This window comes from Ptychodera flava, chromosome 10 (assembly GCF_041260155.1).
Source record: "Ptychodera flava strain L36383 chromosome 10, AS_Pfla_20210202, whole genome shotgun sequence".
NCBI lineage: Eukaryota > Metazoa > Hemichordata > Enteropneusta > Ptychoderidae > Ptychodera > Ptychodera flava.
The window spans coordinates 36,796,474-36,940,652 of NC_091937.1; the positions used below are offsets into that span (position 1 = coordinate 36,796,474).

A 144,179-nucleotide genomic window follows, 5' to 3' on the forward strand; every position below is an offset into this window, starting at 1 on the left:
TAAAGATCGGTAATCAACGGAAAGGCGAAAACAGTCCATTAAATTGGTCAAACTTCGCCAATTGCGCGTTATGATTTGCCTATTATCCAGCAAGCGCGTGTAATAAATGACGTCAGCATGGAAATGATTATATGGTTTCAAGGGTGGCCACTGAGAGCGATGTAACCGCCATTTCAAATTGACCAGACTCATATATTTCTGAATTCCTTGAGGCAAGATATCTCTGTATCATTTAATGAGACTAATATTCTACAATGGGTTATACACAGTTGGCAACGAATCGGTGACGATAGGATCAGACTTGGCGACTCAGCGTGAGGAATTCAGGACTAAATTTAAATTAAATTCACTGTATATCATGGGTATTGTATTCAACGACGTTTACACGAAAATGGCTTCAACTTTTGAAAACTTTCCTAGAATTTTTTTCGTGAAACAGACATAGTTTCTCATTATTCTCCAGGCCTAAAACAAATTGAAACACTTGCCATCACAATGCATTTTGTAGAATATGCAAATGCATTCTACTCTAGACCAAACTTCGGTTTTCAATAACAAAATACCGTTTCAGTCGTTTTCGATAACAACGTACATCATTCAAACCATACACTCATGACATGTCTAATTAAGCTATTTAATTCTATATAATATTTCGAATTTAGGGAGAACACGATTGGAACTAATTTGGGATAATTGGATGGTGAAGTAATGTCCATTTAATGTACAAATGTAATCTCATCTGCTTTTCTTTTTACATTATACACTTGCTTTTGTGAGTAATTTGCGATACTGCAACATTTAGCTATACGGCATCTAACACTTTTGAGACATTTGAAAAATATGAAAATCCAATTATCCCAAATTAGTTCCAATCGTGCTGGAGAAACTGTTTTAACAGAAAGAACGAAAATAATGGCGTATACATTAAAAGTTACAGTTCAGCTTATGAAGGTTGAGAGTCATATATTTTGCTCACACATTTTACACTCACATTACTTCGTTACTTTAATGTGTAAAATACGATAGTAATTTCACAGCGCTGGTTGACGACTGCATCGTACTTGTTTCACATGACGTGGTCTGGGTATATCAGGTGGCCGTTAAATGTGGTATAGTTGTTCATAATGTTACCGTAGAGGGCGAAGTGTTCGGAGGGTCCGAGCAAGAGCCACACCCTGTCTCCTCTTTTGAGATGAAGCATGGCACTCTGGGTCTGCATCACTTTGCGGTCACTAGCGTCGGTCATCATGGAGATAACTGGCTCTTCGTTCAACATCAAAGAGAGGCCGATGTACTTGTGGTCGTAGGTTCGCATAGTGAAGGAGAAGTAGTAGATGCCAGGGATGGGAGTGACAAACACACCCGTTTCTGCGTTGAAGCCTTCGCCCTTCATAACGTGTTGCTTGTGGAATGTTACTCTTTGTGGTTTGTCTTTTTCCCCTAGCAACGTCTGTGTTCGGGATGCTGAAAATGAGCACTTCTCGCTGTGAAGAAGAAATGTGCGACATTCAGGAATGTAGAGTGAGCTTTGACATTTGAAAAGTAATATCTATTTCGGTATAAAATTGATGTTTGATTAATAACGATGGTTTGCTACCTTTCTGATTTGAACAGATTAGCGTTCGACAATTGCTTTCACAATCTGGCACTCGCAGTAGCAAAAGTGAAAATCGTAACTCGGACAAAGAAAGTTACGGACAAATTTTCACTTGCTTTGGCCAACTCAATTAAAGAGAAGTAGCGTACTGACCATTATTACGTTTTCAACTATTATTTAATTTTTATCATTTAAACTCGACCGACTCCACAAGATAAGTTTGCTCATACGATTTTCAAAACCGCCCATCGTCATTTAGAAGGCATATGTCAAAGTTTCATCTTGCGTATTCATGGAGTTCCGAGTACAAGCTTTACAAGTGAATCAGTGTTGATAATAATCCACTGCATAGATTCAATATCGCTTTGAACACCAATAACAATGCCTACATATTGTATTGAAATTCTACTGTTTGCCTGGAATGTGCTTTCTGCAATGAGATGCTGTATAACAGATTTAACAGAAAAACAGTGATCTTGTACATTTAGCATATCTTCCACCATCCATCCATCTATCGTTCCGCCATCCATCATCCATCCATCCATTAAACCATCCATCCATCAACCCATCCAACCATGCATGCATACATGCATACATACATACATACATACATACATACATACATACATACATACATACATACATACATACATACATACATACATACATACATACATACATACATACATACATACATACATACATACATACATACATACATACAAGGGGACAAAAACAGTAGAAACGCATGCATGACATCCATTTTCGCATTTAACTTCATTACATGCCACTCAAATTTGAAATTCAAAGAAGATCATAGCTTTTAGATCAGTGTGTATTTTAAATACAAACCACTCATATTTGTTACTATTCAAATAGATGTCTTACTTACACATCATTGTCAAATCCATAGCTGTTTCTTTCAAGATGGATTCTTCCATTGCCATTGGCTCCCTTCTGAAACGCCGTAGAACGGATCTTCTGACGAGCCTCTCTGAAGGCATTGCCTCTGCTGTGACGTTCAGCATGTTTTCGATTATTCTGAGTTTCATCATGTCACGGTCCCTGCTAGAAGGCTCGGGGACAGGCTCTGTGATGTTTGGCATAATTTCACGTATTTCGTTTTCACTTAGCTTCATAGTCCAGTCTTCCATGCCATCGTCTGTTTTGTTCAACCAAGGAGCACCCTCACACGAGCAAGACTTCTCAATCTTCTCCTTCATCTCCGAAATGGCTCGGTTGTGCTCGTCTTCACCTCGTGACATTCTGTCCATTGTATCAAGGGCTCTGTTCAGAAGATCCTCCATTTTCAAAACTTTTGCTTCCAAATCGTTCAAACGATTAACCATATTCTCGGTTAATCGGTCATGAGTTGTTGGCTTTTCGTAGCCATGCGTTGTTGATACACCAGTCGATGTTATCTGAATCGGGATTTGGTTAGGCGACTCCGCGTTTGAAACGCATTCCATCGAGAGTACGACCAGCTGAACAGCTACTAAAAGGCGTACAAACGTCATTTTGATACTAGCCCCTTGTATTCTTGAGTTCAAGAGCAGCGTTTGCTGAGAAAGTGCCTCTGTAGCACAAAGCACCTGAATTTATAGAAGGGGCAGAAACATCCGGCCGGGAGTGGGGCGGGTAAATATTTTGCTTATCTGCCACAAGCTGAGTCAGTGCTCGCAAATCGTAACCCCACATGATAAATATCCGTGTCCCCGTTTATGTACATTTATACATTCTGGGTACACGATACTTTTTCAAAGAAAGCGATGTGATGCGTTGATGGCAAAACCAATCAACATGTCTACACGCTATACTCACATGGGCAAATGCATTAAATGCCAGGGGTCACTCGTATACTTCTGTGAACTGGGATCTGAAAGTTAGAATGTTCAGACCTCTAGCTGTGCCTCTTTTAGAGGGTACACAAAAACATATTTTTATTTTTTCACAGGAACAAGTGCATATTCCTTTTTGTCGTCGAGTAATTTGACGTGGTATTCTTCAATTTTAATGTGGAAAGACTCACTTTTACGAAGAAGAATTATGCGAGATGAACTAGGAAGACCAAAGCTTATCATATTGTCACTGGCTGAGCGGATCTTGAGCAAACTAGGGAGTCTGATTTTCCCTTGTCATTGTAATATGTCCTTAAATACAGCGCGATCGTATTACAAACTAATCGGTGTATGATCCTGGTTCAAAGTAGATGTGTGTCAAATTGGTGTGTCTTTTCTGCAAGCAAGGGAGCAAGAAAAGACAACAACTCCTCTACGAAATGTGTCAGTCAGGAAATGCCCCTTTTCCACTACAATCCCTCGCGCAACTATTATTCAAAGCTCTGTCTGCTGTAAGTTTTTATGTAATTTCCAATTTTTGGTCCATTTTTTGAATTGAAGGAATGGGGAGTGTATATGTTATTGTGGGAGAAATCGGGGGAGGGGTGGAAGCAGTATATTCCATACATCGAATCGTTTACAAAGCACTGTTCAAGCCCCAGCTACCCTGTAAAGTCCCTGAATTCTGACCATATTGAATATGGAAGATATTGATTTCGGATTCAGATTCCTCCACAAACTTCCTTTCGCGGTTAAGTTAGATTTTTGACGAATTTCGATTGATATTCTCTGGCAAAATATTGCAGACTTTGGAAATAAATAAAATTAATAAGTACAAGTACAGTTTTGCCTGCAATCATACATGAAATGTGTTTTCTAATGCGGTGTGCGCGATTGAATAAAGCACTGATGTTATAATCAGAATCAGACTCACGGTGTATCGGGTTTACCAGATGCAGCGTTACATTGGAAATTACAGTCTCCACAATATATCTCATAGATGTAACATTTTGAAGTTGTCATTTAATTAGGCGTATTTATCCCGAGTAGAATTTTCTTACCGTAACAGCGTAATCTTTAAAGGGTCATTGGATGTAACTTGATTTTATTTTTCCCCGCAATTTATATTACGGACACAGGCGCTCCTTAGCTGGGTAGTCTGCTAAAAAGATCGATTTTCGGCTCGATCTATCGATTCCGTAGTCGATATGCCCGCCATTGCAACCTAAATACTCACAAGGTGTGCAACAGAATGACTCAAAAAACACACCACCCGATTTGTCAACTGGCCATGCGCTTACACAAAACATTCAGAACTACACTCTCATATACCTAAGTTGGATCTCAAATTTAACCATCTCCTCAAAAATCACGCCGATGAACGTGTTACTCGCATCGTCCTGAAGAAATCGGGCGTGTTTAGATGCCCAGCGCTGCTAACACGGCCTGCAGAACGATTCTACCATATGACGTTATTTATTCTATTACTGATTGGCTAATCAACGACCAAAATGAAGGTCACAGCAAGACGTCACTGGTGATGTATAGTTGAACCAATCAGCCGTCGCTGACAAGAAAAGGTTCTATCGGGAGAGAAAGTCGATGCCAACTGGTGCAAGACCAGTGCATGCTGTGCAAAATGCACAGTGTCTGATCCTTTCTCTCACTTTCCGGAAAAGAAGAAGAAAGGGGGCTCGTGTTTTGAAATCAAAAACGACGAAAATATTATCAGAAATCGCAGCAGTCGTCCCTCTGCAGGACCATTTCAGGGAATGGCATGATTGCAATCCGAGCCCTATTCTCTAGATCTTACCAAACACTGACACCATCTAAATCCTGAACTACATCCTGTCAGTTTCTAGAAGTGTTTCCTTTTTGGTCTGCTGGAATTAGAGATTCAATGCAATGGAGATAAATATCCGTGTATTGTACAACAGCTTTGTTTTGTTTGTAGAATACAGTTTCCAGTTCAATTAACACGACTTGAACAAATTTACGATAATGGGAGAGTGTAATAATGTTGGTTTAATCTTCAAACGTTAGTTCACCTGTTTTTCCTTTTTCGCAATACACGTGTTCTTATGGGCTATTGATAATATTACAATAATCGCAATCATACTAATCCATAAACCAATAACACTAGGTCAGAATTTGTAAGACAACAGTTGTAAACATAGACACAAAACAGTACACAACAGACAGTAAATAGACGGTACACAAACAAAGTCAAATTCATGAAAGAAAGATGTATGGACCTCGGCCAAAAGACCAAGAAGTGATGTCAGGTGTTTCGAAAATAGTTAGCGCATCCTGCTCCACATGTGGCACCCGCCATATATCAATCTGTAAGTCAGATAGGTAGTGGTCACTAACTAAGGCCCCAGCGTTGGAAACGCATTAAGTTATAAAATTTAACTCATTGTTCAAATTAAGGTAGAACGCGCCTCGGGGACAAACTTTTACAATTCTCTTCTAATATACTACTTGTGGTGGTTCATTTTAAAGCTATTGGTGTTAGAAAACTTTTTACCGGGTTAGTTTTTCGAAATTCAAAAATTTTTATTTTTCTCCATAGATTTAATACAGCCTGTGGCCATTTGAATTTCAAATATCGGTAAATCTTGGGTTATTTGTTTCTCTAGTACCAAAATTTGCACTGTGACCCCTGATTTTTATTTATGATTATGAAAGAGAATAGTTTAAAAGATTCCTTTCGAAAAGTTTGAACAAATGTTTAAGTCTCTCACTTTCGAGGCACATACTACCTTTAAGTTTCTCGCACAAATTATCGTCAAGATTCAGATTTCAATTTAATATCCTCAAACCTTTCATTGCACTGATATAATTTGCTAAACATTTTATCGTTTTCTTCCTATTGAATTCGAACTCACCTCGATAGCGAAATTCCACCGTAACTGGGAAACTCGTCTAAGGCAATGCAAAGATTGCTATCGCAGGATAAACCCTTTCTCTTGACCATATGTGAAATAAACTAACTGGCAAGATCCATTTCAGACAATTGCTATCAATGTCATTGGTAGAATTGAGGTCAGGAGATCGGGTTTGGGGTGAAATGACTTGGTTGTGCTCGTCTTCGCCTTGTGACATTCTGTCGATTGTATCAAGGGCTCTGTTCAGAAGATCCTCCATTTTCAAAACTTTTGCTTCCAAATCGTTCAAACGATTAAGCATCTTCTCGGTTAATCGGTCATGAGTTGGTGGCTTTTGGGAGCCATGCGATGATACACCAGTCGTTGTTATCTGAATCGGGATTTGGTTAGGCGACTCCGCGTTTGAAACGCATTCCATCGAGAGTACGACCAGCTGAACGGCAACTAAAAGGCGTACAAACGTCATTTTAATACAAGCCCCTTGTATTGTTGACTACATGAGCAGCGTTTGCTGTGAAAGTGCCTCTGTAGCACAAAGCACCTGAATTTATAGAAGGGGCAGAAACATCCGGCCGGAATGGGGCGGGTAAATATTTTGCTCATCTGCCACAAGCTGAGTCAGTGCTCGCAAATCGTAACCGCAACTGATGAATATTCGTAACCCCGTTTATGTACATTTATACATTCTGGGTACACGAGACTTTTTCAAAGAAAGCAATGTGATGAGATGATGGCTAAACCAATCAGCATGTCTACACGCTATATCACATGGGCAAATTTATCGCATTAAATGCTAGGGGTCACTCGTACTTCCGTGAACTAAAGGAAGAATGTTCAGACGTCTAGCTGGGCCTCTTTTAGAGGGTACATCAAAACCATATCTTTATTATTTTTCACAGGAACAAGTGTATATTCGTTTTTTGTCGTCCAGTAATTTGACGTGGTATTCATCAATTTCAATGTGGGAAGACTCACTTTTACGGAGAAGACTCATCCGAGATGAACTAGCAAGGCCATGTCTCATCATATTGTCACAGGCTGAGCGGATCTTGAGCAAACTAGGGAATCTGATTTTTCCCGGTCATTGTCATATGTCCTCAAATAAACTTGGTCTGAACATGGCATGGGGCGGTGTGACGTCATCACGCAGCAAACAGCGCGATCGTATAACAAACTAATCGGTGTATAATCCCAGTTCAAAGTAGATGTATGGCAAATTGGTGTCTCTTTTCTGCAAGCAAGGAAGAAAGGAAGGAAGGACAATTACTCTTTCTAGGAAATTTGTCAATCGGGAAATCCCCCCTTTTTCCACAAAAACTCCTTGCTCGACTATAATTCAAATCTCTGTCTGCTGTAACTTTTGATGTAATTTTCAATTTTCCAAATTTCCAAATTTGTTTCGTTTTTTGACTAGACGGAATGGGGAGTGTACACGTTATAGTGCCAGTAATCGGGGGGGGAGGGGGGGGACGCAGAATATTCCATACATCGAATCGTTTAAAAAGCACCGTCCACCCCGTCCCCGCTACTCTTGCAAAACCCCCTGAATTCTCACCATTTTAAATTTGGAAGACATCGGATTCGGATTCCGCCACAAACTTCCCCTTCCGTCGTTCAGTTAGATTTTTGACTAATTCCTGTTGATATTCTCTGGCAAAATATTGCAGACTTTGGAAATAAATAAAATTAATAAGTACAAGTACAGTTTTACCTGCAATCATACATGAAATGTGTTTTCTATAGCAGTGTGCACGATTGAATAAAGCGCTGAAATTATAATCAATTCAGGCTCACGGTGTATCGGGTTTACCAGATGCAGCGTGACATTGGAAACTACAATGTCCACATAATATCTCATAGATGTAAAATTTTGAAGTTTTCATTTAATTAGGCGTATATATCATAGATGTAAAATTTTGAAGCTTCATTTAATTAGGCGTATTTATCCCGAGTACAATTTTCTTACCGTAGCAGCGTAATCGTTAAAGGGTCATTGGATGTAACTTGATTTTATTTTTCTGCAATTTTTTACGGATGTCAACTACAGTTTCTTGTTCTACTCCCAAAAACATGTCGAGATGCAATATTCAGCTTGTCAACTGATGTTTAGACTACATTGTTATTGTTGCAGTGAATTCTGCTCCGGGCTACATTCAAATGTAAACAACATTAATGAATTATGCTATAGGCGCTGTTTTTGTGAGTTAAATAGTTGGACGCCGGGTGTTTCTAAGTACCTTTGGGAGTAGTACAAGAACTTCCCATTTGCCATTCAAACAAAAATAGTGAAAGAAAATCATCAAAAGTTACTGGCCCTTTAAGGTTGAGACATGGTGTCGGGAACCTCGAAGCTTTTATATTCTGAAAAGTCAACTCCACCGTCAAGCGTCATTTTAAGGGAAAATGAATTGCTCTTGTGCGAGTTTCTTGTATTTCGTGCACGATATCATGCACCTCATCATCATAGCTGCAACATCTAAATTATACGATGTGGATTATGACAGTCATGTTTTTACTTTCATCAATCACCATCTTACCTTGGATACAGTGTTTACATTGGTCGTATTGGTCCCATACGACCTTTGAGCGCAGTTCCAGTGACTGTATCCCTTTAATGGAAATTTTAAAGCTCCATCGTATTCATAACTAAAACGGAAATAAAACGTTAAGATATTAAGATTAAATGTGTAATATCTATGAAACAGCAGAAGATATTGGGACAATTTTACGCTACATTGTGACTGGACGTCTTACCATAAATTCAGTATTGTTTCCATAAAAGTTATCTCATCGTCCAAATTAAGTTTCTCGCACAAATTGTAGGATTCAGATTTCAATTTAATATCGTCAAACCTTTCATTACACTGATATAATTTGTTAAACATGTTATCGTTTTCTTCCCGTTAATTCGAACTCAACGTGATAGCGAAATTCCACCGTAACGGAATAACTCATCTAAGGCAATGAAAGATTGCCATTGCAGGATAAACCTTATCTCCTGACCAAGTACATGTGAAATAAATTAACTGGCAAGATCGATTTCAGGATATAGCCACCAATGTCATAGGATTGCGGTCAGGAGATCGGATTTGGAGTGCAATTGAAATATTTGCCCTCGATCTTGCCGGTAACGCGTTAGCTATATCCTGTTATACCACTCCAGGTCATGTGACTTACTGTTTTTGCCATCCATGTATCCCTAAAATCACGACTGCCAGCTATTGTTCTTATGCAAATTAGTAATCAGTGCACACTTTTATTCATATGTAAATAAGTAATCACCACACTTAATAAAAAAAATCATCATATCAATAAAAGTGTAAAGATTACTTATTTAAATATGAAAAAAAGTATGAACGATTACTAATTTGCATGAGAGCAATAGGTCCAGTCGAGATGCGTAAAGCATTCACACACATTCAATAACACAATGATGACAATATTTCAACTGATATGTTATAACATCACATTTTATAATTCAATATTAACTTTCTTTAAACCATGCTCAATATAAACAACATGATTATTGATGAAGATCTGTCTATTTTTAGATTCAGCGTCTTCTTGGGTTGGACCAATCCTGCCTTTCTTTTATGTTGTTTCGTAGCAACTTAAGGAAACTGGTATACTTACAGCTTCCTCTGATTTAACACTAGATGGAAATGGTACATGTATTCGACACATGCTTTGTAGTGAGATCGACAAATATTTGAGGCGCGTAAACCGTAATCTGATCTGTGACCTGTTTGTTCTTTGATAAGCTGCTCGTCGAATCCCTGATGGTACAAAGATGTTGCCACATTCACCTGAAATTATCAAACACAAAACATATGTCACAAATAGCATGGAAATAAGTACAGCCTTTTTATTAATACGTTTGTGGAATAGAGGAAAGAAATTCTGTGATATTGCTGCACACACAACAAATATTTTGATCAATGAATTTTATTTTATAACTTTACAGAATTCGTTTTATGATTGTATAAATATATTAAGAAAGGAATAAATTACCTTGCCAGAATGTCCCGCGTGATGGCCTTCTATCCAAGCCATCTCGCACATTTGCTTCACGTAAAGACGCCTACTTACTGGGAGGAAAACTTGATTACCCCTTGCAAGGGTTGTCGATAGTACGGTCCTGTCGGCGGTATCATAGCCAAGCACTTTTTATAAGTTGAACTACACATCGTGGATTGATGCACTCCGTAGTAGCAGCGGCTGCTCTTATAGGGCAGTTTGCCCGTGTAAAATCCACTTTGGTTGTCTTTAGGGACTGGTCAGTTTCTTCAGCCGGGGGGGGGCGGTGGATTCATGGGGGGGGGGGGTCACCCTGTTTTTACTTTGGTGATAGGGGGGGTCACAATGTTTTTGAAATACCCAATGGGGGGGTCAGTGTGTTTTTGAATTTTGACACAGGCTCATCATTGCCTAAAATGCTAGTGTCAGCCACAAATTTCATCATTCAGTTGTATTTTTCGGCGCGCCCTTCGGGCGCGTAACTTTTAATAATCACTCATATTTTTCAGCACGCCCAACTTTAACATATCAAGCATACATACATCAGAGATATCTGTATGTTCAATATTTTTCAGCGTGCTCTTCAAGCTCATTACTTTAATATATCAGACATTTTTCAGCATGCCCTTCAGGTGCATGACTTAAATATACAAGGCATATATATATAGAAAGCAACATGCACAAATATTTCACAATATATATTTGATACAGTGACTTATTTTAGAGATAGAAAAATGAGAAGATATCTTTCCTTCAATTATTTTCCTTTGTGTCACAGGTTTTCTGTAGCAAGATGCTTTTTTATGAACAAAATAATAGTTAAAAAAGGCAGTTTTTGTCATTATTAGCTGTGCTTTTATGGTTTCAATGTTACAAGAAAAGGTCCTCTCAGACACTGTACACATCAGATTTGGCTAAAAAAGCTCTCTATGGCTCCTCAGGAGATTTAATTGGATGGTTGGCAAGTCTTAACACCCATCAAAGTTTTTGATTCACTGCTTTTTCCTCTTTGATATTAATGATTGACATCCATTTCTGTACAACAGTTCAGGACATCTGGTTAAGCATAGAAAGTGTGAAATACATTCACAGCTCATTCAAAATACAGCTCATTCAAATGTACTGTATTCAAACTTTAAAATTGACACTTTGAAATTCCTATCTTACAACTGACATGTTAACAATTTCATTAAAACATAGAATGACTATTTAAAATATAAATATATATGTAAAATGTATATAATTTATGTCCACCTTTTGTTTTACCTACGTCGCGCGCCGGGGGGGGGGGGGTCACCCTGTTTTCGAAATTTGGAATAGGGGGGGTCACCTTGTTTTCAAAATTTGGAATAGGAGGAGGGTCAGCCACTTTTTGACGTCGGTAAAATAATCCACCGCCCCCCCCCCCGGTCGAAGAAACTGACCAGTCCCTTACATGGCCGTCCATGGACCTCTAGGAAGTCTCTAGGGTCATCAGATCAGACAAGTTGACAAGATCCATCTTGACCAGTCAAAAACACGAAAATGGCATTGAAAGCCTGATGCATTCACGAGGCAATCACATGCATCTACAGATTGAATGCCTTCTCCGTAGCCAATAGCCAAAACGACAGAGTAAGGCCAGCCATTTTATTTAACCAATCAGACTAAAACAGTTTCCTTCTACACAGGTGCATTATACCACTCTGTAGCCCTTATTCAAATGCAGATTTGCAGTTGACCAGAGCCCTTGTCCTACTTGTCTGGGATAGGTCGTTCTCCCCAACTCGTATGCCGGGTGCATAATGACCTCTATGAACCTTTCGACGTAAAATGGGTCGCTCCATTCCATTGTGGGTGTGATTACACACCTACTCGTGCGATTAACTATACAAATTGATCTATGCACTTCGCTCCATTGTAATTGCTACGAGCCCGTAAGAGACGGGCAGGCAATTCGAATCATGCCCTGTTTTGATATAAATCAAGGCATGTGTTATTTTATTACGTAGGTGACATCAAATGGCCCATCGAGTTACAACCATTGCATGTACTGCGGGTTAAGGCTTTGTAAACCACTCCTGTACCGTTTTACAAATTCTCAACTTTGTTCTCTGAACATCAACTTTACAAATTGAAGCTCAAAGGTATACAGTCACCTGTAATCTAAATATGCCCATATATGGTCAAAGGGGCGTTCCTTGGTATTCAAAATGCCCATGTGAGGGCGCTGTTTTTTAAAAAGTGGCCAACCGCTTAAAATCTGTGATTGGTTAGATTTTCTCTTTCCATGGTAACTGTGGCAAAATTGGAACAGGTGACAGTATACCTTTAAACAAGAGACTGTGTACCCGAGGGTAGGTAACCATTTGCTTGACGTCAGGGTTCCAAATTGTCTCCCGCCTCAAGGGTTCATAGTCCTTGTTTGGGCTATAATATTTTCATTTCATGCCTATGTTACACAGAATTCTTTCAAAATGTTTGAGTTAATTTGCAAATGACAGGCATGTGCTTTACCCCACTTTAGACGAAAATACATTAAAAAATAGAACTATTTTCATTATCGAATGGCGCAAATCCCGAAGTTGTCAAGATGAAAATAGGTCCGGTTCTGTCCGGTTCAGTCAAATGATGATTTTGCGGCCCACTACGTCATTGACGAGTTATCATTGAATCCGATGGGGCGCTCAAAGTTCGATGTATAATTAATGTAATGACACGTTCCATTAGCTGCAACTCACTTGATGTACTCCATGTCCGACCAGGATTTATTTTGTCAACAATAGCATTTCACATTGTATATGATGCGTTATTGTTTACCTCGAGCCGCGTTCCTGAGTAACGCTACGGTAATAAAGCCATCACATTTGTGCAATAATTTCTCGTATGCATTTCTAAACTACAATCATTCTCCTTATGCATTTCTAAACTACAATCATTCTCCTTATTATCCGAGTTGCTATCGACAAACGTTCGATTCGTAAACAAAACCATTGCGAGATTCAAACGTCTGGTTCTGATTGCATTCACGAAAGTGTAGCCGGCTAAATGGGTTGATATTTTATGGAAATCCTGTGCATTTAAGCAGGTATAATATTTTATGTCTGTTTGGGTTTTTCCGGGGAGGGGGGGTTCCTGTTTTAATTCTTGAAAGATGAGAAAGTGAACTGAGAGAATATAATCAAATCGAGTGTGATCACGTGATGCTTCATTAGCGAAGTAGCCACCCGACCCGTCGCTCAGTTTCAGTACGTGTTGATTTCATTGCAAAATGGTTTCAAACTTTACGAAAGGCATAATATTTCTTCCCATCGAACTCTCTTTTCTGATGATCGGATTTCGCTGCCTGTACAATGAAATTTACAATAATTTACACATCACGCCTTTCGTATTCTGACAACTTGATATTCTTTGTTTGTTTACCAATGTATTGTGATAAGATTTAATTTAGCAAGCAATGTTATGTTCAAAACTTTGCAGAATGTCATTTCAACCACTTATATATCATTCAATAAGGTATACTGTACAGCCTTTAAGACTCTGATTCGGGTATTCGGAAATCGGTCGCACTGCGAAGAGACACTCGCACGCTGAAGCCCTTTATACAAAACCCGCACAAAACCCGCATCAGGGCTGTAAAGATTATTGTTTTTAAGGCCAAAATGAATAAATTATTTATTTTCTGTCCACGCATGAGTAGGTTTTCAGAGCTTTTTGGTTAAACACTGACTTCTCTTTCAGAATTCCATCGTTAACGATTGATTTATGTTTCACAATCAAGCCATGACTTTTGCATCGACAGAAACTGCTTTACGGCAGCCACATTACAAATATTTAAACATGTTGTAACGTAAAACGGTATCCTCTAGCAACCTATAAATTGTAGTTACAGGAAAGGGAATATTGTATAAGAAAACTGTCAATAGGGCAACTTGATTTTGACTTTATTTTTGGGGGGAGTTTATAGCCTCTTACCCGACTACTTTTCGGAGTTTTGGTGGACGTAAAGCACGGAATTTACTTTCTTTGGCTGCATTTCTGAGTAATTTAGGGAGAACGGGAAGAAGAAAATGAGTTTAATTTGCAATGCCTCACGCTGTGCTTTTGATTGGTTCTCACGATTCAAAGAAATTCACTCTGTCACGTAGTATCAACAATTTTGAATTGACAATTAAGCATCGAACCATTACCAAATTAAAACAATGTCGTGGACAGAAATTGTAAAGTCGTTTAAAATGCAAAGCTTAATAAGTAGCCAAAAGGTGCCGGCTTACAGGATTTTACTGTATGTTACTCTATGTTAACAGTTTATGAAACGGGCCTGTTCACGGAATTCCTAGGTTAAGTTGAAAATAATCTCCACTGTTGGAGAGTTCAGTCTCCGTGTGCGACCAATGTGTTCATCTATTTTTCTTGTAGGACTGAAGAGCTCATTTTCGGCAATTCGAACCCAACCGTTGCTAGGAAACAAAGTAGTCCCCCAGGTTGTCACCTTCCAGCAATGGCAGGCCACCAAAGGTGATGACTTTAATGCAGACGCTGGAGTTTTCAGCGTAAGTATCCCGGGCATTTACTACTTCTCGTTCACCATGCGAACCTACGACAACAAGTACATCGGCGTCACACTGGTGGTGAACGATGCCCCGGTGGTCGCCATGACGACGGACTCGAGCGACCGAAAAGTGATGCAGACCCAGAGTGCAATGGTTCATCTGGCAAGTGGGGACCAGGTATGGCTGATGATGGGACCCTCGGAACACTTCGCCCTCTACGGTAACAACAACAAATACACCACGTTCAACGGCCACCTGCTGTATCCCGACTATGAGGAATGATGCGATCATACAAAGTTCTCATCTGTCAGCATTTAACAAAATATGATCATGACAAGAACACTTGAGAACGTTACACGACCTATTCCTGGACAAACTGCCTGGTGCAGAGTCCATAAGATTCGACGAATCGTATTTTAACGATAATATGCATGTCCATCCTTCCATTATCAGATTATAGTTCTACATCCTCATATGCATGCATGGAATACGATACTAATGTAAGAAATACTTTGCAATTTACAGTTTAAAATTGTAGTAAAAGAACTCAGTACTATTAACGAGGTATGCAGAAGTATACCGAAAAATTAATGTCAATGGTTTCCATAACGATCATGAAGTATCATGTGAGATTGCTTAAAATAAATATCGATAATCAATTGTCAACAATGCGCGGTCGCAGGCTCTTTATTTTTTGTTTTTTTTTGCATGAATGAGTCAATTTCCGCTAGTGTGATACACAAATGAGGATGTCTTGGAGCCCCCTCCCGTAAATATTGTAGTCACACTTCTTCATTATGTAATGATTCTGATAATATGACATAATTTCCGTATTGTTTAGGGTGACCCTATTTTTTTTGTTTCTCATCTCCAGAAGAATACTCGGGCAGGGCGGGCGGTCGAAATAAAAAACAAGTACCAAAAAAAACTGTATTTATTTCAGTTCTATTCAGCCACTGCAATTTCTTGTCTTTCAGTTCACTGTTCTGTGCTCTCTGTCCTTTTAGTCTGAGTCGCTGCAATCTCACAATTCGATGATGGTGGTGCTGTTGCGAGGATTATCGCCTCAGAGGCGGCGCAAATCAAAACGTTTTTTTATTTTCATGTCGGAGCTGAAATTCACGGTCGGCCGGGAGATGAGAAACACAAAAATAAAAAATGTCGCCCTTAGAAGCAGTCAACCCTTTAGAAGCATGGAGAAAGGTTTCCTTAAGGCCAGAGGAAAAAAATCTTGTTCATCGGATTTCTGGACCAAGGTTCAAGAGCGGCGAGCGATGTTTTTTTTACTTTTATTTTTATTTTTAGGCCAAAGGTAACCACGGTCCCTCGGACTTTTTAGCCGGGATGCAGACAAAGCAAAATAATCTTTTCCCCTTTTAGCATAAAATATAAATTGGTGTCATTGGTTTGAACAAAGTCCACCAGCAGAAAGAGCAATGTAAGAAATATAGCAATACGCTCTAATTGAAGGATTAAAGTGGGATTCAAACATTCAATAAAACACAAATATTTTTTCCTCTTAAAGGTCACAGTAAGTATGCTGTTCAACTCTTCAACCGAGGTATCGAGAATGACCCTCATTTGTACACGCTGTGCACGTTTGCTACGAATTTAACCTTCGCAGGCCACCTGCCGTACCAATACCTTCGGCAAAAGGGACTAGATTGATGTCAGCATACAACTTTTTTCTGTAATTTCTGTTTGTAGCTTCTTTTGTACTATTCCGATCGGTGCAAACGCATTTCGGGAATGTGCTTATATTTCTGAATGTTAGATGAAAGGAAACCGATTCACATGAGCAAGTCTTCATGATTATATAGCTTTGGGATTTAATTCTAAATTCACATTTTTTGGTTTCAATAACGAAGAAAACGTCACGACAAAGCGTGATAACAGGCGTTCACTAGTTTCTCTGTACAGAAACATTATTCAGAGGGAAGGTGAAAACAAACGAAATTCGAGAATAACATATATAATACTTTTTATTTCAATTTTCATTTCTTCCCAGCATCATCTCTGTAGTTGGTGCACTGGCTTTAGTGGCCTTAATTACAGGAGTGGTTCTTCTGTGGTTTTGGAGGTAAGAATAGTTGAATGCCATTCACAGCTAAGCTTATGGAATCTTCATCGATCATAGACCGATCACGATTAACGGTCAAAGGATTAGCCACAAACACTAAATATATCTGAATCCGTAGTACAATCGCAATCTGTATATGTGTCAGCAACATATACGCAACACAATCACTCAACGCTGTAAAGTATAGGCTATTTGCGGAGCATCTCTTTGCTTAACAATTCACGAAAGCATTTCAGTGATTGTATTGGCTACTACATATGCAGGTTACACAAATCCTCTTTTAACATTTTTTAACCTTACTTATTTGACGAGTGAGCTCAGTTTATTGTTGGAGAAATACCTCTGTCCCGATATAATCCCAGAGAAGCATGTGAAGGGCAATCTATGGTTGCAATCTTCCAATCTTTTCATAAAATATGTTGCAAAGCAATACTTCGTCTCTTGTCCTGAACAAGTGCCCGTGTCTTTAACAGATTAGGAACCAATGATAAAATTTAACAAAAGTTTTGCTTTTTCCTCGAAAACAACAACCAGGGACATTCTGAAACAGTGATATTGAAATGTCAGTGGTTGTCCTTTACAAAGAAAAAATAAATATGAATCTTCACTGACATATGAAAGTGGAAAACAAACCAGTAAACATGATTTTTATATAGAACACAGATTATAACTTAAAAATGTTCTCATTGCATTGAATATGGCAACCAGGAATAAATTCTTGATTTCGTATCTACAAGCCTTGCGTATATTTCCTGACAAGCAGAGTGTTATTTTCTTACTATGCGCACTTCTGCATTTTAACAGTCAGAGTTTATACAGATAGATGATGATTGTTTGAAAGAAAGCAATGACCTTGATCCCTTAATGTCAGAGACATGCCGCACACTGGTAGGACAAGACAAATATCAATAAATGTCACCGTCACTTAACGCCGTCGTCAGAATATTTCATAATAGATATCCGTCAATATTGACTTTCTTTATTGTGTTCCTTTGTAGAAAAAAAAGAAAGGCAGAACAGGATTCCAGGAATGATTACGTCATCCCCGAGCCGAAGTGCCAAACTGAGACGGTGAATGTTTCTTCAGTATCCATTTCCGCAGGCCATTCTGGGTATACAGATCTGCTGCCAGGTAATTACCTTCCAGAGCATGACTACACGAGTCTCAATCGAAGCGGCACTGGGCCGCATGACGACAATAACCCATTGAACGATTCATACACAGAATTAATAGACATTCCTGTTGCTTCGATCCAAAGCCGTAGCTTTACAGGGCAGGGGTCTGATCATGACTACAATGAGCTAACTAACGATACTGAACTCGGGACGCCAGAATATAAAAATCTAAAGAGAAACTGAACCAGATATGAGCATCGAATTATCTTTCTGGTCGCTTATATTTAGTCTTTCATATCCAGTAGTCTTCCACACCCGAAGTTTATTATTACATGCCTCGTACACTGAACGTCGCGAGTACCATAAGATTCAATGGTAACTCGTTGATGGCGTCGCGGACTCGGACCGCATAGTCATCATTGGACTGAAGGTGAACCGGAACTGTTTTCAACTTGACAACTTCAGGATTAAAAATGATCAAAATTACATTTTTTACTCAGGAAATACCGTTTTTACAAAATCATGCGAAAAAATTCTATAAACCGAATAACAGCGATTTAAATATATTAATGCGCCCTTCGAAGATAAAATCGTTTTATTTTTTTCAACAGATTTTCGTCTAAAGTTAGATAAAGCATGTAATTGTCATTTGTACGTAAACCAAAACATTCGGAGAGAAAATTTATGTCAGAGAGGCATGTAATAAAAACATTATAACCCAATCATGGGACTATGTACCCTCGGGACAGGAGACCATTTGCCCTCCTTGCGTCGGGCAAATGGTCACTTACCCTCGGGCACATAGTCCCATGTTTGGGTTATAATATATACTTCTTCAGTTTTGTACACTAACAACAACATCTTCACCGACTGCGACTTTGTATAACTATTGTTGCATTGGAAGGAAATTAATATTGACTGTACAAATTATTCATTAATTGAGTTTGGAAATCTGTGATTGAGCTATCAAAACGTCACTTCTTGTAACGTTAGGCCAGTGTTCAAGGTACTTTGTATAAAACACTGCATTGACGCAGTCTTCTGTTAGCGGAACTATATATTCGGCTTTATTTTTCCATACTTTATTGCACAACAGTCTACGGGTAACTATATGAAGACCTGAAAGACAGTTTTGTCAGCGACCATTGATTTATGCATTCGAGAGTGTGCTGAGTTAAGTCTTCCCATGGCAGCAAATATCATTTTCAGTATGGTAACTTGTGTTGGGTAAGACCATTCCATGTAATTTTGAATGAATATACATTGTGCAGTCAAATGGTTGTGCATTTACCAGTGCCGATTAAAAACAACTAAGTGGTCGATCAATGTAAATTTTACATTTCACGATAATTGATTATTGTTTTTATGTTTTATTCTTGATATTTACCAAAGACATTTGTTTGATATATTCTCCTGTATAAACTTTTGATGTTTAATATCTTGTCTTTGAAGTAGAACAAATGAACAGCTATTGCTTTTCGAATTCTCATGATAATACTCTGAAGGTAATCGGCCTCCGGCTAGACCATATACCATAAGAATTCACTTTACCCGCTGTCGGTATTGCAACAATCAGGGTAATGAACAACTTCACGAAAAAAGCGGTGATAATATTAGAGTTGTGGGCAAATTCCTTAGCTACTATAACATGGGTTACACAAGATGGAAAACCTTAGAAGAAGGCCATGTGAGTGGGATCAACTCTGTCTATGTGAATCACAACAGCTTGTTTAGCATGTCGGGGTTTTATTACAAGTGTATTGTGTTCCTATAAATCGACATTTACACTGAGACCTAACGACGAATGTAAAAACTTCACATCGGAAATGAAACTATTCATAAGATGCCTAGCAACAGTATCATACCAAGTTTATGTACTTTATTAGTTAATAAACATGCCAAATTGGACTAGACTAGTTGCCATAGAACTATTATCGACCCCTTTTCCGATGTATAATCTTATAAATGTGCAAATTTACTTTTCATTGAGCTGCTTACAATATAACTCAATACAAATGTGATCTAGTGTATACGGCAATGATAAGAATGTACTAGCCTGTGACGAATGCCATTATCGGCGAATAGCAGAAAGAAAATGTTACTTTATGTCTGAATTAACACGGAGAGAAAATATATGCAAATAATACTTGCGCCATCAAACCCCGATCCACTTTTGCAAACTGAATTGCAAAGACATTGTTCAACTGCAGACCATGGGGTGTACACACTTGTTGGCAGAGTATCGCTCCGGTGCGGAAGTGTACCAGCCTCTATTAACTATTTTACGGATCATACCACGATCACAAATCACAAGATTTTGACATTTACACTGTATGCATACAGGACGCCATTGTGTTACCGGCAAGAGAGATAAAAATGAAAGTAATCCTCCTCTTTTATAGTGAGGGCGCTAAACGATACATTCTCTCATAGTTGTGGAGTGGCTGTGATTTTCTCTATACATTCGTGGAAATGTGAATGCGGCGCAGCGTCTCCCAATCCCGTGTCCTAACCTATGAACCAGAGTAGAATTTGTGTAGCTTATTAGCTTTCCCCGACTAAACACTGAGGTACTGTAGTCATTGTGGATTAAGTGTTCATACTGATATTTTCAGAAAGGAAGAGCACCTCTATGTACTTTATCCATTCATTGAGCCCAATAAACCAGCTGCTGTGGTCACGGACAATAATTGTATTGTTATATTTTATTGAAATAAATGTTTTTGATTGTAAAAATTTCGTCATTTCGGTATTTCCTTATGTATCCGTTTCGGTTTTTTTTATCAAAAGTCATGATTGCCATTACGGCTTATTTTCACGCTTCAAACAAGCCACGATGACGACAAAGGTTTATTCTGCCGAAACACGATACAGGTCTTTCAGGCTGACCGTCTACAATTGTGTGTTCATGACACACACTTTCTTTTAAAGTACAGAGTATTGTTGATACGCCAGACATTAATTTTGCCAACTCATTTAATCATTTAATTACAGCCTGGGGTTATAAACAACATTTCTGCCATGTTTGAAGATTGCCAACCGACTCTAAAATATTTAGCGATTTTTTCGAAAAATACCTAATTCTCGAGCTCGGCGTACGCAATTCTGTGTACAGTAATGGACGAGGTCACCTTTAACATTATAATAACAAAACAGAGGTCATGGCCTGCCTGCAAACTGTCACAAGCCTCGTCAGACCAAGAATGGGAGGGGGTGGCTTTTTACATTTCATTTGTCGCTTAAGTTCCACCGACCCCCGCCCCGTAAAAAAAACCGAATGCTCCCCTATAGACATTAATGTACTCGATTGGACTAGGATGGTTACAAGTGCATGATTTTGGAAGAAGTTTCGGAATTTTAATTCCCTGTACATTGTAGTCTATGAGGAAACTAAGAATATTTATATTTTTTAACAATACAAAACCAGACGGAAAATTATCCGTGCACGTCGCGGCGAGAGTATTTCTTCTCTCGCAAAGTATAATAATTTTGGACTAGTACAAGAGATTTTAAGCTGTGAGAATCATCGGTCCAATAATTTTGCCCGATTTTCACTCAGAGGTCGTCTTTTTTCAAACGAACCACAGGCGACCCAATAGGTTCTGAGTTTTTCACACTGTTTTCTCTATCATTTTCTCTTCTTTCTTCATGCTCTGAATGATCGGAATAAATAAAATAAATGGTTTATATAACCTAACCTAGCCTCTGTGACTCTTTATTTATTTTACACTCCATTACAAGGACGTATATCTCTCATACACACATGCTGTAATTAATTAGTCAACACAACTAATTATGCTAATCCGTGGACTTATCAGAGGTTGGTCAACATCGGAAAGATAGTGATGTTAATGAAAAGGGGTAACCATTCTATCTTTCCGATGTTGACCAACCCGTAAAATCCCTGATAAGTCCACGGATTAACATAATTAGTTGTGTTGACTAATTAATTACAGCATGTGTGTATGAGAGATATACGTCCTTGTAATGGAGTGTAAAATAAATAAAGAGTCACAGAGGCTAGGTTAGGTTATATAAACCATTTATTTTATTTATTCCGATCATTCAGAGCATGAAGAAAGAAGAGAAAATGATAGAGAAAACAGTGTGAAAAACTCAGAACCTATTGGGTGGCCTGTGAACGAACCCAAAGTTTTGGCAAGGATTGAATGCCATCAGGGGGTGACTCACCCCACTGACATGGTGTGGGCCCTGTTGACTGTATTTACCCCGATTCATGCGTATTTCGGATTTTTCATGTCACATTTAGCATACTGATTAGTAATACTGATTAGTATTGTGAATATATGAAAATGGATAGACGCACTCGACCCTCAAAAGTTACGAACGTTTGTTATATTCGTTTCGCCAAATTTCCTTCGATTGCTAAATAAGGAAGAGTGCCTGGGGACACGCAGATCGGGCATTTGATGGAATAGCATCAGCGCCGGACACGATCGTCCCACGAGGACAGTGAAATCGGAATCAATGTTAACTGATAGAAAATGTTATAAGCCAATTAAGATTAGCGATGTCACTTCTACAACTCTTCAAAGAAAGCATGTAAAGTCCTGTCCCTGAAAATACCATTATATAACTTATCCTGTCAATAGAATTTTGACGGGGGAAAGGAGTGGGGGGAGGGGAGGGCAAAGACGATTAAAAGCACTGCGTGAAATTGCGAGGTCTCGCGAGAGTACTGAAAAAATCACATTTTTCGTAAAAATATGAATTTTTAGCATGTAATTTGTAAACCATCATGTTATTGCCCATTCAGAGAACCTGGAGGCAAAAAACCGCTTCCTCCTGCTATCTGGTATTCGAAAACGGCAGGCAGAAAAATCTGGGGCGACAAATTGGACAATGCGACCCCCCCCCCCAAAAAAAAAATTATAAGATTTGATTCATTAACCCTTTGCACCCTCTGGCCCGGGGGTGAAAAATTGGGCCCTTCAAAAGTGTTTGCAAGAAAACGAGTGACCCTCCCCAATTTTCGTACGTGCACAAAAACAGCGACCATCCCCAGATGTCACAGTTCGTATCAATAATATCTTAATTGACTTATAATTTCTCATTTGACCTTTGAACTTTCAAAAAATCCTCTTTGAACCTTACAAATAATCACTTTGGTGAAATTCCAATATAATATTTTTGTTTTTCAGATATGCTCTTTCAAACATAATATTCTCATCATATACATTTATATCAATTTTCAAACTTTTATAAAAGCTCAGATTTAGCTAGGTTTGTATCGTAAAAAAATTATTCAAAGTTTCCTCGCAGACAACAATGTATAGAGAATCAACATTTTTTTGTGTAATTCCAAAATCAAATTTCTTGCACACACATTAACTTGTAATCACCCTAGTCTAATCAAGCACACTAATATCAATAATCAAGAGTACATAAATACACAGATTTAGCTAGTTTTGTATTCAAAAAAAGTATTCATAGTTTCCTCATGCGCTGCAATGTATAGTGAATCAAGCAACATTTTGGTTAAATTCCAAGGGAAACTGTTGTTACAAATGAGCAGGTTTTAATTACATTAGATGATGTGCGCAAGTCCCTGAAAAATACAGAAACTAGAAAAAGCCCTGGCCCAGACAACATTAGCGGTTATATCCTTAAATCATGTGCCAATCAGTTATGTGACATTTTTCATTTTACTTACCAACGGTCCCTTGATCTCCAGAAAATACCTAACTTGTGGAAACAAGCTACTGTAGTACCTATTGCAAAGAAAGCATCGCCTAAGGTTCTAAATGATTTAGACCCGTGGCCCTTACGTCACTGGTAATGAAATCCTTTGAAAAAAATCATCAAACGGTATATTTTAGATAAAACCCAGAATATGTTAGATCCTTTGCAGTTTGCTTACAGAGCAGGTAGAGGAGTGGAGGATGCCTCATTGACCGTCCTTAATTTAATTTATAATCACATTGAATGAAATAAAACACATGCCCGGGTTCTATTGTTGATTTTTCATCTGCATTTAATACTATTCAGCCGCACATCTTATGGTGAATTATTGTCTCATTTTAACATTCATCCTAAGATTGTCGGTTGGGTTTTGGATTTCTTAACTGGGAGATCACAACATGTTCGAGTGAACGGCACTTTTTCTGATGTATGTATCTCATCTACTGGCTCACCGCAAGGTTGTGTACTGTCACCACTTCTGTATATTCTATATACCGATGATTGCAGAAGTCACCATGATGATAGATTTATAATTAAGTTCGCAGATGACTCTGCCATAATCAGTCTACTCCATAATCATGAAAGAAATCATGGGCCAGTGGTTGATGACTTTGTAAAGTGGTGTAAAAGTTCTTTCCTCGAACTTAACATTGATAAGACATTTCGGAAATTAATTTTTTTTCGGAAATTAATTTCCGAAAACAATGTCTTAGTAATCAATTTTCCTAACGATTGTAAATACTTTGTTTCATACTATATTATTTCATACCAAATTGTAACTTTTCTTGTGTAATGTAACTCTTTGCAATGGGGCCGGAGGCCTTGAAATGCAAATAAAACATCACATCACTCCAGTATGCATGCATGCAACATTGATAAGACCAAAGATTTGTGTATAGATTTCAGGAAAGACGCACCATTAGCTGATGTAACAATTATTAATGGTAAAGAAGTGGAAATTGTTGAGAAATACAATTATCTGGGTTCTATTTTGGATAATAAGCTGCGATGGGAGGATAACATTAATATGATATTATGTAAATGCCAGCAGCGTCTGTTCTTCTTGAGGAAATTGAGTTTCTTCAAAGTTGACAGAAGCTTTTTTACAGATCATGTATTGAAAGTGTCTTAAGTTTTTCACTCATTTGCTGGTTCGGAAACCTCACTGTACAGTGCAAGAACAAACTTGGTAGAATAGTAAACATCTGTAGTAAAATAATTGGAGTACAACAAACTAGTCTCAGTACATTGTATAAAAAACAAGTTTTACACAAAGCCAATTCTATAGTCAGGAATCATCACCACCCACTTTACAAGGAATTCAATATTTTACCATCTCGCCGGCGTTATAGGGTTCCAATAACTAGAACAAATAGATCAAAACATTCGTTCATTCCCTGTGCAATTTCTGTACTGAATCAAAACAGAAACGACTAGTCATCTCTGCTTTTATATAATGTGTTTTAACGTCACTGACCTTTTTTAAATATTTTATACATGTCTTATCTGTGTAACTTTTTGACTTGTCCGCTGTCGTACAAAGAATTGCCCATGTTTTGGGATAATAAAGAGCTATTGTATGTTGTATGTTGTAAAGTCAAATCTTTTTTCCATGGCTCAATACAAACCTTCGTAAAATTTGACCCCCTTCTAATCATTGATTGTAAAATTTGACTCCCTTAAAAACGATTTCGTAAAAGTCAACCCCCTGATTTCCACCGAGCTCCTCCCTGGTTAAAAACAAATGCTCCCTAATCAAGCGTCTATAAATACACAGATTTAGCTTGGTTTGTATCGAAGAAAAAATCATACATGAACGATCTAGGCCTATAGTGAATGAACATTATCACAGAACAAATACATGAACAGTGAAGGAGAAAAAGTAAATCTTTACGAAACCAGTGCTAACATAAGACACCCTTGGTTGGTAGTATAATGCTTTATAAGCAATATACTAGTCCAGCGTATTAAAATTATATAAACAATAGCATTACAACAACAACAAACTGTGCTGAGCCCTACACACGTTAAACCCTGTCCTAACCCCTGGGGACGGATATTTTCGCTAGCCCCTAAGCTAGAAGTCATAGAGGTGGTGAACCCTATTCATATAAAGTAGGGATAGCGGAACAAATACAAATATACGCACGCGTGTTTAGCACCCACACGGTCAAGGTTATGTTATGGATCTTTCGGACGAAAGGAGCCTAGCGACCTCTAAAATTTCATGCGATTTTCAAATAATGATTTCATACACATCTTCAGATAAGAATTTCATACGTGATCATGACCTGAAGCGACCCTCTTCAAATAAAACAAACTCACGATATTATACAAACGAGAGCCTTGTTTCCTTGTTACTACTGATCAGGGAAAGTGTGAAATATTTAAAGATCGGGCAATCATCGGAAAGGCGAAAACAATCCATTGGTCAAACTTCGCCAATTGCGCATTATGATTTGTCTATTATCCAGCAAGTGCGCGTAATAAATGACGTCATCATAGAAATGATTATATGTGTCAAAGGTGGCCACTGAGAGCGATGTAACTATCATTTCAAATTTACCCAACTCATATATTTCTGAATTCCTTGTGGCAAAATATCTTTTTATCATTTAATAAGACTAACATATTTTACGATGGGTTATGCACAGTGGGCAAACGGTCGGTGACGATAGGATCAGACTTGGCGACTCAGCGTGAGGAATTCAGGACTAATTTTAAATAAAGTCACTGTATATCATGGGTATTGTATTCAACGACGTTAACACGAAAATGGCTTCAACTTTTGAAAAATTTTCTAGAATTGTTTTCGTGAAACAGACATATTTTCTCATTATTCTCCAGACCTGAAACAAATTGAAACACTTACCATCACAGTGCATTTTGTAGAATATGCAAATGCATTCTACTCTAGACCAAACTTCTATTTTCAATAACAATATACCGTTTCAGTCGTTTTCGATAACAACGTACATCATTCCAATCAATCACTGATGACATATCCAATTAAGCCATTCTATTCTATATAATATTTCGAATTGAGGGAGAAACTGTTTTAACAGAAAGAACGAAAATACTGGTGTATAAAGTTACAGTTCAGCTTATGAAGGTTGAGAGTCATATATTTTACTCACATATTTTACACTCATATTACTTCGCTACTTTAATGTGTAAAAATATGATAGTAATTTCACAGGGGTGGTTGACGACTGCATCGTACTTGTTTCACATGACGTTGTCTGGGTATATCAGGTGGCCGTTAAATGTGGTATAGTTGTTCATAATGTTACCGTAGAGGGCGAAGTGTTCGGAGGGTCCTAGCAAGAGCCACACCCTGTCTCCTCTTTTGAGATGAAGCATGGCACTCTGGGTCTGCATCACTTTGCGGTCACTAGCGTCGGTCATCATGGAGATAACTGGCTCTTCGTTCAACATCAAAGAGAGGCCGATGTACTTGTGGTCGTAGGTTCGCATAGTGAAGGAGAAGTAATAGATGCCTGGAATGGGAGTGACAAATACACCCTTTTCTGCGTTGAAGCCTTCGCCCTTCATAACGTTTGCTTGTGGAATGTTACTACTTGTGATTTGCCTTTTTTCCCTAGCAACGTCTGTGTTCGGGATGCTGAAAATGAGCACTTTTTTGCTGTGAAGAAGAAATGAGCGACATTTAGGAATGTAGAGTGAGAGTAATATCTATTTCGGTATAAAATTGACGCTTGATAAACAACGATGATTTACTACCTTTCTGATTTGATCAGATTAGCGCGCGAAAATATTGACCTTGTGTCGTTCGCTAGCTTATAGCCCTGGTGCACTGCGATAGACAACTGCGTCTTTATCGTAGAAATGTTGTGACTTATTGCTTTCACAATCTGGCACTCACAGTAGCAAAAGTGAAAATCATAACTCGTGCCAAGAAATTTCCGAACAAATTTTCACTTGCTTTGGCCATTTCCAATTCAAGAGAAGTAGTGTACTGACCATTATTACGTTTTCGACTATTATTCAATTTTTATCATTTCAACTCGACCGACTCCACAAGATAAGTTTGCTCATACGATTTTCAAAACCGCCCACCATCATTTAGAAGGCATATGTCAATGTTGCATCTTGCATATTCATGGAGTTTCCGAGTACAAGCTATACAAGTGAATCAGTGTTGACAAAAATCCTCTCTCCTATCTGCATAGATTCAATATCGCTTTGAACACCACTAGCAATGCCTACATATTGTATTGAAATTCTACTGTTTGCCTGGAATGTGCTTTCTGCACTGAGATGCTTTATAACAGATTTAACAGAAAAACAGTGATCTTGTACATTTTAGCATATCTTCCACCGTCCATCCATCTATCGTTCCATCCATTCAACAATCCATCCATTCAACCATACATACATACATACATACATACATACATACCATACATACATACATACATACATACATACATACATACATACATACATACATACATACATACATACATACATACATACATACATACATACATACAAGGGGAAAAAACAGTTGAAACGCACGCATGAAATCCATTTTCGCATTTAACTTCATTACATGTTTTCAAATTCAAACAAGATTATAACTTTTAGATCAGTGTGTATTTTAAATACAAACCACTCAAATTTGTTACTATTGAAATAGATATCTTTACTTACACATCATTGTCAAATCCATAGCTGTTTCTTTCAAGATCGATTCTTCCATTGCCATTGGCTCCCTTCTGAAACGCCGTAGAACGGATCTTCTGACGAGCCTCTCTGAAGGCATTGCCTCTGCTGTGACGTTCAGCATGTTTTCGATCATTCTAAGTTTCATCATGTCACGGTCTATGCTAGAAGGATCGGGGGTAGACTCTGCGATGTTTGGCATAATTTCCCGTATTTCGTGTTCACTGAGCTTCATTGTCCAGTCTTCCATGCCATCGTCTGTTTTGTTCAACAAAGGAGCACCCTCACACGAGCAAGACTTCTCAATCTCCTCCTTCATCTCCGAAATGGCTCGGTTGTGCTCGTCTTCACCTCGTGACATTCTGTCAATTGTATCAAGGGCTCTGTTCAGAAGATCCTCCATTTTCAAAACTTTTGCTTCCAGATGGTTCAAACGATTAACCATATTCTCGGTTAATCGGTCATGAGTTGTTGGCTTTTCGTAGCCATGCGTTGTTGGTACACTTGTCGATGTTATCTGAATCGAGATTTGGTTAGGCGACTCTGCGTTGGAAACGCATTCCATCGAGAGTACGACCACAGGGCCTCATAAGTGCCTATTTAAGTCAATATTACAGCGTTTTTCTTTCTTTTTCAATGTTACAAATAATCCAGCTGAAGAGCACAACACTTGTGTAGCTGTCTTTTCTGTAGCGTGTATTGGCATGTATAGTGCGTCCTCGTAAATGTGACCTTTAGTTCCGTGACCTCTAGGCCCGGCTCTAGCCATGCCATGCCTACTTCCTGCCCTGCCCTCGCTATGCTTACTGTATAGTACAGTAAACACAGCGACGTCTGTACAGGTGGCCAGAAGGCATGGCCAGAGGAATTGGCTAGAGGTCACGGAACTAAAGGTCGTATTTACATATGATCATATTCCCCGTTGAGGGCGCACTATACATGCCAATACAAGCTACACAAAAGACAGCTACACAAATGTTGTGCTCTTCAGCTTTATTTGTAACATTGAAAAAGAAAGAAAAACGCTGTAATATTGACTTAAATAGGCACTTATGAGCCCCTGTGGTACGACCAGCTGAACAGCTACTAAAAGGCATACAAACGTCATTTTGATACTAGCCCCTTGTATTCTTGAGTTCACGAGCAGCGTTTGCTGAGAAAGTGCCTCTGTAGCTCAAAGCACCTGAATTTATACAAGGAAAAAACATCCGGCCGGGAGGGGGCGGGTAAGTATTTTGCTCATCTGCCACAAGCTGAGTCAGTCATGGTAACCGCAACTGATAAATATTCGTTTTTCCGTTTATATACATTTATACATTCTGGGTACACGAGACTTTTTCAAAGAAAGCGATGAGATGCGTTGATGGCAAAACCAATCAACATGTCTACACGCTATACTCACATGGGCAAATGCATTAAATGCCAGGGGTCACTCGCATATTTCTGTGAACTGGGATCTGAAGGTAGAAAGTTCAGACGTCTAGCTGTGCCTCTTTTAGAGGGTACATCAAAAACATATCTTTATTATTTTTCACAGGAACAAGTGTATATTCTTTTTGTCGTCCAGTAATTTGATGTGGTATTCTTCAATTTTTAATGTGGAAAGACTCACTTTTACGAAGAAGACTTATGCGAGATGAACTAGGAAGGCCAAAGCTTATCATATTGTCACTGGCTGAGCGGATCTTGAGCAAACTAGGGAGTCTGATTTTCCCTGGTCATTGTCATATGCCCTTAAATAAAGTCTGAACATGGCATGGATCGGTAAGACGTCATCACGTTGCAAACAGCGCGATCGTATTACAAACTAATCGGTGTATGATCCTGGTTCAAAGTAGATGTATGTCAAATTGGTGTCTCTTTTCTGCAGCAAGGGATCGAAGCAAGGAAAGACAGCTACTCTTCTACGAAATGTGTCAGTCAGGAAATGCCCCTTTTTCCGATAAACTCCCTTGCGCGACTATTATTCAAAGCTCTGTCTGCTGTAAGTTTTGATGTAATTTCCAATTTTGGTCCGTTTTGTTTTACTTGACCCAAAGCATGGCGAGATATGCAATATTCAGCTTGTCAACTCAGCCCGTAGATGTTGAGACTATATTTTTATTGTTGCAGTGAATTCTGTTCCGGGCTAGATTCAAATGTAAACGATAGTGATGAATTCTGCACGCATAGACGCTGTTTTTGTGAGTTAAATAGTTTGACAGGTGTTTCAACGTACTTTCAGGAGTAGTACAAGAACTTCCCATTGCTATTCAAACAAAAAAATAAGTGAAGAAAATCATCAAAAGTTACTGGCCTTTTAAAAGTTGAGACACGGTGTCGGGAGGCTCGTAGCTTTTATATTCTGAAAAGTCAACTCCACCGTCAAGCGTCATATAAGGGAAAGGAACTGCTCTTGTGCGAGTTTCTTGTTTACAAACAATGTATTTCATGCATGATACTAGATGAACGTATCATCATAGCTGCAACATTTAAATTAGATTATGGCAGACGTGTTTTAACATTCATCAATCACCATCGTACCTTAGATACAGTGTTTACATTGATCATATGGGTCCCATACGACCTTTGAGCGCAGTTCCAACGACTCTATCCCTTTAATTGAAAATTTTAAAGCTTCATCGTATTCATAACCGAAACGGCAATAAAACATTAAGATAGTCACAATCATTGCACTGGGAGTTAAAGCTAGAAAATGATAACAGATATGGCTGGTTGTCATGACTATGGCGGCTCTTGTCGCCATATTGCAAGGCCTGTTGTTCGTTCTCATTAGGAACCTGTCCGGCCTCGTTATCGCTGATTGGTTCGGATGTAAGATATCGCACCAACTCTGATCAACTTTATTGCTATTCAAGTTGCTTACAATGTTTCCATGTGGACTGCATTGTCTGTTTACCATCCAATACAAGGAGTTGGTGCAGATATGCCACATTGTTGATACTGTCTGCTTTGCCCCTCGATGATTTGTGTTGACTTTTGACCTGGCCTGGCTTTGGAGACCCTCCAACTGATTATCGACGAGAAATTGAATACCCACATAGTAACTGCAAATTGTCGTCAATAAACTCTTCATGATTCAGAGTACGTGACTTGGCGTACACACCAACAGGCCTACAAGTGTTTTGAAGAAACCAGCCTGTTACGATTTCGTACCGAAAATTTGTTTACGCGTTTTACGAAATGAAATTATTGTGGGGTACTCTGGATTTAAGTCGGGTACTCTGGATTTAAACCCCTTCCCCAAGGAGATCAACTCTGTGGTTTCAATTATTTCTGTGAACGAGAGAAATCGAAGTGGGTTGTCCATGCTTGTGTCGAGGATGGGTGTACCATCTGAGGGTATTATATAGTTCATCAAACCCTGGGCACATGTGCTGTGTAATTTCACTCATTTATCAGAAATCAGTTGAAGGTATTCAAATAGACATCTGCCTTATCAAATATTTCAACCTTGGTCACGTCGCTGATCGTGACAAAGATGTAGAAATGCAGATACGATCTTGAATAATCTGATAGTTGGCCTCTATAGCTGACTATGGCCCTGGGGTGAAAAACTAGACCCTTCAAAAGTGTGTTCAAGAAAAAGAGTGACCCTCCCAAATTCTCGTGCACAAAAACAGCGGCCCTCCTCCAGATGTCACAGTCCGTATCAATAATATCTTAATTGAATTATAATTTCTCACTTGAACTTTAAACTTTCAAAAAATCCTTTTTGAACCTTACAAATAATCACGTAGATGAAATTTCAATATCATATTTGTTTTTCAGATCTGCTCTTTCAAACATAATATTCTCATCACGTACATTTATATCAATTTTCAAACTTTTATAAAAGCTAAGATTAGCTAGTTTTGTATGGTAAAAAAAATATTCAAAGTTTCCTCACAGACCACAATGTGTAGAGAATCAACATGTTTTGTGAAATTCCAAAATCAAATTTCTAGCACACACAGCTTGTAATCACCCTAGTCTGATCAAGTACATTAATATCAATAATCAAGCATCTATAAATACACAGATTTAGCTAGTTTTGTATTTAAAAAAAATGATTCATAGTCTCCTCATGCACTGCAATGTACAGTGATTCAACATTTCGGTGAAATTCCAAAATCAAATTTCTTGCACACACACGCCCCTGTAACCACCTGGGGGCATCTGAGGTGACATTTAGCTGAGACTGAAACAGTACTTTTGTTGTGTGTCGTAGACGTGGCTCACATACAACAAAACAAACAAACATGATTTTGTTTTGTTTGTATTATTTATGACACACATATGGTTTTATTTGCATTGAAGATTTAACATTTAATCTTAAATCACCTGCAGTCTGCTCATTTCATTGCTCATTCCCAAAATCTCAAAATCAGGATGGAAAATTAAAAATACAGACAGTAATCTAATAAAAAACACATCGCTTTTGTTAAAAAAACATCGGTAAGATAATTCACTGTAACAGTGTTCGCATTTACGCAAAAAAATGCGTATATAGAAAACTCATAACAATTAAAAAAATGCGTAGAGAGTCGATCCAATTCGTAATAACATTACGCATTGGATTGTTATGAGTTATAATACGCAAACGATAATAGTAAAATGTTTGCGAAAGCACTCTCCGCGACTGAGCTTAGGCGACAACCAGACGAGATGAGTGCCCGCTTGACATTAAATTTGTTGCAACATTTCTGTCAATCACTCATTTTGTGTGGAAAGTTTCGGATTCTCTGGGTGTAGTCTGAAAAATTGGCATCGTTGCTCAGAGGCACGTTATCATGTCAGCTGTGCCTATGAACTTACTACGTTGCTAATTTTCAGGCGAGCGATAGTTTCTGAAACTTATGACACAAAGTGAGTGATTGACAGAAATGTTGCAATAAATTAGGTAGCATGCGCCTCGAAAGTGAAAGACTTAAACTTTTGCTTAAACTTTCCTCAAAAAATATTTCAACCATTCTCTTTCAAAATCAAGAATAAAAATAGGGGGTCACCGTGCAAATTGTGGAACTAGAGAAACAAATAACCCACGATTTAACGATTTTTGAAATTCAAAATGGCCGCCATTCCTGTGTTAACTCTATGGGAAAAAATAAAATTTTAGATTTTCGAAAACTAAGGCGGTGAAAGTTTTTCTTTCTCCAAGAGCTTTAAAATGAGCCCCCACATGTGGTAGATCAGAAAAAAATTGTAGAAGTTTGAGACCCCAAATATTTGTCCCCGAGGCGCGTTCTACCTTAAATGCAAATCATGCGCGATCATCGCGTCTCGCTGTCCCCAAATTTGATCAAGGCAGATGCAGCATGGCGTCGGAAGGAAACAACTCTATTTTCTTTCAAATTTGCTCCACGAGTCCGTAAAAAAAATACGATTCAGAGGGTCCATCGAAAGACATTATCAGGCAACCCAACATGGAGAACATGGAAAGGTACAGTGAAATTGAACCCATGCCGGAATCCACGACGTATAACAACAGGGGATCAGCGCCACAGTGAAGCCGTGAGGCGTGACGATGATGCGCCGGTCGGCAACGGTCGGCAACACACATGCCTGTGACCGTGGATTCTAGTACGTAAAAATAATCAATGAAAAAAAAATACCCATTCAAATAAACAGTTGGTTCTAAAAACATCAGTTCTAGCTCATTGTTTTTAAATCTAGAAAATGCGTCGGTATTGCTCTGAGAATAACTTGATTTGTTGAGAAGATCATACTCGTAGTGACGTTGGCAGCCAGCGCGGCGGCGGAAAACTATCTGCAGTCTCATGAACTTCGAATCGTCGATTAAAATCACATCTTTTCGGCGCTTTTCTCTCACAAATTCAGCGAAATTGAAGTTTTTCATACATAAACTAAATGTATTGTTGGAATCAAGTATACCTTTCGAACGGGCTTTCTTCGGGAAAAAATATTCCATCGGCAAGGTGCCAGTGGCCGACGCCACATTTCTTTTTGACGCCATCGTTAAAAATGAGCTAAGATGGCCTTCTTGGTCTTTTGGCCAGAGGTCTATTTATCTTTGTTTGTGTACCGTCTATTTACTGTCTGTTCTGTGCTGTTTTGTGTCTATGTTTACAACTATTGTCTTACGAATTCCGACCTAGTGTTATTGGACTATGGATTGGTATGATTGCGATTATTTTCATACTAATCAAACCAATTGCACTGCTCGTAACAAATTAAAGACAACACCATAGGCGCGTCCATCAGCCAATCACACTATTTAACAAATAAAAGATCGGGCTCAAAAAGCCACAAACGGGTATTTAGAAACTGTTTTATGTTTGTGCAGTGCCATGCGGGGAAAGGGGTCGCGAAACTGCTGATCGTACGCGTGCCTTCTAACAGCTGGTAGTGCAATCCCGAAATTACATGTCTATAAAATAATCCAATTACGTTAAAAGTAGCCGGGAAAAAATGCAAAACAGCTGGCTTATTTACCCGGCACCCGGTTTCTAAGGACAACACTGATAATCAAAAGTCGATAAATACACAGATTTAGCTAGTTTTGTATTTCAAAATATTCATGGCTTCCTCATAGACTACAATGTATGGTGAATCAAGCAACATTTTGGTTAAATTCCAAAGTTAAATCTTTTTTCCATAACTCCATACAGACCTTCATAAAATCTGACCCCCTCTAATCATTGATTGTAAAATTTGACCCCCTTAAAAATGGTTTCGTAAAAGTCAAGCCCCAGATTTCCACCGACTCCTCCTCCAACTGTAAAAACGAATGCTCCCCAATCAAGAATCTATAAATACACAGATTTAGCTTGGTTTGTTTACTTGGTTTGTATCGAAAGAAAAAAATCATACGTGAATGATGTATAGTGAATGAACATTATCACAGAACAAATACATGAACAGTGAAGGAGAAAAAGTAAATCTTTACAGAACCAGTGCTAACATAAGACACCCTCGGTTGGTAGTATAATGCTTTATTAGCAATATCATAGTCCAGCGTATTAAAATGAAATAAACAATAGCATTACAAAAAAAACTGTGCTGAGCCAAACACACCTTTAACCCCCATAGGGACGGATATTTTCGCTTGCCCCTTAGCTAGAAGTCATAGACATGGTGAACCCTATTCATATAAAGTAGGGATAGCGGATCATATACAAATATACGTACGCGTGTTTAGCACCCACTCGGTCAAGGTCACTCCCTTATGGATCTTTCGGACAAAAGGAGCCTAGCGAACTCTAAAAAATGCGTGCGATTTTCAAATGATGATTTCATACACATCTCCAGATAAGAATTTCATACGTGACCATGACCTGAAGCGATCCTCTTCAAATAAAACAAACTCACGATATTATACAAACGAAAGCCTTGATTCGTTGTGACTACTGATCAGGGAAGGTGTGAAATATTTAAAGATCGGTCAATCATCGGAAAGGCGAAAACAGTCCATTGGTCAAACTTCGCCAATTGCGCATTATGATTTGTCTATTATCTGGCAAGCGCGTGTAATAAGTGACGTCACCATGGAAATGATTATATGGTGTCAAGGGTGGCCACTGAGAGCGATGTAACTATCATTTCAAATTGGCGCAACTCATATATTTCTTAATTCCTTGTGGCAAGATAACTCTGCATCATTTAATGAGACTAGCATATTTTACGATGGGTTTATTATCCACAGTGGGCAACGAATCGGTGACGATAGGATCAGACTTGGCGACTCAGCGTGAGGAATTCAGGACTAAATTTAAATTAAATTCACTGTATATCATGGGTATTGTATTCAACGACGTTTACACGAAAATGGCTTCAACTTTTGAAAACGTTCCTAGAATTGTTTTCGTGAAACAGACATAGTTTCTCATTATTCTCCAGACCTAAAACAAATTGAAACACTTGCCATCACAGTGCATTTTGTAGAATATGCAAATGCATTCTACTCTAGACCAAACTTCGGTTTTCAATAACAATATACCGTTTCAGTCGTTTTCAATAACAACGCACATCATTCCAATCATGCTCCGTTGACATATCTAATTAAGCTATTCAACTCTCTATATATACCCAGGTAATCCTCCCACAGAATCTAATCTTTTTAACATATCATAGCAAGCTCTCGGATAGCGAGTGGCGTTCATTTCTAAACTTTTAACCAATAAGAAACACAACGCTTCATATGTATACATGACAAAGGAAACCTCCCACATTCACCTAAAAGGACTTCAGAATTTACACTTGAATTTATACCTAGTAGAAAACGACAAAAACTAAACTGAACTCTCTCAATATCCAAACAATAATCAAATCCCCAGACTTCAGCACCGTAACAGATTACGGGTACAACTGACGAGTCAAAAAGCTTAAACGCTTCTTTTATGGGTAAACCTCCCAACTTCTTAATAACTATTTCAATCTGATGTAATGCCTTTTTCCCTTTTGTCGCTAATTGATGTTTTGCAGGTGTCCAGGATAACCTGGATGAAAATAACATTCCAAGATAATTATAATGCTTTACAGTTTTCACTATTTCTCCGCCATAAAACCGTCGCTCATAACGTTTTAAAATGCCCCATTTCTGAAAACAATAATTTTGGTTTTCTTCAGATTAACAGACATACACCATTGTGTACAAAAGACTTCAAGCTGATTCAGTTTTCTTTTTAACAGAATAGGTAAATTGGCCACATCAGCCACATCGTCAGCATACATAAAAATACCCATATTCGGAAAATCATTGTTGACAAAAACACCACTGTTTTCATGCATATCCATGTATGACGAAAGTTCATTGAGAAATAAACTAAACAAAAAGGGGCTCAACATGCAGCCCTGTCTAGTACCTACAGTACAGTCAAAATAATCAGTTAAACCACCATTACACAATACACATTACTTTAATTTTTATACATTGAACGAAGGACATTTAAAACTCTACCATGCAGTCCATAGGTAATAAGCCTATGCCATAGATATGTGTGGTTGACTCTATCAAAGGCCTTTGAAAAATCAATGAAAACACAATACAAACGGCCTTTTTGCTGAGATAAGTCTTTCTGAACCAAAGACTGTAGAGAAAATATATTATCTATGGCACTGTACTTTTTACGAAAAGCAGCTTGAGCTTCAACGATAATATCTGATGCATCTGCTTATTTTAGAAGTCTGTCATTTAAAATTTTAGTAAATATTTTGCTCATAGTTGACAATAAAGAAATGCCTCTAAAATTATTAACATCGTCAAAAGAACCTCTTTTATGCAAGGATATATTATCCGTTTACACCAGATTTCGGGGAAATTTCCATTGGACAAAATGAGATTAAATAAATCACACAACAATTGATAATAAATTCATTACTATACTTGAACATTTCATTAACAAGGCCGTCTGGACCTGGTGACTTGTTACTTTTCAAATGTTGGACACAATTTCTCACTTCTTCCAGACTTATCTCTCTATTTACTGACATAAGAATATCATTTTGACACATTTCACATTCAAAATCATGATTTTCTAAGTCTTTTACAATATTACTTTCAAACAAAGTGTCAACTATCTTGGATTGAACATTGAGTAGCTCTTTAAAATAATTAAACCACTCAAGTGAACAAATTTTCTTACTGTTAAAGGAAAATGCTTTTGCCAGTCTTGATTTGCTTGATAACACTCCAAAATTTACAACAATTATTTACGCTATCTAATAAAAGATTTCTCTGCTTCACTTTGTACTCTTTACTTTTTGTTTTACACATTTTCTGAAATTGGTTACGACACTCTATTTGTAAATTTGTAAATCATCAACACAATTTGACATACGAAATTTATTAAGTGAATCAAACTTCCTTCTCCTACTATTATGACATTCACTGTCCCACCAAGGTTTTGCTGTATCCAATTTGGTTTTACCACGTAATATGTTTACTTTCATATAAGTTCCGGCTCTCAGTAAGAGCGCATTCAAAATATTTAACGACCGTTCAATGTCTCCATGTTGGATGGCAAACTGAAAATTATTGTAACTCTGTAGGGAAACGTCGTCCCGTAAAGAATCTGTAAATACTGCTGAAAGGTCAGGTTTCCATCTGTATTTCTCCCATAAATGTAGCTCAGTTGAATTATCGTTATGCGTATTGTCATTAACACAAACACCTTCAAAACACATTGAACAATAGATAAGCAAAATGATCTGACGTATCATTGCTGTCGACAGTAAATCGCAGATGTATTCAAATAAAGAGCTACTGACAATTATGTAATCGACAACACTTGCCCCATTGTACAACAAGTGTAATTCCCATCAATATCACCCCGGAAACGACCATTTAAAAATGTACATGCAGTTTACAACAAAATTCAACTAAAGAACGGCCAAAATTATTCACGATACAGTCTCTCGAAAATCTATTTCTGGGAAAATCATCAATTTCGTAATCAAGATTTAGTAACATGTTTTCCTCATGAGATTCGACAAAGTAGTCTGCAAGATTCCCGGTTCTAGAATTGAAAGCACCTATAAAAATAAAGTCTGAATCTTGAAACCTTGACTTAACTTCAACAACATAGTTTTCTAAACGAGTGATACCATTTTATTCGTCACTATAGGTGGACGCACCTTCTGGTGGTATATATACACTTGCAAGAATAACATCATTGGGTGTGTCGAACGCTTCTTTTCTAATCAAGAGAAATAAAACATCTTCAAGATTACCAGTAATTCTTTTTACAAAACGATCAAGTTCAACGAATACACAAATGCCACCAGAGTAGCGGCCACTCTTTCGGAATCTTTGTCTTATAACAGAATAACATTTGTGAGTTGGCAACCATTTCAAGAATTCATCAGTTGCCCTAGCCCAAGTTTCACAAATACTTACAAATGAAAATGTTGAAAAATACTTCTTCAATAAATAATCATGAATATGAGATTTTAACCCTCTTGCATTCCAAGCTATAATAGAGTGAGAAATTCGGATATTACGATGTGGTTTCTCTCTCTGAACATGTTGTATTCTCTGGGCTTGGCCACGCCCCTATAGACATACCAAATCGTTTTTGTCGTCATTATATTTATATTTTTTCCCATCAATCACTAATTTATCATAGCTTAAATATGACAACTTGTCTTCTTTTCTTGCTTCTATCATGAATGGTATCAGTTTTTTTCGCGAACGTCGAACTGCGGGTGGAAACTCTTCCATGACGCTAAGACCAGACTCTTTCGTCAGCTCTTGTCGCGCTCTTTGTAAAATTTTCATTCGGGTCTTAAATGAAAGAAATTTGACGATAACCGGTCGGGGATCACCTGCCTTGGGTCGAAAGTCAAGACGGTGTGCCCTCTCTATCTGTACTTCCAGCTTAATCTATTCTTCTGGTTCGATTTTCAATAGCAATATACCGTTTCAGCCGTTTTCGATAACAACGTACATCATTCCAATCAATCACTGATGACATATCCAATTAAGCCATTCAATTCTATATAATATTTCGAATTTAGGGAGAAACTGTTTTAACAGAAAGAACGAAAATACAGTTCAGCTTATGAAGGTTGAGAGTCATATATTTAGCTCACACATTTTACACTCACATTACTTCGCTACTTTAATGTGTAAAAATATGATAGTAATTTCACAGAGGTGGTTGACGACTGCATCGTACTTGTTTCACATGACGTTATCTGGGTATATCAGGTGGCCGTTAAATGTGGTATAATTGTTCATAATGTTACCGTAGAGGGCGAAGTCTTCGGAGGGTCCTAGCAAGAGCCACACCCTGTCTCCTCTTTTGAGATGAAGCATGGCACTCTGGGTCTGCATCACTTTGCGGTTACTAGGGTCGGTCATCATGGAGATAACTGGCTCTTCGTTCAACATCAAAGAGAGGCCGATGTACTTGTGGTCGTAGGTTCGCACAGTGAAGGAGAAGTAATAGATGCCTGGAATGGGAGTGACAAATACACCCGTTTCTGCGTTGAAGCCTTCGCCCTTCATAACGTGTTGCTTGTGGAATGTTAATACTTTTGGTTTGCCTTCTTCCCCTAGCAACGTCTGTGTTCGGGATGCTGAAAATGAGCACTTCTTTGCTGTGAAGAAGAAATGTGCGACATTTAGAAATGTAGAGTGAGCTTTGATATTTTAAAAGTAATATCTATTTCGGTATAAAATTGATGTTTGATTAACAACGATGATTTGCTACCTTTCTGATTTGAACAGAATACCGCGCGAAAATGTTTACCTTGTGTCGTTCGCTAGCTTATAGCCTTGATGCACTGCGGTAGACAACTGCGTCGTTATCGTAGGTATGTTATGAGTCATTGCTTTCACAATCTGGCACTCGCAGTAGCAAAAGTGAAAATCGTATTTCGTGCCAAGAAATTTCCGAACAAATTTTCACTTGCTTTGGCCAATTCAAATTCAAGAGAAGTAGTGTACTGACCATTATTACGTTTTCAACTATTATTCAATTTTTATCATTTCAACTCGACCTACTCCACAAGATAAGTTTGCTCATACGATTTTCAAAACCGCACACCATCATTTAGAAGGCATATGTCAATGTTGCATCTTGCATATTCATGGAGTTTCCGAGTACAAGCTATACAAGTGAATCAGTGTTGACAAAAATCTACTCTCCTATCTGCATAGATTCAATATCGCTTTGAACACCAATAGCAATGCCTACATATTGTATTGAAATTCTACTGTTTGCCTGGAATGTGCTTTCTGCAATGAGATGCTGTATAACAGATTTAACAGAAAAACAGTGATCTTGTACATTTTGGCATATCTTCCGCCATCCATCCATCTATCGTTTCGTCCATGCATGCATGTATGCATGCATGCATGCATACATACATGCATACATACATACATACATACACATACACACATACACACATATATACACACATATACATACACACACATACATACATACATACATACATACATACATACATACATACATACATACATACATACATACATACATATACACACACACACACACATACATACATACATACATACATACATACATACATACATACATACATACATACATACATACATACATACATACATACATACATACATACATACATACATACATACATACATACATACATACATACATACATACATACATACATACATACATACATACATACATACATACATACATACATACATACTACATACATACATACATACATACATACACACACACATACATACATACATACATACATACATACATACATACATACATACATACATACATACATACATACATACATACATACATACATACATACATACATACATACAAGGGGGAGAAAAACAGTTGAAACGCATGCATGAAATCCATTTTCGTATTTAACTTCATTACATGCTTTCAAATTCAAACAAGATTATAACTTTTAGATCAGTGTGTATTTTAAATACAAACCACTCAAATTTGTTACTATTGAAATAGATATCTTTACTTACACATCATTGTCAAATCCATAGCTGTTTCTTTCAAGATCGATTCTTCCATTGTCATTGGCTCCCCTCTGAAACGCCGTAGAACGGATCTTCTGACGAGCCTCTCTGAAGGCATTGCCTCTGCTGTGACGTTCAGCATGTTTTCGATCATTCTAAGTTTCATCATGTCACGGTCTATGCTAGAAGGATCGGGGGTAGACTCTGCGATGTTTGGCATGATTTCCCGTATTTCGTGTTCACTGAGCTTCATTGTCCAGTCTTCCATGCCATCGTCTGTTTTGTTCAACCAAGGAGCACCCTCACACGAGCAAGACTTCTCAATCTCCTCCTTCATCTCCGAAATGGCTCGGTTGTGCTCGACGCGTCTTCACCTCGTGACATTCTGTCGATTGTATCAAGAGCTCTGTTCAGAAAATCCTCCATTTTCAAAACTTTTGCTTCCAAATCGTTCAAACGATTAACCATATTCTCGGTTAATCGGTTATGAGTTGGTGGCTTTTCGGAGTCATGCGATGATACATCAGTCGATGTTATTATTAGGATTTGGTTAGGCGACTCTGCGTTGGAAACGCATTCCATCGAGAGTACGACCAGCTGAACAGCTACTAAAAGGCATACAAACGTCATTTTGATACTAGCCCCTTGTATTCTTGAGTTCACGAGCAGCGTTTGCTGAGAAAGTGCCTCTGTAGCTCAAAGCACCTGAATTTATACAAGGGGAAAAACATCCGGCCGGGAGGGGGCGGGTAAGTATTTTGCTCATCTGCCACAAGCTGGGTCAGTCATGGTAACCGCAACTGATAAATATTCGTTTTTCCGTTTATATACATTTATACATTCTGGGTACACGAGACTTTTCAAAGAAAGCGATGAGATGTGTTGATGGCAAAACTAATCAACATGTCTACACGCTATACTCACATGGGCAAATGCATTAAATGCCAGGGGTCACTCGTATACTTCTGTGAACTGGGATCTGAAGTTAGAATTTTCAGACGTCTAGCTGTGCCTCTTTTAGAGGGTACACCAAAACCATATCTTTATTTTTTGACAGGAACAAGTGTATATTCTTTTTGTCGTCCAGTAATTTGACGTCACGCTGGAATTCATCAATTTTTAATGTGGAAAGACTAACTTTTACGGAGGAGACTCCAAGATGAACTAGGAAGGCCAAAGCTTATCATATTGTCACTGGCTGAGCGGATCTTGAGCAAGCTAGGGAATCTGATTTTCCCGGTCATTGTCATATGTCCTTGAATAAACTTGGTCTGAACATGACATGGGTCGGTGTGACGTCATCACATGGCAAACAGCGCGATCGTATAACAAACTAATCGGTGTATGATCCTGGTTCAAAGTAGATGTATGCCATTTTGGTGTCTCTTTTTTTGCAAGCAAGGAAGCAAGGAAGGATAACTACTCTTCTACGAAATGTGTCAGTCAGGAAATGCCCCTTTTTCCACTAAACTCCCTTGCGCGACTATTATTCAAAGTTCTGTCTGCTGTAAGTTTTGATGTAATTTCCAATTTTTGGTCCGGTTTTTTTTACTTGACTGAATGGGGAGTGTACATGTTTTTGTGCGAGTAATCGGGGGAGGGGTGAAAGCAGTATATACCATCCGGGGGGGGGGGTAACTCCATGGCTAATAGTACGGGGGGGGGGGGGCCTCCTCACGAACATGGAAACCCAATCTCTTGTGATACCAGTTTTGAGCAAAAAAACCTACCCTTTCTGATACCATACAATATAATAATCTAATCAGTCTAAGAACAGTCGGACTGTTCTTAATCTGTGTGATCGTCTCAGTCCACTTCCACTGTCACGGTGTGTTGATGGAGGCACTGTCAACTGGATGATACCATCATCATCTCGGGCACCATCAGCAATATGATCAATATTATTAGTGACTGTCTCTTGTCCAACTTGACGTTTTGGACGTTTTCCCTGCACCAAGTCATCCAAAATGGTCTGTTCTGCCAGAGGCATTCTGAAGACATTATGCTCCTGAAAATACTCCAGATTTACTTGACAGAGAAGTGTACAGATACGACTCACTCGCCTTGCGTACCAGGGGTACCAACAGTCCAACCGACAGATCGGAAATTTTGATGGTAGATCTGGGATGTAGATACATGGGTTTCCAGTGTTGACAGCATGATTTTTTAACAAATGTCAGTTTGTGTTTAAAACCGGACCCTTTTTCATACACACACCTCGTGAAAAGTATAACTTCACCTTTTATGTTGGGTCATTTGAATAATTCCGATGTTTCATTGTCTATAGAGATAGCTGATACCAAGACCCCTACAGTTATTTCAGGGGAGATTTTAGGTATATCTTTAGATGAAACCTTATCCTGGGATGTTCATATTGATAATTTATGCAAGAAATTGAGTATGCGCATTGGATTTTTACGTAAACTTCGCACTTACATTCCTTTTGATCAGCGGTTGGTACTGTACTATGGTCTATTCCAGAGTATTCTTGATTATTGCTGTGTAGTTTGGGGGAACACAACAGTTAAGAATATTGATAAAGTGTTTATACTTCAGAAAAGAGCCCTACGTACGCTTTTTGAACTTCCGTTTGATTTCCCTTCGGTGGATTTATTTTCATTACTTAATGTCATGTCTGTCAGACAAAGAATATTTTACTTCACCGCAATTGAAACATTTAAATGTTTGAAAGGGTATGGTCCACAGTATTTATCTGATTTGTTTACCGCTCAGAGTGATGTACATAGTCATCATACACGGTCTACTTCTCGCCAGGATTTTTATGTACCTAGATGCTTCTCTAAATATGGTCAACGTAGCTTTCAATACCGTGCTGCCAAACTGTGGAATGCTTTACCAATTGAAATCAAACAAACTACTGTTCTGTACACCTTTAAATCTGACTTGAAAGATTATGTGAAAATGAATGTTCCTTTGTAGATGTAATTATTGTAATTTTGCTTGAGCCCCGATGAAAATTACTGTACAAGTAACTCGGCCGCTCAATAAAAGTGTAAATAAATAAATAAATAAATAAATAAATAATATACCCTTTCTGATACCAACAGTGCAAAAAAACGACCCCTTTCGCGCGGACCCTCCCCGTATAGCCATCTATGGGAGTTAACCCCCCCCCCCCCGGGTATACCATACATCGAATCGTTTAAAAAGCACTGTTCAAGCCCCAGCTACTCTTGTAAAGCCCCTGAATTCTCACCATATTGAATTTGGAAGATACTGATTTCGGATTAGGATTCCGCCACAAACTTCCTTTCGTCGTCAAGTTAGATTTTTGACGAATTCCGGTTGATATTCTCTGGCAAAATATTGCAGACTTTGGAAATAGATAAAAATTAACAAGTACAGGTGCAGTTTTGCCTGCAATCATACATGAAATGTGTTTTGCGGTGTGCGCGATTGAATAAAACACTGAAGTTATAATCTGATTCAGACTCACGGTGTATTGGGTTTTCCAGATGCAGCGTGACATTGGAAATTACAATCTTCACAATATATACAAGAACTTTCTATTAGGGACTGGTCAGTTTCTTCGGACTGGGGTTGGCCGGTGGATTACTTTTTGCCGACGTCAAAAAGTGGCTGACCCCCCTATTTCAACTTTCGAAAACAGGGTGACCCCATTCCAACTTTTGAAAACAGGGTGACCCCCCTGCGTGTGACAAAGGTAAAACAAAAGGTGGAATATAAATTGAATAATTCAGTGTGTGTGTATGTTTTGTATATATATATATATATATATATATATATATATATATATACATATATGTAATTTTTTGGGTACATTTTAAACATTCAGTCATTCTGTGTTTTAATTGTTGTCATGTCAGTTGTAAGATAGGAACTTAAAAGTGTCAATTCTAAAGTTTGAATACAGTATTTTGAATGAGCTGTGAATGTAGTCCACTCTTTTTTATGCATAACCAGATGCCAGATGTAAGAAAAATGTGATTGTGAAATATTAGTGCATGTTGCTTTCTAATACTGAATTCTAATAGAGGAAACAGAAAAATAAAGGAACTTGTCATGCTTTTCATATGAATGCAGATTTCATAATGATCAGTACCCCTTTTCCTGTCAAGTCCATATTTCACCATCAGGTCAAGATGGTTAAAATTAATGAAACACAACATATTCCGCTATATGGTGTATTTTAACATAATATTGAACATTTGAAGGCTGTTAAAAGCATAAAAACTGTAAAATTCATTTTTATGGACTAAAAATGCTATAACAGACCAAGCCATGTGGGTGAAAATCCATCATGTTTTGGTTCAATACCGCTTTTCACTGACTTGGCTGATGGGCAAGTGATACTGTCTGGCAGGAAAAGGGTTAAACTTTGCAAAACAGATTTTCAATTTACAGACATCAAGATATTTCTGACATATATCTCTGATATATTAATTTACTGCGCCTGAAGGGCGCGCCGAAAAATATTAAACATCAAGATATCTCTGATATGTATATCTGATATATGAAAGTCATGCAGCTGAAGGGCATGCTGAAAAATATTGTTTGATATTTTAAGGAAATGCGCCCGAAGGGCGCGCCGAAAAATGTTAAACATACAGATATCTCAGATAGATACATATCTGATATATTAAAGTTTTGCACTAGGATGGGGCTCTGAAAAATATGTCTTATTATTAAGGTACGCGCCCCAAGGGCGCGCCGAAAAATGCAGTGTAAGGGGAAAGTGGCTTCACACATCACCCATCTCGTCTTGTATGTGCTTTGGTGTGTTTAGTGTCTGAGTTGTGTTTTGGCTGTTAGTGTGAAAATTAACAAACGAGTCGTTAATTTTTAAGTAAGCCATGGCGAGACGTGGGCGTAGTCGAGTGTGTCTTAGACAACCGTGACCCTTTGACCCCACGTTTCGAAACCAGTTCGGTCTCTTCCTCAGTCGCCTATGCACTGCGGGACGAACATATGCCTGAATGTTTCGTATTCCGCGAAGCATATATTCTACCTGAGAGCGCTTTCGACCGGTTGCTAGTGACGACAGCGAACATTGTATCAATTTATTTTCAATAGAATATCGATCGAAATCTGCTGGCGTACGGGTTCATGTGTCGAGGTCAAATCATTAATATGTCCACATAACCCGTATATATTGACTTAGATAGCATAAAATCAACGTATCCGTTGGTTTCTTGTACTTAGATTGAATCGTCGACACTTTTTTACAGTTTTTGCGATGCGTTCACATTATGGCGCTCTTTGCAAGTTTGGCGCCATTGTGAGCTGAATATGACCTGCGAGTGAGCACGACAACAATGTATCAATTTCCGATAAAAGGATATCGATCGATAACGTTCACTGCACGATTACAGTGGAGAGTCTGCGCCCGTTCGCCTCCGTTCTGTGTTATTTTTCAAATTTACTGGAATTTTCATCGTTGATTTTCGCCAAAATTTGGTATAAATTACAACAACATGACATGCATTTGGTCTGTACATCTTACGAGATGCATACTGATAAAAATGCGTCAATTTAAGGCCCGTGTTCTGCATATGTACACGCCGTCAGCTCGCCAAATCATTGACGGCAACAGTATATTTCAGTGATCGGAATAAATAAAATTCAAATAAAACAATTTTCGTGAAGATATTTAAAAATCTAAAACGATAGGAATTTTGTATATTAATCAAAGGATCACCATGTCAATTTTCATCATTATTCGTTCAAAATTGAGGAATTTGAACCGACGAGAAGTGTGCAATCTGTTCGGTATATTACGCGCCATTGTTTTCTACGGGAAATCAAGCTTATTCGCCGCGTCGTAAAATGAAAAATATATCTGAAAAAACCCATTGGTTTAACTTTTTCATTTCGCTGTAATTTCTTACGATATTTGAAATAGCATATCTCATGAAGGTTAACTAAAACTCTATCGTTTTACTTTTTTGAGTTTCCCTCTTATTTTTATGAAATGACGAGTTAACGATCGTTTGGCTGTTGACTGTGTTTTCACCTATTTTTGCATATGAATAATTAGCACATATGTATTTTCATAATTCCTTCATGAAATTATTGCCAAAATATCATAATGGAAAGGTCAACATATGAGGAAATTGAATCTGCAACTTTTCCATCAATATTAAGCTGTGCAGCGTGGAAATTTGGCGAAATTTAATACATACCGTCAAAGGCGGATTTGACTCACTGTACGCGTACACGACGTACATGTGCGGCGAAAAAGTGACACGCTATATGTATATCTCTTTCTTATTTTTATATATTGTGTCTATGATGTTGATCTCTTGTTTTTCTAGCAGGGAAACTAGAATATTATGTTTGGATCGTTTTGTGTATATTTGTTTCTTGCCTTGTTCCAAATGCCGTGGACTTTGGCCTGTATCAGTATATCGCTAATGTTTGGATTTCTTTTGTATGCGATGATCGGTTGTTGTGGAAATATTTCATTCAGGCTTAGTGTTTCGTCCTTGTCTATGTGTTCCCAGTTTTCGCACATTGCTGCTTTTTATAGCGTGTGTTCTTATATAATGTTGCTATAGTTTTCGTTGTGAAGACTAGTGTTTTCTTTGTTTCTTCGTTCGTTCGCTTGTTTTCTAGTTGCGTAATTCGTACGGCGAACTGTGCTTGGGATGTGACTGGAGATTTCCTGTTATTTTAGCCACGTTCGACTAATCTTGCATTGAGTGTATTGACCTTTGAAACAAAGTCATTTTTTGTGTTGCAAGTTCTGATGTATCTTAGTGTTTCGCCTCTGATCATGCTTTTAAAGCGTAGATTTAAGGTGGCCTGATGTTTTATGTAGGAATTCAAATCTGTCGATTTGTGTTTTTAGTTGTATGTGGAGTCCATCGAGACTTGTGTTTGACTTTTTTCTTTTTTGATCAATTTGTGTCGCGTAATGTATTGGATTCTCCTTCTCCTAATGTTTGCGTCTTGTATGAGATGAACTCTGTGAGGACGATTTGGTGTTGGGATGAATTTCAACCCTTGCCCAGTGCATTGATTTTTGCTGTTGTTAACTTGTGTAATGATAGATTTTGATGAATCTAAGATTCGTGTTGTTATTTATGTTTATGCTATGTTCGGCATTTGTACGGTGTTTCATTGTGTTTGAGATAATATGGTGTCTCCTCTTGTACCGTATTTTTCTGGCATTTTTGTTGTTTTTCCTGTTTCTGTGTTTGGTGACACAGTATTGTGTAGATTTGTATTTTGCCATTGTGTTACGGTAGTTCTTGTTTGGAGAATTTGCTGGCCTTGAAAAAGGCCGTCTGCTATGGGTTTCAAAGACAGACCCGATTCTGTTCGTCCCTCTGGACGTTTGTGTTTTGGGTTGTGTATAGCCTTTCGTTTGGCCAATAAATTATATCGGCTCTGGAGGCATTTGGCTGTCTTTCGTGTTGTGGGATCTTGACAACTGTCAATCTCTGCTTATTGTTTGGCGATGAACGTCTTTCTTGTTTGGTTGTGTTGTGCTTGATGCAGTGGAATGTAGTCAAAGCACAAGGTGACAAATAATTTGTCACAGTGGTGCTCCGATGTTGTCACTTATTGATGAGATCAGCACTAGATAGTGGCCTGGTAAGTATGCTTTACGGCGTACTTGAAGGCTCCTTGGTGTAGTTTATGTGTCGCAGAAGCGTTTTAATGCTCCGCTTTGTTTAGTTGTCGCCTCCTGTAACGAGCAGCAGGAGCAGAGTGAATCGAGCCGTATTGCAAGACCTCCTGATCTTACCTACTATGACGGGTTGCGCTATGCTGGTGTCGGACTGACAGCACTTGACTGGAGCGTCAGATCGATGTCGGTCTCGTCTGGTTATCCCGATTGAATGCCTATGTCGATGAAGAAGGCCTAGGACATAGCTTTTGTGTCGCTCGTGGTGAGATATTGAAATTACTTGTGTTTGAAGACTATTTATCTCGTATTGAGTCGATCGTGTTTGACTTCACGTCATTTTCATTGGTCGACTTATCTGTTTACTTGCCTTCTGATTGGTTGATGTTTGAGCATTTGTAATTGGCTATTTTGTTGTCGATTTTTAATAGCTCGTTGAGTTGTCGCACGATCCTCGTGTCGAGTATAAAAGCTCTAGGGTTGTGATGTCTCCATATGTGATAATATGGATGTTCTGGTTCTGTTGTACCATGGCTGAGTGTGCACAGCTCGGAGTTTTTTGTTGCACTTTTTGTTAGATGGTCGATGGATACCCATGCAGGTATTCTCGTGCATGCCCTCTTTCGTCTTAAACTTGCTAGGCAAGAATAAGTTGAGAAATCGCATTGTAATAAAGGGAAAGTGGCTTCACACATCACCCATCTCGTCCTCTATGTGCGTTGGTGTGTTTAGTGTCTGAGTTGTGTTTTGGCTGTTAGTGTGAAAATTAACAAACGAGTCCGTTAATTTTAAAGTAAGCCATGGCGAGACGTGGGCGTAGTCGAGTCCCAGTTTTCCCCATCAGTCACCATCGTACCTTGGATACAGTGTTTACATTGGTCATATGGGTCCCATACGACCTTTGAGCGCAGTTACAACGACTGTATCCCTTTAAGGATAAAACGTCATCGTATACTCATGACTGAAACGGTAATAAAACATTAAGATAGTCACAATCATTGCACTAGCTTGGAGTTAAAGCTAGAAAATGATAACAAATAGCTGGTTGTCATGACTATGGCGGCTCTTGTCGCCATATTGCAAGGCCTGTTGTTCGTTCTCATTAGGAACCTGTCCGGCCTCGTTACCGCTGATTGGTTCCGATGTAAGATATCGCACCAACTCTGGTCAACTCGATTGCTATTCAAGTTGGTTCCATGTGGATTGCATTGTCTGTTTACCATCCAATAACAAGTAGGCCTAGATATGCCACATTGTTGATACTGTCTGCTTTGCCCCTCGATGATTTGTGTTGACTTTTGACCTGACCTGGCTTTGGAGACCCTAAAACTGATTATCGACGAGAAATTGAATACCCACACATAGTAACTGCAAATTGTTGTCAATAAACTCTTCATGATTAAGAGTACGTGACTTGGCGTACACACCAAGTTTATTGAAGAAACCAGCCTGTTACGATTTCGTACCGAAAATTTTGTTTTGCGCAACAAAATTAAATACGTTTCACGGCATGAAATTATTGTGGGGTACTGTGGATTTATATCGGGTATTCTGGATTTAAACCACCCCCACCCCCCCCCCCCAAGGAGATCAACTCTGTGGTTTCAATTATTTCTGTGAACGAGAGAAATCGAACTGGGTTGTCCATGCTTGTGTCGAGGATGGATGTACCATCTGAGGGTATTATACAGTTCATCAAACCCTGGGCACATGTGTTATGTAATTTCACTCATTTATCAGAAATCAGTTGAAGGTATTTAAGTAGACATCTGCCTTATCAAATATTTCAACCTTGGTCACGTCGCTGATCCCAGACAAAGATGTAGAAATGCAGATTATACGATCTTGAATAATCTGATAGTTGGCCTCTATAGCTCTGCACAGTTTCAAACGGCGGTGCTCAGATCTGGTTTAAAGCTTTACGAGTGATTTGTTAACATACTAGATATTTACACGGCTTCTTTTTTTACGTGTGCGTATGTGAAATTCTTCACACAAATACCGCCAGAGTACTCTGCAGTTTCCCATTTCACTGAGCGAGCTGACGAGCACCAAAATGACGATTGTTAGAATTTGGACTGTCTTCGCGCTTTTCACAGGACTACTGCTTGTGTTTACAGTCGCGCAAATCGGTCTCTCAGACCAGGTACAATCCCAGTCGCTTCGACATTCAAGGTCGCTATCAGTTGGAGAAGAGACGGGAAGATCTGCAATCCGAGCGTCCGAGGGATTGACAAACCGTTTTGACGATAATTTAGCGGCACGACTGACGGATGTTGAGGAGCGCCTCCGCATCGCACTTGAAACTGTCGAGCAGCTTTCGCGAAGAGACGAGGAACACAGCCAGTCCATATCAGAGTTGAACGAAAGACTCAATGACGGCTGTAAGTGTGCGACAGGTCCAACGGCGGTACCGACGCCGGACGGAATCAAAGACGTCGACGAATGGGTCACCGCACTGAATAGAACGGAGATTCTCAACATCAAACCGAACGTCGCCCGTCCAACCAGTGATTCCTCAAGGCGGGAGGCGAATAGACGACGGCGAAGACTATTTGAAGGTCTGCTGACGAACAGAGCACCCCCCGACATATCTTTTTTGCAGCGTCGAAGGAGGTCACTCACTGCAGAAGAAGAGGATCTTGTAAAGGAAGCAGCCATGGAATTGGCCTTGATGCGTAAGTGCTGTATTTTTCATGATAAAGAATTAGACAACGTTGCTGACTAAACGTGAACATTCGTTCATTTATCGAGTAACGTTGAACGATTATCGATTTTTCTAACAGGCTTAAGTGCCCATGTGTCAAGTCCAAAATTATCCTGTAAAAACAATAGAAAGTTGGCATAGCGATAAAATAAGTCGCTGCTTATCATAAAATGCAGAGTTTGCATAAAATAAAATTCAAACATTCCCTCTGTCCTTTATTTTTTATTCTTTGTTGTTGTCTCTTATTGCTGTTGTAGGGTTTTTTGTGAAATACAACTTCTTGTTCTACTCTCAAAATCGCGTAAGAATGTCTACGTTCCCGTATATCAACACCGCCTGTGTGTGGCCAAATGCCATTTGATAGCATTGTTTACGACTGAATTTCAGTCCGGCCTAGAATTCAATCCTCAACGGTAAATCTGCATATTGTACACAACGTAGTGTTCGCATGACAGAGGTGTGCACTTTTGTCATGCAAATTATCCTGAGTGAAGAAGAAAAAAATGTGCCTGTAGTGTTTGCAGGGACACAAATACAGAATATTTAGGAAAAATTTATTTATTTGTTTATTTATTTATTTGTTTATTTATTTTTTTATTCATTGGGGAAGCATCCGGGATAAAGTCTCATCTACAGGTTCCAAAAAATAAACTCAAAACACAAAACTACAATAATTATTGCAGACAAATACAGTCATAGAACAAGTCACATAGAAAAAGGGAGGTATGTACAAAAGGAAAACCTAAAAAAACTCAAGAAAATATTAAGAAGGTAAACTATCAAAAATAGTGTCAGTTTTAAACTGAGCATGGTTACTGAAAAGATCAATAGTTGGATGGGAAAGTAACAATTCGTTAAAACTACTCATGCACCTTATGATAGGTAAGTATTTAGAAATATTGTTACGGCTACGATGTGGGCATGTGCATAGATGTTTGCTGGTAACATTAAAACAAAGTTTTAAAAGGACATCAGGCAAGTTACAAAGACCAGCTGCACATTTTATGTAAAAACATGTACTCCGTGGCCGTAACTATTTACTTGTTTGTATATTTTGCTGTGGCTATTTTACTGTGTCTTTTGATTGAAACCCTTTACCGATTGAGAGGAAAGACAATTTTGTTTACGTTCCTGATTTAGGTAAAAACGATTTTCGAAAATAAACTGCCGAAACGTTGTCCATACTTTACAACTTCAGTGAGCAAGAATACTAATGAGAAATAAGTGTAAATTGTTGAGTTTAGAAACAAAAGTACTAGATACACGATTGAAACTAATTTGGGATAATTGGATTTTCATATTTTGCAAATTTCTCAAAAGTGTTAGGTGCCATATAGCTGAATGTTGCAATATTGGAAATTACTCATAAAAACAAGTGTCTAATATAAGAAGAAAAGCAGATGAGATTACATTTGTAGATTAAATGGACATTATTTCACCATCCAATCATCCCAAATTAGTTCCAATCGTGTTCACTATTATACATTGATTTTACGGTGTCAGACATTCTCAGGTTTCGAATTTCACAAAAACAAGGGGGTAATGATTTAATTTTTTGCAAGGTTTTGATTTTGTCTTGTTTGTTCCTTGTTTTTGAAATGCTCGTTTTCATTATAGGCTTAATTGAATCTGCAGAATAAAAAGCCAGTGAACAATAGTAGGAAATTAATGTTACAGTCGATATGAAAGCTGAATGTTTGGCTACAACTTTGCCTAATATTATTCCGTCTCGCCGTTATTCCCATCATGGGGGATTGTGGTCAAGCTATCAACTTGTATTATAATGAGCACAGAACGAGATGAGCAAACTGTCAATAATCAGCATTTTATGATACTAGTGCTTTTTATTAATTATTTCCCATTTTAATGGTGCCAAGAGATTTCGGTTTCATGAAACTTTCATTCTTTCCCACACTTCGGAGAACACTTCAAATAGTCGTTAAGTGTCTTGAAATACGATGCAAATGAGGAGGATACAATAACAGCCAAGGAATGCAAGAATTGTCAACCAGTTTAAAGTAGTACTGTTGTTAATGTAGTACGAACCTCGAAAGTGAAAGACTTAAATCTTTTGCTCAAACTTTCCTCGAGACTTTCAATCATCCTCTCACCAAATCAAGAATAAAAGTCCAGGGTCAGCTGTTGACATGTTTGTCTCTTTTGTAAGGCACAATTTGTCGTCTGCTCCAAATCATGCGGAACTGCCAAGGGTTCGACTATTCATCACATTCTGTATGTATGTAATTGGCCATGCTGTCGCTGACAAGTAAAGTTTGCACCGGACGAGAAAATCGATGCCAACTTTTACAATACCAGTACATGCTGTGCAAAATGCACCGTGTCTGATCTTTTCTCATACTGTAATAGAAAAGTAGAAAATGGGCTCGTGTTTTGAAACCAAAACGATGAAAATATTATCAAAAGTCGCAGCAGTTGTCCCTCTGTAGGAGCATTTCAAGGATTGTCATGATCGCAATCCGAGGCCTATCCCCTAGATCTTATCAAACACTGACACCGTCTAATAGTTCTGAATTACATCCTGTCAGTTTCCAGAAGTGTTTCCTTCGTGGTCCGCTGGACTTAGATTCGATGCAATGGAGATAAATATTGGTGCACAGCTTTGTTTGTTTGTAGAATACAGTTTATAGTTCAATTAACACGATTTAAACTAATTTGGGATAATTGGATGGTGTAATAATGTTGGTTCCACGTGCAAACGTACGCTCATCTGTTTTTCTTTTTTTCGAAATACACTTATTCTTACGGGCAATTGGTAATGTTGCATCTTTAAGCTATATGGCACCTTGCACTTTTGATAAATTTGATAATTGAAAGATCCAATTTTCCCAAATTAGTTCAACTTCCAATCGTGTTACTTCCAATACATCAGATAAAGATTCCTTGTGTCTCCTTGTCCACACACAGTCTGCACGTGTGTGATGTGTAATCTGACAATTGAAAACTGGACTGCTGACTAGAAATCTCTCATCAACTAATCACACACACTATATAACCATTCTCGTGTATATTTGTCACCACTTCTAACCAGTTTTAAGTTCTTTTTTTTAAATATTCGTTTTGCTTTTCACAGATTATTTAAGACTTTGTCGTTCATGACGGCTATGATTGGAAATACAAGAGAAAGTCAAAACATATTAAGTTTAAATGTACAATATCGATGAAACAGCAATAGATATTGAGACAATTTTACGCCCAAATATTGTGACTGGACGTCTTACCATAAATTCAGTTTTGTTTCCATAAAGTTAACTCATCGTCCAAATTTAATTACTCGCACAAATTATCGTCACATCTAAAGTAGACCCTTAAGATTTGGCAGGATTCAGATTTCAATTTAATATCGTCAAACCTTTCATTACACTGAGATAATTTGCTAAACATGTTATCGTTTTCTTCCTATTGAATTCGAACTCACCGCGATAGCGAAATTCCACGGTAACTGGGAAACTCGTCTAAGGCAATGGAAAGATTGCCATCGCAGGACAAACCCTGTCTCTTGACCATATGTGAAATAAATTAACTGGCAAGATCGATTTCAGGCTATAGCTACCAATGTCATTGGTAGAATTGAGGTCAGGAGATCGGGTTTGGAGTGAAATTGAAATCCTTTCCTCGATCTTGCCGGTAACGCGTTAGCTATATCCTGAAATTGATCTATGCACTTCGCTCCATTGTAATTGATACTAGCCCGTAAGAGACGGGCAGGCAATTCGAATCATGCCCTGTTTTGATATAAATCAAGGCATGTGTTATTTTGTTACGTAGGTGACATCAAATGGCCAATTGCATATACAGCGGGTCTTCGTCTAACAACTTGATATTCTTTCTTGTTTACCAATGTTTTGTGAGTTCTAAAGGTGAAAAGACAAAAAATGGTGATACGATTTTAATTTAGCACGCAATTTTATCTTCAAAACTTTGCAGAATGTCATTTTAATTACATATATATAATTCAATAAGGTATACTGTAAAGCCTTTAAGGCCCTCATTCGAGTTTGTGGACCTCGGTCGCACGGCGAATGGACCCTCGCACGCTGAAGCCTTTTAATACAAAACCCGCACAAAACTCGCATCAGTGCTGTAAGGATAATAATTGTGTTTAAAGCGCAGTGGTCGTCGCGCTGCGCGTGCGCGATTTTTTGTTGATAAACATGAATGTTTGTAAACATAAGTCTTCTCAACTTCAATCTGAGTGAGATGGGAGCGGTCCCCCACTTTGTTAACGCCTTTGTAAGACTCAACATCATGCAATAGTAAAATATTAAGATCGGAAACGAACTTCAGTGGTGTATTTCTATTTATAAACTCATGTAAGGCTACGAACATTGAGACACTACACTCGGCACATTATGTCGCTGAGTTTACTGCACGCAGTCACAGTGAACAAATGGGTTTGATCGCGCGCGGTCACGCTGGTTGTACACAATGATATGTATAGTACAGTAAAATACATCACTAAAATGATCAACATTGTATATATATGTAGACTAGCAACAAGCACAACGCCTAACACAAAAATTACACTCAAGAGCATGATCGGCAAAGCCAGAGCAGGGCACAGGAGATGCTGTTGCTTCGATAAGGGAGACGGTCACCGCGTTGACGTACACGGATATAAGAGAATCCGGTCCTACAACGTACCGGCCCCGCGACGACTTGGCCCACGACCCACTGTTGATCACCATTTCTAACTTCTTCTAGTAATACGTGGCAAGAAATAGTCAAATGACAGGAAACAATAGACAAAACGAGCGGGTTTTCGCGGCATTTGGCAGGAAAATTGCACGGCTACACATAGGGACGTATCGAGAGATCCTGTGCACGGTCATGGCAGTGATCCAACGGCTAGCTAGTGTTGGCCTACCGGTGCTACGGAAACTTCGTTGTTGTACCTCCTGATTGCCGGGTAGGTCTGAATCCCCTTTCAAATGAGACAGCAAGAAGACCTATGAAAGGTCCTTTGCTTGACTTGATATCTGTGCTCGGAATTCTCGTTTGCATCCCCCAACGGGGTAAACTTCGTAGTGGAGTTGGATTCTCCACAGCCGAGTGTGGCGCGCCATATAGGCCTACCCGGTTCTCTTGACACGGACGTTCGTTCATGCAGACCAGGGAACATATTCTTCTTGTTGCAGCGGGCATTGCTCTGCGAGCTGTAGATTTCTGTAGCTTGCGTTATTGTCAATTGTACTCCTGTTGGGCCTCTTGAAATGAAAGCTCTCGTTCTTGCTAGCAGTGTCGTAGACTAGAGCCCGGTCATTGATAGTCTGTTGGCATATACACACGTACAGGTAAGGGACGGACCATTAGATCTTGGGAGGGGGTGGTCAAAAACAGAAAAAAAATTTCAGAGCAGAAAGTTAGGAAAAAAAAAATCTTCAAACTAGTTTGCAAAATAAAAAAAATTAATGTGAAGACAAAGGCGTAAAAAAAAATCTGCAAATTCTTTAAAATTTTGAATTTTTTTTAGATTTTACCGACAGAAAGCAACTTTCTGTACGTATTTTTTAGTACATCCTCCAGGCAAATTTTTAATTATAATTTATACATTTAGAGTGACTGTATCCCTTATACTGGAAGTTGTGATTATTTTATCTTTTCAGGACTTTTGTATTCTGATCACTTGAAAATTATGAAATTATAGAGCCTGTTTTCTACTTGTTTCCTGCGTACAAACCAAGCAGGTACACTAGGTAAAACATTGAAACTATGGTATGGTTGTCAAGACAGAAAGTTGTCACGATTTGCCTTTTAAGATCAAGGTAAACAGATGCAGGCCATATCAGTTTCATTTTTTTCACAGCATTTTATTACAATGATGAATGCAAGAATGGGTGAACAAGTAGAAACACGTCAATAATGATAAAACAACATATCAAGTCATTATGTATTATTTTGCTTTTAAAAAGGCATTTTCGATTCTTTTTTTCTCAAAAAACAGCCTCAAAAAACAACAGCAACACATGTTTTAACATTCAACAATACACTACGTAGAATGCCATCTATCCAACAAATCCCAACACAAAAACACACAAAAGGGTTGAACTTTGAAAGTTTCTCGATAGCAAATACTGAATAAATCTGCATGAATAATCGTTTTTGTGTAGAAAATTTCAAAGAAATTGGACAAGCCCTTTCAGAGAATACAGATTTTTTGACCATGAATGGCATAAATTGCCCTAAAAGACAAATATTGAAATTTCAACACATCTATACACATCCAATCAATTTGGACATGCTGCTACAAAGAAATAGATGTTTTGATCAAAAAGGGCAACAATTGCTCTAAAAACACAAATCTGCAAATTTAACAATATTATTTAGCTTATTTTAGCTTCTCAGCTTGTCAAAATCAATTGTAAATCATGAGATATGCATGATGTTTGGTGGGGTGAATGTAGGCATTTCATCACGCAGTAGAAAGGGAAGCCAGGAAACCAAAATAGTCAATTTTCAAACTATAGGAAGCTACTGAGGAGCAAGAAGACCATGTTTCAGAGGGAGATGTGTAATCTCAAAAAAATGCTCCCAAAGTGCCACCAAATAACACCATTTTTATGTCTATTTTTCAAAAGCTCCAACAGCAGGAGGGGGACACCCCCCTCCTCACCTCCCCCCCGCAAAATACTCCCCAAGTGCCACCAAATAACACCATTTTAATCTCTATTTTTCAAAAGCTCCAACAGCAGGAGGGGGGACACCCCCTCCTGACCTCCCCCCGCAACAATACTCCCCAAGTGCCACCAAATAACACCATTTTAATCTCTATTTTTCAAAAGCCCCCCGCAAAAATACTCCCCAAGTGCCACCAAATAACACCATTGTAATCTCTATTTTTTCAAAAGCTCCAACAGCAGAAAGGGGACACCCCTCTCCTGACCTCCCCGCCCCCATGGCCGCTTGCGTGGCCGCTTGTGGTGCTTGGCACCACATCTTTGCCCTCGTTATCTTCAGACAGCGACGAACTAAAAAAAAATTATAAATTTGAAAATTTACTCTGAAAAAAAAAATTGCACAGCTAATCTCAATTGGAAAAAAAATTCAGAAATTTACAATAGTAAAAAAAATATTTAACAATTTCATTGTGACCACCCCCCCTCCCAAGGTCTAATGGTCCTTCCCTAAGTGTTTAGCTCCATGGCTCGAGCGATAACAGTAGCCGAGCCCCATTCAACTGATTCAAGAAAATCATGATCAAATGTGATCTCAATCCAGCGTGTAATTACTAGATTTGGTAAGTTGGTGTGCTTGTGACAGATCAGCTGCCATTTTAACAAGCGGCAATATCGCAAACATAATAGTCAACCCGTAACGTATAGTGCGGCATTCTTGGATATGTTGACAACAGGGGACCCCCTCAGGAGCATGCGCAGCGCGACGACCACTGCGCTTTAATGCCAAAGTGAGTAAATTATTTGTTTTCTGTCCACGCATGCGTAGGTATTCAGAGTTTTTTTTGGTTAAACACTGACTTCTCTTGCAGAATTTCCATCGTTGACGATTTGATTTCTGTTTCAAAAATCAAGCCATGACTTTTGCATCGAGAGAAACTGCTTTACGGCAGCCACATTACAAATATTTAAACATGTTGTAACGTAAAACGGAATCCTCTGGAAACATACAGGAAAGGGTTTTTTGTATAAGAAAACTGTCAAATAAGGGCAACTCGATTTTGACTTTGTTTGTTTGGATAGTATTCAGCCTCTAACCCGCCTACTTTTCGAAGTTTGGGTGGACGCAAAACATAGAATTTACTTTCTTTGGCTGCATTTCTGAGTAATTTAGGGAGAACGGGAAGAAGAAAATGAGTTTAATTTGCAATGCCTCACGCTGTGCTTTTGATTGGTTCTCACGATTCAAAGAAATTCACTCTGTCACGTAGTATCAACAATTTTGAATTGACAATTAAGCGTTAGACCATTACCAAATTAAAACAAATGTCGTGGACAGAAATTGTAAAGTCGTTTAAAATGCAAAGCTTAATAAATAGTCAAAAGGTGCCGGCTTACTGGATTTTACTGTATGTTACTCTATGTTAACAGTTTATGAAACCGGGACTGTTCACGGAATTCCTGGGCTAAGTTGAAAATAATCTCCGATGTTGGAGAGTTCAGTCTCCGTGTGCGACCAATGTGTTCATCTATTTTTCTCTTAGGACTGAAGAGTTCATTTTCGGCAATTCGAACCCAACCGTTGCTAGGAAACAAAGTAGTCCCCCAAGTTGTCACATTCCAGCAATGGCAGGCCACCAAAGGTGATGACTTTAATGCAGATGCTGGAGTTTTCAGCGTAAGTATCCCGGGCATTTACTACTTCTCGTTCACCATGCGAACCTACGACAACAAGTACATCGGCGTCTCACTGGTGGTGAACGATGCCCCGGTGGTCGCCATGACGACGGACTCGAGCGACCGAAAAGTGATGCAGACCCAGAGCGCAATGGTTCATCTGGCGAGTGGGGACCAGGTATGGCTGATGATGGGACCCTCGGAACACTTCGCCCTCTACGGTAACAACAACAAATACACCACGTTCAACGGCCACCTGCTGTATCCCGACTATGAGGAATGATGCGATCATACAAAGTTCTCATCTGTCAGTATTTAACAAAATATGATCATGACAAGAACACTTGAGAACGTTACGCGACCTATTCCTGGAAAACTGCCTGGTGCAGAGTCCATAAGATTCGACGAATCGTATTTTAACGATAATATGCATATTCATCCTTCCATTATCAGATTACAGTTCTATTTCCCCATATGCATGCATGGAATACGATACTAACGTAAGAAATACTTTGCAATTTATAGTTTAAAATTGTACGATCAACGAGGTATGCAGAAGTATACCGAAAAATTAATGTCAATGGTTTCCATAACGATCATGAAGTATCATGTGAGATTGCTTAAAATAAATATCGATAATCAATTGTCAACAATGCGCGGTCGCAGGGTCTTTATTTTTTGTTTTTTTGCATGAATGAGTCAATTTCAGCTAGTGTGATACACTAATGAGGTTGTCTTGGAGCCCCCTCCCGTAAATATTGTAGTGACACCTATATTCATTATGTAATGATTCTGATAATATGACATAATTTCATTTTTCTTTAGGGTGACCCTATTTTTTTTTGTTTCTCATCTCCAGAGGAATACTCGGGCAGGGCGGGCGGTCGAAATAAAAAAAAAGTACCAAAACAAACTGTATTTGTTTCAGTTCAATGTTCTGTCCATTCAGTCTCTACAATTTTTAAGTACAAAAAAACGTGTATTTGTTTCAGTTCAATGTTCTGTCCGTTCAGTCACTGCAATTTCTTGTCTTTCAGTTCAGTGTTCTGTGCTCTCTGTCCTTTCAGTCTGAGTCGCTGCAATCTCACAATTTGATGATGGTGGTGGTGCTGTTGCTAGGATGATCGCCTCAGAGGCGGCGCAAATAAAAAGTTTTTTTTTTATTTTCATGTCGGAGCTGAAATTTATGGTCGGCCGGGAGATGAGAAACACAAAAATAAAAAATGTCGCCCTTAGAAGCAGGTCAACCCAGCTGACCGCTTAGAAGCATACAGAAAGGTTTCCTTAAGGCCAGAGAAAAACATCTTGTTAATCGGATTTTTGGACCAAGGTTCAAGAGCGGCGAGCGATTTTTTTTTATTTTTATTTTTAGGCCAAAGGTAACCGCGGTCCCTCGGACTTTTTAGTCGGGATGCAGACAAGGCAAAATAATCTTTTCCCCTTTTAGGCTATTAGCTATTACTAACCTTGACAAAAAGGGGAAAACAAATTCAGCCAAAAAGTGACCCAGCTTGTGTCGTAATTTGCAAAATTCAGACGTCGCAACAATGTGTTGACAGAGCTCAGTGCAGACAGGTCGGAAGTCTCATTCAGAATCCCACATACCGGCAAAAACCCAACGAAGTGTAGGGCGCCGCCAGCGGCGGTACTAAAGTATTTGCAATGCAGAAATATGAATTTGCCGAAATCAAAACAATCCAAACTGGGCAAAGTAGAAGCGGTGATTCCGATGAGCAATTTTATTTTTTCTTTCTGGCCTAACTTTGTTTTAGTTTATTCTATTTTATCCATTCTATTTTATTTCTATTTGATTTTATATTTATTTCCAATGTAATAATATTTTCTTAGGGAGCCGTCATTATTTACAGCCGGGGGGCGGTGGGAGGAATTGCTTTAGAAACTCCAAAATTTCGAGTAACCCCCCCCCCCCCTACCAACATGACGTGTTTGAGTAACCTCCCTCTCTGCTACAGAAATTTTGAGTGACACCCCCCCCCCCCCAAAAAAATAAAAATTGGGAATGTTAAAGATCTATACAGTAAAATGAATTGCTGCTGCGACAGGCCCTGTACAGACCCTGAGTAAACCCTGTGGTACAGGTCTGTGTCGGAAAGAGGTTCCATTGCTGTGACAGGGGCTGATGTACAGGTCTGTATCCAGTGCTCTGATGACATGCAGTGTTCTCCGTAGGATGTTTTACAAGAGGCTGAAGATGTGGTGCAAAAGCACCGCAAGCAACCGCGTACCGGGGGGGGAGGCCAGGAGGGGGGGACACCGTTGGATCTTTTCAAAAATAGAGATTAAAATTGTGTTATTTGGTGGCACTTGGGGAGTATTTTTTTCAGATTTTTTTTGTATAAAAAATTCAAAAGAACAGAAATCTTAGATAGTATTCCAAATCTTATATTTCAGTTCACTGATTTCAATGAGGATTACATTTTTTGAAAACGAAAAAATAGCGACAGACATACATTTATTCACATTTATAATTTATTATTATTTTCCTGCAATAAAAGATGGGTTTGTTGTAAAGGCATTCCACTGGTTTGAAACTTTATAGAATCAGAATTAGCTCGCTTTACACATTTACCCCTATCGGTAAGCTATACCGTGTGTAGAATATAGAAAGCAGACGTTTCTCATGAATGATCAGGCAAGTATATCAATCTTTAATCAGGAAATACTGAAAAATGTACTCAGTACTAGCCTCTAACCTAAGGCTTGACACGTCGAATAGCTGACCATTCACGTCTGAAGATCACAATAACGTGAAACATATAGTGTAATGAGATTTTAGTTTCTACTTGAAACCACCTGTATTATAATATATATATATATATATATATATATATATATATATATATATATATATATATATATATATATATATATATATATATTATATGTGTGTGTGTCTGTAAATATAAGCTTACCGGGTATGAACATGCATATCTCAAGCATACATATTGCTGTTCTTTACTATTATTGTTGTATTAATTCATAACTTCACTAAGTACTTCAGTACATATCAACAAAATTGAGTAGCTCCCCCCCTTCTTGTTCTCCACTTTTGAGCAACCCCCTTGTAGCTTTCGATTTTTTGAGTGAAACCCCCCCCCTCAGATTCCTCCGACCCCCAAGCCATAAATAATGACGGCTCCCTTACATCATGTCAGCGAAGATTGCGATGCGGAGGACCAGTGAACCATAAAATAATATCGTTCGTAATATGACAATTGCGTACTTAACCAAAATAGTCTCAAAGTCAAACCACCATCCAGTCAACACGGCTTGGTAAGTACGGTGTAGCATAGTGTCTGCCTAGTCTTGTAGAGTCCCAGCCCGAATAAACACTGTGACCCTTGACAAGCAAAGTTGACTCACACAGTCCGGCTGACAACAATATCTGAAACTGAAGTTTTTTGACACAGTTTTTTCGTATGCAGAAGGCAGTTGTATGTAGTGTGTTTACCAGAGGTGTGTGGCCATGCAGGTTCACATCTACTGTTGTGAGACATAAAAGTTTGTCTCAAGTAAACACCATGCAGTTTATAGTTACAGCTTTTGACTGGAATAGTAGCAGACGGTATGTTATTGACATTGGTAGAATCTGACTTCATGAATGCACCGATGTCCTTGCGATATCAACTGGACACCGTTGGCATTGACAAATACAGGGAGACAATAAACGTGGCTTTGCATCAAGGGTGTGTGGGGAAACAGAGTAGTCCAAGGTCATATACTGAGTATATTTTTGTTACTCCGGAGTTGGTCAGTTCACCATTGCTGATGCCTGGCTACATATCAATGTTAATGAAGTGAATTATCTTCTGATTAAGCTTTGTGTAGGACTACCAACCCAGACTAGTGTACCTAAATATTCGTCCTTGGACTACTAAAACTGAATTGATTTATAAAAGGGCCAGAAACTGTAACTTCTGGTGATTTTTTTTGGTTTTTATATACCAATTGAAAGTGTTTGTTCCACTCGGACATAATTAGCCTATCAAGACAGCGTATATACGTGTAAAATGCACAGTTCTTGTTTAAATTTGAATTTGTCTTCTAAATAGAATTCACTTGTTCGGCAACGATGCAGTTTACACATGTACAGGCTGAGTTAACAAGCTCAGCACTATCTCAATATGCTCTCGCTAGGAGAACAAGAAACTGTACTCATAATAGTGAAAAGCTAATGAAAAGTTAGGGCGACTGGCCCATTCAATGCATAGGATCCACTGGGGACGATTTCTTGCATTCTAGTCACATAGCTTCGTCATGAACACCGCCGGGGAGCGTTTCCAGGGCAATTCAAACATTCGCAGTCAATATGTGACCGGATTTTTCAGCTGAGGAAGAGGAACCAGACAGCACCTGTCTGTAAATGTCTTGAGTGGTTAATGATCTTAGTTTACTGACTTATTGACACGTTTACGATTGACTTGTCTCGTATTTCGAACACATCAATCTGAAATTACTTCTGACAGTGATGTAGGTTACTTAACATTCGGGCACACGATTCACAGCTACAACTGTCTACCTACCTGTGCGTCTGCCTGTCTGCCTGTGCTCCTGTCTCTGTCTGTGCTACTGTCTGCCTGTCTATACCTGTCCACCTTTCTGTATGTCTCTTTATCTGTCTGCCTGTCTCTCTCCCTCCCTCCCTCTGTCTATCTGTCCCAGTCTCCATTGTATCTCTCTCTCTCTCTCTCTCTCTCTCTCTCTTTCTCTCTCTCTCTCTCTCTCTTCTCTCTCTCTCTCTCTCTCTCTCTCTCTCTCTCTCTCTCTCTCTCTCTCTCTCTCTCTCTCTCTCTCTCTACTCGCCGATGGTTTTCTGTTACATAAATCGTCCGTTGCAATATGATCATTTCAATCATTAAACAACAAAAACAACCATGTAGACCATGATCCATGTCTTCTCACATTGTTCATTACAGACACATACAGAATCTTGAAAAGCACTCTCACAAAACCGTTTATCCCTTTACTTATCATACTGCAAGAAGATATATCATCAATTAGACTCCACACATATCAATGGACGGAGTTTTGTCAATAACAAAGAGATTGAAGTATAAAACGACTTTATTGTGAACATTCCGCTCCTAAGATGTAATTGAGCGAAACATGAAAAATTTACTGGATAATAAATTTACAAAATGTATGTACAAAATCTATAACTTTTCCAACTTATGTCATTCTGAAAAAAGCTACTTCGCTTTTGTTGATATATATTGGCAAAATGTCGTTGTTGTACAGATTAAAAGTTTTCTCGCCTATAAATTACTGATTCGTATAAAAAGATGAAAAAGTGTGGTTTTTCTGAATTTCTTGCACTAAGGTAGCATTCTCGATACATTTGCGCATGTGCTGATTGTACACACCGATACAAACAAACAAATCAAACAAACAAAAGATGTAAGCCGGGGGGAGGGTTGACAGCCAGGTACTGGAATGTCAGTAATTTCACCTTTGCCGATAACAATCCTGACATCCGACACCGTGATGGATATCATGCAGTTAGATTTGTATCAATACTCTGCTAAGTGGTGGACCATTTGATATTCTTGGGGGGAGGGGGCCTGGAAGATTTTCGGAAAGAAAGATTCCCAGCAAATGTCAATGAAAGAAATGAGCCAGAGAAAGCTTGACAAAAAGGTGGTAGAGTGGGAAAAATAACGTACGATCGATCAGGTAAAGTAAAATAATGCTACCTCATCAATCTTCCAGACCACCCCCAAGGATATCAATGGTCCACCCCTGACGGAAAAAATAGTACAGGTGCTTTAGTGATATCACTGACTGTCGGTAACAAATCTTGACAATATGGTTGGTTTGAATTTAAAGAGTTTAAATCTGTTTAAATCTCATGGCAGACTAACTCGCTGTGACTGGTAAAGCCACATGATAATTTAAATAATACTCTAAATTGCCTTACTTGGGCCAGTGCCCGAATTCCAGCCTAATGCAGACCTAGTTTCATATGCACTGAACAACGCCCACACAGACTATTATGTTCGGATCCAGGTTAGTGATATCGATGGCATACTTAGTCGTTCATATCTGGCTGTTGCTCATAAAACTCATGGGCAATACATTCTAAAGCCAGAGACATTTATCAAAATATTGTAACAATTTGCCATCTTGATATCACTTCTGGCAGCTGAAGACATCACATATCTTAAAATGTTCTCCAGAATCCAACATGCGTACAGAGTCGCACGATGGCACTGAGCAGGCAATAATTTTACTGCCGGTAGCGTTATCTCTGCAGATGGGCAATAAATATGCCTTTGTTTTAACATATAATCCAATCATGGTCATAACATAATAAAAAACTATAAATTGCATTCAAAACAGACAGAAGGAGTTTGTCTTCTACTTTTAAAACTTTCCATAATCTTTAAATTTGCTGAACATGGAAGTGCAGCATTGTACAATATTTCCTTCTATGCAGCGTACAGCTCTCGAATGCAATATTCATGCACTATTGTACCGTAGATGGCGCTACATATTAAAGCGTTCCCGTTGTGGTCAAATGGTCTTCCAGCGGCTGTTGATTGAAAAACAATTCAACCATGATAAGTCGTCATCGTTCAAACCACACACAGAACGGTCCTACTAATTCCCAAAATGCATCTGCTTACAGAATTCCAGTTTAATCCTTCATTGAGTTGTTTTCGGACGATTCCGTGTACTCTCACTTTGTAATAATTGCCCACAATGCATAGCACGGGAACAAAAAGATAACCCTTAAGTCTTTTATGACCGAACTATCGCTTTGATGCGCCTCTTAAGTTTCTACACAAACAACTAACTGCTACTTCGTACAAATACTTCAATAGGAATTTTATCGTCGAAGGAAATTTACGGCGAATTTAATTCCGTAAGCTGAACGCGTCAGCTCACAAGGTTTTATTGGGTAGTTTAGCCAAGACACTTCATCCACCAGACACGTAGGCCTATACTAACCAATTACCATTTATCCCAATGCACCTCGGGCAGATATTAGGACTCTCCAACTTTTACAATACTCTTTTGGCCTATCATTTGTTGGGGCTCATTTTGAAACTTATTGAGTAAAAAAATTACCGGCTTAGTTTTGAAAAATCGGGAATTTGATTTTCAAAAGTTTTAAGTCTTTCATCTTCGAGGAGCGAACTGTCTCAAAACTGGTCTGTGGATTATGTCTACCCGATGAGTGTCATGTGGTAAACGTCCCGACTACTAACTGCGCCCTATGCAACGGCTCGGGAACATACCAAAAACACAGCAATTAAGTTAACAACTCAACTCAGTGATTCAAATAAGGAGAGTTGAAAAAATACAGTATAGTATTTACAGTGCTATATAAACCAAGTAACCTGTGTAATGCAAACATATATAGAATTGACCACGGCTACACATACAAAATACAATCTTCAAACAGTTTTGTTCAAATGTTGAACTCAATTGTAAATGGTAGTACCTAGTAGTAAAGTATCTTAGTAATAATAGTTAAATAATGATTACAATTTAAGGGACCGTGATATACACAGTTAACAGGGGCAGCCAATGAAACTGTTAACATAGAAATGAGTTCGCATGTGTACTTGGCGCGGGGTAGGGGTGTTGTTTCATTTGTTAAAACGACATTGTCAATTTGGTGGTCCCGTGGGTAAGGAGGAAGTTGGGTCGTTTTCGTGACTTTGCAGTGGACAAAGAGAAATCGTGTTGGGTTTAGTGGTATCTGTTTTGGATAGAAAGAAACAGAGACACTTTGCTGGTTGGGAGCTTGGGGCAAAGCTAGTGAAGGAGGGCAGTTGCAAACAGCTTTAACTTGTTCTTTAAATTTTAAATTCATTCGAAATATTTTTAGAATATTATATTTACATGTAAAACAGCTTTGTTTAAGATATCTCGAAATTATAGTTGGCCGCTCCTGAAGTGATTACTACTTTCTAAGGATGAAACTCAAGCAAAGTTCAATACACCATGGGTCGTAAATTTGGCTTAAAATATCAGTTCACTGAGTAAGATGACTCATACAAAATTTTGTTTTCTTGAAAACAAGGAAACATAAAAAACAATATTGACAGTAAGTAACATCCATTGGTGAATAATTTTCACTCCACCTTCGGGCAGACCATCTTCGTCAAAGTGTCCAATTCTCCAAACGCGTAAACAGTCCTAGAGTTTTACTTTGCGTCACTCGACGAAGTCCGGGTAGATGAGATGGCCATTGAACGTGTTGTAATTGTTGTTGTTGTTACCGTAGAGGGCGAAGTGTTCGGAGGGGCCAAGTAACAACCACACCTCATCATCTACGTCCAGATGAAGCAACACGCTCTGAGTCTGCATAACTTTGCGGTCGCTCGCGCTGGTCGTCATGGCAACAACAGGCTTGTCGTTCAGCATCAGGGAGACGCCGATGTGCTTGTGGTCGTACGTTCGCATGGTAAAGGAGAAGTAATAAATTCCCGGGATGGTAGCGATGAAGACACCAGCGACGGGGTCGAAGTTGCAACCCTCGCTAACCGGTGTCGTCTGGAACTTCACAATCTGTGAGGAGTTACGTCCCAACAATGGCTGGGTTCGGATGGCCGAAAATGCGCATCTTTTGGCTGTAATTGACAGAAAGAAGAGAAAAAAGAAAATAAAACATTAAAAATTGAACGACATATCGCAAATTAAACAGGCCACACTGTGACTCATACCGAGAGAAAATCTACTTCTGAGCACAGTCCGTGGATAGAGGGACTGTGTTCTGAGTAACAAATTTGACTTCAGTAGGTTTCTCACAGATGTGTATAGCAGTATCGTATAACACGATCTGAAAATCAGCCACTTGCACAAATCGACAGCCACTGTTAAGTATTAAAATTTATCGGCGAGAAATGAAAGAGGTCCTCAAATGTCAGATCCCCCAGCAAGTATTTTCTATGCTAGTGGACTGCCCCCGGATGAATTCATCTAGTTTATGTGTTAAAGTTCACAGCTTGAAATCTGTTGGCCTAGAAAGAAAGGACACTTTCTGTTAAGGTTGTACGCATCTAGATAGTGAAAGACTTTACATTTTGCTCAAACTTTCCTCAGGGAAACTTTGAACCATTCTCTTGACCTTACTCTTTCAAAGTTAAAAAGTAAATGAAATAAATGTACGGTGGTCACTGCGTAAAAGTTTTGCACAGGAGAAACAAATCACCTAACATTTACTGACCATTTTAAATAACTCAAAATGGAAAAATTCACAAAAACTAGATAGTTACGACTCCATTTACTCAATAAGCTTCAAAGTGACTTCACACAATTAGTTGACCAGACCAGCATCGTAACCATTGTGAGCGAAGTGATTTTTTGCGATGGTTGGAATTCTTCACAGAAATTCGATTGAATTGACAATTGTGAATTGTGTGTGAGGATGATTTCTATTTTGAACGCTTATTTAAAATGCATCTCTTGCAAGTAACCTTGGCGAATTTGACCAATATGAAACGATCACTCTGTATTTTCAAGCGTTCAATTATAGTTCAGTTCACCTTAAACAAGGTTCTTCTACGTTAGACAGAGATGACGTTATGCTTATGAAAAGACGCGTACGCTTAATAGTCCGGATGTTTTCATTATTAAATTACAACTTTGTTGACGAGTTTGGAAACGTTTTGTAAGCGCATACGCTGTTTTGAAGTTCCCGTCTGGCCTTCTCGGTCCAGATGTTAACACTCTAGTCTATTTGCCTGGAATATGCGTCAACCAGTAAGAGCATCGCATGTCATGGAATTGTATAGCCGTATCAAATTTCGTGCAGCTTCCCTCATTTGCTGCAGATCCTGAAGCCTGGCACGGCTTGGAGCAGAGACCACTTGACGTGATAGCCACTTAAAGTAGCTGTTAAGCACTGTACTGTCAAGTCGTATTTAACCATGGAGCAATGATTTAACCGATCCTATTTAACTTAGAGCAAACAACAGCACGGGATACTGCACACGCGGCGACAGACGACCATCAAATCATGGCCAAGGGCGAGGCAAGCCTGAGGTCAAGGGCGATGTGCACAACCTTAAACAAACCTGACGAACTAAAGTGCACGTAACTCAGCATCTTTGATGTGCGGTTTGGTTACAAGTTGGTTATGGAGTTTAAATTGGTTGCTCATATCACTTGTTTGATCGACTTGAATTGGGGACCCTGATGAGATATCATGAGAATTTCAGTTATCTTACTCAGATATTCCCAGCAGTAATAATTTTACAACATTTTACATGCCATATCGTTTGCTCATTTTACACGTGTTCGTACTTTTGTGCCCGGCTTTCACCCTATTTGTCTTTTCCTATTTACACAGTTTGCTGAGCTGTGATGAGCACCCCCTTTTCAAAACTCCCTTTCTTCTGAAAGATGGAAATTTGGGTCACTCTTTGATTCATCGAGGCGGCCACATGTATAAACTTTGAATAATCTAAACTATGAAGCAAGGATTCTGTACACACAGTCGCTTATAAAATAAACTGTCGTGTCACACAAAGGCAGATTTGTTGTCGAAGAGTGAGACTGCGGCGAATGCAATCGAATATTTCTTTGCCAATATAAATAATGATCATTGATTCCAGTGAATCGTGTTCTTTAGCGCGAATCATTAAAGGGACAGCAGCTGTAATCGTCGAAAATATTTTCATTATTTTTATTCCAGACAACAGACAGCTTATTTTCTTCTTCTCTCTTCTTCGCTCCATATGTTGAAATGTAAAATGATATCCATGCCTTCACAGTACATCGTGTACCATATGCAGTGGTATATTGTATATGAGTACGCAGTCTTATTGCCGAACAATGAATTCGAGTCCGTACTCATTAACATTCAGTGGCCAACAATGCCATTGGACATGACATACATAAAAACATACAAATAAAGTTTTAACTGCAATTGCGAAATGTCTGGCTCCTGTGTTTCAATGTCAGGCATTCTTGACCTTGGAGTGATTCAAACGTGGCGTCATGACTGGAGGACACCTCACAAGTACCAAAATATCCCTCAGAAATTCCATTTTTACTCTGTTCTTGATAAACGTCGGTATAAACCCAACCCAATGCATCCCTCTTGTCCGGTAGGGAGGCTGTATCTGTTGATGTATTTTTCCATTACTTTTGTACCGTTTTCAACACAACATGTGTGTGTTAAACGTTTTTTTCTCTGTGTGATGGCCAATGTTACAGTTGGTAAATATTTTTCAGACCAAACTAGAATTCATTTGTAAACAATAAAGTTGCACATCGCGAACAATGTTGTCTGCAGGGCTAATGTGTAAAATGAAAAGAAGGCGAACATAGACTCACTTACTTACACAAAAAATAAAACTATTTTAAAGTCGCTATATAATCAGAAAAGACAGGAAAACTTACTTATTGCTGTCAGATCAATTGAAGATTCGTTATCGGCGGATTCGTCAGCTGCATCAATGTCCCTCCTGTTACGACCGTTCGTTGTTCTCCCAAGATGGAGAATAATTCGCCGAAGATTTCCTGTGCCGTTCACACACTTTTGAGGCAGTGTTACCTGCAATCTATCGATGTCGTTAGCAGGCGGATTAGCAGTAGGGCGGGTAAAGTTCGACCTGATGCTTCGTATCTCGTCCTTATTCAATGTTGCAGTCCAGTTGTCGGCGATGTTTGTTCCGTTTGGTTCGGCAGTTTTGGTTTGATTGTCTTGACACAAGCAGCCCCTTGCTAGCTGCTTATCCATATCGGCGATGGTTTGGGACTGTTCCTGGACCGTCCGCGATATTTCGTCGATTGTCGCCAGCGATCGGTTCAGGCGGGCCTCCATCTGCGCAAAGCGATCCACGAAATCTTCGAAACTGATCGCTGAAACAATGTTGTTCGATGTTTCAGCCTCGAGTTCATCCTGCGACGTCCTGGTGTCCTGTGACAGCCCTTGCTGGGCAGATTCAGCGAACACACACGATGGCGAGGGCAAGGTGAAAAGCAGGAAAACGGCCGAAAATGCCACAGCCTTCATAGTTGCCATCGTCCAAGAGGCTGTGAAACCGCAGTACACGTCGGCAATTCAAAGTATTCGGTGGAAGAGACTAACACATGCATGGATTAGGAGGAGCAGTGCTCAAAAGATCGTTAAAGTATACAATCTCGTGAATTGCAGGAAAAGCTAAAACCAAATTGCCGTCCCAGAACAAGATAATTCATCACAAACGATGGGTATGTTTATCTGAAGAGCGCTCTCAACCACGTGAAATGTAGTGGCGACTGAAAGATAATGTCCAACGCTGAACGGATGATAATCACATTGTCTTGAAGCGCACGCCGTTTTATTGTTGAAACCGTCGCGAAAAACACAGACGAAAATGACCAGAAAGGACGCAAATGGTGCGCATTGAATTATGTGATCAACCTTGTGTCTTAATTGACGAAAATCAGGGTCGATGGGGTCGCAGTGACAAGCACGTCTCGTCCCTTCCCATAGCTCAGCTGTCCGAAATTTCTACATCACAAAGTCGCATCCACAGATCGAATGTGACGTATTTCAGATGCCACGTCGGTATACGAGTAAAACCCAACGAGCAAATAAACAAGAGAAACGAATATGCAGTTTGTTCACAGGACCTTTCGTGACATGCGCTTTCTATAATAGTGCTCTTTCTGTAAACAAGGTCGTCAATAGTAGAACGGTAGTAAGCACATATGTAATAAGGTGAAGGCACAATAGACGACCCGTTCCAAAAGACGAATGATAGACAAAACACGATACCGAAAACCACAAAATTAATATAGTTTTTGGAAGGGCTCCAAATGTCGGTGTGTCTGCATGTCTTTTGTGTCGGCATTGTTTGTGCATTTGTCACATGACTGACATGCGCAATCAACCTGCCATTTGACCGGATTGGCCAGTTCTATCGAAGTCAACTCGCAAAACGTTTGAATTATATTATCAAGAAAGATCCCACTTTGCAATGTATGTTCACTATGCCTTCTTTATGTGCTTGAAGTTAAATTTTAAGTGTAAACTCTTTAATCTCCGTTAGCCTCTCAACGAAAACGGTTATGCATTCCGAAAAAAAAAACCAAGCGGATATTCTCTTTCAAGAATGCTGCAACGAATTTGCAGTAATGATGATCGTACTGTGTTGTCAACTCAAAAGTCTTTAAAACCGATTTTAGTGTTTTAGAAGTTTCCCACTGTTCCTTGTTTTTCAAATCCCACAGAAAAAAATTGCATTTGCTTCCTTAGACTACATGTCTCATCAAACTCGGCGCATATGATCGTGAAATCTCTGTCAACTTAAAAAACCCACAATATATGAACTACTTTAGGTTAATAATTCCTATCTTCCATAATCATAATTTTATAGACTATAATTTTATAGTCTTTCTGTGATCGTACAAAGTCCATAAACAAGTGGTACTTGTAACTTTTTCTAAACTGAAATTCTAACAAACGTCCCCATTGGTATCGTTTATACCCAAGATTGTCTCACAGCGAATCAAACCATGAGAGTGACAGAAATTAAAGGTTCTCAAGAAAGCTATCCGTAGATTTTCTACTTTGTGGTTGTTAAACGCACCCTTTGACGTCATTAAATTTATATCTTGTAATTATTCTATCAAACTAGTTGTTTCAAATTTTACATCTTTCGTAACTCATAACAGCTTGTTCCTTGCTATGGTTACTGCAGTACGAAGCGCTGGGAGCGGTCAACAAATATTATGAATGATAAACTTTCCTCATTAATTTCAAGTGAATAGATGGTATTTTAAATACTTTGGGTTCAAAGTTGTACAAAATAGAAGACACTTTCAAGGTCTAAATGTATAGTCTTATGGAAACATCAATGACGTCACTGTTTCGAAATAGCAAAAATAGAAATAGCTATAGCGATAACACAGTAAAACTACTACCTGACGTTCAACAGTTTTGTACTAAAAAAAACCGAAAACAATCACCACCATAGCACGTAACCAAGAAGCGCGCGACTCTTGGACAGATATTCGGACACTCAAATTTGTACGATTATTTTCTGATCTATCACTTGTGGGGGCTCATTTTAAAGCTCTTGGAATAAGAAATATTTTTACCGTCTTAGTTTTTCGAAAGTCGAAAATTTAACTTTTCCCATGGAATTAAAACATAGGTGGCGCCATTTTGAATTTAGAGAATTTAGATAAGGTTATTTTTTCTTTAATCTAATTTTATTCTTGATTTAGTAAGGTTGAAAGTTTCATGGGGGAAAAATTAAGCAAAAGTTTAAGTATTTCACTTTGGAGGCGATCTTAAGCTTGTACCTGGCCTTAATTTCACAAAAAAAACTGCAATAATCGACAGTGACTGAAAATTGTGAAACCAGCGGCCGACTGTCGTGTGAATTACTGTGTATATTACTTGTTTACATTCTGCGTGTATTTTTTTGTTACATCGAAATCTCAAGATGGTCCGTTTGCCGTCAGTTCGAATAAACACTCTTTGCCTCCGGGGTTCACGTAGGGCGCTCTAATGCTTAATGAGTGCAGGGTTGACATTCAAAGGGCGGCCGCCGTCCTAAATCAAAACCCCGTGCCCCTTCTTTGCCCTTTCCACATATCAACTTTAAATGCCGAAGTTCCTCAGGATGCGTCTTTTCAAAATAAAATTAGTCTAAAAGTTTTCCGATGCGTTTGGTTGATTGCGCAACTCAAAATTTCGAATCAGAAAATGCCTGTGATTTATTGGTAGTACTTCCAATTACCGTTCCCGCTGTGTCCTTTCATCTAGGCCTTAGACAAACAGCTGTGTTCGTTTAAAGCGTCTATAATGCTATGTACAGCCTTTATGAGTCTTGATTTATGGAAACAGACAGTGCCCAGCATATTAAATTCTCCATTACAGCCGTCCTTCCCTAGCATTTCTTTTTTACAGGGTGAAGACAGCTTTTGTGAGAAGATATCAGTCTCGGGGTTTTATTGAGACGCATCGGGTTATCATTCTAATACTTGTGCAATATTGAATCATCTCAAACCAGACAGGTGCTTGTCAATATCGGCAGAGTTGAAACAGAAGATGCCGGCGGCTGATAATTGAGATATCCTAGATTGCTTACAGTCAACGAAATAGGACTTGCTAAGCCATGGATCCGCAGACATGACGAAACTCAACTCCCTCACTAGTATCGTTATCGTCGTAATCATCATCATCATCATCATCGTCGTCATCATCATCACCATTATCGTCGTCGTCGCCGTCGAAGTCTTCATGTTCGTCTCCATCGTCGTCTTCGTCATCGTTACCACAACCAACATCATCTTTCTTCCTCTCTTCCTCTTCTCCATCACCACCACCACTATCATTAGCATCATCATCAGCATCATCATCATCGCAGTACGGCTACTTACTCATCACATACGCATAGATAAAAGTTGGGAGTATCCTCTCACAACAATAAAGGCAACCTCATTATCTTTTACATGGTCAACTTTGATAAAAATTGTTCTTGTTCGCAAGTCAATCCACTACCCTACTTATCCGTACCAAGCTGAGTTCATTAAACCCAATAACCTCAGTAGTTCATGCACTTGTCCTGAACTTATCTCACAGCAGGGTTGTGTCTCATATCAGACAGCTCATCTTTCTGTGAAATCAACGTCCGATTTATTTCATTTCACCTCGGCCTTTGCAGATTTAAGCGAATGTATAACTCACATGTGAGATGTACATGTTAATACACAAAGTGAGCGATACTGTACAATAATATTTGCCGTTGTCGTTGAATCGGTATTATTTGACATACATTCTAAAACAGCTCAACGTTCATTAATATACTCAGAGTAAAAAAATTCTTTTTTCTGAGAAACAGAGCTCCAGTATAGTTCTCAACACCAGTGAACATTTAAGATACGGTATCGCGCCTAAACAAATGATATTCAAATTTTCAATCACATCATAGCACTAATCCAACTGAAGACAATAAATATCAAATGTCTTATCGCCGTTAAGAAGCCCAAAAGCAGTTGATAACAAGGCGAAAAATGCATTTTCTTTATCCGTAGCACAGAGAGTAGGAATGTATCAGCCTTCGATCCGTTCGAGCTGTCAATGCGTGCGAATGGTCCATTTTGGAGACCGGCAAAAGTGTAAGATCTAGACTTACATCTTCATTCGTTATCCCTTAAAACAAAATACATGTATACAATTGATCAGCTCGCTGGGGAGTTCATAGCGACATGCCGCAAAACTTACTTCATCAACTATGGTTGCATAAATTAACTTTCCATGAAGGTGTCATATGCTCCCCATGCATGATTACGAATTAAGTTGCAATACCGTTTGGAATTACATCCATACAGCTGGAGATATTATTTGCAATCATTGGTTTGCTATCAGCTGCGATCTCGCAAGCACGGTTGGCCAATGTATGCCTTACGATGAATTTGTCGATTTAGACAGAAATAGGACTATTACCCAAATGAAGCTTCAAAATAGATCCGTACAAGTAGAAGACCAGCAAAGTTTGTTAAAGATTTGAGGGTCCTAATGAAATGTTTGTCCCTTAGGCACTTTCTTTTATAAAAGCCTCGTCACAGAACACCCACGACTGACAGCCAAACATACATCCATAGAAAACCATATCACCCAGAAGCAGTGACGATTGAATTCAACCTTTCCTTCAAAACACAAAAATGCTAAAAAGAAAGTATTTGCATCGCCTACGATCCCAGAAGTTGAATATTGTAGCCTCGATTTCGAATAAAGGATTGTATCGTCTATTACACACTAATACAGGCTGCAGGCCGACATTTCGTCGAAACCATGGATACTTTCCTTTTATGTAATCATTACCACGGAAATATTTCCACAATGCTCTTCCAAGGTAAAAACAGCGTTAAGTGTATAATATTTTGCGAATTTTACAAAATAAACGTTGAAGATTACGCTTTATTGATGAAAATATCGACGGCGCTTTTTTAGCAGATTTTTCTGTTGTTTCGTGAGAGATACCACAAAATTTGCAATTTTGTTTTTAATTCTCATTTATTTCTTATGATAAAGTACAGAAAATAAACGTTTGGGGACCACATATCATTGACGGGGTACTTGGTAGTGCTGATGGCCGCAGTGACGTACCTCCTGTGTGAGGGCGCTCTCGGGAGTAAAGACGTTGGCTTCGTTTCCGGTGTCACGCACGGTCAAGGGAATGTTTATACATTTATTGCAACGCTCACAACATTTCTGTACAAAATTTCGGCATCAAGTATACATAAGGACATAAGAAACAGAACAATATCTGAAACATAGACCTTAAAGCAAACTATCCATAATGTTTCGGAATTAATTTTAGCAATCCCCCACACACTAAAAGAGTTATTTGGCAACAAAAGAATATTCCACTTAGAGGATAACGGAGCACGGTTGCATACATTCAAATATAAGCTTTATGGCACGTTTAACGTTTTACTAGGTCCATTTTGAGCTAAAAGAGACGCGACACAAATATCATGAAATCAAAACATCTAAGAAAAACCGTGACCCTGTCACCTTTTCATAGGTTATCCTATATATAGCAACCCTCGTGCATTGCACTTTTTGCCGGACTTGTATAAGTGCAGGGAAATGGAAGACTTCGCAAAATAAACACCAGACATAAATAGTGTCGATGTATCACGTATTTAGCGTCAAATACAAACTGAACATACTTAGCGTCAAGATTTGCAGAATGTCAGACCAGTCGTTAGCTCATTTGCATTTCTGACAGACACCAAAACCGTGTCATCAATTTCTTTCGCTGTTCTTACTTTAAACATGGTTTATTTTCCTTGCCATTCATTCGACATATTTCAAGACCAATGAAAGGAGGTAGGCCCTAACTGCATCACAGCTGCATCCATTTGTGGCAGAAAATGGGAAGGGAGATTAACAGTTTTCATTTCACGATAAATCTCCCGCCATCTCCATGGCAAATAGGGTCGTGTCATAAGAAAACAAAGAATAAAAGGCCAGAGGACACTTATGCCATGAGTTCTAATGGATTACACCCTGATGTTTCTGTGAGCTTGCCAATGCGTGTAAGCCTCCATTCAAGCATTGTCTCTGAGCATAAATGCTCTGTAAACAAAATTACACAGACTTAGTAAATCTTCTGGGACAGATGAACTCATATTTTTTACCAGAACCTTGTCCACTTGTCATATACTTACATGATATCATCCACATTTAAGGCAGCACGCACCTCGAAAGTGAAAGACCTAGACTTTCACGAAAAATTTCCTAAATGAAAGTTTCAGCCATTCTCTTACCAAATCGATAATAAAAATTGGGGTCACCGTTCAAACTTATGAACTATAGAGATGAGACATCCGTTCATTATTCATCTTGTTCAATTTAACACGTGCATTTCTCTTCCTCGTCTTTACAAGTGATTCCTAAATACACTTTCATCATTTAGCGGATTTTCGTAGACTTTGTTCGTTTGAAATTTGAATTCATAAAATGCACTGGTCGCAACTCATGGGACTCTAAGTTATGTTATGTAAAGCCATATTCTGTTTGTATTCATTTCTATTTTAAACTCTAGAGTTTGGGTATTGAGGCTAAGGCTAAGTTATGTTATGAAAAGTTTATATTCCGTTTATGCTCATTTTTATAAGCACTATGGTTTTAGTATTGAAGCGATTCAGCTATTGTATACATGGTCCCCGCATCGTGGATGGATCGTATACGTAGTATACCGGAGCGCCGGAGCGCCCGCACACGACTGAATATTTCAGTCTATATTGTAGTTTCAGAAAATCTAACTAAATGACATTCAGTCTACTGCACAGATTTTACAGAGTATGGTGAGCAACTTAACTTGAACGCTTACGTATGAAATAAAAGTAGATTCATGAGAAAGATGTTTCAAACAACGTTGTCGTAGTTTTTAACCATTCCCTTCGGTCAGGCTGAGTCTATTGTTAGCGATATAGACAGTGTACTTTATTTTGAACAGGTTGTTTGACTGTTCGTAAACCATAGGGTCTATGCTTGACTTTATCCTGGAGTCACTTGCAATATCCGGTATCGTTGTGGGAGTCGAGTATCCAAATTAAACAGTCAAAGCGTCGACGGAATAATGGGGTTTTCTGCATAATCGGCGGTAACAGACAAAATACCAACTTTTCTTTGTCTTTTAGTACGAACGAGGTCTTTTATGGTGGAACAAAATTATTTCTTGACATGTGATTCACACGTACTATCAACGGTTTATCATCAAACACCTGTCATGGCTTGTTTTCACGTACGATGTCCGTAAAGATCATCTCAAGCTAAACGTGCGCCTAGTGAGTCTATTTACACCTTTTTAGTAACTGCCTGAAAGTCGGATTGGCCTTTAATCGACGACAGTGTCCTTTGGTTCATTTTCTAAGTTGCCGCGCCCAAGAGTACAAAATGACGGCTTGCGAGTCATATGATGATTTTCGAGAACAACATGCCTCATTAATTGGCTTCTAAGCTAGTGAGACAGGGCTTCTCGGAAAGTAGACTTGCAAGATCTTTTAAGAAATTCTATGGTAGATACGGGGACATGGTTTCCAAAAATATGACAAAATTGTTACAAATGATGTGTGACAGGATTCCCAACTTTGACCTTATACGGTAGCTTCACTGAGTTGCCATTGATTTTGACATTTCAGGGCCATGCTTGACGGGTGTAGCATGCTAGCAGGGTACGCTTACCCATTCCGGACACCTGGTACCATCTCTTATTATTGTATTCGTGGTTCAAGATGGTTCTTCATTATCTTGTACAATTTTTTCTTTTTGATATTGTATACTAAAGGACCTGGTAATTTATTACCCTGTACACAGTCGTGGATAGAGGGACTGTGCCTTGTATGATTTGGAATTTGTTTCGACGTCATATTACGTTATTTTACTAGTAAACTGATTCACATGTATGTCAAAAGATTGCTGGTGTAGCGCCGGTGCCGTACTTTCCTGGTACACGCCAAACAATGTAGCGCGATATTTTGCGATACAGAGAAACGTGTAGCGAGATGTTGCGATAGGAAAACTTGTAGTGCGATTTTGCGTACGGATATCGAAATACTGCCAAACGCCCTCCCCTAAACACACAAGTCGCGTTTACCGTGCGCGTGTTTTTATCATCTACGTCCCCTTATTCATCTTGTTCAATTTGGCACGTGCACTTCTCTTCCTAGTCTTTATAAGTGATTCCTAAATACACTTTCATCGTTTAGCGGATTTTCATAGACTTAGTTCGTTTGAAATTTGAATTTATAAAAATGCACCGGTTCAACTCATTGGATCTCTAAGTTATGATATGAAAAGTATATGTTCTGTTTATGTTATTATGTTCATTCCTACGCTTGGGGTATTGAGGCTATGCAGCTATTGTATACATGGTCCCCGCATCGTGGATCGACTGTAGTTATACTACATGGATTTCAGAGTATAGTTAGCAATCAAACTGGAACACTTTTATGTATGAAATAATAGTAGATTCATATCATGAGAAAGCTGTTGCAAATAACTTTGTTGCAGTATTTCACAATTCCCTGGCTTTGGTCGGGCCATGGAGCTACCAAAACAGGTAGCTCGATGGTCGGGCTGAGTCCATTGTTAACGATAGACGGTGTGGTTTGTGTTGCAACAAAGACAAAGATTGCTTGACTTCATCCTGGAGTCACTTACAATATCCAGTATCGCTGCGGGAGTCGAGTATCCAAATTAATCAGTCAATGAAACAACGGAATATGAGCTTTCTGCAGAAGCGGCGGTAACAGACAAAATGACAACTTTTCTTTGTCTTGTTGTACGAACGAGGGACAACACTGTTTTAAGTGATTCACACCTAGTCAACGGGTCGTCATCGAACACCTGTCTTGGCTTGTTTTCACCTACCACGTCCGCAAAGATCATCTCAAGCTAAACGTGCGCCTAGTGAGTCTATTTACACCTTTTTAGTAACTGCATGAAAGTCGGATTGGCCTTTAATTGCCGATAGTGTCCTTTGGTTCATTTTCAAAGTTGCCGCACCGAAGCGCCACGTCTAAGAGTACATAGTGACGTCGTGGCGTTAATCATCGGCTTGATGGCGTCTTTGTATGGTTCACGCATAGACCCTAAGGTCTATGGTTCACGCAATCGTTGTCGCTATGATGGTTTCCTCGTTGGGCTCAGAGTTCCTATGCAACGGACATCATGTTTTGTATCTTTAAAAAGGCGCGAAAAATACACCAAAACGTTCAGTAATATATTGTACAAGACGTTTGAATTCTTTTTCATTGTCGGGAATTAACATTGTCGGGAATAAAAAACGGGATATAAATACCCGGGGATTGATACTCCGTAGATTTGAGAAAAAATCTCCGATCTGTGTTGACTCGATGCCTTACACTTTGGCGTGATGATAGCACATACAGTCCATTGTTTTAAAAAAACATAAGATTGCAGGCAATTTATGTTCCTTTTTTCCTCCTAAATGATTTCAGACAAGCTACGACCGAACGGAAAATTGTCGGTCAAAGAAGAACATTATGTTTTGAACAGTTCTTGGGTGCCCGTTTTGCAGCGTACGACCACGGTCCCTCCACAAAAGGACCGTGGTACGACAAATAGTTAGTGGCGTTTGAGGGGTGATAGGACTTGAGAAATGAGAACTTTGGTATATTTAAAGCCTGGGACATCTTTTTTTAAACTTCCTTTGTCGAAAGTTTGGCTGTGGATGTCCAGCCACGACTGTCTCTCCGACATTTATACCTCATTCCTTTATCAAAGGTGGAAATAACTAAAATTCAAACGCCAAACACAACAGACGGAAGCAACCTTCTCTCACAGATGTTGCATGAGTTAAGGGCGCGGCAGTCAACAAAGCTATTCGTGAAAACATGTTAAAGGCCAATGAGCTGCAACTCTGCAAAATTTATCTATCCTCAATGTAACGCCACTTTCCCCAGATATCCATTGCAATATGTAAATTGAATGATGTAGTCATTAACTATGCCTCAACAACGTTTGCTTGTGTTAGAATAGGCAAGAAGTTGAACAGATTTTTGTTCATTTTAAATTTCCCGCCATTTTCAAAATCTTGCCATGATATGTGAAAAACAGAATTTTTTGTCAAAGTGGAGTGAATCATGAATCCATTTCCCTTCCTTTCAGTTGGCAGCACCATGTTGTGTTTGTAAAGATTCAAATGTTTACATGCACCATTTACGCTGTTTATCATGTAGTTGTATGGAGGTGGCCATATAATATTTGGGTGGCCATATTTACTGTTTGTCTTACTGAAACCTCCCCGTGCAGTCCCACTCAGTGGATAATTATACTTGAGTAAACATCTCTGAGTAAGAACAGTTCTATGAACAAGTTCTAATCTAAATATATATATATATATATATATATATATATATATAATATATATATATATATATATATAATCATCATGAAAATAATGCCAAAAGTTGCAGTTCTTTTTTCAGCGAAAACGTATTTCTCGTCGTAGCTGGCAGGTGAAAGGCGGACAGACATATTTTTGTATAATTACCAGATATCATAGAAAAGGGTAAGGGGGGGGGGGTGGGGGCAGGGAGTGAGAATTGCTTGTTGCCGAAAATTATCAACGGGGAGAGCAAAATCATTGTGTTTTGAAATGTCAGCTTCACGGTTTATGGTATTGAAAGGACATGTCCGGTAACGAATATTTGAGAGAGAGAGAGAGAGAGAGAGAGAGAGAGAGAGAGAGAGAGAGAGAGAGAGAGAGAGAGAGAGAGAGAGAGGAAGTAATGTACTATATACAAGTAAAGCGTTTTCTAATTTTAACGATGGTGGTATCTTATATGCAGTGATGATATCCTCTACCTAGCCCCTTACTGTGCACTTGGAGTAACTTAGTGAAAGCATATGGTGAAAGCGATGCAGAAATGAGTGAATTCCACCGTTTCCAAAACAGCATAACGGTATGAGCTGATAAAATTGACAATGTCATTTGGCAAAATGCTAACTTCCATGATTCTGAAACCGAACGTTTGGCAAAATTTTAAGTTACTTTTTAGAAAATGCACAGCCGACACAACGCCGGTATCTTGGTGTAAAAAGTCTTGAGTGACCGAGAGTACAGCATCCTGACAATTGGCAGTTGATAGCTTGTCGTGGACAAGAGCCTTGTCAGCGGTGTATCCAATGAAAGTGTCAATCATGTTTTGTGACGGAGACTACGAATAAAACTGATGATAGCTTTTTTGTTGCGATGGTAAAATGACTAAATTGGCGGGCTATTAGTGAGTATATGGTTCTTAAATGTTGATGTTTCTTTTCGACACATCTCGGCGAGACTTTTGTCGGCAATTCACATTTATGCACTCACGCAAATACAAGAAACACTGTTTTTTCTTTTACCATCCGGCAAATCTGCATATTCAGAAAGATGTTTTTATAGAGTCGGCGCTGCAAAGAGTACTTGCGGACTACTGTAATTGCAAAGAGATGCATCCAAAATATTATTCGTCAAGAAAACTTTTCTGAGAAGAAAAATGATGTCAAGTGTTCCCTGTTTTAAGGTAGAACGCGCCTTTGAGACACATATTCGGACTCTCAAACTTTTACAAATCATTTCTGATCTACCACTTGAGGGGGTTCATTTTAAAGCTCTTGGTGTAAGAAAACTTGTAACCGGCTTAGTTTTTCGACAATCGAAAATTTTATTTTTTCTGCATAGAGTTAACACAGGGATGGCGGCCATTTTGAATTTTAAATGTCGGAAAATCATTTCTTTCTCTAGGTCCAAAATTTGCAGGGTGACCCATGATTTTTATTGTTGATTTTGAAAGAGAATGGTTAAAAGATTCCTTATGGAAAGTTTGAGCAAAAGTAAAGTCTTTCACTTTCGAGGCGCATACTACCTTAAGCAAAAGTTGTGTGTTCCTTGTCAGATAAGCTTAAGAGGCGTAATCGGCGAAAACTCACGATTACAAGTTTGTCGGTGTCAAAAGAAAGCATCAAATTTTGATAGAAGTGAAAGATAATTCTTGATTTTCCAAAGTTCCGTGCTTATTGCGTCTTTTATAATTCAGTAAAAGTTGTCAAGATGCGGTATTCCTGCAAAATGTTTGTACTATACTTCGTTTAGCAAAGCAACACTTGGGAGAAAATAAAACACCGGTATTTGTATATGCTATGGGTCTATGTGCACCAGACCACGTAGGTAAAAAGAAACGGCTTAAGTCAATAAAATGCGCGATAAGATTGTAAATTCTTGAGAGTTTGAAGAATGGCATACGTGTCTTTAGTCTAGTCATGGATGTAGGTTCTCCGACACCTGTTCTATTTTCTGTGGAGATTAGCTTACACAGTAGCCGAGGAGCTCGCGACGAGGGGTCCTAGACCACAGACAAGTATCATCTCCTTGTCTTTGCGAGAATAACTTGTCTTAAAATCGCAAATCCTGGGGGATATGGCAAACCATGTGACAAAATAATTTTGAGGATCAAATCGACATGAATTACTTGTCCATCTACGTTAATGAACCAATTGTATCCATTGTCCTTCTTCTTGCACCAAGTCACGCCCCTATCATTATTTGGCTGGGCGATTTTCTGCCCGTGATTCTGCGAAGTCATAGCTCGGTATCTTGAAACGTTTCACGTAGTACGTACATGTAATTTCAATATTTTTCGTTGTTTTTTGTGAAACAGAAAGCCAATCTTGTCCTACTCGTGATATTGTTTCGGAAGGCTTCCAACCATACTCTCTAACGTGGATAGGCTGTCGCTTTCACCATGGAGGTAGTAGAGACTCTGCTACCTCCATGCTTTCACCAACATTGTTCCTAAGCTTTGTGTCAAATTTATTTTAGTCTAGAGTCAATGAGAGAAGCATTTATTTGTATTCAGGAACGATGCATGTTGCACACATTGCAGTGAGTCTGCATGACTAATATACTTCAAAGAGAAGAACAAAAACCTTCTTAATGACGAAAAGAGTGAAATTCTTAAGAAGTACATTCACAGCAAATGCGCTTTCCGGAGTAAGCAAACAGAGCGCCCCCTGTAGTTCAAGTCCTAACAAGTCAAAATGTTCAAAAGTTTGCAATTTTGACGTACATTATTCGATTTGAAAAAAAAGAAATATTACACACAAAGGAGAAGAAATGAAAAATAAAAAATAATGAATTAATATTTACCTTGATACATTAAAACATATGTGTCTTTAATACATAAATTACCTCAAGATAGTATGAAATATAAAGGTCATGTGCATAATGCATCTACGAATCAAACATTTATGTCATTATCGTTTTTGTATAAAAAGGCGGAACTTTTCAACGATTGACAAACCGCTTGCCACTTTCAGAATAGAGGTCATCTGTAGTAACATTGTTCTTCTGGACAACCTGTGCAGTTCTACCACTTCAACATCCGGAACCAAGCAATTCAGGTAGGTGTTTAATACGTCCGTGCGCCAAATACGTAGGCTAATGATAAACTTTATGGTACCTGTATTAGCTGTAAGTCAGTTACAGTGCACCCCATCTACCACGATGTCCAACAGCCACGGAAACTTTGATTTCTCTTTGTCATTCGTAGTATAAATTCTATCGTCTTCGATAAAAGCTTAGCTCGCGAACCATTTCTTAGTCAATGCGCAACCCTAGACTCCACAAAACATCAATATGTATATCCCTTGGGTAGTAAGGGCCTGGCCTGGCTACTATTGTAGTTCATCACGATAGCAGTGGCACTACTGTACTTGTGATTGCATGTTTATCCGGCTGTAGACCTGTAACTTGGCTGTATAAATCAAAACATCTTCAGCTCAACTCGTCATTTCTTCTCGCATCGTAAAAATGTTGCATTTCTTTCTGGACTGTCTGAGTAGAATGTCCTCTGAAAACTTTGGTCAACTTTTTTTGGGACAACTGTATTAATAGTTCTTCGTAACTCAGGTAGGCGTATTTAATCGGCGACGAAATGTGAATTTGTACAAAGGCGAGCTGAGAAAAGGCTTATCAAACACGGGAAGTTGCACACGACGTCTGGTCGTACACGTTATTTTTCGGATGGATTTTGTCATTCTGTATACGTGGGTGGAGGAATGATGTTTTCTGGGTAGTTTCTATAAGTGTAGTTCTACGTTTCGACGTTCTCTTCCATAGGTGATTAGGCTACGGAAGAGAACGTCGAAACGTAGAATAAACTTAACTTATAGAAACTACCCAGAAAACATCACGCCTGTGGTGGGTGGAGGAATTACGATTGTGTCCTAAAGAATTGTTGAAAATTGCTATCAGCAGTCTTTTTAGACCTTGTCTTTGCGTCTTAGAAATAATTTCAGCCATTCAACCTTATTCGATCGATACTACTGCCAGACCGAGTAACTCAAAAGGTTAAAGTAATGCTGAGGGCAAAACACCGCAAAACCATGGAGGTTAGTGTGTGGCAGGGCTACTGTGTTACTGGCGTTCTACGGCCTCCCACCACCTAAGGTGGGAGGCCACATAACGACGGTAACACACACCCCTGCCACGCAAAGCTACATGGAGGTATACTTCTCAACGCCATGAATCATCCAGTCAAACATACTGTCTAACGCACACTAGTCTACAAAGTGACTTTAGCTCAAACATTAAAGTTGTTATATGTTGCTTATACGTTGGTACATGGTCCCCCACCATGGTTGGTAGAAGCATGGAGGTAGAAGAATCCTTAGAGTGGTGGGCTAGGATTCCTGAGCTGGTTTTCAGATATGTGGCTTGTCCAACTAATCAAACACGGACAAGTTTCAGTGTTACCTTTATGCTGTCACTTCACAAATTTTTGTCGACCATTTATCACCTTGTTTTGATGTACATCAAAGAAATCAGACAGTGCAAAACGAAGTGGTGTAGAGAAAGTGACTTTGTGTGTTTATTGCAAATCACTGTTTTTGCAGTACAGAGACTGCAATTCACAACACCGTTAGAATCACATCTTGGGTCCTGCGGTCGAAATTACTTTTGGGCCACAGTTGCTTGTGGTCGGTGCATGTAAAGACCGCTGTATGCATTTGAAACAAAAATTTCTAATGCGTACATTGGCCTTTCCCTTGTATTGAACGACAAGCGACAGTGTTTAGGGCTTGGAAATGTGAGGTCTGAAACAGCTTTTGCTGAGGCAACTAGAAACCTGACCTCTGTTGCTAATCAGTGTTCAATTTGTTTTTCAGACAATGGCTACTGCAGTGTACTCTTCAATGAAAGTTCCTGAGCTGAAGGACATGCTACGAGCTAGAGGTATTTACATCAGCGGTAAGAAGACAGAACTCATAGAGCGACTCCAACTATCAGATCTAAGCCAGTGTGAACTGAAGAACCAGTTGAAAAAGTTTGGCTTGAGTCAGTCTGGTTCGGTACCAGACTTGGTTAAGAGACTGCAAGCTCACAAAAACAAGACACGAGGTAAGAGAATGTTCCTGCTATAATCTGAGGTCTTTAACCCACAACTAGGATTTTAAAATCAATGTAGTATCACCAGATGGAGAGCTCATTTAAAGGAAGGGTGTCGTCCTGTGTGTAGCTGTGCGTAAGGGACTCACATAAAAAGGTCTGTTGCTATGCATAACAGTAGCTCAACATCCCTTGTGCATCTAAAATTTTAAAATGGCAGCTATGCTGAAGCTGGTGACCCTGGGTGAAGCAACTTCATATGCACAAATTAACGTCACCAAAGAATACAATTCATGTAGCAGTCAATTTACAAAACTGGTGAACATGCATCAAATTCTGTATGTACTACCCATATACTCATCAATGTCTATTGAGAGGCACTTTGTATCAACATAAAGTTGAGCAGCGGCGGAGAGGCTGACCTACCTCCCTTTAACTCAACATTGCTTGGATAGACTTCCCTCTCCCTTCAACTAAGCATGGCTGGGATTGTGTTTAGTGCCATTATTGTTACTTGTAACAATGATGTAGTTTTATGGTAAATGCCAGGGTGTACCCCCACAAAAAGCAAGGGTCCTTGTCAAAAAGATTCTTGCAAATGTAATGTTGGGTTCTTGCAATGCTTGATAGACAGTAGAAATTGGAGGGACATGTGGCAAAAATTAAACCTGTGGTAATAATCCTGTTAATTTAGGATTAAGTTTTCCTGTTTTCCTATTTTAAAGTGTTAGATTGAGCAACCCATCTTTCATTTCCTTTGTGGATTGACCCAAGATCATATCCAAATGTGCCAAAAAATGAAAGGCTTTAAAACACAACAAATCTCTAGACCAGGCCAGAATTCATCAATGCAGTCTATACAGTATGGTGGCTGACTTGTATTACTGTGTGCCTCAACATGCTTCAAAGGTAGAACAAGGAACTGTAGTTGACAAAAATATAGTGAAAACAGTTAACAAACATTACAGCTACTGCCCTAAATACCAGCTTTCATCCTTTGCGTTAATTTTTACAGAGACTGGCAGTACCCTGATAGATGCAGTTGAAATTCCTCAACCACAGCGAAGCAATCCATTCAAGGACCCATGGCCAATGATGTGCAGGGGTTGTGGTCAAGTTGTACCAAACAGTGAGAAGATGGCTCATGTTGACAGTTGTTGGTTCCAAGACGGTCAACCAAATGTATACTTCATGCATGCCGAGAGTCGCTACTGGGGCGGTGAGTGTGCTTAAAATAGACAACTAAAGTGTAGTAGGTGTTCTTAGCTTTCAGAAGTGTTTGCTGAGGTTTTCAGAAGATGTTGGTAGGATGTTATGAGTTAGAGTAGGGCCATGGTGAAGTTGCTTCTTATTTGAATGTCGTTCTTTTTTATTAATTACATATTAAAAAGTTCACCCTTCGCTCTTTGTCAACTTTACTGGAAACCAAAATCATGGAAATTACACATATATTGCATGTCATAAAAGAACTTTTCATTTTCCATTGCAATGAGTATTTTTTTGTTGTGTAAGGATTTGTCATCAAGTATTTTTGTAGCATTGTGTAAGTTATTGCTATGTACAGGTTAGTTGCTATAACAAAAAGTGTAATATTCCAACCCTGTATGTATTGAAAGAGGAAGTGTGTAAAAAATGGATGAATTTGTTAAGTAGAGAGCTAGATCTTTATTTTCTATTTTTCTTGACAGGGCGGTTTGAGTTGCTGATGGCGTTTCCACTGGGTGGATCATTCAAAGATATTGACATGGCTCTGCGTTTTACATGGATGCAGTGTTGCAATGGTCATCGCAGTGAGATGGATATCTACTCAGCCCAGGAAATCCAAAACAGCTTGGTAAGTCAACAACTTTGGTGTTTTACAGTCAATTTAATTCTCTAACAACACCACCTGCTCAGCTTTCTACAACTTTTTGTTCGGACAATGGACAATATTTTGCTATCTATAAAAAAAGTTGACTGTATGTTGCATTAAAGTAGAATGCGCCTCGGAGACAGATATAGCGAAGAAATGTGTTTCTGCCATCTTGGAAATATACCAAGCCAGCGCGATGCATTGTGGGCCACTAGGGAATCAAATTCAACACTCGACTGGTTGCGTGAAGCCATTTTGACATCAACTCTACTCAAAAAAAAATTCTTGTAAAATCTTCTTGGAACTCAAGTAGAAGGACAACCTAACTCTAAAGACTAACTCTACTTCTATTTTTACAAATGAATATAAAAAAACAGAAATTTGGCATGGAACTGAAAATGACTTGCAGCTCTCGAAAGACACGTTGTACACTGTATGGTGGCAAACAGCTGAGTGTCGAATTTGACTCCCCAATGGCCAACAATAAAACGTACGGGCTCGGTATTTTTCCAAGAGGGCGAAAACACATTTCTTCGCTGTAGAAACTGTCAAAGTTCTACATTTCAGTCTGATCTACCACTTGTGGGGGTTTATTTTAAATCTCATTGAAAATCATTAACAGTGAATAGTTTCTTTCCCCTTAAAAGATGTGTTGTACATTGCCTTCTACACACAAAGACCGACTTAAAGAAATAATTTTGGAATTTTAATTGATCTTCATTATGTGTCTTTATTCTTCATATGCACAGGAGACTGGAAAGCAACCAAAAGAGGTTGTGATGCTGAATTCCAGGTTCATTGATGGTCTGCAAGACTTGTACCCTGAGAAACCCATGGAAACACCTCTGCAGACATACACAGAAGTTGGAGGCAGAATGTTCTATGCATATGATGTGTTTGATGAAACAACCATTGACATCAAAACAATAAGTGAGTACCGCTTCATATGTATGTTTAGGTGTTGGGTTTCCTTCATTACATTGTGACAGGCCAGTCAAATTGGAAAAAAAATCTGTAAAGCAAAGGATATTTGTGAATGTACTTGCTGCCTTTCACAAAGTTTCAGTTTTTTAGCTCACATTGGTTATACCAATGTGAGTTTATCGTATAAGCTGAAGTTGATGGCGTCTGTATGTATGTATGTACAGTATGTCCGTCAACATCAAAAACACGCAAACCGCTGCACATTTCAGCTTGGTATTTGGTGTGTGGATGCATCCTGGGCTATAGATGGATTTTGTTCAAATGAAGTCTGCATTGCCAAAATTATGCAATGAGCTTACAAAACTTGAAAATGGTCAAGAATTAATATCTCGAGAACCACTGTTTTGATTGCTTTGAAAATTTATGTGCAAGTACCTTAGGTGAACCTTATACAGTTTTATGAATATTGTGAAGATATCCTTAATTTTGTATTTTTACTGAATTTTTTGGTGATTTTTCTCATTTTCAGTAAAAATTCTTCTTCTCTGAAACCGCCAGCCCAATTGCTCTCAAATTTGGGTTGGATCTTTGCGAGGGTGTTATGCTTCTAATTTGTTGAAATTATGACAAAATTGGGAAAATTACTATCTTGGAGCAATTTTGTCATTTTTGGTCAAAAATCTTAAACAGTATTTTCTTTTTAAAACCCCTTGACAGACAGCTTTTGTATTTGGTACACAGACGTACAGAGATGACAATAGTTAGATATGTGGAAATTGTCCTGAAATATACAAATTTGTATTTTTAAGACAATATTGTCATTTTTGGTCAAGAAAACTTGATCTCAAAATTACTTGTTTGATAGCTTTGTAATTTGGTATAAAGTCCCGAGGGATGTTATTAGATACATTTTCTGCTCAAAGTGTTGGGAAACCCCCAAATTTGTATATTTTAGGTAATTTTCTCAGTTTGTGACCTTAAATGACCTACACCAACCAAGGATATGTTGTGAGACAGTTTTGAAGGCTGTGAACATAATTTTGTCATATTTGGTATCAATTTGTAGGAAAATTTGATCCAGAAAACAAAGCTTAGGTGAATATTTTCATTGCGGACCAATTTTTGCAACTTTTCTATGTAAGACATACAAGAACTGATGAGAAATTTGGATCCGGGATAATTCCAGATGTTGTAATCACCATCCACAGTGGAAGGCATTTCACCATCTGTAACTAACTTAAGTGCTGTTTACATTAGAATGATAACACTCATGGCATTAATTAAAAACTCCCCAAGGTTGTAAATATATTTCCTGTCATCTGGCATTATGTAATACCAAGGGATGGAACATTTGATATTCAGGAGGGGATAGGGTCTAGAAGATTGATGAGGTAGCATTACTTTTTTACCAGATCCCTTGTACATTTTTTTACCCACTCCCACCTTTTCTTCTTATCAAACCTTCTCTGTCTATTTTTTGTTGTTGACATTTGCCTATGTATTTAGGATCTGCTTGTCCCATTGCTATAGAAGTTGATATGCATGTTCCTAAAGATGACCTTCAGTACCTAAGTTGGAGACCTTATTTGTTTTTGTCATTCTTTTTTTCCTGGTTTAAATATTTCTCAAATGGACCAATTCAAACATAATGTGAGCACACTGTCCTTGACGGTATTTTTGTGAAATTATATTCTTTGGCCTGATATGCTGAAAGCTATGGAGTTCTTGAAAAAATATGCAAGCTACACCAGCTAGCTTTGTCCCTATCTCAAATACCGTATTTGACCAACCCCGTCCAAAGTTACAATGGTCTATCCCCAATGAATGCAGCTACTATATCTCCTTTGGGAATGCACTACTACATCATAAGTAATGTTCTGTCATTGTCAAATTAATTGTGTAACTTTTGAAAGTATATTTGGATGATCAAGTTAGTGAAGAGGCTGAATTTTACATAACTCATTGGACAACCTATGGAGTTGAACAGCACCAATAAAGTGAAAATCATGTCATTAGACTAGTAAAGTTGCCTAGAAAAACACTTGTCTCAACTGATCTGTAGAGAAAACAATATTTTGAATTGCACACTATCATTTGTAGTTCTGGCCTGAAAACCTCCCAGAAAGTGTATTTATAGTATTCTGTGTTGGTGATTTGTAATTTCAAATTTTACTTTTTGGTTTTTTCCTCAGGTCTGAAGTGTCTCAAAAGGCCCCTCTACAGTCCTTTTGACGACTTCACCAGAAGCAAACACATCTTGATGAGAAATGAGCTTGTGGAAATCCCATGTTTCAACTGCACTAGTCCCTGTAAGTTCTTTGGTATTCCAGAGATGCGATGGAGTGAGGATGATCAAGTCAACAACAACAACAACGGTGATGACGACGACGATGACATCAAGTTCTTCTGCTCAAAGCCCTGTGGCAAATCTGCTGGTTTCCGTTCACCTCAGTTGAAGCCATTCCTCAACTCACCACGGTCAGGCTGCTGTAAATATACAGGTCAGAATTATTTCTGAGTGGTTGACTGTTAAAATAGTTTCATCTATAAGCCATCTTAGTCTTCCTAAGGGGCAGTACTTTAATTTAATCTCATATTCAGCAATTACCGTCATATTTTCTGTGATTCCACAATGTCTTAACAGTTGTGGTCAGAGTGTTTCACTTAGGAAATGTTAGTTATTTTTGTCATCTAATAGTTTAATGTTGTTGCTAGAGGATATCCAAGGATTCACAATCTTTTTTCAAATTTCAGTAATTTCACTTTCCTGTCATGTTGTTATGTTTTATTTGTACAAGGGGCAATGCAGTGGACATTTTATGGCAAACTTTGCTCTGCTGTTTGTTTCAAAAGTTTGACCAACCTCTCACTATCTTATGATCCAGTTTTTACCAGGCACATCCAATTGCTTGTTTTCGCAAACCCTGCTGAAAATCTTCACAGACAGGTACTGATGTGCTTCTGAGAAATCAAACTACTACAGTTAATGTTTGTACGTGGCTAGAACATCCTTTCGGTTTCCACCCATATTAGCCATCATTCATAAAATCTCAAGAAAAAAACTGACTTTGAACAAAGTATCTTTGCAATATTTCTGTGAACTTGGTTCATGTTTTAGAATTTTAAGTTTGATAAAAGTTTCACTGAAAGACATGTTGACCATTAACATGGATACCAGTGTGAGTTTGCATTATTTATTTTGTTTTCTGTTTCAAACAGAAATGTTTTCTGTTTTCTAACCTAATTGTTTGAGTACCTTTTGAAGACACGAGGTTGTATCTGCTGTTAATTTTATGAACATAATCTTTGATTAATCAGGCTTTTAATTCTTTATATTATTCTTGATATTAAATCATGGCTTTAGGATATGTATGGCATATTCCTGTTCTGCAAATAAACCTTGATGGAGTTGAGTGCAATTTCTATTACCTTTGAAAGAATCTTTTTTTGTGTGATATCTTGAATGTATATGAACAGGGCAGAATTGATCTACACACTTCACGGATAATTCTGTAAGTTCATTCATTGAGAACACATGGTTGTATTTTTGTAATAAAATTTTTGAATTTTAAAGTATCATTTGTTTTGTATTTGAAACTGGTCTTGAATGCTTGTTGTATGTACAATTGACATATCTACCCTGTTACTCTATGGTTGGATTGAATCGTTATTCCTTTGTTTAACGGCCCATGCTTCTGTCTTAATCTAAAATCTGTGTTTAATTACTGGCCGTGTTCAATTGTGTAGAGATCATGTATAAAGCAGATGCAAAGGCAAACATTTTCGAATCGTATTTCATTAGAAGAGAAAGCTTGTGTGGCCCTAGAGCTATTGCAAGGAGTTTTACCTGTTTAGTATTTGACCAAATTGCAACCCTTTAGTATGTAAGCAAGTGTAAAATGAGAAAAAACCCAAAACAAATGTACTGATTTAATCTTGTCCGAAACAGGATGAAACACTGAAATTATTGTCACAAGTTCAGACTGCTCTGAGGTTTTTCAGCAACAAAACATCATTTTGAAACTAAACAAAATTTCAGTGGTAATGGAATGTTATGCACATTGAAAGCCAGCTCCAAAGCCCCTCCAACACCCTCATGAAATGTTTCATGACATAAATATGTCATGCACAGCTCTTTAGGTAAAGTGCCAGAGATGCATTCAACCATCTCTCTGAGGATGATCCTAGAAATTTGTAAATTTGTGAAAGACAAAAGTCTCTTCAAAAGTGAACACTGGTGGCGCTCAATCCCATCATTGTATGAAATGCATGTTGACTGCACATCAAAGATAATTTCTTTCACAGAGTAGCACTTTTTGGCAGTCATGGAGATATAACCATTACTTGTTAGTCCAGCTGTGACCACCTAGTAATGATGGTGCATTTACATATTGCATTTTCAAGCTTTGAGGGTTCTGCCTTCACTGATCATCAGTGGTCACATACAAATGGCACTCGGTTATGAGGATCAGAACTACCCTTGTCAATCTCTTGTCGTTGTGATTGGGTATTTCACAGGACATTTCCACTGACCCACCATTGTTTATGTAGGGAGATAAGATACATGCAGTGGAGACTATTTTATGGAATACACTTATAAATACACACCAAATGATCGGCACTATCCGTGCCAGACAATATTGAACAGCCTTGTACTATGGCTCGTGATGTAACTATGGCTGAGAGTATGACTTGGCTAGCTACTACTCAAGTGCTAGCATTCCTGAAACCTTGACACAACTTCTACTTAACGCACTGGTAGTCACTGTGCCTGACAATACTGGCTTCTATTGCACATAATCTTGAACTGCAGCTAACCCTAAGTAAAACATTCAAAAGTTACCCAAATTGAAAGTAAGTACATTGTAATTAGCCAAGCAAGTTTAAAGAATGGACAGGACTATAATTCACACAACTTGTATAATGCGTTCTTTGAGAGCCGTAATAAGGCATATGTATCATACAATACTAAGGACAAGAAAACACTGAGACTGCATGATGCAAATGTCAAACTGGTATAAAAACATGCTTTGCATATGATGTCATAGTTTTGTCATATTAATATGAAGAAAATATTAGTCCGCAATTTTTTTGGAATTACGAATGCAAAATCTACTGAAATTGAATTACAACGTGACTGGCGATGTTATGATGAAAACCACAAAAGACATTGACGGGTTAGCTAACAAACTACAACACCAGCCACACATGCAACATTGACAAAATTTATCTGCATTTCAAGCAGCAGTGCCTGATGGCTCTGAGTTGCATGTGCAGTTATTTGAAGTATCTTAAACCTGTAATAGCAATCAGTGATATTGTTTGGAACACAGCCATGGTAAAGATTTACCTGTATCTATATTGACAAAATCACAATGCTCTTTCACAATGGGAAAATTCAGTAACTTTTTTAAATTTATTACTTGAAGATTAAATATTACAAAACAGGGAATGATATTGGGCATGAAAAACACACACATTCAAATGGCACTCCAAAGAACATTACTTGATATAAATTATCAAATAAAAATAGATTTGGTAGTATTGCTTGTAAAAACTTGAAGGGGAGAACAACAGCTCTTGTTAACACAAAAGACAAGTGCTTCATTGAGTATAGACTTGTCAACTTCTGTACAATGGTGATGTGTTTCTTAATGTTCCATAAGCTGTATCTTTTATGTTTTACTGGTTTTATTCTAGGTGTACAGTAGAGTTTTTAAAACTATGTGTCATACCATATTTTCAGCTTTAATAGTACTTGTCAACACTGCCTTGGTGTTTGTGATGCCAAATATTATTATTGAAGTCAGAGTATCAACCTGGACTTTATATTTTTTATTAACAGTATGACTGCACATTGTACACCATGCATTGTGATCTCAATGTACTTAAGCTCACTTTGGAAAGGACAATAGGAAATTGTGTTTGTTTCACGGAACAAAATCAATCAAAGTATCATCAAAAGCTATGGTTCCCCTTAAAGGGACAAAGTCGGCAATTTTTCATGAATTATGTTTGATACCAGATACTACTTATATTGTTGGACATGTTCAAAATACTGAATGAATGGATGACCATGCATATATTGCACCCTGGTTTTAGACACAATACATTAAACCATTGCGAAAATGAATTAACGGTCATCACCATTACTTCATTTTCGCCATGGGTTCATTTGTCTAAAACCAGGTCCCATATATGCATGGTCACCCGTTCACTCAGCATCTTTTGACATGTCCAACAAAATAAGTAGTATCTGGAATCAATCAAAATTCATGAAAAATAGCCAACTTTGTCCCTTTAACATCTAAAAACTGATTAACTCATGTTCTATTGTACAGTAACAGAAAATAGCCATGATGATAGGATTTAATACTTCATCTTAGATATAGTATTACAGTAACTGCAAGAGAGTTAAGTGCTTTCTTTGTCTGATTGTCATATGTATTGTATGAAGTACAAACAAATGCACATGAAGCAGAGTACTGCCACTGTCAAGTTTCGGAGCATAGAATTGTTTTTCACAATCATTTCATCGTTGTTTATTACCCAAAGCAAAGTAAAAATTGTAAAAGTATTACAATCCTATCACAATGAAGGAAAAAATATTTTCAGAATTCCTGTATAATCATTTTAATATTACAAAGGTCAAAACCAAGTAGCATGGTAGTATTGTCAAAACATTTGACATTATTGAATTGGTCACGACTAGATTAATGCAACTGAATTCACAAAAGTATTCAAATACTCTTATCTCTGCACAACATGAAACAACGTGTATTTTCTTGTGTATGTAAATTAATTTTTCTGCAGTCCTATAAATATTCCTCAAATTAACTGAGTCATTATGGTATTTGGTAGCAATGAATTGCAAACACACTAAATGATTTAATCTATTGGAAATTGCTAAAAAATATTCCCAACACAGTAGTAAACATGCTGTTTTACCCTGAGGGCGCTAGTGGGGAGAACAGTCTTGGAGTTACCGTACCAGTGAAGTCAAAGTAAATAATGCAAGGCTTGTGTAATTATTTCTAGAGCTGCTTGTGTGTATATTTGTCCATTTAAGAGACTTCCAGTCCATTGATACAGCCAATGATGAAACACAACACCATTCAGTAAACACAAATACCACACCTGTATGAGAAAAATTAAAGCACCTTGGTTAATCTCTTTAATTCCATAGAATTTCACAGCTTGAATATCTTTGCTATGTGAGCTGATGCTAAACTGTATGCAGTTACAATGAACATTGCCCAGAGGGCAGCCAATTTACATAACAACATACAATTTGCATGTTCTTTTGCTGTGAAAGAGTATCCTTTTGTTTGGTTTAAATATATGAATAAATTGGCTTGAAAAAAAGGGTGGAAAACTCTAAAAAGGAAATGGTAGCAAAAGTAAGAGAAAAGCCTACGCATTTATTAATTTCTGGGCAGCAGTTATTCATAGACAAAAATGTGGGGTATGCAGAACTTCTAGACATTTTGTGTCAATATTTGCCTTGTCAGTTTGTGATCAACTTCTTGATCTGTCAAGGCTTGGAGAGAGTGTGCAAAAATGAATTAAACATTTCAATGTACAGCTACGCTTGACCACACATTGCAGGTGATGTCTCAGCATTCATCAGGAAAGTGTTGGGTGACAAAATTAGTTTAACATAGAAAGAAACTAATGATCTAATTAAAGTCATCCTGGCAAATGAAATGGTAAACTTCCTCAAAGGCGCAGTCCCTGATGAATTTTTACTATTTTGATTTTGAATGTCAACTACAGTTTCTTGTTCTCTCTTGTAAGAGCATTAAAAAATATCCAGTATTCAGCTTGTAAACTCTGTCTGTAGATGTGTAAATGGCAATGCTATTGTTAAAAAGTGTATTCTGGCCTGGACTAGCATCGAAATGTCAACAACAACAATGCATTTTTCCATGTATATATGCTGCGTTGACAAACTCAATGGCAAGTGTTTCAACATGCTTTAAGCAGTGGCATGACAACTTGCAAGTGACATACAAACAAAGACGGTGATAAAAAATAAAGTTTCTGTCCCTTTGTGAACAGTTAATACTTACTCTCTCTGTATATACAGGTAAGAAGATTGCATGAACAGCCTCTGTCATACTTTGAAACCAAGTTTTCTCATACATTCTTTATGTGCCTCAATGAGGTCACCACACTCGTCGGCACCCCTCTCTATAATACTGCAGATAAGAGAGAGAACTCTGATTAATGGATGAATACAATACCATCAAAAGTATGGGTCCCTCAAAGAAACCACTCAGAAGTACATGTATGTTGAAACTGAAAAATCATGGAATTAATTGTCAAATTGAATCAATGGCCCACTTGGGGACTACAGCACAGACACGGCAGTCCATATATATTGTACATTAGTCTAGTATCTAGCCATTAGATTTGGACTAATGGATGGATTCTACATTTAAGTATTAGTGATAAATTACACAATTACTATGTTTCCTTCCAGTTTCTCTTCCAAGGGGGGATGTCACCCTCAGCTTGAAAATTTGGGGAGATTGATTACGAGTGTTGGGACAATAATAAATTTAAGTTATGCAAATAGGGTTTTTCAAGGTGGTGTAGATAAAATGTATTTAATTAAACAGTTTCCAATTTCTTGCTCTTTCAATCTGGTACACATAGAATACATAAGAAGCCTTCACAAATCATTCATACTGCATTGATATAAGTTCAAACACAGTCTGGAGGCAAACTGTTGTTGACGGTTTCAACATTTAGCATAGCTTTCAATGATCTATGATGTTGTCTAGGCAGAGAGTGGGTTTCATCAATTCTTATGTGATGTCATACCATAACAGCAATCATGGTGCATTATGCCACCATCAATACTATCTGTAAGTCATATCTGGAGATGTCATTGTAGAAGGGACAAGTCGTAGGGATTTGCACAAAAGTAAGTCTAATCCCTAGCCGGAATATTTTTGCCTTTGGAGATTTTTGGGAGCCCAAAAGTCTCCAAACGTAAAAATACTCCAGCTAGGGATAAGAGTTAAGACTACACAATAGTGGACTCTGGACAAAACACTGGGATTCAGATATCTTGAAATCAGACAGCACAGAGTAATGCCAAAAACCTGATAATAGCTATTATAAATTTATTCCTGTTTGACTTTCCAGTGTCATGTGACCTGCTGATATTACACAACGATAGGGCGTTATAGTCAACAACTCAGTGTGTGTCTTTGTGTGTGTATAGGATAGGCAAGGTTTGGGATTCTAGTACTATAAGCATTTGATTTTGCAAAATAATATTAGCAAACAAGAAATGTAAGCCATAAGTAAATGGAGTACAGTTTTGTTTGAAAGCGAAAGGGCGCTAACAAACATGAGTCAGCAGATTCCTACACAGCATCACATGTCACCCAGCATTGCGGAGCTACAGGAAACGAGACATCGTGCTTCCTCCATATGACTGCCATAAAAATATTAAATGCGTACATTACTTGCCTTTCGATCGTATGTGACTCTTGAATTCATTATAGTAAAAACAGTACTAGCTTTGAAAGGAAAGAAGTTTTTTTTGTAACTTAAATTCTGATACTTTGTGAGTTCTTGTTTCATCATCCTCTGCGCATACAAACACTACGGCCTTGAACAAACCAAGTTACACAACTGTCCTACACACCACGCCACGATTAAACAATTCTTACCACGCATCTCTGGCTTTCTTTGTCTCTGGACAAGCGCAGCAGGGCTTAAGTTTCGGCTTTTCTTCGGCATTATCACCGCTCCCCGCTTTCGGTTCCGGCATAGTCGTTATTTTTGTCTATATTTTGGTAGAGTGTAGCCGATCACGTCGTAACGCAAGTCACACTCGACGATATTGACCCGACCTGACCTGACCCAACCTCGTGTGTCTGTATATTGTCAAAACTTTATTTATACGGTACATATTTTAATGTTATATTTAAATCAAATAGACTAATAAAATTTAAAGCGGAGAATTAAAATTTGAATCATCAATTATGGTAAAATTGAAAAATGTCGGCATACTTATTACCCAAGATGCACTGCTATGTCGACAAAACATGGCGGATGCAGAGGTAAGTGAACAAGTGACCAACAGCTTCTCTGCCGAAAATTGTACTGATAACCCCCTGCGGCACCGATATTACCGTAATGCAATGTATGATAAATAAACGTAGAGCTAAATCATGCCAGATTTTTCATAACTGCTCGGTGGAATAGCTAGGCTGAGCCCTGTAAGTTTCAACAACGCTCACATTAATTTGTAATTGTACAGTACAACCTCTTTGGCATTAGCTGCAGTGCAAGGCTGCTATACCTCGACTCGAGGTTTTGCAAACCTCGAGCTACAGCACTGCAGCTACCTTGGCCGAAGCATTTGGATACCAAAATACCCCATGGCCCAATGTTGTGCCTCGTCTTTGGCATGCAACAGAAAGAGTAGGGCTTCTGATTACAAGAAATATTTTGGGGGTCCAGACACTTCGCACCAAAACCAGTTCGCCCCACACAACTTCGTCCCAAAACCATTTCGTACCAAAACCACCTCGTCCCAGTACTACTTCGCCCAACCCCACTTCGTCCCAAGTACCACATCGTACTAAAACCACTTCGCCCAAAGTATAGTACAGTCAACTCGTCCTGAAACAACGATGTTACGACGTATCATAAGGTTGTTTTTACCTACAACTTGGAAGCATTAATGTATAGGACATTTTGGCTACCACGAACCATTTATTGTTGCATGAAACCATAAACGATAGAATAAGAAAAAAGAAACATGCAAATGCTACAACTCAGGTGCCGTGCGCGGAATTGCACGATGTCAATTTCGCGAAATGCGTACAATTTCAAGATTTCAGTCCCAGGATGACAGGAAGGTGGTTATTTTCAGCTTTACCAGTTAGCGATAAGTTTCGGGCAAAGTGGTTTGGGGGACATGACTTTTGGGGCGAAGTGGTTTTGGTACGAGGTTGTTTTGGTGCGAAGTGGTTTTGGTGCGAAATGGTATGGGACGAGATGGTATGGTGCGAAGTGGTTTTGGTGCGAAGTGTCTGGGAACCATATGGTCTACTGCCTGCACTGTCAAAGGGTCCGGTCCGTGACTGCCCGTAGCTGCCTGAGGAAAAGTGGGCCAAATTTCGACCATTTTAACACTAAGCCAATAGGTTAAGATTATATCATGACCAGCCAACCAAAAATATCATTGATTTGGCGTTAACCTGATGTTTTCTCCGGCTGTTTGGAACTCCGGACCGAAGACGCCGGACTTGAAGGACATCGCCAGCTTGATAGTGAGACCATACCATTCAGTGCAAGAGGTGGTACGATATCCGAGGCGCGAGAGTGCAGCTTGATAAAACAACAAGTAAACGTCAAATCAATGATTTTTGTGGTTAGCCAGGCATAATATAAGTTGAACCTAAAGTGTGAAAATTCGCGAAATTTTGCCTACTTTTACTTGGGCAGTTTTCGGGCAGTCCTTAGTCAGCTACGGGCAGTCACGGGCAGTAATTAGTAGGACTGGTGTCAACAAATATGAATTGCATCATCTGTAGTCCACAATATCTTCACATATGTTTTATACATCTTAGCAAAAGTTTGACATATTTGACACCAATTTCGCGAAGGCTAACCAGAAAACCTGGCCCAACCTGAGTCAACCTAACACAAGCTTCGGACAACCCAACCCCCAAGTCAACATTTGTAATTTGACACAAGCCATGCCGCTCCCTGTTGTGATACCAAGCCTAATGTCAGAGCACAGTGGAAGACCGTTCACAGCAAAATGTCGAAGAAATTTCATGTGAACAAAGAAAATAAGACCCCAGGACAATCTACTGCTAAACAAGAGCTAGCTGAAAATTACCAACTTCTACGTGCACCTGGCATGAAATTAAAACCTTCGTAGATGCATACAGTCACTGGCTCTTCTCTTTGATAACCACCACAGACTAGTTGCCCCAGAGTTCTTTGCAATACTCCATATGCAGGTTAGCTGCAATAATTGTAGCTCACGGGCTGTTTCTGTTATCTTGGCTGTGTCATGCCGGCTTGTCATGTTGGCTGTGTAGCGCTGGCTTGTAGGTACTACATAACAAACAAAAAAAGCTGGCGTGAGGCCCGTAGACTTCAATTTTATTGCAGCTTGTCTACAGTATATGCAGGTAGTTTTCTGGTGAGCTCTTTGACTTGCACTGTTTGTTCAATGCAATCTTTTGAACATATTACATGCATATCATATTGATACAATATTAATGCAAAGGACTTAGGCTTAAATGCTTTTGCTGCATGTTGTGGGAGTGATTTTCTGATCATCAGCACAAGGAGCCTCAATCGTCTCGGGCCGTATCGTAATGGGCCGGGTTTTCTGGTTAGCCATTTCACGAAGACTGAAGACGTGCCCATTCTGAACAATTTAACGTTATCTAGGTAATCAGTGTCTTGTCTCTTCAAGAAGACGTAGATCAAAGCCCATAGCATAGGGAACTCTAAAGGAAACGTGTTTCATTAATGAAAAAATTGCCCATTGTTTTTTAGGTGCTCCCAAATTCCTTGGGGACCTGAGTTGTCATAAAAGTGTTGGACCTCATTGCCATTTTAACCTTGGCTTTGATCATACATTGATGTCCGTGCACTGTCAAGTGAAGTTACTGGGAAGTTAACACTCGATATGCTACCTGAAGATCATTCATTGCAGTCGTCCGTATCGAGAAAATAATAAATTTTGCATTTTGTCTTTGTTCAGTTTGATGATGACTTTGCTGAGGTTGCTGACACTCCTGAAACTGGAGAAAGCAGTCAGGGAAAGAGAAAGAGACTATTTTCCAAAGAATGTAAGTATTCAAATTATTACAATCAGCAGTAGAGTTTCAGTTATACTTGGAATATGCGCAAATTTTGACAAAGAATTCCCTTTGCAAAGTTTGCACTCTGACCTGAATTCTGACCTGATACATTTGAACTCTTACCTAATACATCTCCAAAAGTAAGTTTGGGCTGAAGTGGAGAAAACTGTTATCACATGAAACAGTGAGTGATAAGAGCTTGTGTATTTACTTGTTTGTTTGTTTATTTATTTTTTTATCTTTTTCTCTCACTATGATTTGTATGGGTAGTACATATGCAAAAAAAATAAACACACAAACAAACAACCATTCAGTTTGCACCGTGTTCACCAGTATTAGCTAACTTTGTCTTATTTAAAGTCATCTTGGTATCATTTTGAATTCTCAGTACCTTAAATACAATTTTACCTCCTAAGTGAGTCATTATACATAGTCTCAGGCAATCATCTATATTTTAAACATTGTGGATTTCTTCAGGAAAACACATAAGCTTACGGAAGCAAAAGTAAAGTTTTGGTTGTACAAGAATTTAAGGCCAGAAATGCTTAAAATCTTAATGATGAAAAGATGCAAAAGTTCAGCTAGTTTCATAAACTAACAGATTTTTTTATTTTGAAACGATTACATTTATATTTACTATTTATCAGATCACCATTTTAAACTCTTGCAGTGGTGTCACCATTAGAAGTTGACTTATTACCCACAATGTATTGCAATATGCAGTTTGACCTCTTAGCACAAGACGAAAGCTATTTAAACGTCTGGTAGTGAGAATTGTTCACGTTGTTCTCTCTTATGTACGAACAGAAGCTAGTGATACTGTTCCTAGTGAATCAATTCAAACGATGCTTGTAAGATTCAAAGCATATTTGTTCCCATGCACAGCTTTCAAATTTAGTCTCTGTTAAATCAGACACAGTACTAGTATATCATACTGACATAGTGATGTTACTTACCATACTGTCTTCCTGTCTACCTTCCAGTGAGATGTATGATGTATGGTTTTGGAGACGATCAGAACCCGTACACAGAAACAGTTGATTTGCTTGAAGACTTAGTCATTGAGTTTGTAACAGAAACTGTAAGTATTGCACAAAGTGATCTGTGTGACTTTCATTTCTACAGCTTACCATAGCCATTTTGCTTCTGAACGCTTGGCTCTTTTTAGATCTTAAGATCACAACAACTTCAGGAAACAAAATAATAGGACCAGTGTGTTGTCACTCAATGGCTTTAATCCATTTTGTCAAAGTTTGTCCATTCTTTGTATAAATTTTCTGACAGTAGAAGATCATAGACACTTGAGAACAATCTATTAGCTGACACATTCAGCAATGATACATGATCCAGGATTTTACTTTGATACACTGATATATCTTGAGTCACTTACCAATAGTGCCAATCCCAATAGAGCTTCCATTAATGCAAAATCAAAATTCATAATGTGCATAATCCAATACTCATGAAAAAATCACTGCTCTATAGCAATAATACAATCAGCCTGCATGTCCTGAATTTGGTTTAATTTAGAACGAAAAAAAACACACACTTCCTTGAGAGAGACATTTTTCATGATAGCGCAACATTGTAGAATTGAGGAGAATGTAACTTTCCATGCAACATTCTACCTCACCATCATGCACTGCATCGTGTCAGTCATTAATTAAAGTCTAGAAATTACGCACATTTCTTATACTGTTAGTAACACAAAACAGTCACAACTGACTGTTAAAGTTTCATGTCATAGGGATGCAAAGGTGTGTATTTATTGATGACAATCTAGTCTATCGAGCGGCATTCTTGAGGTCCTGTTGAACTTTGACTGTTATGTACTTATTATTCTCTCGCCTTTGAAAACTCGTGCTTTGTAATAAAAATCTTTTCTGTGAACAAAGTCATTGTCCTGCTTAATGTACGGGTAAAAAGGCATAGAAAGTAGCCACAGCAGATCAACATTTAAGTGAAATGATACTGAAACCCCCTCCCCCTCAGGTATTGTTTTTAGTCAAGAGATCATGTGCACTGAAGAAAAATTCAACCCTGCCCTCCCCTCTCAGTTCTATGATAAGGTACTCACTTTTCGATACATTTTAGGCGAATAAAAACCACCTGTGCACAGTCATACACAAGTTTAAAATCATAACGGAAGCTCTGCCTAAAGCTCAGTGTAGTCTTTTAGAAGCAGAGAACTGCCAGGATGTCCTCATTTCAAGACCGTGTGATGAGGAATAAACAAACTGATGTCATAGTTTAGTGTCTGTCCTATCAATCACCAATACTCATTACTGTGACATGTTTTGAATCAGCAACAGACTTTCTCAGTGACCATAGCACCTGCATGGCTTGCTGTGTTGCAAAATCTTAAATTATCCAAATCATTGTGTATTGTATGATTCTCCAAACTGGTTCTTTTCATCATTTGCTTCAACTTTGACCTGTCTTCATCACATCTGCTGTATCTGGTAAAGCCAGATTTTTTCAGCTTGAATAAAACTCTCTAACTTCTGGCAACCAGTGAAAGTCAGTTTCAAACTTGTGTTGTTTTTTCTATTACCAATATTCATATTGCAACATCTAATCATATTTTAAAATCACATATTTGAAGGTTACAGTGTTGTAAATTTTATACCTGCAGCTGCTACTCCATGTATGGCACAGCGTGTTGAGATGTGTTGTGTGTCTTTGTGATTAGTTGCAACTACTATGCATTTTGATTTAGCAAAGCCAGTTCGTCGGCTGTTTCAGCTGAAAAGACTTGTTCACTAACAAGGCATTACTGACAATTGAAAGGCCCTATAGCTGTGTCTTTTAGCATTAGTTTTGTGATTTTACTTCCAAACTAAAACAAAGTCATGGGAGTGTGCTCAGTGAAGGGTGTCTATACAAGTAGAAATAATAAATGTTTGCCCAAACATAAAATGGCGCCCTCATGCAAATAAAGCAAAAACACTGTACATCGTGCATATATGCATTGGAATCTTCACAGAAACAACAGAGTAGTCTAGTATGATGCGTAGTGTTGAATGTTTTCCACTGGAACATCATATGCTTTGTTTTTTTTTGTAATATTACCAGTTTTTTAAAAATGGCAGGAAATTAAATAATGGTTAAAATTTAAATTTAGTTGTCTAAGTTTTAAGTAGCAAAAGACTATATCCTTTAAGTTTGTAGAATTTATTGGAAACCAGAGAAAATAGAAAGCTTTCTTCAGGTCAACAAATTTCAAGAGTTACAACTACAGGGGCTTTAAGTTTGACAAATGCAATACACAAATACATGAATCTGTTCACAATTCTCAGCTGGGTACTGTGTTTGCAAATGCTTGAAGTAGCATCTAATATTGTCTGATGATAGCAACAGATTTTCAAAGATAAGAAACAAAACCAAATCACCCCATGCAGATGTCACATTGGGTAGAACAATTGATGAGACGATCTGCAGAGGAGAAGTGTTATTCAGTTTGAACATTTCAGAACTTTTATTTGTCATTCTCATCTTTGAAAGTCTGACTCTATCAGACTGTATTGATTGAACTGTGTTCAACATTTACAGTCTGTAGCCTAGATTATTATCAGGACAAGCTTTACAGGTTATATGAATCTCCATCACCAGTCAAGTTTGTATTGTTGCTCTGCCAAATGTATATCAGCAAATTTCATCTGATGCTGATAATCAGAGGGGAAGTCATTCAACTTCTCCATGTTCATCAACAGACACACAAAGCCATGGAAGTTGGTAGACCTGGCAGAGTGCAAGTGGAGGACATTGTCTTCCTGATCCGCAAAGATCCAAGGAAATATTCCAGAGTGAAAGAATTGCTAACTATGAATGAAGAACTTAAAAAGGCCAGGAAAGCATTCGATGAAGCAATATATGATCTCAAGGCGGAATAGTGTATTTAATCTGACACTGAAGTGATACTTTGTGTCAGTACCGGTATTATCTTTGGTAGAATGATCAGGCTGAGGAAGCTACTACAAAGGCGCCCTTTAGAAATGAGAAGACAAGCTCCAGTGTTGCTGCAGTGAAGGACAGAAGCTTTGAAGGGCGCCCTCTATACTGTGAAAAAAATGCAAACGATGGAAAGGTGTAAATTATTTGCACTACAGAACATTGCCACTAATGCAATACCAAACTCTGTTTTTAGAAAATTTGTGATTTAATTTGTATAGTTGTATCCAGACTGCCCCACCATATTACCTTCGGTAATATTATTATTATTATTGTATTGTACTTATGGTACTGTAATTCTTCATGTGTTAATTTTCATATGGTTATGAACTTTAAAAATGGGTCAAATTTGTATCTGAACTTGTCGACCATTCTTTTCTCAGTAAGACCAATTGCCATAGCCACCAGCTTATGTCTGTGTACTTCTCAGGGGCATACTTGCAAATTTTTTGACAAAATGTATTTGATGAGAGAAAACAACTGAAATTGTAGCTACAAAATGTCAGCTTTGCTGTAATGGTGAACTTATGGTTCTCATAGTCATACGCTGCTCAAGGTAAAAAGAATACACCTGAAATATTGATTTGTACAGAAAGTAGTTTGCAATGAAATCAGTATGGGACAGACTTACAGACATATAAAACTTTTCTGCACTGCTGCTTTTGTATTGAAGCCTACACACACAATCAAACCTTTCCTTGTGGTCATCCTAACAAGGCAGTATCCTCATGGTAGTTCCATAACAATTTACATATTTAAGGCCCTCTACAAGACAGCCACCCGTCGTATGTGGTTGTCAGTGGCCACGGGTAATTGCTCAAATTTTGGCACAAAACCTGTGTACATTAGAAGTGGTCAGTATATCTGACCCTGAATGACCTCTGTTAAAGAATGCTTCAACTGACAGCAAGAAATGAATCTGTTTAGATGAATTTATTTCTCCTCAACAGTTTTTGTTCAGGAGTTAAATGAATGTATCTGCAAAAGATTTATGATATGGAATCTTATTGTTACTTTATAACAGCTTGCACTCACACAAATTTCAGCTCTATATCTCAAAGCATTGAAACAACATAAAAAATCGGTTTTCCCTATGTAATTTACATAGGGAAAACCGATTTTTGAAAGGTTATGCAATTACCTATCACATGATAGTTATGTAAACAATGGTGACACTATGGTAACCAAAATGTTCCCCATATCTAGGCTTCCAGAAAATGTATAATTTACGGGGGTTTTTGAGCTTATTAAGCACCAGAGAATTGTTAGATTAATAAGGTCAATTTCCTGTCTTGGAACCTTAATTGCCAATTACGCTCTGTAAGACAGTGTATACACTGATAAGTGTATATGTTTAGCACTTGAGTGTTCTATCCACATCAATGTTGTTGGAGTGACTGACGTGCTGTAGTCAAGTGCGTTGGTGTACCATTCTGCCTGCATGATAGATCTCTTGAAAATGAGACTTTTTCATGATGTGTCCTGACTGCCTGAAGTGGTGATGCTTCATCTGATAACATCCATATCAAGACACTTACCAAGTTTCACAGAGCATCGTGATAAATTATTTTGGGGTTAAGATTTGGGACCTGGAAAAGCGTGATTTATAGAAGGGTCCCAATTTTCAAGATTTTCACTTCATTCCCTCTGATTGTGTCATCCGAACTCTATCAACATCTTCTACAGCTATCATTACACCTGTGTGGAAGGAACAGTTAACTAAGTATACACAGAGAGGTGTTATTTATATAGTCATACCATATTTTGTTTATATAATAACTATTAATACCCTCCCTGCTGGGGCTCAAACTCCACACCTTGGGCATGTGAAGCAATAACTGTGACCTGTACTCTGTGAAAACAAGATGCAAGCAGGTGGCTGTATGTTCAGAAAAATGTCAATGATATGAATGTGACTTAAGTCTGTAGAGAAAGTTTATTTGAATTTCAAGGGGGAAATTTTGGTAAATCTTGTATTTCGTCGACAGTTTTGATTTTGGAGCCAAGCCAAGATATGGACTGTACTTCCAGGAAAAGGGCAATATTTTCTGATGCTTACTCGTTACTTCACTCTACACTTCCACTGGAGCATGAAGCTTTTCCCACAGATCTTCCACATCTTAAGCTCAAGCTAAACAAGTATGGCTGCAGGTCAGAAAACTCAATCTTGGGAAAGTGAGTTGGAGTAAACATTGAGTTCGAACTGTAATTAAGACGAATAAATCACTTAAATAAGAATCCGCGGAATTTACCATAACTACACTTCAAAAATATCAAAACTGATTCTTAATACAATTTTTACGATTCAGAGCAGTTTATTTGAATTTCAAGAGACAAAACGGAAAATTTTTTGCTACTTTTGGAACTTTGTATCTCCTGCAACATTATTTCCGGGGAAGGGGGGGGGGGGGGGGGGGTTGGGGGCAGGAGTGCCCTCACACGTCCGGGTCGTCTACTCTGCTTCTTTGAGATCGAGACACGGTCCCTCTTCTTCTTTTGGAGGAACCGTGCTTGAGAGGGACAACATTTCCTGACGCTAACTCGTCACCTGACTCTACACGTGCATGGAACATAAAACTTCCATCACGTATAGTTCTAGTCATTTAAATAGTCATTTAAGCTTAAATAAAGAAAAAGAAAAAATATCCAAACATCATATCGTTTACAGAGCTTGTGATAAAATCCTCAGCTTCGCTCATGGTCTTATACGTGAAATGCAATTTATTCATCCATGAAGAAAGATAGCATTTAATTGCATAACATAGGATTGGAGTAACTTTAATCCCATCGAGAGATGCCGTATTCCTGCCGGCGGCACTATCTGTTTTCCCTGGGGGAGGAGCGAAGTGCGCCCGCACACGGCCGGTCTTCTCTCTTCTTCCCCGCCGGAGAGGAACGTCATTTTCTGATACTCACTTGTCACCTCACTCTACACTTCTACACTTCCATGGAAGCATAAAAACTCCTTTCCCATGTTTCTTTCATATCTTAAGCTCAAGCTAAACTAAGGCATGGCTTCAGGTCGGAAAACTTGAACTCAGGCACTATTTTCCATATATTGAAATAGTTCGTATATAGATTATTTTCGTGGGTAACCCAAAGCACTTTGTATGACAGTGAAAAGGTCCAAAATCGAAAAAGAGATATCGCCACTTTTGTTCAACATGGGGTCAATCAGGGTCATAACCCTTACAAATTTGCTTCAGTAGAACAGTTTCATGGATATCATGGTTTCATGTTTTGGTCCCGACTAAGTTGGGATAATATTGAGCAGAAACTCGGCTGTTTCTATGTTAAATATCCTCTCAAAAATCTAGTAATGTTAGGATAATTTGATTGTATGAGTGTAGAGATTTTTTCCAGATTTTGACCCGCGAAGTGGCTGTATGATCAGAAGAAGATCAAAAATATGATTGAAGATAAGCTAAGTCTGCAAAGGACGTTTATTTATTTGAGTTTCAATGCCAAAAATAAATATTTAACCATTTTAGGCTCAAGCTGAACCTGCATGCATGCTGAAGCTCGGAATCATTGAGTGCAGGTACTACTTTCCATACAGACTGTCTTCGTGGGTTACCAAAAGCACTATGTTATGACAGTAAATAAATAATCAGAAAGGTTGTTTGAAAAAAGTTGAGAAAGGTAAATAAACCCCCCCCCAAAAAAAAAACAAAAAAAAAAACACCAAAAATCTATTGTCTCCACTTTTGGTTCTCGTTGGATCAATCAGGATCATAAACCTTACAAGTTCAATTGAGTACCACAGGACTCAGTTTCACGCATACTATGGATTGCTGTTTTGGTCCGACTAATTTGGCATGATATTGAGCTGAACCCGACTGTTCAGGCTAAATATCTTCAAAAAGCAATCTGTTACTGTTAGGTTTTTGATTGGATTAAAGTTTACCAGCGTGTAGAGGTTTCTCAACGAAAACTTGACAAACAAGAAGTTAGCTGTATTTTCAGAAAAAGTCACCTATATGATTGAATATATGCTAAAATCAGTAAAGGACGTTTATTTTATTTGAATTTCAAGGGTTAAAAACGGAAAACTTCAGCAATTTTTGGCAAAATCGTGCGTTCCGGCCGCAGTTTTAATTTTTAGGACGAAGAACGTCGCACACGGTCAAGATCTTGGATGTACTTCTCCAAAACGAACAAGATTATCTGGACGCTCACGCGTAAGTCTTCCGGTCCGGCGACTGTTTTAATTTGGATGCCGAAGATCTATGGAGACCGCACAAGGTTAACACCTTTACTTTACTTCCAGGAAAAAGGCAGAATTTTCTGACGCTAATTCGTTACCTGACTATTCACTTCCATTGGAGCATAACACTGTTTTTAAACGCTTACGCATCTTTGACAGCTTAAGCTCATGCTAATTAAGTATCATGATGCAGGTCGGAAAAGTTGAACTTGGTACTACTTTCCATATCTGGACTATGTTCGTGGGTAACCAAAGCGCTATGCACGACATATCGCCACAAAGGTTCTGTCATTGGACATTGGAAAAAGTTAATGATCAAAAAGGATACAAAAACCAATTGTCTCCTATTTGATGAACATGGGGGTTAATAAGTGAAACAAAGCTTAAAGTTCGCTTGAGTAGAACAGTTTCACCCATACCATACCATGTTTTGCTATTTTTTGGTCCCGACCAATTTTGACCGTGACAAATATTGACCTGTTTCTAGGCTATATTAGCACTCAAATGAATCTAGCAGAACACTGTTTATTTATTTTCTCTGCTTATTCCTGACAGTCAGATTATTTCCGAGACAGCTGGCTGGTGTAATGACACAGATAGATAGAATTATCTGAGCGTCTTAAATTTGAAGAGTTGATGAATATAGAAATACACACGAACTATGACTCCAAACAGACTTTACATGTCTTGTAAGTGATGGTTAGCACTCACTCTAACAACCAATTTGTTTATCAGCTTTCCTACCTACAAGAATTGTTTTAAATAAAATGTCGCAGATTTTTTCTCATAACATGATTTTTTTTCCAATTTTCTGTTTACTTTAAAATAATGTCTCTTTCTTTTTCAAATTTACGTTGTCTTGTTTGCAATAGCTTGGTTCCTGTATCAGATTTTCTTTATTAAACACGAAATATGTTTGTAAAAATTCATTTTTTAAATAAACGTAAAACAAAACACATTGATAGGTTTTACGTATAAGCGGCAGCTTTAGTGCACAACAGAAATGCATCGTAACTACTGAAAATCTGACCTTCAATACACTAAGCTCTGAGAACACTATGATTCGGAGCTTGTAGTATCATACCAATAGCCTCGATACCTAGCCTATTTTCTGTGACTGCATTCCGTGGGTTACAATTAGCTATCTTGCACTTCTATATCGCGTTGCATGCCTACGCATGATGTCATATGGCAGCGTGAAGCGCCGCAGAGTGACCTGTACCCACTTACTGCAAAACCTGATGATGCCAATTATTATACCCTACCAACTATCAGAAGGGGTGGCGGGATTGATATGTAGGCAGAAATCTGGTGTTGAAATATCTTAAACTACAGAAATATTGCATACCAGCCTAATTGTTGCTGTTTGATGACAGGAATATATCGAGATTTCTGAAAAAGTTGTTTCGGGTTTGGTTTTTCTGCTGATTTAAAATGGTGCGGCTAAGAAGGTTACCAGATATGACCTTAGTTTGAATAAAACTTATGCAGTTTTGTCAAGGTATAAAAAATGACGAACAGCTGAATATCATTTGCATAAAATGACGGCTGTTAACGCTCGCGTTTTTATCAAGACAATAGTTAATAGGTAATAGGTCTTGATCAGTATTTCCGGCCTTTGTTATAGTCATTTATCATCATGGCGTCGAATGAGATGGCAGATATTTCATCGGGAGAACCGGCGAACAAAAAACGAAGCATTGATCCATTTTTAAGGAATCTTTACTCATTATCACAGCACATAGATATCGGTACGTGAGTATATGAATTGTGTATGGATATCTGACGAATTGAAATTGTCCTTGGTAAACTAACTTTAATGAGTTGAATCAAAGTTGGCCTCATGTCTCGGAAATGTTGAGTAATATCAATTTTTAACCAATTCACCATCTTCAATTCATTCGATAATTCTACATTTTTATGATGCATATGCCGATTATTATTTGACAGGAATTTCATTGGAAGAAGGCAGCTACAGTTGAGTCTTTGTACATTGCTAACATAAACCATTTAAGCTCATAGCAGACTTTGGTGCGCCACTTTGGTTGACAATCCTTTTCTAAAAGTTACTCAGATATTGTATGTTAGAATCATCTGTATTATTATTTTTCATACGTTGGTATCACTAATTCAGCTTTTATTCAAACGATGGCTGGTCTAGTTTACCCGTACTTCAGTTTCACATGGAAAAAGCGCCGTTTAAAAAATATGGAATTTTCCGTCTCAGCCGAGTCCATAGTCCAGCATGTCACACCTATATATAGAAACTGCGTTTCGTGGGACCGCATACATACTTCTAAATAAGTAGTGGCTTGCAGCAAATCAAACGCTGGTATGCGAGACTACGGGGTCCAAAGCTCGTCCATTTGTTGCCAAGGATTATACAATTATGCATACCCAAAGTTACCTTACGAACTATTAGCTCAGCCAGTCTCAGAGTAAAATCAACTGTGTGCTCAGTAATATTGTGTCCCCGCGGCCATAATCAAATAATTCACAAGTATGAGTGAGTTGACTTAATTGTCAAACTTGATCACTACACTAAAATGTGTACAATTTTTCATCATATTGTTCACACACGACTTTTACACAGTGCATATCAAATTGCCAATGAAGCACCTCGACTTAGTCTTCGAGGTATGGAACTATTTACTGACGGAACAAATTTACTTGAAATATGCATAAGAAGTTTTAGCTGACAGAGGGTCTTTTATTTTAGGCGAAAATATATCGGGGTCATAATATTACATATTTAGCTTTTTATGATCACGTTGTTGGAAATTATTATTTCATCTGTATCCCCTTAACCGATCGAATTATTATTCTTGAACTAATTACTGAATATTTCGACAGGAAATTTAAAAGTCTTAAAGGCACATTGCTCCGACAAGATTCCTAAAGAAGACCTTGACAGCGTACAAGATCCACTGGATTTGTTCATCAAGTTATACGAGTTTAATCTAATCAACGAGTCGAATACAAGAATGTTAGAAGAAATGTTGCAGCTTACTGATCAAGCATCAACCATTGGACAATATTTCAAACAAATTTTTGGAAAACAAGGTAATGTGTGAGACGTTTAGTAAAATGGCAATATTTCTATATCCAAAACACACACACACACACACACACACACACACACACACACACACACACTATATATATATATATATATACATACATACATACATACATACATACATACATACATACATACATGCATACATACATACATACATACATACATACATACATACATACATACATACATACATACATACATACATACATACATGCATGCATGCATAAATGCATACATACATACATACATACATACATACATACATACATACATACATACATACATACATACATACATACATACATACATACATACATACATACATACATACATACATACATACATGCATGCATGCATGCATGCATGCATGCATGCATGCATACATACATACATACATACATGCATGCATGCATAAATGCATATATACATTCATTAAACATACATACATACATACATACATACATACATACATACATACATACTACATACATACATACATACATACATACATATACATACATACAAAGAAGGGTCTACGGTCAGTGGTACATACAAATGCGCCCAGTATAGAAATGTTTATGAGCATACTTGACATTACAATTTTCCTTCAAAATAAGTCATTAACATGGTTGCTGTAATTTCATTTCCTTTTATTGTTATTCGATAGAGGATTTATCTGAACCCACTGGAAGCGACATTGAAGCCGTACAGGATAATGTTCTGCATGAATCTGAACAATTACCAAGTCCACCAACCTCAGAAAATCGAGATCAATCATTCATTCAAACCCTGCATAATTTGTCGCAAGACATTACAGATGGTAAGATAAAAGAAACAGTTTGCAACTCTCGGACACATAGTAACCGGTGTGTAAATGTAAACAAATATACTCGAAAAATTAACCGTTACTCATGGGAAGTTTCCTGTGTTTTCCGATGAGTTCAATAAGGGAAAACAATCTAAGCTTTCAAATCAATATCATTTGTTTATATGTCTGGAAAATCTGAAAAGAAAGAATATACGTTGCTGTCCTTCAAGTTGTGGACGCTTTTGAATCCCGATAGGATATCACCGATGTTTACAGTTGTTGGTTTTATTTACAGTTGCACTGCGACGTCAATGAAATACACTCATAACCACGCTGAAAATGTGATAGTTCATGCTCAAGTTAATATCCAAAGACAATTCTTTTTAATGTTTTCTTCAAAATTATTAGCAGCTGAGCAAACATTTTGAATTGCAGCTATGGGATTGATCAGTTTCTTCGGCCTGAGGGGGGTGCCAACCCCTACTTGCAAAAAATGAAAATATTCTAACTCCGTCTGAGCCACAGGTAACAAAATTGATATTATATATATAACCATCCTTCGACAGTGAGTCCGTAACTCCTGACTTACCGGGTCAAGCATTCACCGTCTTCTGAAAGTAAGAACCGTACCCTAACCATTGCCCTGTGGTGCCTTTGTGGAGAATAATATAAATGAAACAAATATGTGTCAATGAAACACTGTTGAAATTATATTAAGTTCTGTAAGATGATATTCCGTAAACAACCACAAAACGTCAATTCCACAAAATGTATCGAAACAAAAGATTTCAACGAAAAAATCGTGAAAAAGTCTTCTATGAAATTAGCAGAGTTTCGATCGGATTCTAAATCACAACGTAAGGTACCCAGCCAGTCACCCGGCGAAGACATCACAGTCAAAACCGTTCGGGCAAGTCCTCGCCCTTAGAAGGAATTGTTCAATAGCCGAGCGAAGTTGTTATAATTTATCTGACTGCGACCCCAGTAACTTCGTAGAATGCCAATTTCACAAAGTTTCAACTCATCTTGAAATGTTATTGAAACTAGCGCAAATTCTATGGTCTGTAAAAAACTGTTAATAGACATGTAAACGTTTGTGCAATTTTATAGAAAATTGTTAACTGATACTTTCAATAGATTGTTTTCGTAAGGGTACAGCGGGATCAGTAAAGACCAAGTGGCTTATACGCGATATACCTATGGGTATATCGCGTATAAGCCACGATGCTATAACTGCAGTTTTATATTTTTTGCAGTTGCAAGGAAAACGGTTGGCTTATTTCTGACATAATGAGCGATGGGGTATCCCACTAGGAAAATATCCCATGATACCTGTTATGGCTTTTATCACATGAACTGGCCCGAATTCCCACCTGTGTGACGTAGAACAGGACGGATAAGAAATCCGAATTACCCCTGTTGTACGTCATCAACCGGAACTTTTTTCTTTCATGGTACCGTTCATACATGCAGGCGTCGCGACACGAACAGATTTGTTGTGATCGATGCCGTGCTAGCTCGCACGTTATTTTTACAAAAAGGTGACCCGATAAATCCAGACATGGAAACATAGAAAGCATATTTGTCCAACGAAATTTCAAGTCGCTAAAACAATAGCTTTTCCCGAGAATCGAATGGAGATACCGACGATCGTTATTTTAATGGCTCAGTAACTAACGTCTCGGCTCCAGTCGAGTCGTGTGGACGTCGTACCTAGTACCTGGCGATCCCGGTTGGCGATAAAACCGAAACGTACACCTCAAACTGAATAAAAGAGTATAGTATAATCTCCGGAAAGCGACATAGGAGGCACAAGCCTAAAGTCATTCGACTAACAACGATCAATTTCCTTAATCACACAAAAACTCCGTAAAGTCTCGCCGGAATTAAACTTGCAGCGCGGCATAATGCTGTAGCGAAGACAAGCTGTCGAGCTACATGTGCAGCGCTGCGCTGTGGAATCCCATGTACTTCGAAAGTTTGACTCAGACAACACTCAAATCAGAGTTTCCGTCAACAAAATTAGGATGTATCCATGGACGAGATATGTGTCAATGCAAACATCAAAGTTCGTAGGACGAAAACATTGATGACCGAGATCGGGATTGACGAGTTTGACACCGGCAGAGACCGGTGACGGCAACGTTGTGGGCACAGACATGCAATGAGTGTGTCATCGAACGGAATCTTTCGCGCTCGCAAAGGTCGTAAACTTGTGTGATATTTTGAAAGCCACGGCATCTCTGAGAATGGGAATTACTGTTTCGATTATGTCGTCTCATTTACTTCATAAATATAACTGTAAATATTCTAAGTAACTCTGAATACTATGGTTATCCGTCGCTAGCACGGTGAAAGCTATGTCCGCCGGTGGCCAACTTGCCTTGGCAGCGCGAGACAATGATTGACACGTTCACGTGACCGAATCCGTACGTCTGGTTGGTGGAGATACCCTTTCATGTAGCAAATTTCAGCTTGATGGGATTTATGAATGAAAGTATCTCCTGGGTGACGGGCCGCTTTACTCTTTAAATGAAAGTATCCGCGTAAGTAAAACACAAATCGCGACGAAATTCATGCAATTTGTTACGATAATTTTGATCCATCTACGTCAAAAGAAAAATAAGAAGACTGTTCATGTGATAAATATATAATCCCATGGTATTTTTCTCTGTTTGACGTCATCGTATACTCGTGTTTTTCGCGGAGCCGCACAACTTCTCGCCTTCGGCTCGAAGTTGTACGGCTCCGCGAAAAACACTCGTATACGATGACGTCAAACAGAGCAAAATACCATGGATTATATATAAATATATGGCATGTATATCCTATAGGACCCAGAAAAGATCCTGCTGGTCTGTCCTGCAGCCAATCAGGACCAAGTAGAACAGCCACAGTCAATGTACGAAACTATGTCTCATGAGATGCCCCATATAACATTTATAGGATCAATGCTGTCCTGTTTGAGCAGTGTAGTCCTTTAGGTTTTTATGAGTACAAATCGTCACGCCAGTCTTAAGCTTTAAATATCCGATACTTCTGTCAACAGCCGAAGTTCTATTAACAGCAATATTGCAAATTATAAACAATTTGTAGTGTTTGCAGCGCTAATAATTCGTTTGGACATTTATTTCTGAGATGAATATTATTCAAACTGATTGATTAAAAGTTTGTGTAATCACAGACTATTCCTTTTGTTTTACATGTGAATTTGAAATTGTGTAGCTGAATTGCTTTGATGATAATGCTGTTTTAGCAATATACTATGGAAAAGGATTGTGGTACTGGAATCGCCTCTTGTGGCACACTCAACCTTTAACAATGTCCTCTCATTCATTGTTATTTAACCACAAAGCCCGTTGTTCGTTCCTTTCGATGTGTAAACTAATAGAAGCTGTGGTAAAAACCCCTTTCTCTCTATATCGCTTTTCAACAGGAAAGTTAACGGACATGAAATATCTCTGCAGAGGGACATTGACCGCACGAGAGCTGGAGTCAGTGAGGCATCCCAATGAGTTATTCTATCTGTTGCGAACGAAAGACTTAATTCAGGAATCAAATACAGGATTGGTCGAGTCATTGTTATATGATGTTGGTGTTAATGCTCTGGTGCGAACACATTTCAAACGTACATCGAATAAAGGTATACTAACTTAACACTGACCATATTTTAATATCCTATATCACAATCTGCATTAATCTGATCTCATGCGGAGTTTTGATAAAAAGGACGAACCGAAACTGAAACTGTTATCAGAGTAAACTGTTATTAGTTTTCCTGGTGAAGTTATTCTTGATTAACTTGTTTACCATACTTTTAACGGAGATTTTCAATCGATTAGCTATTAGCACGTTTTAGAAATTCCAAGAGCAGAAATTCTAAGACCAGTTTTGTAAAAATATAATTTCATAAACTATACAAAAGTAGATACTTGCGAATGAATGAATGAATGAATGAATGAATGAATGAATGTATATACGGATGGATGGATGGATGGATGGATGGATGGATGGATGGTTGGATGGATGGATGGATGGATGGATGGATGGATGGATGGATGGATGGATGGATGGATGGATGGATGGATGGATGGATGGATTTTTAATATCCTATATCACAATCTGCATTAATCTGATCTCATGCGGAGTTTTGATAAAAAGGACGAACCGAAACTGAAACTGTTATCAGAGTAACTGTTATTAGTTTTCCTGGTGAAGTTATTCTTGATTAAACTGTTTACCATACTTTTTAACGGAGATTTTCAATCGATTAGCTATTAGCACGTTTTAGAAATTCCAAGAGCAGAAATTCTAAGACCAGTTTTGTAAAAATATAATTTCATAAACTATACAAAAGTAGATACTTGCGAATGAATGAATGAATGAATGAATCTATATACGGATGGATGGATGGATGGATGGATGGATGGATGGATGGATGGATGGATGGACGCAAAAGCAATATTTCATGGACCATGATTTACAACTTGGCTAGCTAAACTTTACCAATTGTGTGTCTTTCAATAGGATCTTCAATGAACAATATGACAATACTAGTAAAAAGACTAAGGGACAAGTACAAACGTCACTATTCTAAACTACTCCCCATTCCATGGAATGAAGACTTACATCTCAATCTACAAGAAGTATATACTACATTGGAAATAAAAGAGGTGGACAGTAAGACTTTTAAAGTTTGCGACACATTAAAAAACATCCACGACATGTTTAAATCGTCTGATAACAGGCGTATAAAGATAGAGGGCTCAGCAGCGATGGGGAAGTCCACATTGTTAAGGAAGATAGCTTACGATTGGTCTTGTGGTGAATTACGCCAGTTCACCCTGCTTTTCTTACTAGAAATGAGAAAAGTAAAACATGATACGATTCTCGATGAAATATTTAATCAGCTCATACCAAATGACTTTGACCTTACAAAGAAAGAGCTTTCAGAACTAGTTTCACAGAACATAAACTCCGTTTTATTTTTGTGTGATGGTCTGGACGAACTCGGAGAGTCTAATCGAGAAGTCCGAAATTTGTAAACTTATTTCGGAGGATATGTATTCTTGGTGTACTGTTGTTATCACAACAAGACCACATCTTTGCGATAAGTATTTGAGAAATTGTGATTTGCATTTACTGGTTCAAGGCTTTACATCTGAAAGTAAAGACGAGTACATTTTACAGTATTTTAAGAATGATGCTGAGAGAGGTAATTTACTCATCAAACAAATTGAGAAACTGAAAGAAAAGGAAGGTTCAGTTATAGATCTTTTGAGAAGCCCATTACATGTTTCATTTCTGTGCATTAATTGGGAATGTCATACGTCACAACATGATCGTTTCCCAGATACTGTCAGTGAATTATACACCGAGATACTTGATTGTATCCTAAAAAGGCACTGTGTTAAAAATAATATCGAATTAAACAATGGTAAGATACCTGAAGTAATAATTGACAGCAGGAATGCGCTGGCTTCAGATTCCTGTAATGCTTACAGAAATGAAAAGGAAACTTTCGATAGGGCAGACATTTCCTCTGAAAAGTCTCTTAATTTTGGACTTTCAGTCAAAGACCGTAGGCATGCCATTAGACAGTCCATAGAAAGTTACAATTTTTATCACAAAACATGGCTTGAATATTTCACAGCTCTACATGTCCAGTCGGAATTGAAATCACAGAACAAAAGTATTCTTCAGGAGTTTCTTGAACATCCCAACAAATCCTTCCAAGTTTTGAAGTTCATTGCCGGTATTGTTTCCAACACGAACATGGATGGCAAATTATTTTTCGAGGAATTTCACATGGCCCTGCAAAAAAGTGTAAAACTACCAAACGATGATTGCAAAAAGAGAGAACCATTGATGTATCTTCAAAAGCTCCTTGGTCATTGTTTCAGTGTTTTTCAGAGTTTAAATATTCTGAAGAATTCCTCAGGTGCCTTGGAATGTTAGAAAAAGGATTGCTTGTGTACAATGGAGTACGTGATAGTAGATTTTTCAGAACATTTGTCGATGCTGAATGTCGATCATATATAAGTTTTAGGCAGGAAGACTGCAGCTTTCAAAAATTCATGCGTTTGTCGCAACTCATCGAAAAAAATACTATCAATCTGGACACCCTATGTGTGCTAGGAAGTGGAGATGAAAATATCAAACGTTTTGCAGAGATACTAGAAGAGAATCCAATAACCGTGAAATCTTTCATTATTTATTCAGAAACTAAATGGACGCTGAAGGAGAGTGATAATTTGGCCGGTATAATAAAACGATTTAGAGGAGAAGGTCTACCTTATCACTGAATGTTTTGACGAAGAAATGGAGAAAATAACGCCGGGTTAAAACACGTAATTGAAAGAATTATAGAAAACAATTCACTGAAATACTCCAAATTTGAATCAGATCAATGGCATGAAATACTGCAGACTATGACAATGAAGGGCACACGCGAGATTGTTTGCTATGTGCCAAAAGACTCGTCTTTGTCAATACATCAGTCGATACATTGTGTGCCTTCCTTAAAAAATGTAAAACTACAGAGTCATTTAAATTAGACATGGGTAATTCGAGCAAATCGGATTTAATGCTGGAAAATTCAAAATGCATTGAAAAAAGTGAGTAAAAAATTGAAAATGCTGCACCTATTGTGTCCTCAAGATGAAATATACAATGGTTTGTCAGCTAATGAGACATTGGATGATATAGGTATAATGATCGGCAATGGAACAGTTTCCGAACCAGTGTGCCGTGTTATAAAACTCAACAAGTATGCCAAGTCACTGACAATTTATATTAGCTCAATCAGTGATGAGATATGCGAAAGCATACGAGCAGCTCTCAAGGAAAACAAGTCTCTGAAAGACTTAAAGATAGAAACTCCTGATAAAGACAATGCATCGAGCGCCATTGACAATCTATTGAACCCTGTCAGTAAAGACATAGAAACAAAACAATGTACTCTGGATTCAATCACGCTACAAGTGCTAACTGCGCATAGTGGACCACAGTGCACTTATTTACTGTCAATTGTACCACCATCCGAAAGAGAAGGCAACTGGTATCATTACGTTCATCCATCACTTTCATACGATCACTATCATCTCATACGGTACACCTCTGGGCATTCTTCTGGTGACACGTAAGGGATCATTTATTATTATGACAGAGATGGGCCGGCAAAATCCGGGGGTTTCACCTGAAATTGCACAACTGCAAAGGGGTCAAGCATTTTTCAAGCAGCTCAGGGGGGGGGGGGCACTCGATTTTCAAAACGTTCACCTTGTCAAAAAGCTTTGTACGAAAACAGTCCAGTAAATGAATCAAAACAATAGTACAAAGCCATAGCCTACGTCATAGTCATTAGTTAGATAGTGGCAAACTCGATATAACAAACACAAACAGCACAACACAGATAGACAACAAACAAGTACCGTGTACATACAATAAAGTCAATCTGTAAGAGAAAAATATATGGACCTCCGGTAAAGACAACCGAGAAGTACTGCCAGATTTTTCGAAAATTGTAAGCGCATTAATTCTGCCCAACAGGTGGTATCCGCCAAACATCATCTGTGTGTAAAAGAGAAAGTGGTCTTATCAGACAAATGTTGCCATGGCAAAACTGCAGGAGAGGTGGTCGTGTTCTCAAAAAAATCACCATATGAACCACATGTCCTGGCATAACGAACATGATCGGAACTGTATACACCAGGGAGGGTGGTAGTCGAATATTTCTATCAAGGTGTGGAAAATTGATTATAATAAAGTTGAAATCATCGCTCTATTCATACAGCCTAGTAGAAAGGCATACGTCAGAGTCAAAAGTCAAAGTCAAGGAAAATATCCAGATAAGAAACCAAAGAATCCGATTCTGTAGTTTCTTCAATCTCTAATTCCAGAGAATAAATCATAGAGAGATAGTCAATGAACTTCGAATAATTTTAAAGAAATGACACCATCTATGTACCTTGATATCAAGTTGAAAGATTTAGCCACAGATACCTTCTTCTGTTTGACAAAGTTCTGGATAAATTCTGCTTTATATGAGTATAGGAACAAATCAGCAAGCAAGGGAGCACAATTAGTTCTTTACGTATTCCTGTACCTTGTTGGAAAATTTGTCCTCCAAATTCAACAAATATATTGTTGATGAGGAGTTCAAGCATACTTTCAGTTTTTCTCTGTACAAATATCCTTGCAGTTGTATCACTCTTAACGAAACATGTAGATTTATAGCCTGAACTACATATTTGTAACTGCGTGAACCTTTCTAGTAGAAAAAAGCTTGATTGATGATTTTTTTTTGAAGCGTTGTTTCAGTTTATTGTACTGTGTTGAAAAATCAAATATTTTTTTCCATAGATATTATCGCTGAAAGTGATTTCGATTTCAATGTATCAATGGGGTCATTTGCATATTTTAATATCCACATTAGATTTATGCCACTACGAGAAAAGACAACATCACAGTATGCTTGAAATCCCTGTTTATGGTACAAAGAACAGATGTCAGATTTTTTTCAAATCGATAATACTGTTGTTGAACACTTTGATGACCCTACAATAAACCAAGATTTGTAGGGTGTTTTATGGAGTTTGGTATCCAGTTTAACCTATGAAAGTCATTCTGAGCATCCTTGAGTTTAATGTTGTAATTCGTCATGAATGACTCGTAATTAGCTAAAATTTCTGCTATGTTCAACCTTGTTTGTTTGTAAGTGAAATTTGTCGAGGACTTATATATTTCTAGTTCATTTACGAGAAATTCATGATAATATATCTGAAAGCACGTACAATGTTGTTGGGAGATTTATCTGAAGGGACGACAAATCTGTCATGGACATTGGAGCAAGCTGAGTCAGCTGTGTCCATGACTTCATTTTTTCGGAGCAGATGAATTAAAGATCCCCGTATGCAACCCACTGTCTTCAGAACAGTTAGGGCTTGTCCACGGAAAGGTAAAGTGAGTGTGGAGCTGTTGATGCGATGGTATATTTTTTCAAGAATGGGGACACGCATTGACAAAATAGATTGATCGACCTGATTGCAGTGTTTATGCAGCTCCAAATCAATTGAATGATTCACTCCACTTCTGTCTGTTTATTCTTGACCGGAGGCTGCTGCTGGTATCCCAATCATAAATACGTTCACACAAAAACAATCGATTCCGTAGATCAAAGTTCAGGTCTTACAGTTCAGAGGTTCAAGAGACATAGTGTACGTGACTTCCCTGAAAAAGTCCCGTGAAGTTATCAGTATACTGCAAGTCTTACAGTTTCTTACTCAACTCTTTGAGATACAATCACACGTGTTACCAGCTGTAGATGTTGAAGGTGATTCTCAGTGTGTCTATATTCTCTGAAGTCAGTGCAGGTACAATATGTTTTCTGTACATGTAACTTTTGTCTTGGCAAGTCTATACAGGCTTGTCTCACAACATTTTACCATCATAGTTGCAGAAGCAGGTTCTTGGTATGCTGTGATTAAAGTTAGATGCAAGCTGTGAGACGTGGATAGTATTTACTTTGACCCATATATAACACACCACACATGATATTTGTCACAACTGGGGTTATTGTACTCTTGGATTATGTGTATCAAAGTAAGATCTAATTAGGTCAATTCTTGTAGTACACTATATTTATTTGAAGTTTTAATAGCAACAGCCTTCTATTGAAAATTTCGTAAGCGTTTACCTAGGAGACATGGCAGGCATTATGCCGTACGGCCAATGACGGTAAATGTGTGTACACTTTACACCAAATTATTTTACTTCACATTTTACGCCATTTATCAAAATTAGATCTATTTAGGATAACACATTTATCACATATTTATTGGAATTTTTAATCTCAATAGTTTTCAAATAAAATTTTGTAAAGTGTTATCTATATGAGAACATGGCTTAGCCTATACCATATACTTCGGAGGTCATATGACATAAACAATAGTTGAAACAGATTATATTTACTCCTTGATGAATCTGTATTAAAGTAAGGCCTATAGAATAATACATTTTAAGTGTAAATATGAAATTTTAGGACGTATTTACCTATGTGACATGACACGAAACATATGAGACTTGACAAATTTCATATTTAAGAACTGTATTTACACGAAATTGAATTGATTTGACCCTTAAAAAGAGATTTGGGAAGTTTTGGAAAATTGCTTTCCCCGTTGATTTGAATTTTGATTTGCCGCTCATAACAGATATTCTCAAACATATATTCAAATCATATTTAAAATAAAATTATAATAATTGTTAGAATTCTAATGCCAGTTTTAAATACAGTAAGAAGAAAATCCCTTTCACTTTTTTAGACGACGTTAAATTAAATATAACTGAATCTTTTATAAGATTTTCTGATTTTTTGTGATACTATAACAGAAATACGAAGTTTGTATCAGTTTAATATACCGGTGAGAGACAAGACGGGTCACTGTTGTAGAGATAAAAAAAAATTAGTAATATTGTATATTTTCTTAGAATATTTTTGTGAATCTTGTTTTTAATATTTTATTCAATAGACATTGTATGAGCGACATGTCACGATACCAATGGTCATAATGTACTGTTATGATTTCATAATCAGTAAAAATAAGTTTTGTCTATAGACATCGCTTTTATTATTTACAATGTAATGACTCTCCATGGACCAAGTAAAAGTTGCTGGAAAGAGATGTTTGAAATTTCAGCACCTCTGGCACTGCACTATGAATATGAGGCGTAGTGAAGTTATTGTAAGACCAATGATATGTTCGTAGTCTAGGCTGAAAATAGTAATGTACTTTTGACGATGTAATGAGCGTTTTACTTTTTTGCGATATTGATTATTCGCAGTGTGCCGTATTCAATGTTACAGAATTATCATTGTAAGAGTACAATATTTAGCGTTTTAAAATTATACATTTTATAGAGTGGTAATCATTCATAGCGATGATACTAATATCTGCTGATAGTCACTCGTGTTTGTCTGCATTAGATTACTAATTGTGAGTTTTGAGTGGCTTTTCTAATGTCCCTTTTGTCTTTAGATACATTCGGAAAGCAAATATATTCCTGTTGACTGTAATCAAATGTCAGAAATGACAACAAAATATGCTTTGAAGTACCATTAACACGTCCTCACTATATGAATTTGTTTCCTGCCTAATGCAATTTCTTCTACTTCTCGTGTACTAATGCTGACATGCTAAGCGTTCAACTTGAACAGTCTGTATTGGGGTGATGTGCAATATCATTGTTCTGCAGAGAAAGCATATTTGTAAACAATACACACTGCAGACGGTCCATCCTAAGAGACAGACTGATATCTTGTATTCTCAGCATACATTTATGGAGATCTAGAGATAAGAAAATGAATTAGCAACTATTGTTCATTTAAGCTGATATTTGACAATCATTTGAAACATTTTTGATCTGGATTTCACCGTATGATATAATAATCTTTTTTTCATTGAAAGATCTATCAGCATTTAAGGTAGAATACGCCTCGGGGTTAGATATTCAGACTCTCTAACTTTTACAATTCTTTTCTGATCTACCTCTTGTGGGTGTTCAGTTTAAAGCTCTTGTTGTAAGAAAACTTTTCACCGTCTAAGTTTTCGAAAATCGAAAATTTTAAGTCTTTCACTTTCGAGGCGCATACTTTAATGACTTTCTTTACATGTAAAGATGTTGTTGTTCCAAAGTTTTTTCTGTCAAGATTATGAACCAATGGTACATTCATTGCAATAAAAGCTGTATTGATGTTCACAAAATAATGTGTATTTGTCTGATCTATGGCAAGACTACACACCTCTTAGGATTGTTGAAGTAATTTTTGCAATTTCTGCAAACCCTTGATAATTTGATATGAAAAGCAAGTTATTATATTGTTTAACGTCATCGGACCCAACCTTTTTTCGCGGAGTAGTATGTTAAACGTCGAGGCAAATTCTACACATCTATCGCATGAATAATGTGTGAACTCTTTCGTTAGATGTCGACCACTTCTGAGCAGGTTGCAAAATATTCACGCGATCTGTGTTTTATTTATATTACCAGGGTTACTTTCTTTTCAATGAGTGAAATGAACCGTCACCCTGGAGATATGAAAATTAATGACAGAGTACTTTCACACATAAAGTCGTTCAAGTTAAAATTTTAGAACAATACGCCATCTCAACAAATCTGACTACAGATTAAAATACGTGAGGCCACCAACGAACACACGGCACGTGATAACAAAAATACACCTGCTGGTGCGTTAGTTATTTACTTTGCCAAATTTAGGAAAATGGCAATGTGCCTGATAAAATTGTCTGTTTGAAAGAGCAGATGTGAACAAAAAATAAAATATCGGAAGTTCACCAAAATATCAATTCAGGTCACACGGCGGTGTATAGGATAACTATTACTAATTACTTCCCTACAAAATTTGCTATACGTGTGCAATTATATGAATATGTTGTGAACTATTGACTTTTAGACTGTAGTGGGTTGTTTGACATACAATAATAGTGCTTTCTGTATAAAAACAAGACAAAGTACAATAGTTAAATACTAGAGCTATTTTCCCTTAGACTTTGCATGGCAAATTGCAATTAAAGTAGTTATTATAATTATCATTGTGAAACGATGGCTCTTTTCCATGGAATTAACTGAACCTTGCATAAAAAGCAATAATTATTGAATCATGTAAATATGGAGTTATACAATTGCAAGATTAACGACTGGTGTAGAGCAAATAAACTGAAAATCAACGTAGATATAACTAATTACATGGTTATTAAACCATCTCAAAGAAAGATTACTCTGGAGGGTAACTTGTGCATCGGTTTTACAAAAATTAAAAATATCTTTTCTGTTTGGTATCTTGATGTAGATCTTAACTTATCATATTCTTGGAAGTACCAGAGTTGTACGTGAAAATTATTTCTTCTAAATTTGGTATTATTTCCTAAATCAGACATTTCGTGCCAAGATCTGTACTTAATAACATTTGTGATGCGTTTTTTTCCTCACTTGGACTTGTATAGAAATCTGGGGAAATACTTATACAACTTACCTTGAGCCCATTTTTCGGCTCCAAAAGAAAATACTTCGTTTTATCACTTTTCAGATTTTTGTGCTCATTTTGAGCATTGAAGCAGTCACAACCAAGGCACTCTTTCAAGTCAGGATTTGAGGTCATATTTGTTAGCTCGATAGCGTTCTGTTTTGCTCTTGTTTTCATTATATTTATCTGACAAGTTTCACTGCCCCTTTATGGATGTCATCTAAATTTGGGGCGATGAACTAGACAAGTCCCAATGGACTATTTCCATGTCCTCACCAAAATGCTTAAAGTAATGCATTTTTAACCAGATATGAATTGAATATGCTCACGTGTTTTACAACAGGTTCATCGATAGTAGTACGCTTCACAGAACAATGAGATATATGTTATCACTATATGTAGCAGGTTTTTTCAACTTCGCACAGTACTCTCAGAGTTTAATCACTAATTACAAAACTTTATTTAATATGCAAATGAGCTGTTAATTAACTAGACACTGCTCAATGCTTCATGGGACAATTAGATATCTATCAGATCAACATTTGTAGCTCGTTTTATTTAATTTAGTGCTGTAATTTTAGAGTAATGTCACTAATTACAAAGTTCATTAAATATGCAAATAAACCCTAAATTAACTTGACACTGTTCAATGATTCATAGCACAATTAAATATTTATCAAATCAATATCTGTAGCATGTTTCACAAAATTTTGGTGCCGAAATTTCAGAGTTATATACCTAATTACAAAGTTGTTAAATATGCAAATGAACCCTTAATTAACTTTACACTACTAAATGCTTTACAACACAGTTAGATATCTGTCGTATCAGTATGTGCAGCAGTTTTCATCACATTTGATGCAGTTATTTCGGAGTTATATGACTAATTATAAGACTTCATGAAATATGCAAATGAGCTAATTATCAACTTGACACTGCTCAATGCTTCTCAGTACAATTGGATATTTATCAGATCAACATCTGTAGCAAGTTTCATCAAATTTAACGCTGTAATTTTGGAGTAATATCACTAATTACAAAGTTCATTAAATATGCAAATGAACCCTTATTAACTTCACACAACTAAATGCTCTACAACACAGTTAGATATCTGTCGGATCAGTATCTGCAGCAGATTTCATCACATTTGGTGCAGTTATTTTGGAGTTATATCACTAATTACAAAACTTCATAAAATATGCAAATGACCTATTTGTTAACTTGACACTGCCAAATGCTTCTCAGTACAATTAGATATTTATCAAATCAATATCTGTACCTAATTTCACTGACTTGGGTGCCATAATTTAAAAGTTATATACATAATTACAAAGTTCATTAAATATGCAAATGAACCCTTAATTAATTTCACACTACTAAATGCTTTACACTACAGTTAGATATCAGTCGGATCAGTATCTGCAGCAGATTTCATCACATTTGGTGAAGTTATATCGGAGTTATATGACTAATTACAAACCTTCATAAAATATGCTAATGATCTATTTATTAACTTGACACTTCCTAATGCTTCTAAGTATAATTAGATATATATCAGATCAATATTTGTTGCAAGTATCATCAAGTTTGGTGCAGGAATTTCAGAGTTATCTCACTAATAACAAAAGTTCATTAATATGCAAATGAGAAGATAATTGACATGACACTCACAGTATCATCATAATGTTCTTAGATTGTCATCTGTGAAAAGTTTCATGAAATTTTGTGCAGTATTTCTTGATATATGTCTACACTGTCATTACCGTCTCCATAGGGAAACCATTGTACGGAAAAACGATATTGCATAACTTCATTAATATGCAAGCCACACCAACCAAAATCTAATCAGTTCTTGCAAGTAGCACATGGTACTTGTGTACCAAATCTGACTTGAATCCGTTCAGGCGTTTTTGAGTTATCGTGTAAACAGACAGACAGACAGACAGACAGACACACACACACACACACACACACACCACACACACACCAAGTAGTAAAGTAAACGTGGACAACTGGATTAAGTAAGAATTTTACACCCATTTTATTCATTTATCTACATGAAGCGAAGGAAAAATTAACCATCCATGTAACTAAAGTATGACCCTGACCTATATATGAACTCACGCATGCGCAACAGTGCATTGTCCTGAACTAAGCGGGCCTGCTGAGCATGTTTATACACGTTCCGAAGGTGTACGGGAAATTCCGTGTGAGTCATCACCATCAAACTAGCCTATATAAAGGAGCCCCGTTGTCAGTCCGGCCGGCCGGTCACGGAGTCTAGCTGATGTTGAACACGAGTTCCTATCGGGGCGAACTTGTTCACCTGATAGATAAAATTTTAGTAATTTCCTCTGAACTTAAAATGTGACGGAAGACCATTACTTCAAATAATATGAGACGTTTCAGATGAATGGTACTGATATCTAAAGTGTTCACTCTTTTATCTCTACGTACAAATGTAGTTCCTAAGTCGTTCTCTATTCTATTCCCACCAACAAAACATTCAATACTCATTTCCCCTCCCCGATCTTTATCAATACTTATGATAATATCACAAGTTGTTCTGTTATCTGTTTTCATAGCATAATATCCAACCAAATCGTCAAATTCATCTCCAGTAGCTAACTTTACACATCTAATGAGAACTGTACCATGTTGAAGTATTTTCATATTATCAGTCATCTGTTGATTTACTGTCTGTAAAGTTAATTCAGCTGCCTCCTCCCCCACACTTTTCAGACCCAGTTTCTTTAAAGTTGTGTCCCAAAATAATCTAACTGGAACTCCGCTAGCTGTATACGAGCAATAATTCTCCCCCTCGTTTATCCACCTTCTTAGTGTATTATCTGCCTTCATTATTGTATTAAGAGGACTAATTTTAAGATGAATTGGTATACCAAGAAGTGCAATGTATGGATTTGTAGGAGTAAGCCAACTACGAAAATCTAACAATTTATATTTGTTTACATTGCTATCAAAATAAATCACATTCGGAGTTCCTGGTGGTTCAGCAACACCTCCTGCAATTTCACTATCCAATATATCTAAGATGTTACGCGGCACATTATAAGGCATGAATTTCTGACTAGCCGAATCCCATGTCAGAGCAAAAGGAGTAGAATCATTCGAAGCCTTTGTGGCGTCAATTACAGTTTCATCAATGTCTTTAAGTTCGGAAATTCTACAGCATGCTCGTGGGATTGCACCGCGGCATTGGCTAAAACGAAATATTTTTCGCGGTCTTTATAACGAAGGACGTAATCCTTATTATGATTAGCAGCCATCTTAGTATTATTGTTAACTTTAACATCACTCAGATCTTCAAGCTCAAGATTTTGCATACGAATTGTACCTAGACCGAAGCCACTTGGATCAGACATACTCCGTAGGGACCTATATACAGTGAAAATTAAATAATACCTTGTAATATACATACACATCATGGCTTCAGCTATAGGAATGACAGTTCTCGGTGCTGTATTAAATGCAACGGCATTCACAGGAGGAAATATTATCGGACAAAAGCTTTCTGGTAATGGTGATGCTCTTATTGAAGAGAAAGTCCGACATGATAAAGCATTAGAAAAATTTGAACATGATCGCAACGTCTGGTCAGAAAAAAGATTACTACAGGCTGACTGGGAAAGAGAAAATCAAGCAAAGGACGCGCATGCTGCGGCAGAATTAAGAGATACAGATGCAGAAATCCTGGAAGAAGCAGAAGCGGTGCAAAGCCGTTCCGAAGGGGCAGTTCAATTCTCAGATTATTATCAACCCAGTCCTGAGCAAAAGAAATATGAGATGATCTATATTGCTGGAGGATTGGTCGTGGGATGGTTTATCTTCCGATAGGGTTACACCGGCCCCGCTTCGGGACTACAATAATTCAATACAAAAGCTAATTGGCCAGTTATTGAAATCGATCATGTTCCCATCCTGATCTGTTATCCAGATACGAATTGAATTCATGTAATCTCCCCTTTTCTCAATGGCATAGAAATTGCTCCGTTTTTAAAATCGTAAGTAACCTTTTCACTTATTTCTCTCGTATCCCGGATGGGAAGTATTTGTAAACAGTTCGATACTTTCCCCTGTATGTATCCTCCGGAGGCACCCGAACCAAATGAAACATAATTTCCAGTAACATCGACTACATCTGAATGAACTATATATTTAGTGACTGTTAAGAAATCCACTTTCTTCGGACTCATAGTACTTTTTATAACTGGGTTGTCCTCAGGTGTTATCTGAAAAGCCGACGACGTTGGCGAAGCTACCTGTGGCATTGAAATAGACTTTAATATCTTTAGCCAAAGTTAGATAAACATGGTTTGTCGGCAGATGTTTTTCAAAATTAATTTTTTGCTTCAACCCGATTGCTTTGTTTAACGTATCGATATTGTAGTTACCTGGACGTATTGATTTAGTCTTCTTCGGTTGGTCACCTTCTTGATATTTTATTACATTATTCGTCGATGTTATGTTATGCCATGAATTATATAGTCCGCACTCTAGCAGTCTTATCTTCGTAAACTGTGTCGTGTCAATGCAAGGGTAAAAATTAACAGTGACTGGTTCACCTGTTTGGCTTTCAATCCAAATGATCATTGTTGTGCGCTGTATATATTACTAAGTATAAATGTTCGATGAATAATATTCCGAAGGTGCCCATTACGAAGTATAAGGTTCTGCAGGAATAATATTTTTCTGTTCAAGGAGATCTTTGGTCGCAACCGCAGCAGCAGTCGCACCGCCTAATTTTGCCAAGCGAGTAAATTTGGTCGACTTGGATCGCCAACCTCTATTTTCAGAAATTTGCTGGAGATCATAAGATATCCCATCGCAAGTCCTGCGATTACAATACCATCGTACATTGTGTTTACAACTGTTTTAATATCCATGATTGCTGACTAGTATATAAAATAAAAAATAAAAATAAAAAATATGGGAGTTAATCCATCTCATACAATGTAGAGGAGCTGGGTCCTCCCTCCCCCTCCCCCTCCCCTCCCCTCGGAACTGTTCTGGAGGGAGCCGCTACGGGCTCTGTTTTTTTCGCTTTCTGGGGAGGATCTTTCCGATCTGGACTCGATCGATTAACGGGACAGGGGGTATGCCGAGCACGCCCCCAATATAGCACCTAATGCAGTCAATGAAACTCCCACAATTCCTAAAACAAGATAACATTTATTATACCAGCGTGAATTATTATCACACTGTTCTTTCATTGTAGGCGGTAGGTCTGCTACCGCATCATTCCCTCCCCCCCCTCTCCCCCCCTCCATTGCTTGGCAGTTTCTTCTCCCTGTTTTGCCTGTTCCATTTCGCTAGTCGCTTCCCTGAAGCAACTCTCCCTGGATGCTTCGGCGGTAACGTCACTTTCTCTATGTTGCGCTGTGTCGGAGTCGGGAAGGTCGTCCCTGATGGAGTCGTTTGCGGTGTGGGCTCCGTCGGCGGGGCTTCTGACGGAGTCGTTTGCTGAGTCGGCGAAGTTGAATCCATTTATTTCAGGTACTATATTAAACCCGATTTTTTTAAAATTTAAATGTTTACCCGTAATTAAACCGGTGGAAATTAGAGCAATCAGGGGCCCCCACGTGTACGCTATCCCTCCTGATAATCGTTTTATTTCACTGTTTAGAATAAAATCCTTTTTAAGATCAGTGGCATAGTTATCTCGATCATCGATTGGAACTACCTGACTTATTGCACGGGCTCCTAGATCTATGAAACTTTGAGTGATGGTATCACTTATAAGAGAACTGTATTTCGCTTCATAGACTTTAAAGGCTCGTGTTATGAATTCATCTTTCCACGTTTCCACTTCTCTAACTGTAAACTCCTTACAAAAAATAACTTACTTTGACCACTTGCGATGACACAGAGTATTTTTTCACGTTTTGTCTCTATTATGGATTGATTATTGTCCGAAGGCCCGAAGGCGCCGAAGCCCCTTCGGAACCGTTCCGGTAGGGCGCTGCCATATTTGCCGCTGCCGATGACTTTATTAAATTCTCCATTGTTTGCAGTATGTTATCTATTCTTAGTAAAAAATAAAAAATTCGTTTAAACCTGAATCCGAAATAAAGTATTAACATAGTCTGGAATGTTAGTACCCCTAACAGAACCGTACCGATAGGGATTCCGACAGGGATTCCGGGAAAATTCTCCTCCATTTAAATCTATATGTATATAGAAACACGAATAATGAGTACAGACCTATTCCCAGTTGCTTTTCAATTGAATAAGACGAGCGTACCGACAGTACAGCATGCTGATACCCCCCTTCCAAACCGTACGGGGGAATAAAACCTATTCTCATGGACTTAGAAATATATGTAACGCCGACAGAAAAATTTACTTTTCATCCTCGGGATATATTTAAAGATAATGTAATCACTCATCGATCAGCGAAAGAAAGTAATGTCTGGCTGGGCAGCCCAAAGATGAAATACTGGGACCAGCACTGAATTTCGCTGTATGGTGCAGCACTACTGGTTGTGGTATATCATTCACCCATCTCTTCGATAAGAAATTTCCTCCGCAAATACGATCATCTTCTGCCGTTTCCATGTATACTTTACAATACGTCGTATCCTTCACGAAATGGGCGTTGCACTTCCAGACGATACCCCCACCTTCAAAGCGGGCGACAATCCGTACAATCTCGTCCAATATGAACTTCTATGTACAGAATTTGGAAATATAAGTCCAACGAAGTCCGACTTTCGTTATCGAAAAGGTCAAAATAAAGGTCTTGGTTATGGATATGAATATTACACTAATCGTGGTCCCGTTCGACAGCCAAAAGCGATATACAACGGTCGGGACTTTTTCCTCTTCCGCCGACGGAGGCGTTTTCTATACACATACAATTTTGGAAAGAAAAAACATGTACTGCCCGACAAAGACAGACCACACTATTATTTCTTCAGAAATGATGGATCGGAGGGACAATACAATAGTTTCATTCCTCTGAAGGGAGACTCGGACTAACAAAGGCTGGTCTCGCTCGCCTCAATGAAAGCCTTGAAGCCTACGTATATTGCATACTTGGCGCACAAGCAAATATTCGTAGTACCATTGTGGGTGATACTGGCAGTGCACAGCAAGTCCGAAAAGAATTCGGCGTTCTCCTCGAAGATGAATTCGTAATACCGACAAAGTAATTAGTTATAGGCGATATCAAGACACAATAATGAATACTGGTGTCAAACTTGATATGGCAGTCTCACCCAATTTACTTCTCTTACCGTCTGAGATGGTCATCCTTTCGGGCCCGGCAATCTCGGGTTATAATAATGAATTGCAATACGCAACAGAATCTATGACCTTCGGGGTGAATGGTGATATAAACACGGAAGTTCGAGAAAGTGCTGTACACGAGATGGAAGGGGAGGGGATCCCGTGAAGTGGCAGGACGAGCCCGGAGAGTCACCTCACAATGACACGACTCGGGGACCCCCTCCCCTCCCCTCCCCGGAACGGGCAGCATCTACGACCAGCGTAGACCCTATTCACGAATATGGTAAAATTGGTTTGTTATCTTTAGCAATATTCATTACTATTGTAGGTACTGGAATAAAGTCACTAACTATATAGTTCATTCAGATGCTGTCGATGTGACTGGGTTTCATCTAACTCGAACCAGTAACTTAAAAGAACTAGAAGAGATTCATTAATTTACAGTATATAGATCCAGAGGAAATGTCAATATACGTAACCCCACCATTCAACATGATTATAACTGGACCGACATATTCTGGCAAAACAGAATTTATGTTGGACCTCCTCACCGGTCCGTACTTAAGGAAATTCGAATATGTGATATTCATTTGCCCAACATTCATGAATAATAAAGCGTATAATAGAAGATTCATTTTCACCGATGATAATGTGTTTATATTTCCAGTCGGACTCGATGCAGTGGATGATACATTAACCTACGTGCATAAAGAATGGGCCGGCACGAACACTTTAATAATCCTCGATGACTGCGCCTCGTCCAAAGATATGAAGAAGCGCAGTAACGTTTTAGTCCAACTTGGTTTCAGCGCAAGACACGACGGATTATCTGTCTGGGTTCTGACTCAACAATATACTAGTATTAGTAAACCATTTAGGGAAAACATACAGATGTTAGTACTATTTTACACACCGAACAAGATAGACAACAAAACTATTATAAAAGAATATGGAATGGAGGTGTCAGAACGGGAAGCCGTGGGCCTAATCAAGCAATTGAAAAGTAGGCCATTCAGTAAACTAGTATTTCGTTTACGGAATCCGTACGACATAAAATTATTCGTATAATATAGCAATTATGGAAGCTGAAGCCGAAGGTACTCTTAGAGAATTATATTACAACCCGAAAACTGGTTTTGGAGGTGTACAAAAATTGTATGATGCAGCACGGGCCAGCGGACTGAAAGTGACCAAGAAAGAGGTGCAGGAGTGGTTAAAAACTCAGCTAACTTATAATCTACATAAACCGGTACCTCGTTCTCGTGGGGGTGGTTCGGGCGGCCGACGCGTTTTTGTAACATCGATAGACTCACAGTGGCAAGCAGACCTTGTGGAATTCCCTGCAGCATTCGCAAAAGAGAATCATAACATTCGATACATGCTAACAGTAATCGATGTACTCAGTAAATATGCCTGGGCTAGGCCAATACAGTCAAAAACGGCTGATGATACGTTACAGGCACTACAAGATGTGATTAAGAAATCTGGGAGAAGACCCGACAAACTTCAGACAGATGAGGGGCGGGAATTTACTAATCGAAAAATGCAGGGGTGGTTGGAGGAGTCAGGTATTCACTGGTTTCACACCTACAGTGACAAAAAAGCTAGCGTCGTTGAACGTTTTAATCGGACCCTCAAGACGATGATGTGGAAATACTTTACATACAGACAGACACGTTCCTGGCTCCCCATTCTACCCCACCTTCTCGAGAATTACAATAACACCGTTCACGGAAGTATCAAAATGAAACCCAGGGACGTAACAGAGGAGAACGATTGGCAGGCATTTTATACACTATTCGGTCCTGAGTTGGCAGCCGGGGGAGCCAACCCTGAATTCAAGCCGGGAGAACGTGTCCGAATTACAAAATACAAGACCACTTTTAAGAAAGGATATTTGCCAAATTGGACAGAGGAGATTTTCGTAGTTTCAAAAGTTGTGTACGCAGCTGGCTAGGAACACCACCAGTTTACAAAATAAAAGATCTGAATGGAGAGGAAATACTCGGCACTTTCTACTCCGATGAACTTCAGAGCGCCCTTTCGGAACGCGACGAGCTGTACAGAGTAGAACGATTTTGAAGACGAAAAAAATTAGAGGAAAGAAATATTATCTGATAAAATGGAAAGGTTATCCAGAAAGTTTCAATAGTTGGGAGCCGGAGGAAAATGTTATTAGAACTTCGTAAGTTCCTGTGCTGGTACTACGTAAGTACTTCGTAAGTTCCTGTCCATGGTACTTGTCAAGTACTACGTAAGTATTTTACGAAAGTTATTCAATAAGTACCATGGAAAAAGTCTTAATTTCTTGAAAGCCGAAAGTGTCAGTTTACCACCCCACTTCCACCCCCCACCTGGCCAAGTATTTATCATGTACTGTCGTAAGTAATGTTCACTTACTGCATCTTTTTCGCCGTATGTGGATGAGGTGGTACCCCTCAGTTCCTGAACATATTAAGTTTGCAAGATCTTCAAAACGACTTCTCATGTTACCACAGTCCGTTCTTTCGAGTCCCCCTTGTTCAGCTTTATCGATAAGTTCTGGTTGAAGTATAATGTACACAACTGACATAAGCCATAGACAAGTAACTTCAAAGTCCCCCCTTTTCATAATGTCAAGTGCTCGTAGGTCAAACGAAGCATTATAAGCACACACAGATTCACAAGCGTTAAGAAGTTTGTGTAGGTTCTTTAGTGAGACTCGAGGTTGTTCTAGTTGTTCTTGACCAGGTGGGAAGTACGCTTTTTCAAGTTCCTCCTCCTTGAAACCGTCTATTAAAAATCCCTGGCTGCCGCCGCTCCATGCAATTCCAAAGTCAAAAGCTCGTGGATATTCTACTGGTCCGACTGTCTCGGTATCAATTGTTGGATTAAGTATATTCTTGAGAACGAGGGGGGTAAGAGCGTTCCGAATTACCAAACATGGAAGTCTGTAGTCGTGGCAAATTTCTAAGAAAGTCTGTTTGAACTTATTGTGAATCTCTTCTAGTTCTTCTAAGGCGGCTATTTCGTACGACCTGGCTCGAGTCAACACATTCCGCCTGCAATAATCCCAAGGCATATCTTTGAATATGATAATGAAACTGGGTAAATGGTCAAATGCTCTAGAAACAATCTTTTTTTCTTCCCACTCCGTGGAAACGCCCCGGATTCGAGAAAAAGTCAGATGTTGAATTATGGAAGAGTCACAAATAATGTATTGTTCTCCTCTCCTCCTCCCAGCCTGACATTGTAAACTAAGCGTATGTTCTATAAACTGGTTCTGAAAATCGGCAATCGAAACGAACGCCATATAAAAGTCGGCAATGTTGCTGGAAAAACTAGTGTCAAATTCTGGTACGTGATACGGATCCAAATTTACTGCATCGTAACTCTTACCACTTCCAGTTGGTCCATTTATGAATATGTATGACATTTTGGGATACTATATCATAGAAATTTTTTTAAAATTTTTTTTATTAAGATATATACGATAAGACAATGACAATCCTTTCTATTTCAGATGCAATAAAAAATTGAAACCGGAGAAAACATCAAAATTGATGATGGAGGCAAATTAGTATTTGGTGAATATGTAGATCCTTTCATATACGTAGACAGTGAGCTAGAAGTAGTTTTCAATATCGGACCTAAGTATGGTTCTAGAGATCCAGCTACATGTGATGGGGTGTGTGTCCGTTGGCAACCGAGTCTTCAAAAGTTTACTGATTTAATAATATTCCGTACCCTAGGTGAAAGTTTCGATGCAAGCACTGCTAAAAGTTATGCTGCAAGCCTGGCCGCTCACTCCAAGAATACTCCTCGGATTTTACAATCCATCTAAAGTGTATCAGAAGCGAGGTAGCGAGGGGCCTCAGCCAGTTGCGTATTTTAAATTTCAGTTTAAAAGAGGGGCTCACGATTTCGCTACATGTATTGATATGGTTCAAGAAATTGACTGCGGTTTTAAAACAGTGAGTCCATTGCCAGTCCGAGAAAATCCTGCTATTGTACCTCGTAATATCCGAAAAGGTAGTAAGATAGAATTCTTAGCATTTAAACCGCGCTTAAGTAAGCGTGCTCTTTCTTTCACTGTTGAGAGATTAATATTTTGTGCTGCGCCTAATAAACCAGAAATTCAAGATGTGGAAGAACTAGTCGACTTAGAAAGATTAGGTGAGATATATAAACAAATAAATGCTGACAAAAATATTATAGTGGATTTTGATGACCTATCATAGAATAATTATTTTTTCATTTTAAAAAATTTTTAGGATAGTATATATATCATAAAGATGGCCAGTCAATTACATACAGCATTCAAGAGAGCAGTTTTACAAAAAAATTTCCTGAAGTCAAGCGAGTCAAGGATATCGGGGAGCTGGTGGATATTGAAGGTATGGTTAAAGAAACGGAACGAAAGATGTACTCTGTTTATACCGAAATGAAAGTCAAATTATCGGATCCGAAAACTGGTAATACACAAATTCGTATATTGCCTGTTAAATTAAAAGATACATACACAAAAGATGTAAGAGGATCGGGATCGGATGTGGGGCAACAATTAATAGATCGCTACGATCGTATGCTTGATACAATTGAAAATGTTGAGGGTTCTGGTCTCGTTCTCGAGGAGATACTTAATTTTGAAGTAATTCTAGTAGAAGTTTTACTCGGGGCTGGCGCAGTCCAACTTCCCGGATGGTTAAAAAATAAGCATTGTGTTAGCGATCTTATTCTACCAGTGGGGGCTGAGAATTGTTTTCAGTATGCTGTCGTAGCAAGTATAAAGTTGGTCGATCCTGAGTTTCGCAAAAAGAAATGTGGTCAGGTAAGGAGAAAATGGGATACGTACAGCCCATTTATTGCTGACTACTGTTGGAGGGAATACCCACTCCCACGCCCGCCGATCTGACTGTATTCAGGCGCTTCGAGCAGCAAAATCCGGGCACGAAACTTCAAGTGTTTCAGATCCACGAGTCCGATCCAGCCCCGTCCGACATAACTGTGTATATAGCGGAGCCCTGTCGGAACGGATCAAATAGCAAATATCTTACTGATAGTTGGCGACGGCGGCCGTTCTCACTTCGTACCAATTACTGCGAAATCGTCTTCGTAATTCTCATACTAATCGAAAGAATGAGCGCAGACGGAAGTGTATTTGCCTGGTTTGTAAAAGAGGTTTTAGTCAACAGAAGAATTAGAAATACATCAGGTGTACTGTGGAACAGACGACGCCCAGCCAGTTTTTCCTAAGGAAGTGTGTCAATTCGAAGGACATCGGAAGAAGGTCCCCGCCCCCTACGTCGTCTATGCAGATACTGAGGCAATTATTGAGAAGGGGACCGGCCGACACATTCCAATTTGTCTTTCGTATGTTATGGTGGAACGGGGGTGGGCCCCTTCGGAACGAGGCCCGGGCCGACCCACTGTTTATGGTAAAAGAACATTCACAGGTCTCTCCTGTGTTACAGACTTTCTAAAGGATATGAAAGAACGGGCCGAGTATTATTCGAAATCGTATTATTGGAAAATAATACCGATGAGGGATCCTTCTAATTACCGGCGCGACGGATGTGATCCAGTCTGTATTGCATGTGGAGAGCCGGCAGGATACCGAGTAGTGAAGGAGGAGGCGACCTTCTATTGCGAGGGATGTCGCCCGTCGAGAACCATTCCTATCTACTTTCACAACCTCAAGGGATACGATGGTTCTTTTATTTTGAAAAAGTTACATGAAATAGATGATGGTCCGGACAAGAGCCAAATTTAATAGCTAAGACGAGCAATGGTGGAATTATGGGTCTCTCGAAAACATTTATTTTTAGTGGCTCAATTGTTGTTGCCGGAGGGAAGAGGGAGATAAAGAGACGTTTCTTTTCTATAAAGTTTATGGACAGTGCTCAGTTGATGATGGGGTCATTGGCGAAGTTGGCAAAAACTGTGCCGGAGACCCAGGGTGGACGGCGGCGCCACTTTCGTACCCGGACATTCAAGGGCGAAAGGTTTCTTCCCCTACGAATATTTAGACTCGGTTGACAGACTGGGAGAGGGTGAGCTCCCGGAGAGGGGGGAATTTTATAGCGAATTGACGGAAGAGGGGATTTCGGAGTCTGATTACGAACATGCATTAAGAGTATGGGACGAAGTTGGATGTAAGACGATTCGTGATTATATGGAATTCTATTGTGAGACTGACGTTCTACTTCTTGCAAATATATTTGAAAATTTTCGTGACACATGTTTAGAAGCATATAAGTTAGATCCAGCCCACTATATGTCAGCGCCCGGCTTGACATGGGATGCTATGTTACTTTACACAGGTAATAATTTGGGCTCATTCAAGATGCTGAGCAGATGAATTTCGTACAGAGGGGATTCGAGGCGGTATCAGCCAGTGTAATATTCATTATTTACAGACAAATCATCCTGCTTACCTGGCGCGAATTACGATCCAGAGAAGCCGGTGACCGAAATAAAATCTCGATGCAAACAATCTCTACGGCTGGGCAATGAGTCAGGCAATGCCTACGGGCGGACTTCATTGGATGACGATGGAAGAGTGGGAGGAATGGTATGCCCGAGACGGTGGAGCTGGCGGAGCGTGGGGACCTGGCACCACCTTTCCACCAAGTTTTCTAGAAGTAGACTTAGAATATCCCCCCGAATTACATGAAGAACACAGCGATTTGCCATTAGCGCCGCATCACTATGAATTTCCGAGGCAGGGCGGTCGACTGATTACAAGTGTGATGGATAGAGAGTCCTATGTCTTACACTACAAGTTGCTGGAATTCTATCTTCGGATGGGAATGAGATTGAAAAAGATTTATCGGGTGCTTGCTTTCGATGAAGCTCCATGTCTCGCGAAATATATTGACTTTAACACTAAAATGAGGGCAAAGGGGAGGACAGATTTTGAAAAGAATTTCTATAAGCTGATGAATAATGCAATGTTCGGTAAGACAATAGAAGATGTTCGAAAGTACAGAGACTTTAAATTTGTTTCGGACTGGAACGTCGATAGGGCACGGATAGTGGACGTAAAAAGATTCAGAAGTATAATCCAAAGATGAAACATATAACTTTCATAACTTCCGAAGAGGATGGCGATTCCTGCGACAGTGCCCTACTGGAACTGAAAACGGATGAGCATAGATATGTAAAACCAGTTTTCATCGGCGCCGCAGTACTGGAACTTTCTAAGCTGCTTATGTATGAGACGCATTACAATTACTTTCGGGCCCAGTTCCCTGGAATACGATTAGCCTACATGGATACTGACAGTTTTGTTTACAGTGTACCAATACCCTCCCCGGACCCGGACGTAACTTTCAATGATATAGTCCGAGAAGATGTTGAAAAGAATGGTGAGAAGTCTATATATGATACTAGTGGGATGAGTGGACCCAACTTTCCGAAGATTAATAAAAGAATAGGTAATTTAAAGATGAGTTGAATGGTGAACCATACTTAAAAATGAAGATAAAATAAAGAAACTAAAAGTTTTGAATAATTTAATTGTAGACTTTTTGTTTTTTGTTTTTCCGGCATACGCTCGAAAGTGTATGCTTTTCGAACTCCAACTTCGGAGACGAAAAAAAATAAGGGGTGAAAGATGTTTGTGTTAGAAAACATTTAACTTTGAAGATTATAAAGATCTATTTGAAACTGGGAAGAAGCCCGAGCCGGCACAATTTGTACAGTTTTGTACGAAAAAGGCTGGAGAAATCCGTAGTGAAAAGCGTAGTAAAATCATGATGGCACCAAATGATATCAAACGTGTGCAGTTATACAATCCAGACACGGCGAATGGCTGGCAGAAACATGGCCGATAGGACGGACGACGGGTCATGGTTACGGTTTAAAATTGTAAAGACTTTAATCTACTATTTTCAATAGAGACCAGGGCATCACTGATAACATAAATGTGAGCAATATATTGTCATCGCGAGTGTCATCGCCAATCTTAATTGAGGTGTTTTTCTTCAAAATTTCAAGTTGAATTCCGTCTTTGTGTTCATTACTTTTAAGACCATTTCCATGAAACTCAATATCTTTAAAACTACGCAGATCGATAAACAGACAGAATTTATTCTTCAAATAATCGACCTCATCTATATCAATTTCACACCAATCTTTATCTTCAGCAAAATACCGTCGCACCTCTCGCCAAAATTGTCTTGGTATCATCTTCTGAGCGTACACTTTATTTGCAATGCCTTCAATCATTACAGACACAGATTCAATGGAGGGGTTAAAGAAAAATTCACTGTTCAGTTCTGCATGATACTGATATTTTAGTGAA

The 144,179-nt window shown here is 38.4% G+C and overlaps 10 protein-coding genes across 10 annotated transcripts in view; 4 read left to right on the forward strand and 6 right to left on the reverse strand.

The window, feature by feature from the left end:
* The window catches only part of LOC139142677 (uncharacterized), a 3,743-nt gene extending 458 nt beyond the window's left edge, over nucleotides 1-3,285 (reverse strand). The window contains exons 1-2 of the mRNA XM_070712735.1: nucleotides 2,490-3,285; nucleotides 1-1,484 (exon numbers count right to left, since the gene is read on the reverse strand). The exon at nucleotides 1-1,484 is cut by the window's left edge and continues 458 nt beyond it. Of these exons, the coding sequence (XP_070568836.1) occupies nucleotides 1,441-1,484; nucleotides 2,490-3,114 (669 nt within the window). The 5' untranslated portion in view covers nucleotides 3,115-3,285 and the 3' untranslated portion in view covers nucleotides 1-1,440. The remainder of the gene's footprint in view (nucleotides 1,485-2,489) is intronic.
* Nucleotides 1,067-1,393, reverse strand: LOC139141635 (complement C1q tumor necrosis factor-related protein 4-like). Its single transcript, XM_070711226.1, has one exon. It carries the CDS (start codon nucleotides 1,391-1,393, stop codon nucleotides 1,067-1,069), a length of 327 nt encoding a protein of 108 aa, XP_070567327.1.
* Nucleotides 3,286-14,014: 10,729 nt separating the features above from the next.
* LOC139141636 (complement C1q tumor necrosis factor-related protein 4-like) lies at nucleotides 14,015-15,157 on the forward strand. Its single transcript, XM_070711227.1, has 2 exons — nucleotides 14,015-14,018; nucleotides 14,742-15,157. The coding sequence occupies exons 1-2, from the start codon at nucleotides 14,015-14,017 to the stop codon at nucleotides 15,155-15,157; spliced, it is 420 nt and encodes a 139-aa protein (XP_070567328.1).
* A 9,727-nt stretch (nucleotides 15,158-24,884) lies between these two features.
* Nucleotides 24,885-29,028, reverse strand: LOC139142678 (uncharacterized). Its single transcript, XM_070712737.1, has 2 exons — nucleotides 28,452-29,028; nucleotides 24,885-27,420 (listed from the first exon to the last, which is right to left on the reverse strand). The coding sequence occupies exons 1-2, from the start codon at nucleotides 29,026-29,028 to the stop codon at nucleotides 27,326-27,328; spliced, it is 672 nt and encodes a 223-aa protein (XP_070568838.1). The 3' UTR covers nucleotides 24,885-27,325.
* A 6,354-nt stretch (nucleotides 29,029-35,382) lies between these two features.
* On the reverse strand, nucleotides 35,383-42,718 carry LOC139142679 (complement C1q tumor necrosis factor-related protein 4-like). Its single transcript, XM_070712738.1, has 2 exons — nucleotides 41,914-42,718; nucleotides 35,383-40,505 (listed from the first exon to the last, which is right to left on the reverse strand). Exons 1-2 carry the CDS (start codon nucleotides 42,242-42,244, stop codon nucleotides 40,087-40,089), a joined length of 750 nt encoding a protein of 249 aa, XP_070568839.1. The 5' UTR covers nucleotides 42,245-42,718; the 3' UTR covers nucleotides 35,383-40,086.
* Nucleotides 42,719-51,445: 8,727 nt separating this feature from the next.
* LOC139142680 (complement C1q tumor necrosis factor-related protein 8-like) lies at nucleotides 51,446-61,186 on the forward strand. The gene is made up of 2 exons (XM_070712739.1): nucleotides 51,446-52,200; nucleotides 60,406-61,186. Exons 1-2 carry the CDS (start codon nucleotides 51,579-51,581, stop codon nucleotides 60,819-60,821), a joined length of 1,038 nt encoding a protein of 345 aa, XP_070568840.1. The 5' UTR covers nucleotides 51,446-51,578; the 3' UTR covers nucleotides 60,822-61,186.
* Nucleotides 61,187-65,605: 4,419 nt separating this feature from the next.
* Nucleotides 65,606-73,363, reverse strand: LOC139142682 (uncharacterized). The gene is made up of 2 exons (XM_070712740.1): nucleotides 71,918-73,363; nucleotides 65,606-69,141 (listed from the first exon to the last, which is right to left on the reverse strand). Exons 1-2 carry the CDS (start codon nucleotides 72,540-72,542, stop codon nucleotides 68,726-68,728), a joined length of 1,041 nt encoding a protein of 346 aa, XP_070568841.1. The 5' UTR covers nucleotides 72,543-73,363; the 3' UTR covers nucleotides 65,606-68,725.
* Nucleotides 73,364-85,799: 12,436 nt separating this feature from the next.
* On the forward strand, nucleotides 85,800-94,273 carry LOC139142683 (uncharacterized). The gene is made up of 6 exons (XM_070712741.1): nucleotides 85,800-85,934; nucleotides 87,702-87,933; nucleotides 88,937-89,140; nucleotides 89,610-89,755; nucleotides 90,523-90,703; nucleotides 92,890-94,273. Exons 2-6 carry the CDS (start codon nucleotides 87,705-87,707, stop codon nucleotides 93,213-93,215), a joined length of 1,086 nt encoding a protein of 361 aa, XP_070568842.1. The 5' UTR covers nucleotides 85,800-85,934; nucleotides 87,702-87,704; the 3' UTR covers nucleotides 93,216-94,273.
* A 1,817-nt stretch (nucleotides 94,274-96,090) lies between these two features.
* LOC139142685 (cytochrome c oxidase copper chaperone-like) lies at nucleotides 96,091-100,564 on the reverse strand. The gene is made up of 3 exons (XM_070712743.1): nucleotides 100,387-100,564; nucleotides 98,770-98,898; nucleotides 96,091-97,834 (listed from the first exon to the last, which is right to left on the reverse strand). Exons 1-2 carry the CDS (start codon nucleotides 100,485-100,487, stop codon nucleotides 98,814-98,816), a joined length of 186 nt encoding a protein of 61 aa, XP_070568844.1. The 5' UTR covers nucleotides 100,488-100,564; the 3' UTR covers nucleotides 96,091-97,834; nucleotides 98,770-98,813.
* Nucleotides 100,565-100,671: 107 nt separating this feature from the next.
* Nucleotides 100,672-107,862, forward strand: LOC139142684 (transcription initiation factor TFIID subunit 13-like). Its single transcript, XM_070712742.1, has 4 exons — nucleotides 100,672-100,779; nucleotides 103,452-103,539; nucleotides 104,535-104,632; nucleotides 107,265-107,862. Exons 1-4 carry the CDS (start codon nucleotides 100,702-100,704, stop codon nucleotides 107,442-107,444), a joined length of 444 nt encoding a protein of 147 aa, XP_070568843.1. The 5' UTR covers nucleotides 100,672-100,701; the 3' UTR covers nucleotides 107,445-107,862.
* Nucleotides 107,863-144,179: the final 36,317 nt, after the last annotated feature.

What these genes read in the sequence shown, in the direction of transcription:
- LOC139142682 (XM_070712740.1), bottom strand. Translation starts at nt 72,542, where the DNA reads ATGGCAACTATGAAGGCTGTGGCATTTTCGGCCGTTTTCCTGCTTTTC. An exon ending in AATTGATCTGACAGCAATAA is followed by an intron (nt 69,142 to 71,917) that starts GTAAGTTTTCCT and finishes TGTCAATTACAG; the next exon opens with CCAAAAGATGCGCATTTTCG.
- LOC139142679 (XM_070712738.1), bottom strand. Translation starts at nt 42,244, where the DNA reads ATGAAGGAGGAGATTGAGAAGTCTTGCTCGTGTGAGGGTGCTCCTTGG. An exon ending in TATGGATTTGACAATGATGT is followed by an intron (nt 40,506 to 41,913) that starts GTAAGTAAAGAT and finishes TCTTCTTCACAG; the next exon opens with CAAAGAAGTGCTCATTTTCA.
- LOC139142680 (XM_070712739.1), top strand. Translation starts at nt 51,579, where the DNA reads ATGACGATTGTTAGAATTTGGACTGTCTTCGCGCTTTTCACAGGACTA. An exon ending in CATGGAATTGGCCTTGATGC is followed by an intron (nt 52,201 to 60,405) that starts GTAAGTGCTGTA and finishes TTTTTCTCTTAG; the next exon opens with GACTGAAGAGTTCATTTTCG.
- LOC139142684 (XM_070712742.1), top strand. Translation starts at nt 100,702, where the DNA reads ATGGTAAAATTGAAAAATGTCGGCATACTTATTACCCAAGATGCACTG. An exon ending in GAGACTATTTTCCAAAGAAT is followed by an intron (nt 103,540 to 104,534) that starts GTAAGTATTCAA and finishes TCTACCTTCCAG; the next exon opens with TGAGATGTATGATGTATGGT. An exon ending in TTGAGTTTGTAACAGAAACT is followed by an intron (nt 104,633 to 107,264) that starts GTAAGTATTGCA and finishes GTTCATCAACAG; the next exon opens with ACACACAAAGCCATGGAAGT.
- LOC139142683 (XM_070712741.1), top strand. Translation starts at nt 87,705, where the DNA reads ATGGCTACTGCAGTGTACTCTTCAATGAAAGTTCCTGAGCTGAAGGAC. An exon ending in AGGAAATCCAAAACAGCTTG is followed by an intron (nt 89,756 to 90,522) that starts GTAAGTCAACAA and finishes TCATATGCACAG; the next exon opens with GAGACTGGAAAGCAACCAAA. An exon ending in CATTGACATCAAAACAATAA is followed by an intron (nt 90,704 to 92,889) that starts GTGAGTACCGCT and finishes TTTTTTCCTCAG; the next exon opens with GTCTGAAGTGTCTCAAAAGG.
- LOC139142685 (XM_070712743.1), bottom strand. Translation starts at nt 100,487, where the DNA reads ATGCCGGAACCGAAAGCGGGGAGCGGTGATAATGCCGAAGAAAAGCCG. An exon ending in AAGAAAGCCAGAGATGCGTG is followed by an intron (nt 98,899 to 100,386) that starts GTAAGAATTGTT and finishes TCTTATCTGCAG; the next exon opens with TATTATAGAGAGGGGTGCCG.
- LOC139141635 (XM_070711226.1), bottom strand. Translation starts at nt 1,393, where the DNA reads ATGAAGGGCGAAGGCTTCAACGCAGAAACGGGTGTGTTTGTCACTCCC.
- LOC139142678 (XM_070712737.1), bottom strand. Translation starts at nt 29,028, where the DNA reads ATGGAATGCGTTTCCAACGCAGAGTCGCCTAACCAAATCTCGATTCAG. An exon ending in TATGGATTTGACAATGATGT is followed by an intron (nt 27,421 to 28,451) that starts GTAAGTAAAGAT and finishes TCTTCTTCACAG; the next exon opens with CAAAAAAGTGCTCATTTTCA.